Genomic DNA, 144,179 nt, shown 5'->3' with positions numbered 1-144,179 from the left:
GTCCCTCAAGCAAGCTAAGAAGGATAATAAATTATCACCAAAGTATTATGGTCCGTATAAGGTGTTGCAAAAGATTGGTACTATGGCATACAAATTGGAGCTTCCTACAGCTTCTCGAGTGCACCCAGTTTTCCATGTTTCATGTTTAAAGAAGGTTATAGGCGAAAAGCTCCCTGTTCAAACAATATTACCATAACTTGACGAGGAAGGAAAAATTATATTGGAACCGGAAGCAGCCACAAAAACAAGAACTCGACAGCTATGAAATCGATCAATTTCGGAGTATCTCATCAAGTGGAAGAACTTATCTGCTAAAGATTCCACATGGAAGGATGAGAATTTTATACAGAAGCATCTAGAACTACTCGAGCGTTGAGGACAACACTTTTTTGAACGAGAGGGGCATGTTAGGTCCCTATAATACTAGCAATTACCCCATTACTACTGTATTTATATCCCTTATTAATATTGTTGTGCCCCTATTGTCCCCATATTGTTATTACTGTGCCCCATAGAATCCCTCTATTGTTATTTTTGTGCCTTTATATTATTATTGTTAGGTCAGCTGGGTTATATTGTGAGTCCTTAGACTCCTATATATAGAAAGGAGGTTTTGTCATTTGAATCATCAAAGAATCATTCATTTGTGTAATGTAAAGGAGGTTTCCCCCTCGAAGAGGTTGAATTCTAAGGTGTTGATCTATCTTTTCTATCATTTTGTGAGCTGGTTTCATAACACTGTCAAAGAAACACAAAGTGGGAGATTGGTACTTGTAACAAAATCACATAGAAATTAGGATCTATGGCTGTGAATTGGCCCCATATAAACTGCCCAGATACCTCCTAATGAGGTTATTTTCTCTGGAGTACTATAGGCAAATAATCAACTCAGATGAGGTGCATTTTGTTAAGGCCAAAAAGAAGGCCAAACTCAGAATCAAAGATCAACTAGGCCCCTTTGTATGTAATAGCAGAGAAGCTGGGAAGAAGCAGAGGAAATCCTCCAGAGACTTAAACTTAAACAAAGCTTCATGTGGAGATATGACCCTTGTGACTTCATCTGCAATAGGAGACAGAAAAATAAGATGGCTCCATACATTCACCACTGAATCCCTGAGATAGAGAAATATGCAAACCAATTGGAATGGGTGGAGAATACTTTAGTAGACAGGGATAACACTCAAGTAGCAGTTGAAAATGCTCTAATTGATTTAGAGAGAAGGCTTGATGAGGGTTCTTTCCTGCAGGTGCCAGGAGAATCTCAAGCACAAACAGAATCTCAAGCACAAACTGAATCACAGGCCCAGGGAGAATCACAAGTACAAAGTGAATCTCATATAGAAGAAGAGTCCCAGGTGCAAGAAGAGTCAGAACAGCCAGACCTATCAGAGGAATTAGGTCAAACAGGTATACAACAGCCCACTATGAGTACTCCCCCTAACTTGCAAACTCCTCTAAATGAGGAGAAAAGCCTCAAAAGGAATAGGGAAGAGGCCACTACATCAGGCAGAGAAACCATACAAACATATGCAAAAACTAGCCTAGTCAAAAGGCAGAGATTAAATCCTATGTCAGAATAGGAATTCATAGAAGAAACTGTTGGGGCCACCAGCACAGAGAAAGAAAGAAGCAGGCCTGCCACTCCTTTTGGGGGCACATTAGAACCTTCCACATCACATACTCAGATGTTGGAAAGGCAATAGAGTGTTGAAGTGTCCTCCTTTAGGATGCCAGCTGATAGAGATCAAGACATTAGAGAAAGGTACAAGGATATAAAGGCCAACAATGAAAGGCTTAAAGCCCAGTCTTATGCACAGTACCTAAAGATGGCACCTACAAACTAGACTAGGCTAATGTTAGCCTATGATGCGAAAGAGGAAAAATGCAAATTACATTTGTGAAGCCCACTACTCAACAACCAAGGACAACAACTGACTTCCAGAAGATAGATTTTGAAGTGCTAGCAAAGGATATAAATCCTATTGACCAGATTGAGTTGCACAAACAGACAGGGGAGATGATTAACTCCACCTTGAATAGGAAATCCATCGCAACTCATCAACTGCAGAATTCCCTAAATAATATATCAGCTCAATTCCAATTGGAAAAGTCCTCTTCATAGGCAAAGGACACCAAAATCAAATCCTTGGAGGATTTAATCATTGAGTTGGGACATGATCCCAAAGATGTGAAGGCCATTGAAAGACTGATCAAGAAGAAACATGATGACATAGTTGCTTTGAAGAAGTAACTGAAGATTCCACCACTGCATCATCCATAGACAACAAAAGTCCTAGAGACCCAAAAAGGACAAGAAGAGCTTATGGAATTGGTTCTAAAGATAAATTAGCAATTGAAAGAAAAAAAAAAAGAATTGGACACATTGATTCAATCCAAACAGAGTGAACTGGCCACCACTTCTACAACTGTTATTCCCACAGTCACAACTGCAGTTCCTTCAACACTGGCAGCATCTTTGGTACCAACAGCTCAACCTGCCACAACACTGCCAGTCACAACTGAGTCTACAACAGTAGGTACCTCAACAAAAAAGACAGCAGAGTTAGTGAAAGCCATGGAGGAAATGTCCATCCAGGCAACAGAGCTTAAGAGACTTAAGGAGAAAGTGGCAAGCTTAGAAACTGACTGCAAGCTTGCCCAGATTCAAGAGAGAGAGGAAACACATAAATCCCTAAGGATGGGTGAGAAGATTAAGGTCCTAGAGAAGGATCTAACTCTACAAAATCCACTAGGACAAACTAAGGAGATGCTCTGGGCCAATATCATTAACTCTGTCAATGATATTTGGCCATCAATTCAAGTAATATTTGAACAAACAAAATTGGTGAAAGTGGCCACCAAAGCAATACAAAAGGTAAATGAAGACTTAAGAGACCAGCTTGAGGATGCTAATCGTCTCATGCACTTCTTGAATGGCAAGAACATGCATGAACTAAATGAGCTTGGTGTGGTGGACAAAACTGAAACCATCATTGAAGTAAAAAAGGTTCTTTCTAAAAGAAACCTCATTCTTAACCTAGAGGAAAAATGCCATAACATGCAAGTTGGCATTGATAGATTCATGGAAAAGTTTCAAATTTTGAGGGATAAAGGCCTTCTAAGTTGCATGGTCATCCATGAAAAAATTATGACCCAATTGGACTATGTTGAAAGATTAAGGAGGTTGTCCAAAGAACAGGCAAGCACTTTAGGAATCAAAGCATTGCCAACAGGGAAAGTATTGCATGATACTTTAGAAAATCTATCTTTCCTAGAGCATGAGGTGACACATCTATTTGTCACCAAGCCAAATTTTTCCAAATACACTGAGGTAGACGAGATATATAGAAGGATGCTCAAAGTAAATTACCTGAAGATGAATGGTGGGAAAAGATGACAGTTTACTATAAGTTACCACAGTAAATCTAAATGATAGGCAGATGAAACAGGTAAACATGGTCAAAGATTAACAGGTTAAAGAGAATTCGTTAAAGGTTAAAGACAAATATGATTCCAGCGTACACATATCATGCAACCTAAAAGGGCTCAAATTTAACTACAACAGCCAACACTACCACAATAAGAGGGACAACATGATGTAGTTCTCCATCTGTCGCTATCTTCATGCTTGAAGATATTTTTATTTCCTTAATTAAATCTCAAATTGTTATGATATTTTTTGTATAAATACTTCCCATTTCGAAGTATTTGGGGTGAATTCAAATACATTTTTTTCGACTTGTATCTAAAATCAAAGTGCTATTATATCAAGACTGGATTGGCTTGTTGGATCATGGAATAAAGTTCAAACATTTTACAGGATTCTTGTGTTAACCGAAAATCAAATAAGTATTCTCTCATGTGTATTATTGTTTTTCCTTATGTTTATTAATAATCATATGTGTTTCAATGAAATCTGAATGGTAAACTAGGAATGATATTTCAGAACTTGCTTTAATGCACTCTGTTTTGACTGTTTACGTTCTTAATGTTTTCTACTAAACTTAGTTAAGGAATTCTTAAATGCTCCCTTACTTCCGTAGTTTCTCCCTGTGATCTATGTAGAAAAGAATTCTTAATTTATCCTTCTTAATGATCACCCTCTACTCCTCATTCTGATCCCGGTCTAAGGATTCTTCATTTCCCTTTAACCCTGCTTAGAATCATTCCATCCATCAGCCCTTTGAAGATTTTCCTTTTGCTTTGCTAGCTTGCCCTGTAAACAATCCCTTTAATGATTTGATCCAGTTAAGCTATCCTTTGATTGACTCCATAGTCCAATGGCTTGAAAGCCTATCTCTATCCATTTGTTTCAAGAATTCCACCACCCAACTTTCAATCAAAACCAAAATCCTCATGAAGACTAATAACTAGCCTAAAATATAAATAGAAACAAAGTTAAATTATAAAGAGAGAGCCCCCTCTGGACTTAGGTTGGCTAGAACCTAAGTCTAAAATATTTGGTTTATGGTTACCTTGGATTATTCCTTCTTTTAATAATTTCTAGGGAAAACTTTTGAGTGATAACATAGTGGCAACCATACTGGGGACTCAAATCCTCAGTCTTAATAAACCTTTGAGAAATTTCAAATTTTTATTTCAAGCCTCTTGAAGGGTTTATTAGAAGTTATTTATAAAAAATTTCATAGAAAGAAAGTAATTAAAAATGTTCGAAACTCTGGCTTCAAGGAGAACTCATTATACTAGGGCCAACCCAGATCCAAACCCTCCCTAAGTATTTGATAATCCTAATTTGATTTCAAGAATATCCGGAAGATAAGAAAGATCGGTTAATTAAATAATATTCTTCCTTGGATGAGTGGTTGTTTTTAGAAGACCTCCCCTTTGATGAGTCATTTGATATTTCGCTATTTAGAACCTAATCTGAAAGTGCCCTTGATGACATAGTTCTAGATCCAGAATTTACAGTAGAACTTGAAGTCCAAAGGGCAAACTTTTCAATTGACCAATATATTCTAAATTCCCCTTAGTCATCCCTCACTACCGTTAAGATCCCTAAACTTTTTGAAACAATTTCAAATCCCTTTAGTTCACCATTATTCCCTTCCATCTCTGAAGTTCATTCCTCACCTCCATTTATACCTTCACTTCCCCACCAACCGACTATTACACATCAATTACCCATTACTCCCAGTTCCCCATCACCCACTGTATAATCTTCGGGAACCCAAAATCCACTTCTTAGTCCTGCCCAACTTAGAGCCATGGCAAATAGATATGCTCCTCTGTGTTGCCTGCTCCATAAGGTGCCATGCCACAAGATTACTAGAACAAAATTGTCCAATTTGATGGCATAGGAACTTACACAACACAACAACACACAAAAAAATGACAGTTTTCTTTGAATTACATGAAATTGATATTGGAGATGTCCAAATGAGACTGTTTTCTCAGAATCTAGCTGGTGATGTAAGAACATGGTTTATATCTTTACCTGCTAACAACATAGACACTTTAGAAGTATTTTATCAACAATTTTTAAATAGGTGGGAAAAGAAAAAGAATCCTTTGCAGATCCTTTCAGAATATGAAAACATCAAGAGAGGACCAAATGAAACAGTCCAGGATTATTGTACTAGATTCAACAATATATACATACCAGTCAATCTCAAACCCCTACCTGGCTTAGCTCTGATAAAGTTTCCTCATGGGTTTGATACTGATATGGTCTTCCAACTTAGAGAGAGAAATCCTCCAACTTTATAAGACATGTAGAGTGTAGCAGTTGGTGTAGAAGGTAATTTGCTAGCAAAAAGATCTAACATTAGGAATGAAAGAAGAGGACCCTTAAAAGATGAAGCCTCATCCTCTGACCTTAAAATAGATCCCTTAACAAAAGGAATGGAAAAACTAATGGATAGGATAGAGAATATTGAAAGGAAGCCTCACTGGGATAATCAACAAATGCCTCTAGTGAGAAATCCAAACTTTAGAAAGAATCAAAATCAAAACATCGGAAAAAATGGACCTGATCAAAATATTAGGCCTCATTTTCAAGAAAACTATCTTTAAGCTTCCCATTCAGAAGACCCTGAACAAGACACACAAATTAACTTAATGGGATTAGATGAGGAGGAAACTGTATTTTTGACTCAAGATGATCAGGAACTACACATGCCTCAACAATTGCAGACCCAATCAGGAGAATCATTCGATTACAAGCAAGGTTATGATTCTGCTATCTTTGAAGTGCACAAACAATACAAATTGAGGAGTAAAAAGAACACTGATACTCCTGACCAAAACAAGAAAGCAACACCAAATCAACCTAAGAAGATCAAAGCAGTTCCAACTACCAAAACTCTCCAAATCCTCTCTAGACCAAATTAGAATCCTTCTGGTCCCACCATTGTAGATATAACCAATGACCAACCCCTTGATAATCAACCATCCACTTCAATCGCCTCCAAGGAGATAGTGGGGGAAACTCCAAAAATTTCCTTAGAAAATCCAAAGAAAAATACTTCAAATGTAGAAATAGAAGACTAACCTACTCCAAATCCTACCATGAAAATTCCAAATCCTCAAACAGAGAAAGCCGCCTTTCAATTTGGGAGCGGAAGTGGCTAAGCAAAAAATCTCAGTCCCCTTAATAGAGTTGATTAAAAATGAAACTTACAAATCACAAATAAGCAAATCTTTAAACTTCGTTGAAAATGAAGACTATGTTAACTTATTTGATGATCAACCTGAGCTTATATTCGACCTTGATGTTAATGGAAAACCATTAGAAGGAGGGATACCACCCTTTTATATTAGCCTTAACATTCATGATAAGATCTTACACAATGCAATGTTAGATTCCAGGGCTTCACACAATTTAATGCCTAAATCTGTTATGGAAAAATTGAACTTAGACATCACTAGACCTTACAAGGACCTGTTTTCATTTGATTCAAGTCAAGTAAAGTGCCTAGGGCTGATCAAAGACCTATGTGTTTCCTTAGTACAATATCCTGCTAAGACAATTCTCATGGACCTAGTTGTTGCTGATATACCACCCAAATATGGCATGCTATTATCTAGATCATGGGGGGATAAAATCCAAGGATCTTTGCAACTTGACATGTCATATGCCACAATTTCAGTCTTTGGACATACTAAAAAGCTATACAGAGAGACCCTAATGAAATATGTAGTGAGTAGTCAGGCTAGGCCTCAAAAATTTCCTATATATTCCATGCATTCTAACATCGATTCTTTTATTCTATGCAATTCTGAACAAACACAAGAAACCACCTCAAACAACATTATTTTAGAACCAAAAGAAATTGCAGTTACAGTTCAAAATGAAATTGTCCAAACTCAAGAGCTTTTAGATAGAAAAGATGATCAAGATGCCTTAATCAAAGAAGATTTTGTCCCCCTTGACAGTAAGAATTATGAACATGAAATATTATGGCATCTTGAATTTGATGGATCAGTGAACAAGTTAGGAGTAGGAGAAGGAGTGTGGATTTACAATTTAGAGAATGATTACTCAGAGGGCCATGCCTACAGACTGAATTTCAAATGCACCAACAACATGGCTGAGTATGAAGCCCTTCTTTTAGGTCTCAAATTAGTTAAAAAGTTAGGAGAAATAAGAGTTTCTATTATGGGAGATTCTGAGTTGGTTATCAAAAAAATTAATGCTGTATATATGACCAAAGGCCCTAGATTAAGTTTTTACAGAGGAACAATTATAGAAATATTGAACACTTTTTTAGAAACTAAGCTTGCAGTCATTCCAAGGAAACATAATACGCAGGCTCATAGTTTAGCAATGTTTGCCAGTACTTGTAAGTTACCATTTCAACCTAATCATCAGTACACTGCTGAGGTTAAGCACAAACTTGCTATCCCAGACAACTTGAAAAACTAGCAAGTATTTGCTAATGACCAACACATCAATAATTTTTTAACTTTAGATGAAGAGATTGTTAATAGTAATAGAGATACTGACATAACATTAGATCTTGATTTTTCAGATAAAATAGAAATTAAAAAATTATAAGATGAAGAGATAGATTCCATCCCACAAAGTTTACAAAATCAGTATTCAAAACCTAAAGCAAGTTTAAATTGAAGAGATAATTAACGAAAATTTTGAAATCATCAATCTCAAAGATAATTTTTTTGCCCAGAGGATTAACCCCTTTGGAAGACTTGTTTGATTCAAATGATGTCCCTATAAAACCAAGGATGGAATCCTTAAAATCTGATATAGAGGAGTGCAACATAGGGACTGAGAAAATCTAAAATTGATAAAACTTTCAAAGTCTTTACCTCCTGCTAAAAAAGTGAAATACATAGAACTACTAAAGGAATTCCAAGATTTCTTTGCTTGGAGTTATGAGGACCGCAAGTCCTATGACACCAGCATAATACAACACACCATCCCCATAAAAGAAAATCAAAAACCTTTTAGACAAAATCTTAGAAGGATTAATCCTATTCTATTACCTTCTATTGAAAAGGAAATCAAAATAATGTATGAAGCCAAGATAATAGCACCAATTAGGTTCTTTGATTGGGTTTCAAATTTGGTGCCCACAAGGAAAAAGATTGATGAGATTAGACTGTGTGTTGATATTAGGAATCTCAATAAAGTTTCACTTAAGGACAATTACCCTCTCCCTAAAATGGATCACATATTACAAAGGGTAGTAGGGTCAACCAGGATCTCATTACTAGATTGGTTTTCTGGTTACAATCAGATTTTAGTTCACCCAGATGACCAGGCAAAAACTGCATTCACTACTCCTTGGGGCACATTCATGTATGTGAAAATGCCTTTTGGATTAAAGAATGCAGGGGCTAGTTTTCAAAGAGCTATCGACATAGGTTTTGCTAAGGAAATCCATGACTTCCTAGTAATATACTTTGATGATATCACTGTATTCTCAAAATCAGATAAACAGCACTTAGATCATCTAAGGTAGGTTTTCATCAAATGTAGGAAGTATGAAATTTCTTTGAATCCTAAAAAATATTTATTTGGGTTAGAAGAGGGTAAATTTTTAGGCCACATAATCTCTAAAGATGGTATCCGAATAGACCCTACAAGAATTGAAGCCATCTTACTGATACAACATCCTAGGAGCATTAGAGAACTACAAGCCTTTTTAGGAAAAATTAACTTTCTTAGGAGATTTATTTCTAATTTAGCAGAATTAATCAGATCACTGAATAACATGTTGAAGAAAGATTCGACCATAAAATGGACTATTGAGGCTAAGAAGTCTTTTGAAGATATTAAGTTAGCCTTAAGAAAAAAACCAGTTTTGATTAGTCCAAAGTTTGATAGGGATTTCATTATATTTTCCTTTGCCTTAGAGCACACAATTGTTGCAGTCCTACTGCAGAAAAATGATGAGGGTTATGAAAAACCTATTGCCTTTTTTAGCAAAGCCCTGAGAGATGCCCCTTTAAAGTACAATATAATGGAAAAACAAGCTTTTTCTTTGGTCAAAGCTATCAAAGATTTTAGAGTTTACATTCTATATTCTCATATAATAGCCCATGTCCCCAATGCAGTAGTCAAGGATATCCTAACACAAGATGGTCCAGATGGAAAGAGAGGGAAATGGATAGCTACTATATTAGAATATGACCTAGAAATCAAGCCAACAAAGTTAATCAAAGGCTAAGGTTTAGCCAAGCTCATGGCCGAATCGAACTGTTAGGCCTTAGACATAAATTTTATGGCAGAAATGGATAATGGAGAGGAGATGGTGACTCCACCAATCAACCAAGCCTTTGTTGAATCACCATGGTATGTTGACATCATATATGTTTTACAAAATTTACAAGCTCTTCCTGAATTATCCAAGACCAAAAGCAGGTTTTTAAAAATGAAATATTTAAAATTTTGCATACTTGGCAATGCTTTGTTTTGGAGGAATCATGAAGGTATCCTTCTTAACTATTTATTAAGAGAAGAATCTAACAAGGTGTTACAAGAGTTTCATGCAGGTGATTGTGGAGGACATCTTTACTGGAAAACCACTGTTCGTAAGATTCTTAGAGATGGTTTCTATTGGCCCACTTTGTTTTCTGATGTAAAGAAATTTGTAACCTCATGTCATAAATGCCAAATTTTTGAAGGAAAGAAAAAGCTTTTACCCCTCCCCCTGAAACCAATATCTGCTGAAGCACCTTTTCAACAATGGGGTCTTGACTTCATTGGTGAAATCCATCCACCTTCTTCTGCCCAACATAAATGGATTCTCACTGCTACAAATTACTTTACCAAATGGATAGAAGCCATACGATCCAGGCAAGCCACTGACGGTGTTATTATAACCTTCCTTGAATCTAACATCCTATCTAGATTTTGGTGCCCAACCAAAATCATCACTGATAATGCAACAACCTTCAAATCTAAGAGAATGATTGATTTCTATAATAAGTACCATATAACATTGGGCCATTCCACAGCTTATTACCCCCAAGGAAATGGACTAGCAGAGTCCTCAAATAAAAGTCTTGTAAATATCATCAAAAAACTGCTAGAAGACAACAAGAGAACATGGAACAAGAAGCTAGTGAATGCCTTATGGGCAGACAGGATAACCACAAAGAAATACATTGGTACTAGTCCTTATCAATTATTTTATGGAATGGAAGCTGTTTTCCCATCTTCCTTGGGAACACCAGTGATGAAGTTGCTCCAGGAGTTGCAGGTTGAACCAAATGACATCCAAAGGAGAATCAACCAAACAATTCATTTGCAGCAGACCAGGGAAGAAGTGTACATCAGATCCCAAATTGTGCAGGAAAGGATCAAGAAGGATTTTGATAAAAGGGCTGAGGCATAAGATTTTTACCTAGGAGACAAAGTTTTGAAATGGGACTCAAGAAGAGAGGATAAAGGTAAACATGGGAAATTTGATTTCCTATGGAAAGGCCCATATGTCATCTATGCATTTAGAGGTAATAATGCTTTCTTCTTGAGAGAAATGGATGGCACAAAAGCCGAAGGAGGACCAGTTAATGGTCGAATGCTTAAACACTATATTGAACCTAGTTATTGATTCCACTAATCATTTGTACATACTCTGTTTTTCAAAAGTTTAGAGTTGATTGGATAGTGAATATTTGGAGTTGAAGATCGAAGAGAAGGCCCTAAGATTCAAAGGTTTTACTGTCATAAATAGCAATAATGCAAAAAAGTGAAAAGGAAAAAGTTGCAGAGTGACATCATAGAAATTCAAAAGGCCATTGATCTACAAGTTCTTGACAGTTCACCAGGAAATGTCATCCCCAAGTGGAGCCACTGTTAGGTTCCTATACCAATAGGAGTCATAATTTTTGAATGACTGATATTAAACCTATAATATGTACATACCTTTTCCGTTCGCAAATGTTTTCCATATTCAAAAAAATAAAAAATGTAAAGAGGGTATGTCCTAAAGGAAAAATCAAAGGACAAAAGGAATAAAAAGGTAAAAAAAAGATGAAAAATATGAACCCCAAGAAAAAAGACCATGAAAGTGTGCTAGTCAAAATGCCACTACTATTTACTTTTTAGGTAGAATAAATGATTGTGTGCAATTTGTAACCTATGCCTAGGGAAAATTTTAAGAACCACCCTAAATTTATATGTATAATAAATAGGCGAATCCCCATGATGCATAGGAAAAATGGGAGGAAATTTTATGAATAATATAATATGTATACATAATTTTTTTGGCGAATCTCTCATCGGATTATATTATCTTGTAAAGTCATGGTGAATCTATCATTGAATTATAAAATCTTGTAAGATCTTGGCAAATCTTTCACTGAATAATAAAAAGTGGAGTATTGGCGAATGTTTTGTTAAAGTATGAAACCATGTATGATAATAGGAAAACATATTCATTAAATTGTAATATACTAACATACATGTTTGGAAAAAAGAAACATAATTTTCTCTTCCTACAAACAATATTGCAAGTTTCAGTGGCCATGTTTGTCAAGGTTCTCACTGTACACTCTTTCATATCCTTATATTAGTTTTGATAATATTCCACAACAAAGTTCTTGTAGGTGTTGATCTTGACCACCAGTTCTGTCAAGGTAGGAGAGATTAATCTTTTCTCTACCACTTTTTTCAAGCTATCAAATTTATTTCTTATTCCATAGAGTCCAACTACGAGAAAAAAAAAAACATATTTTGTACCACTTTTGTCAAGCTATCAAATTTCTTTCTTATTCCATAGACTCCAACTACGAGATAAAAAAAAACACATTTTGTTTACCCCAACACGCCAACAAGTAGCAAGCCCCAACTATATAATATAAGAAAGTAGTAGGTATCCCAAAGGCCTGAAGGAGATCTAATGGAAAGGAGTGACCATTGTCAGAAGCCTTCCAATCAATATATTAATATATACATATAGATTTATTATTATTTTAATTGGAAATCTTCAATTAAATAATAAAATTTAATTACGTCTCTCCCAATCTAAATTGCTTATTAGCATAATTCACTACCTTCATACGTCTTGCATTTTTTAACAACGTTGTAACATGTGGATTAATTTCATTTTTGGTGCACAATCTCTACCTTTTAGGACAATATGGTGCATTGGCCCAACCCCTACGGATCATTATGACAAATTAAGAAAAACATATAAGATGAAAGGTTGTACAATTAGCACATTTTTCAAGCACTGACCTAACCCCTACAGATCATTACGACAAATTAAGAATAACAGAGAAGATGAAAGGTTGTACAAACCAACATATTTTTCAAACAACTAATCCAACATCAATACCTTAACTTTTTCATGAAGATATCATATTGAGAACATTTGAAAAATGGTGGGAAATCTGGGCACTGACTATCTCTCTTCTGCGAGGGTGATGCGGAAAGAGTGATAAGATTTCACTGTTTTGTATTTTTTTTTTGTTAAATCAGAAAAACCAATATTAATGGAGATATTGGTATTTTTTACTAAGGTTTGTGAAGTGACTAAATGTAGCTTTAACTGTTCACCTTAGAATGTTTTTTATAATATAATTTCCTAAGCCTATTTAATATCTTCATTATCATAAAAACCAACCTATATCCATCTTAACTCCACTTCTACCACTCTTGGAGGGATGAAATCTATTTATCCCTCTCAGCACTTGGTAGATTCAGAATTAAGATGGATCTAAGTTGATAGAATTTCCCCTTTAAATAGTCTATGCTCACGTGAATACCATGATATTACCATGGGTTATCATAAACCTGGAGCTTAAAAACTACTATTAGTAATTTATAAAAATTAATAAAATTAATAATTTATTTGTTTTTTTATTTTAACCAAATTAAAATGTTTAAGTGACATTAAATAACAGGATCCAATTTTACTCTTGATCTACCAAGCCTGAGGATCAAATATTTTTTCACTCTATACTAGTTTGCATATCACGATATTTGATCCCTCCTGGGGCTTAGTAGATCCAGAGTAAAGGTGGATCTATGCTGGTTTAATTCCCCCCTTTAAATAACCTACATTCCACATGAATACCATGGGTCAATACCATGTGCCATCTTTTTTTTTTTATTAATACTAATATTAGGGTTAATAATGTTTTTTTGCATGGTATTAATAATAATTTGGCCCATGGTATTTGGCCCATAGGCTTCACCTAAATATAACACATTTTTTGAGTGTTCTTAAATATAATGTGACTTCTGGAGTAAATATAAAAAAATGTTTTATTTATTTACCATACCTCTCGTTTATTTATATTTTTATTAATTTACCATACCTCTTTTATAAATATGGTATTTGGCCCATAGGATTCACTTAAATAAAACCTCTTTTTTGAGCCTTCTTAAATAGAAAGAGGGTTATGGACTAAATATAAAAAGAGGTTTTATTTATTTACCATACTCCACTTTATTTATATTTTTATTTATTTACACGTAAATATAAGGTGACTTATGGAGTATAAAAAAATGTTTTCCATTATTTTTTATATGATTATGACTAAACAAATGCAAACTTGGAATATGGCAAGAACATTATTCAATTTTTAAATAAACATGAAAATAAGATACTTGAATTTTTAAATAAAATGAATTATTCTTTTGTGACCATTTGTTCCAAAAAATAAGGTCATTTTCTAGAAATTAACCCCAATACCATGAAATACGGGAAATGAAAGAAAAAAACCTTTTTTACACCGAATGTGGAGGGTGAAATAACTATCATAAATACCTATTCTTGAAAATTAGGGAAAATGGAAGGTTGTAACTCCTAATTTAAAGGGCTAAATTTACTTTTCTTACTCTCTCCCTTAAAATAAGGTGGGCTAAACTCCATACCTAATTTTTTTATAAAATAAATTTGAGATGATTTGTAACAATGTACAGTGATAGAAAAAATTTAAAGAAAGCTATCTCAGTGAAGGATTTGTTTTAGGTCGGATACAGGTTCCCGAATGGCGAACCCTAGCTCCCCCGTCTCCTTGCCAACGGCCGCCGTCAGTTCCTGGAATGTGCTGCGTAAGAAAAAGTTTGAGAGATCGGAGCATCAATTCCGGGGCTATCTCTCTGCTGCAGACCAGCAACAAGGCCACCAGCTTCGAAGCTTCCAGGCCCCAGGCTGCCGCCGTTGGGTCACAAAACGCTCGAACCCCAGCTTTGAAGCTTCCAGGCCCCATGCCGCCGCCGTTGGGTCACAAAATGCTCCGACCTGCCGCCGTTGGGTCACAAAACGCTCGAACCCCAGCTTTGAAGCTTCCAGGCCCCATGCCGCCGCCGTTGGGTCACAAAATGCTCCGACCGTGGAAGGATTGAAGAGATCTGGGCAAAGATCATGGAGTGCTGGGGCTGTAGATACAGAAAAGTCTGCGATCCTCTTATCGGAGAGCTCCGGGAAAACATGGCCCCGTCCCCCTGCTTCCACGGCGCGACGGAGCAGCCCCCTTTCGACTATTGAAGCAGTGGATAAGAAAAATCATGCGGCTCCCTCAACCTATCCTCGGACCAGCGCTTCCAGAAAAGAAGGGACGACACTAATCAGATGTATGCCGCCCCTGCACACCAGACCAAGGCCGGATTCGAAACTCTATCAAGGCATCTGCCTTCCCGCTCCTCATATCGGTTGGGGAAAAAAGCCTTCAGAATCATCCGCAGCTTTCCAGATTCAAATCAGGCTTCTTTCAGGAAAAACCATGCTTCAATGGGTTTGCCAGGCGGATCCAGTGCGGAATCTCAAACATGCATTGGATATCAAATTGGGAATCCCTTCGGCAAACCAACGGCTTCTATACCAAGGTAAACATCTGGAGGATCTCTTTCCCATTTCTTTTTACAGTATTGAGAAAGATGCATCTATTATCCTTTCCCTTCGTCTTAGAGGGGGAGCTGGGGGAGAGCCTTCCTCAGCTAGGGGTTTTTCGTACAAAGATGCAGTCCATGGAAAGCAAGCTGAAAAGACAGAGCCACCAATACAGACTTCACCCAAGGCCTTTCTGGTTGACAAAATGGAGGAGATCCCATCAGTTGAAATCTCCTACCCTGATCTTGAAGACGATACCCAGAAATTTGCTGAAAGAGCCATCATCTGCAGATTCAATGGGCTCTGGCCACGCTCACAGGATCTTTATGACTGGATCAAAGCCACCTGGACGGATCGTTGTAAGGTTTATTTCTGTGCCAAAGGATATTTCATAGTGTTGTTCGATGACCTAGAACATTGCTACAATGCCCTAGACGAAGGCCCTTGGTTCATGGGATCAGCTGGTCTCTTCCTAACTCCATGGTTTCCCGACTTTGACCCAGCTTCAGCAGTCATCACCAAAGCTCCGGTATGGATCAGGCTTCCAAATCTCCCAGTTCACCTGTGGCGAACAGAAGTATACAGGCAAATAGGCAATGCCCTGGGTCGCTTCTGGATGGGAGACTACCAGAGAGAGAGGCAGGGTCTCTATACATACGCCAGAGTGTGTGTGGAGCTTGATTTAAGTAAGGGACTGCCAGAGTACATCAATCTCAAGATCAAGGATGCTATCTGGACCCAGTTTCTAGAGTACGAGAACACTGCCTTCAGATGTCGTCATTGTCACCAAACAGGGCACCTACATATCTCTTGCCCATCGCTGTCAGCAAGAGCAAAAAAGGGCCTCTTTGCTCATACTAAGCCCAAGCGTTGGGCCCCCTGCCCACCGCCGCCAACCGGAAGCTCCAGCCCCCCTAGTATGGAAAAGGTTCCAAGTATGGAAAAGGAGGAAAATCAGTCAGAATCAGATCAGATGCCGCAGACAATGGATCCGCCCACGAACATTATGGAGCACACCCATGTCTCAGCCAATTCCCAGAAACGTCCCCATGAGACTTCCTCCTCTGACTCAGAGAAGGAGTCCCCAATGATAGAGAACTCCAGTCTCCAAGTTGTTCTTGCCCATCCTCCTCATGAGGGCTGGACAAAAGTTAACAAAAAGAAAGGGAAAAAACATTGTGGTGTAATCACTGTCCCGCTGGAGTAACAGCCTGACAGTTTGTATTTGTTTTCGAATCATCAGGTGTAGCAGTGTTTGTTTTTTCTTTCCGAGACCGAGGTTGGTGAATTTATCATTTCCGGTCTGTCGGTCTTTTGTCTTTCTTGCAGCTCAGGGCTTGTATCTCTATTCCGGGACCGAGGTTGATGTTTCTATCATTTCCGGTCTGACGGTCTTTTGCCTCTCCTGTTTGTACCATATTGATTTCTCTTAATAGATTTAGTCTTTACCGATAAAAAAAAAACAATGTACAGTGATACAAAATATTTGCCCAATAAAAATATAAAACCCCTTAATTTCGCCCAAGGGTGAAAACTCACCCCTAAAATTTTCCATGCCTATGTGTTATAGACATATTTGGGCACTGCAACCCCAATCACATATGTCCATAAACCAAGGGCTTATAAACCCATAGAAGTGTTTTTTCAAACCCTAAAGGATCAAGGTCAACTCATTACATCATTTCCCAGAAGTTCTCCCTGAAAAACTGCTTAGAACTGGTCAAAACTAGACCATACAAATTGCTCCATGCTGAGGGTGCGATGCATCTCACCTGTTACACACAGAGGGTGTGATGCATACTGAAAAGCCCTTCTGTAGGGTGCGATGAGCAAGAGCAGACAAATGGTAAAGGCAGTTTGCTAAGTGGAAACCCAGAGAATCTTCTAGAAACTGCTCATTTGACACTTGCCTCTCTGAATTCGCCCAGGGATGAGTAAGAGATCATGAAATCTCCAAGTGGAACCAAGAAATATCAGAGAAATGACACTAATCAAAATCCTAGAAGCTAACTCACCCCCCTGCAAATATCTATGTATGGATCCCTCATCCTAGAGATCCAGAGGCTGGAATTTTGTATTTTGTAAGGAAGTGATATTGGTTTCTCTGTGAAACATTGTATTGTTGGGTGATCTAGTCTTTTCATGAGGTGAAGAGGGCTTTCATGCTGGGAGGATGGCGCTGGATCAGATAGCTGGGTTGTAATCCTCTCTTCTACTACTTCTATCAATAAAGCTATTTGAGTTTTCCTCCATATACTTGTATATCTCTAAATTTTGTATTTGTGTATGCATTTGTATGGCTAATGTACATCTGATCCTATATTGTTTATGGTTATAGATCTCTATGCTTTGATGGTATTTTGCTGCTTTGACTCTACAAGTGTTCTTTGAAGTGGGACAAGTGAGAAAGGAGTGGCGAAAGCTCTATCAAGGGAGGGAGGAAACAAGCAAGGAGCCAAGCGAAAGATTGAGGTTGGTACTCTCTGCTTCTCTCTCATCTATCTCTCATAAAGGAAAACACAAGTAACTTTGAATTGTTTGTTTCTAAGATAGCTACCCGTCTTAGTGGGACTAGCAGTGCTGAATAGACACTAGTTTTCCCAGAAACAAAATGGCGACTCTGCTAGGGAGCGAATAGTTTGTTTGTTTGTCCTTGTTGTTTGCTTTATAAACTACAGACAGAGCCTGAAGTTAAGCTAGCTAGCCTTCAAACTGCTTTTGCTATGCAACTGAAAAGTAGATCAACGCTGCTTCAGTCAATCTCCGGGTTGGTTTATGAACTGAACATCTGACTTGCAAACATCCTAAGAGCCCTAGTGGTAGCTCAATAACCTCATTAGATCAACCCCTATACTTTGTGTTTACTGCCTATCATTAGCTCAGCATAAACCCCTGAACTTAGCTGCAAATTGTTAGTAAAAACCGAGGTTAGTCTCATCCTTGGACCATTGCATAGTCTCTCATTGGCAGTCTGGATGCATCGCACCTCCTGTGTGCTGTAGGTTAGATGCATCCTTGTTTCCCTTAAGGACAGGTGCGATGATTGAGTGAGATTGTTTCTGCCTCCAGATTTTGGTTTTTTCTTCATTGTTTTCAGCTCTATTCAGTAGTTTTGTTGTCTATGATCAGTATATCACTGTTGAAACCTTCTTCCTTTACATTTTTCAGCCTCAATTGATAAGTAATTGTGAATATTTTTTATGTATTTTTCATAATTTACAGTCCTCCTTTGCAAATAGTGGTTTATCGAACTATCTTCTTTTGATTTGAAAGTGTCGCAACTGCCATTTTCAGTCAAGAAAAAGAGTGTCATAAATTCTTCCTCTTTTAGATAGTCGACTGTTCTTTTTTTCCGAGGAAAAAAGCATAATCTTTTTATTGATCATCTGAAAAGATTACATACTGATTAAATCTTTTGCATGCCAGACGCACCCAAATGTGCAATTTGAACACCTGAAAAGTAAAACCAGAAACTATAGCTCTGTCCGGATACTGCGGGTTGACCTTCCTGTAACTTGCTAGCAGAAGCAAGTAAGACCTTCCTCCCTGCGGGAGGCATTAAAAAAACATAATCCAGTGGTGCAGCGAAACCCGGGGTCTCCTTTGAAAAGGAAAACAACCCCAAAACAAAAGAAAATATATGTACAGAGTCGCTGTGAAAAAACTGAAAAATATACAGAGAGGTATTTTGACTGTTTGTAGTGCTAACTATATATATACAGAAGCGAGAAAAAAACAAAACTGCTGAGAACTGTGTGCAAAAATTCTTTAGCCTGCGGAACTGCTACCAAAAAAGTGAAGAATTCTCGATCAAAAAGGAGGATTAAAAGGAGCCTGATGTGACGGAAAGATCTGCCCCTGTCTGGATTCTGCTATTGACCATGCGCCCAGATCTTGCTGTAGACCAGCCTTAGAAAGCTGGTCTGCTTCCATGTTCTTCTCCCTGTAGATATGGCAGAAATATAAACTGTTAAAAGATGTCTTTAAAAACATAATTTCTTCTACAATAGTCTTCAGGATCTGGTTTTTACAGGATGCATTTCCATTAACCCAATTGATGACATTCTGAGAATCTCCAAAAATTTGAATTGTGTAGATTTTTCTTTGAAGTAACCAGCAGAGTAGCAAACGCAAAGCAGATAGCTCAGCATAGTTGTTAGTACCAGGACCTAGCCCTACCGAAGCCTTTAGAGTGTGATCATGGTTCAGGTGAATGCATATGCTGGCCCCAGCTTTGTTATTCTGTGATGCTCCATCAAAGAATGCCCACGGAATGCCCTCCATTAAAGAGACAGGCTTTTGTTTCTTTTGAGTATCTTTGGGAGCAGGGAGCGGGATGGCAGAGTAGATGGCAGCACAGTTTATGGCAATGGTGGCTGTGAGAGAGTCCTTGTCTTGAAACAGAGCTTTATTTCTTGCTAGCCATACTCCCCAAAAGAAAATAAGGGGCAAATTCCTCATGTTTCCCTCCGGATAGGAGTTCCACCACTTCCTCCAAGACTCCTCCAGAGGATCTGAACCCCACTGAGCTTTTACCTTAAGTAAACAGGTTACCTCCTCCCATATTTTTTTTGTGACTGTACATGCTGTGAAGAGATGATTGATTGATTCCTCTTCTGACTTGCATAAGGGGCACCTCCCAGGCCCAACAAGATATCTGGCTTGTAAAATGTCCCATGTAGGGACTTTTCTTTTTAGAATGCACCATAAAAAGATCCTGGCCTTTGCTGGGCATTTTAATTCCCATATGTTTTTCGCCCACCAGTCCGGGACTCCCCATCCTTTCTTTGCCATTAAGAATGTATACCCATCTTTTGGGGAGTAATCTCCTGTTTTGCCTTGCGCCCATATTAGATGATCTGGTTCATCTTTTAGTCTAACATTTGTGCGATGCAGTTCTTGGATGTAGGAAGCCCACTCGTTCTTCCACCTGAAATTCAAATCTAAGTCTTCATCATTCTTCCAAGCCTGGCCCCAAATTGTAGAATGCCCAACTTTCTCCACCTGATTTAGATTTGAAATACCTTGGTTATCAAGATGTCTGAGAAGACCAGGTGACAGGGCATAGGCTTCATTGCATCCAACCCATGGGTCTCTGCCAATTCTGATTTGTCTTCCATCTCCCACTTTCCATGCCAAGCCTTGCTCAATCACAGAGAAAGCCTCCACCGTGGCCTTCCAGATGACTGAGGTATTCTTTACTTTCTTGTCTTGGCTTCGAATCCAATCATCTAAGGGAATTGGATCAATGTACTTCCTTTTTACCACCTTTGTCCAGAGATTCTCCATAGTGACAAGTCTCCATCCTGATTTGGCTGCTAGAGAAAGGCTGAATTCAGGCAGCCTTTTTATTCCCCAGCCTCCCCAATCTTTTGGTCTAGCCACTTTGTCCCATGCCACCCAAGGAAGTGCAGAGGATTCTTTTGAACCTGCCCAGAGAAATCTACAGCAAATTCTTCTGATTTTCTCCATCACTCCTTTGGGAATCCAAGTTAAGGCTGCCCAATATACGGGAATGGCAAGCAAGACAGATTTAATTAAAGTCAATCTGCCAGCTCTTGAGAGCCACTTGAAGCTCCATTGGGAAATCCTGGCTTCTATCTTTGCTATGAGCCAGTTCCAATCCTCTTTTTTATAAGCTGTCGGCTTCAGCCAAAAACCCAGATATTTGAAAGGAGAGTCTAGAGGCTGGAGTTGAAAAGGAAAGAGATTTTCCATCATGGATCTTTCTCTTCTGTTAAAAGCTGCCACACAGACTTGTGATTTTCTAGAGTTTATCTGCATTCCTGTGGCTTTCAAAAATAGATCAAAAATACATTTAAACTCCTTAAGTTCATTGAGGGAACCATTGGAGAAAATCAAGATATCATCAACAAAAAGAAGATGGGTTATGAAGAGATTTATTGCTACCTCAATACCTTTTACCTTCACCTCTCTTCTTGCTTTATGAATCAGTCTGCTTAGCCCTTCTGCCACAAGGAGAAACAAGAGGGGGGATAAAGGGCAGCCTTGCCTGAGACCTCTTTGACTGTTGAAGAAAGGGGAGGCAGCTCCGTTGATCAGAACTGCAAAGCTAACATTTGTGATACAGCCCATAATCCAGCTAATAAAAGAGTAATTGAAGCCCAGATGGGTGAGCAACATCCGGAGATAGAGCCAGCTTATTCGATCATAAGATTTGGAAAGGTCTATTTTAAGAACAGCTCCCTTCTTCTTCTTTTGTTTTACACTGTGAATTACCTCCTGTGCAACTCCAATGGCTTCGTGAATTTGTCTTCCATCCAAAAAACCGAATTGTTCCATTGATATATTTCTTGAAAGAATGGGAACAATTCGGATAGCTATTACCTTTGCAATGATCTTGTATATGCAATTACACAGGGAGATTGGTCTGAAGTCTTCAAAACTCTCCGGATCATCCTTCTTCGGAATCAGGGCTATAAAAGTAGAATTGAAAGGTCTATAGATTTCTCCTTTCAGTCTAGATTCTTCTACAACATCAGTAATTTCCGAACCTATTAGGTCGAAAAAAGAAAGAAAAAGTTCAATAGTCCATCCATCAGGACCTGGACTTTTGTCTTTGGCCATGCACTTCATAGCAGCTTCAACCTCCTCCTTAGAAACCGGGGTTGATAACTCTTCTGCTTCATCCTCTCCAACAAACCTGGGGAAACATTGAGCTGTTCTTATAACTTCTGCTATGGTAGCCTCTCCTGGGTCTGAGAAAATGTCCTGGAAGTGCCTCAGTCCTAGACCAGAGAGTTCTGAGAAAGAACTTACCTCCCTGCCTTCTTCATCTTTAAGTCTCCAAATAGTATTTGCAGATTTTCTTCCTTTGGCAAAATTATGAAAAAATCTGGTATTTTCATCCCCTGATTTTAGCCAGATTGCCCTACTCTTAAGCCTCCATTCTTCTTCCTTGTCCATGAGGATTTTGTTTTGAAGCTTTTCCAAGTGAAGAATTCTGTCCTTTGAAGCCTGAGAGTAATATCCCTCTTCCTCAGGATTCTCCAACAGCTTCAGCTCCTCCCTAATTCCTTCCAATTCTTCATTCTGTTTTAGTTTCCTGTTCTTTGCCCATGTTATTGTTGCTTTTTTCAGATTTTTGAGATTCTCCATGAACAGGAAGCTCTTGTACTCTCTTGAATTTCTTTCAGGATGGTGCCACGTTTCCTTGAAAAGGTTGATGTATGATGGGTCTTGAAGCCAGGAAGGATTGAATTTAAAGGGGGAAGGAGGTTTTGGGGGAGGGAAAGAGAGATCAAGGAAAATAGGGAAATGGTCTGAGTTGCCAATTTCCTCGACCCACTGTCTGAATAAAGGGGCTTTTGAAATTAAATCCTCTGATAACAGAAAACGATCTAATCTTTTGGCGATCCGGTCCTCCCCAGCTCTTCTGTTCCTCCATGTAGGCTTAAGATTGACCGGGGCAGGGTCAATAAGATTATTTTCCAGAAGAAGTTTAAGAAAGAAATCTGACAGAGGGTCTTCCCTAGCTGAAGGACCCCATGCTTCAGCTCTGCCAATGGAAAAATTTAGATCACCCCCCACAATTGACAAGGAGGACTTCATCAGAGGATTTGACATCAATTCTTCCCAAAAAATCTCCCTTCCTTGACATGGGCCATATATGTTTATAATAGAAATGGGATTGATGAAATCAGGGGACAACACCTCCATGCCCATAACTTGCTTCATCCCCCATTGATTTATGACCTTAATGCGACTGTCTCTATACCCAATTGCAAGACCCCCCGAGTGTCCTGAGGAGTCAATTGCAGAAAAAGACCAGCCTGGCAGAAGAGCCTTCAACATTGATTCTACTTCAGTAGCCTTCCCCAAGGTTTCTTGCAGAAATAGAATGTCCACTTTTGAATTTAGAATCCTGTCTTTTAAGGCCAGTTTTTTAGGTTTACTGGCCAAACCTCTGCAATTCCATGATGATAAAATCATTTTGTAACAGAGACAGGGGGTTGTACTGCTCTAAGAACCCCGGGGATTGAGAATTGTTTCCCGTCTGCTACATCCAGTTTGGCTTTAAGCTTTGCCTTGGAAAGGTCTGACTTCCGTCCTCTCTTGTTTTTAACATAACTCTGAGCAGAAAACTGACCTAGACCACCTATTGCATTCGGTTGTCCGGTCTTCCCTCCCATAGATCTAAGATTGTAAGGGCATGGGGTGTGAGGGACAGGGGAAACAAGAGGGGGCCACATATCATCAGAATTCAACTCCAGGGACGGCATGGCAGCCGATATAGGGTCTACATCTGGAGAAGTCTTTACATTTTCCATGATTTCGTTTATAACATTGATATGTGAGGGAGATATTGTAGGCGATCCATACAATGATACAGAAACATGTTCAGGATTTTTAATAGGAGAAAGACAGTGGCCTGAACGCATACCAGTTTCCGGATCACTTGTTGGCCTTTCGTCTGCGAGCGCCTCCTTTGCATTCTCCTCCTCTGCATCCACCGGTTGCATTTTAGAAGATTGTGCAGCTTTTTCAACATGGGGGTCTTCGGAAATTTGCTCTTTTAGGTGTTCCTCGGTCTCCATTGCATCTGATGTCTGCTTTACTATATCTTCATTCTCCTGAGGCGCTTGAGGAGGATAGTGTGCTGGTGCTTTGAAGACTGGAGTCCTCCGAAAGCGCCTCCTTCTTTTAAACAGTGGACAATCCTTTGCAAGGTGCCCGTAATCATGACAACGATGGCACCTAAACGGCAAGTGCTCATAATCCAACAACTGCTCGAACACATAATCTTTATACTGTAAGTTGATTTTTTGGGCCAGACCTCTGCTCGGATTTAAGCTTACCAAGATGCGCGCCATTGCTCTGTTTTTTGTCTCCAAAAAGGACATATCTGCTTCAAGGAATGATCCCAGCCTGTTCCCTATGGTTTTGAACACCGTCTCTGTCCAAAGGAATGAGGGAAGACCCGGAGCTCTCACCCAGACCGGGAACTCATCAGTCCTCTCTTTGATAGCATCAAAAAGAGGGTTCCATCTCTTTAACAGAACCGGGATGTGCCCAATGGCCCAATGCCGTTCAAGAACCCATTCTGCCGACTCCTTGTCCTCAAAACTGAGCTTGAACCAACCTTTCGCTAGACATTGTGCCTCGAAACGTAAGGGTCTATCCGTGACAAAACAGTTTTCTCCCCATGAATGAAGAAATTCCGACGAGAATTTCTTTCCTCTTGCTCTTCCAACAAGTGTGCATTCTGCAATAGCTAGGGATTCTTCTATGGATACCTCCATGCCTAGGACCACGTTCCCTATAATCTCCTGAGATCCAATATGCCTTTGTGGTTTTCTTTTTTCCCCTATATTCCTTATACCTTCCGCAAAAGCCCTGTTTTCCCCACGGCCGCCTATCCACTCAGGTTCCTCCTGAACCGGCCCCTCATGGACGTCTTCCTCCGGTTGAGACTGGACATGGTGTGAGAAAACAGGGTCTGTAGGCTCTGAGAAAGGATGGCATACCCCCGCACCCTCGAGACCTCCTCTTTCTCCTGCTAGATTGACGGAAAGGCCTGCGGAACTTCCTACAAAGTTCCCTTTTGGCAGTGGTGCATCTTTTTGCAGGGGAACCCTGGATAGCGGAGGAAAACCACCGGAGACCCTAGCTGTGCCAAGCCCTCCTGTCGGACCATCAACCGGGTCTTCCTTTGTCACTTGAAAGTGGGAAACCTGATTTTGTTTTCTAGTGACTTCTCTGCCATGGTCTTTACTCTGATGCAGAAAAGCTGGTTTATCTTGCTGAGCGAAGGACTTAGACCTCGACAGTTCAAAAGCCCCAAAATATTGTTTCACATTCTGTGCTGTTGGTTCCATACCCCACATTGAGAGAATGTCTTCTAGATCCGGGTCCAGGTCCACCAACTCCTTGGGATTAACCATAGTTAGGGTATCCGATTCGAGGAAAACGACAACAAAACGGTTAAAGAGACACGACCTTTACCCTAATCTTGAGGATAAAAACCGGGATGTTAAAACGGAGATACTGTGACTGTAGTGCTTTACTTTGGACTGCCGTCGCTTGCATCAAAACCAAAAACACTCCAACCTCCAGATGCTAGTCACCCAGAGAAGATGATTCCCTACGCCTTCGAACTGGTTTGTGCCCGGCTAGTGCGACGATGATACAGTGGTTGCAGCAAGAGAGGTTTGCATGGAAAAAACTCCGCAGTTATGATTGAAAAACCCCCGCTGTGAAAAACCTTCACTCAGAATCCTTCATGAGTTACCAGGTGGAATTACAGATTTCGAGCTTTGGACCCAGATCAACGACCCTCCATGAAACCCTACGATCCATGGTCCATACGCAATGAGTTCCACTGAGGTAACTGAAACCCTTCTTCAATGTCGTCGAGGTTCATTCTGCTCCACTTCTTTGAGGGAAATGTGGCTCTGCAACACTAGAGGCCATGATATTTGGAAATACTCATTTTTCTCATGATCACATCTTTCCTTTACCAGTACCTCAAACACTAAGCTCATTTTTCTTGTCTAGGGTTTCCTTTACATGACTAATTTTCTTAGCCTTAAATGCGCTTTCGTCCCTATAGGTCCACAATGAGGTTCTTTGGTGGTCGACTGTTCTTTTGCCATTGTATTTGATTTGAATTGTCAATTCTTTGGAGTTTTGAAAGCAGTTTTCCGTTTGAAATTGGAAGTGTCGTCCTGGTCTTCCTTTCGTTTTTGAAAAGAAATTGCTAAAGTGTCACTTTGAAGAAAAGTAGTTCAGATCTGTACTTAGTTTTCTTTTTGTCATTCTCACATTAAGGAAACGGAAAAACAATTACATGCATGTGCATTTGCATTTAGAATGCATGCGGAAATCGATTTAGGAAAAGTGCATTTAGTGTGTGCTCTCTGCTCTATGTTGAAAGAATTTTGCTCTTCTTTCCTTAGTAGCTAGGATTTTCATTGCTAAAAGAAAATAAATGATTGTTTATCATCTTGGATTGCATATTTAGGAATTGTATATTTACATCACGCGGTGAACCTTGAAAGGGAAACTTCTTAAGAAAGATCAACTGTAAAATAAACCTCAATGAACATAAAAATGCTTTGGAACCTAACGCACAACATCTAGAAGTCTAGGCTAGAGGTGTATTCCGGCATCGTAAATCCTGGTAACTATTGTTTTCATCGTAGGTTGGTTGATTCCTCCTCTTTGATACGATAAGTGCCAGTATGGACTTGTGCTCCCATGTACCATCAAGTATATGTTGGGAGACCACAATAGGCTATATCCTTTATCCTTAGGAAGCCGTGTCTGCAGCCCTATTGATCACAATGCACTGGACACAACATTCAGAAAGATTGACTACCGTACGTAAAATTATATTGTAGTTTTTCAATTGGTTTGGTAATCCCCCTGTCTAGACTTCCAGAGTAGTCACTTTCATTCCTTTTCAGACTTCTTAAAAGAAAAGGTCCATCTGAGCACTTGTCGCTTCAGGCTCATTAAAAATTGAAGGCGACTAGAGTCATCTTTAGCTTTTTCTCGACTCTTAAAAATTGAAAAAGCAAGTTGCGTCAAAGCGTCATAAAATTTATTTTAATCGGAATAACATCACAGTTCCCTCGTTAGTCTTAGGTTGAGAAAATGGAGTCCACCAATCAAGGATTTCCCCTTGGGGGGAATCCTAGTCCTTTCTCTTCTTGGGGAGATATTGGTGCCCCTTACGTGGCTACATTGTCCCTTCCAGGATTGACAATTGGCCTACCGTTATGGATTTTATCAACCTCTGTCATTCAAAACACCATAATTCCTGAGCAATCAAATTAGCAACCAGATGATACTGGAGTTGTCCCCCCACCTTCTACTTTGTTTGTTTCTCCCTCTCCTTCTTCCTCTTCACTTGGTGAAGCTAGTAACACTAAAAACCAAGTTACTGAGAAGAAGAAGAAAGGGAAGGAGAAGAAGAAGAAGAAACCAACGACAAAAGGGGGAAACCGTACATCATCTAGCAAAAATCCACACATTGCACCATCCAAACCTAAATCCCCATGTGTCATTTGCAAAGGGGACCACTATCATCAAGATTTTCCTTGCATCTCTCGGATCTTAAGGGACTGTTCTCCCAATTTTCACAATCCGGTGTCTTCAACCTCTGTCGATCATGTTGAGAGTACACCATCAACTAGTGAAAACGAAGTCAATGGATAGAAGGAAGATCTAAATTTCCTTGTAGGCTGTGTGAAGGTGATCATGCCCTCCACCATTGTCCTTTCTTGGATGAAGCTAAAAGAGTCTTGGATAACCGTCCTGCTTCACCGCAGCGACTTCCTCCTAGATACAAGAAACTCTTGCTGAGTCCATCTCTAGTTGAAAATCTGACTGACACACCTCTGTTGTTGGTCAAAACACCTATCATTGAAGATAAACCCTCTGAGTCCACACCGGACCAAAGTCAATAGGTTGAGATGACAGTCAACCCAGTCTTGCCTTCATAAGGTTCTCCTTCAGATGATATAGTCTCCAAAGAGAATGAGAACAACACCGTTCAAATTAATTTTGTTAACATAGAATCTGATGAACATGGGGGCAATCTACCCGTTCATTTACCACAGGAAGGAAGTTCCTCAGTTTAAGAGATTCGTCTGGCCATTTATTCGGTCCCTCCTCCAAGCAATCTAGTTGTTTCCTTTGATTGGAACCTACTAGCGAGACCCCGCCTACCATCTAATGTGCCATTTTGGATCATAGTACAAGCTTACAAAATGATCATGGCTAGTACTATCATAGATGAAGGGGCTTCCATGAGTATCCTTTCCTCAACTGCTTGGAAAGCGCTTGGTTCACCATCGCTTCTGCCTGAGATTCGAAATTTGTCAGGCTTCAATAAAGGAACCAGTCGACCGTTAGGGATCCTTCCAAATTTTCCTATAACTTTGAGAAGGAAAACGGTTCATCTAAACATGATGATAGTCCAAGGCCCTCTAGATTACAATCTACTCCTTGGGCATGAATATAACATGGGAGCTATTGTTTCCTCACTCTTTCGAGTGATGTGTTTCCCGTATGAAGGCAGAATGATCCAGCTCATTAACCAACTTCCATTCCCTGGTTCAAACACGGCTACTAGTCAAATGCCATCCCTAACTGGTATTTTTGCACAAGGAATGTCTCATCAACATCCATTCTATCCACCTGATGATCGTGAGTGATTCAGTGAATGTGACAAAACCCAGGGGGCACGTGCCCTGGACTGCTACAGCAGGAAAATCCCAGGTAAAAGATAGGTTTCTTCGTAGGATATATGACCAGTCTGACACACCCGTCCATTTATGAAAATGGGATCAGTCTGGAATAGGATTCCCTCGTCAAAGGTTATGTGATTGGAAGCTCACACCATTCACCTTTTTCTATTTCGATGGACAAAGCCAAGGGAGTGTTTTGTCTGCTACGTGGATAGAACAATCTTGCTAATGCAAGGACTTCCATATGGTAACCTGGAAACTCTACTTTTCTTTATACCTGGGGGCATGCAAACCTTTTTTACACAAGTGAAAAGCGACCAGCGTAACTCTAACCCCGTAGTTTTTACTAACTTCAACTACTTAAGTTAGGTGATTGGTCTGGTCAACCATTCACCTTTGCAAGGGCCGACGGCACTGGCAAAGTAAAGGAGATGTTTCTACGAAACTATCCTACCTAACCTCAGTAGTTCATTAACCCTTAGGACAGTAGTTGGTCGTTCCTAGCTTGCATACAAAAGGATCGGAGCAAAGTTTCGCATGGGGCAAGCTCCCTAAAAAATGAACCTACCAATGAGAGACATCCTTATTATACGACTGGCACGAGTAGGTTTACGTGAAGTTCAAGCTCGTTAAAAAATAAACCTAGCAATGAGCATATGTTCCCCCAGAGTTCAAGCTCATTAAAAAATGAACCCACCTTCGGTAAATAACCTTTGTGATTGCATTGCTATCAGCTTTTGAGCCTTGGTTGTGTTCTTACCATCACCTCCACTTTTTAGCTGATCATATGCCTCCACTTGATTGTTTACCCTTTTGAGGCATAGCTGCGATGAGTGATTGAAACAAAGTTCCAAACTGTCATGATTGAAAAGTTCCAAACTTACTTGGAACCAGTTGCTACCTGAAAATATCACTCGTTCCTAAAAAACGAGTCTCTTTTAAGCTCTTTTTAGACTCGTAAAATATAAAAAGATTGCCAAGCAATTGGCCTCTCCAGCTCGTTAAAGTGATTGGAAGTGCCATCCCTCCTCTATATTTTAATCTTTTTGGACCTGAGGGATCATTACACAAAAAGATCAAGCGATTGTCTTTTTCGGCTCGCTAAAGTGATCAGAAAAGTCATCCCTTTCGTATTATTTTATACTTTTTCATACTTAAGGGATTATACTACAAAAAAGGACTATTGGAGTTTCCTTTATGTCTCTTTTTAGACTCTCTAAAACTGAAAAGGAATGAGTTATCTTTGTCATTAAAATCGTTAAAACAATAGTGACAAACTTGTCCATATGGGCAAGAGCAAGTTTCACTATCGCTAGGCTCGCTAAAACATAGCGACAGGTTTGCTCAAAGGGAAAATTATAGAACAAGCATATGCTATCCTCCTCAAGCTTGACAAAAATAAAGAGGTACTGGTTGGCAATGACTGGGGAAAAATTGGGAAGAAAACTTGAAGAACTTCATTGGTAGCAAGTCGCTCTTGAACATGACACTTTCACTCCATCACCATGATTGAGTTGGGTTGGGTTATTCCGTTCACCGATCATATCACCATTGGTCCTCCGTACCATCCATTTTTGGGGTTAACACTACCAATCCATTTCAGAGTCGTTGATATGTTAAAGAGAAGTCGCTCAGAGAATTCACCAACCCAGCCAACACCTCATTCGCTGCAATAGCTTCACACTCCATTTTTCATGACCGCCACCCTGAACCTTGTATCATCAGATCGTTTTCACCTCCACAAAATCGTTTGCTCCATTTTTTGTCATAGATGTCAGATTCATTAAGGCCCTCCTATGATGGGTCACTTCTTGTCGACATCAGCTCATTATCCAAGAAGTTGACCCAGGAAAAACCCATTCAGTACTTTGAAGCTTGCCTGCCTCAATGGCAGGTTTCTCACTTCCGGCGACAGGTTTACATCAATGGCCTTCAACCGAAAGATTTTTTGTGGTGTTTGAAATCGACTCATGTATTCACACCACATGAATTGTACTGCAGTACCTTGAGGGTCATTATCATTATCGGTGATTCCTCTTGCGCCTGTTAATAACTTTCATCATTGGCTGGTAATGAGGCAATGTCTTTCCATGTTTGACATTAGAACATATTTTCATATGGATCGACTTGTACTTTGGGCGAAGATTGAACGAGTTTGAAGACCCCAGATCTAGTTTCATCCATCTGAGCTGCGATATATTCAGGAAAATAAAGACATCAAATGTACTCCATAACTGCACAGATAATCATCCAAGCTAAAGAATGATGGCTCTACCAGAATCATCAGTCTGCCACACAGACAATTGTCTATCCTATGTACTTGAAAATGACTTTATAAAGCTGAGCATGGGAATGCCCGCCTCAGCTAGATCATGAAAATATTATGAAGATAATGTGTTGTATTGTATCTTATTACAGGTCACCTTCCCATTCGAAAAACCTTGGATCCTCATGATAAAGAATTTCACCCGACATCAGAAGATTTACGACCTCATGCTTTAGGGGGCAATTGTTATAGACATATTTGGGCACTGCAACCCCAATCAAATATGTCCATAAACCAAGGGCTTCTAAACCCATAAAAGTGTTGTTTCAAAGCCTAAAGGATCAAGGTCAACTGATTACATCATTTCCCAGAAGTTCTCCTTGAAAAACTATTCAGAACTGGTCAAAACTGGACCACACAGACTGCTTCATGCTGAGGGTGTGATGCATCTCACCTGTTACACACAGAGGGTGTGAGGCATACTGAAAGGCCCTTTTGTAGGGTGCGATGCGCGAGAGCAGACAAATGGCAGAGGTAGTTTGCTAAGTGGAAACCCAAAGAATCTTCTAGAAACTGCTCATTTGACACTTGCCTCTTTGAATTCACCCAGGGATGAGTAAGAGATCATGAAATCTCCAAGTGGAACCAAGAACTATCAGAGAAATGACACTAATCAAAATCCCAGAAGCTGACTCACCCCCTGCAAATATCTATATATGGATCCCTCATCCTAGAGATCCAGAGGCTGGAATTTTGTATTTTGTAAGGAAGTGCTATTGGTTTCTCTATGAAACATTGTATTTTAGGTGATCTAGTCTTTTCATGAGGTGAAGAGGGCTTTCATGCTGGGAGGATGGCGCTGGATCAGACAATTGGGTTGTAATCCTCTCTTCTACTACTTCTATCAATAAATCTATTTGAGTTTTCCTCCATATAGTTGTATATCTTTGAATCTTGTATCTGTGTATGCATTTGTATGGTTAATCTACATCTGATCCTATATTGTTTATGGTTATAGATATCTATGCTTTGATGGTATTTTGCTTCTTTGACTCTACAGGTGCTCTTTGAAGCGGGACAAGTGAGAAAGGAGTGGTGAAAGCTCTATCAAGGGAGGGAGGAAACAAGCAAGGAGCCAAGCGAAAGACTGAGGTTGGTACTCTCTGCTTCTCTCTCATCTATCTCTCATAAAGGAAAACAAAAGTAACTTTGAATTGTTTGTTTCTAAGATAGCTACTTGTCTTAGTGGGACTAGTAGCTCTGAATAGACACTTGTTTTCCCAGAAACACTATGCCACAATCCATGATGGTCAAAATGTTTAAACTTGGCTATTTCATGTTTCAATTTCATGTTTATAGATAGAGAATAAAAATCTGACCAAGCAGTTTAATCTTGGCAGATAAGTAGATTAGGTAGAGTAAATATAAAAAGGAGCTCAATTGTTTAATCTGAGCCCTTGGATGTAATAAGGTTAGATTTAGCTAGATTACCATTGTAAAGAAAATAAAAATGTTTGATAAGGGTTTGCTAGCTCAAATGCACCCTAATAAAGAGAAGTAAAAATGGTAGGATGAGTAGATGGGTAACTAGAAGAAAGGTTGTATAATTGTGATGATTGTTAGAAAAAAGCATATTGATCACCCTCATCATGAAAGTTCTAAGTATGAATGAGAAATTGGACTGGCATAAAAATCACAAAGTCAAATTAACTAATTTTCCCCTCACTCATTGCACCCTTTACTTAACTAATTTCCACAATAAGGTTGAAGCACCCAAAATCTTAAGTCAAAGGGGCTCAAAGCATTTCTCTAACTTCTGGAGGGATCGAACCCTCAGCCCAATGACTTATAGATCTTAAGTACTAAAATCCCCTCATAAACACTCTCCCCCTTCAATTCATTCATTTTCCCCTAATAAATCCCTTTTCCTAAGGTTAAAAAACCACTTTCCTAAGGAAAATCAATCACCCCCATGGATACCCCTTTTTATGAAAAACCCACAAAAATGCACTTAGCCTAAGTTATAATGTTATATAAAAAAAAATGAATTACAAAAACGCATTATGCTTAGCGCAATCCATCTCCCGCAATTTTCATATTAACTTTTAACATTATTTACATTTTAATTCCCGAAAAATAAACCATTTCCCGTATATATATTTTATTAAACCCCTTAAATATTAATATCCCTACCCCGAAGTTTGAAATATAAACTTTATATTACCCAAGCTCGACAAATGACATAACTAATCGATCTGCGATTAAATAAAGTCAAACCATTAACCAATCAAATCTCGTCCGATACTTTAATCCCCGCCTTAACCCATAATTAAGCTAAAACCACCACAATTAAATGCCTGCCGGGCCCCTCCATTACCCTCCGTCCAACTCCCATGCCCGATCAGTGCACGATCTCCCCCCCCCCATCCGACGCCCCATGCTGATTTCGGAAGGGCCCAAAGTCCGAACGATACCCACCAAAAATGGGTTGTTTTCCACTGGGCCCCTGAGGCGACGTAGCGGTCGATGAGTGGAATCATGCGGCCTCCTCCCAATACCGCCAAGCACCCAAAGGCTGTGTGAAGTAAACCTCTTACCGCCAGTCCGCTACCCACCAAATCTGTCACTATTCATCTCGCTACGTGACAAACGATCACTGTACACCTATACCCGCCAAATTGACTTTTTGCACATACATACAAAAAAGCCCCAAATCATTGTTTTTATCATTTTAACTATAATTTTCCATACCTACTTACAACTGCACTCTGAAGATGCCAAAAGCTCCCAGATTGCCTTCCAGCCTGATTGAAGCCTTTTCAACTATTCAGAATTGCCAGTTACCTGGTTCACACCCCGTTTTCATCAATTCTAGGTATTTAAGCCAGAATCCATTGAAAGCCCTGTTAAATTTCTGAACTAGTCTCTAAAGTTTTCTTAATTGAAATTAAAGGGAACTTTAATAACATAAAACCCACCTGGAATTGAACCCCCATTACCTCAAAAATTGAAAATTTACTTTCCCCCATTCTTAAATCCACAAGAACTAAGAATGTCTGCCCTTATTGCCATGGATTTCAGGCCAATTACTACTCCTCACCTGGACCTGGACCACCTTCCTCTTGCTGATAAATATTTCCAAATCAAGGACACCTCTATCCTTGAATCCCCTATCAAACTGTACTGCCAATACAGAGACCAATACCTAAACCAAGCTGATAAAATAGGTCTGTGGGAATCTAATTTTCCCAAGTATCAATTCCTTGAGGTGCACATTTTCCATAAAATAGTTCATTATTACCATGAAAACTACATTCCCATTGAAAGGGCAGTGATGTACCCTGACCAAACCATACTTTTCACCATCACTGCTGAGTTAATCAATGAAATGCTACACCTACAACCAAGGTAGAACTTAACCCCTATTTTAATTGGAGACCTACTAGAAAAATTTCCCAAGCTTACCACTACCAAGATTGCTGAAATGCTTCAGACCTTCATCAGGGAGGAAAAGCATGTTCCAACAGAACCTCCTCCATATGTAGCTACCATATTTTCCCCATTTGGTCAGGATATATCAGCAATGATCTCTCATGTTTTAGGCTATACAACCAGTGAATACACAGATGAAATCATCTTAGCCTTCATGTCCATTTTCACTCTAGGACAACCCCCTGCTGCAATATATGACAATTCCAAATACATAGTTGATAGGATGCATGAACAATTTATGAGAATGAGTAATGAAAGAGTGTTTAAGTATTCTTCAGTTTTGTACCATCTTTTCTTATATTACCAAGCTGATACGTTCCCTTTCACTCTCCAAAAGCTTGACACTAAAGGTCATCCTAGGTTAGTAATTTTTGGACTCCTCTGATACATAAGTATGATTCCCCTTATCCATACACATATTTCATTGATATTTTTATACATCTAGTAGTGACCATGCTGATAGGAATTCCTCCTCCAAGAATTAGTTCAGATATCAGGAGGATCCTTCAGCCGTCAAAGAAAAACAAAGTGGGAGATTGGTACTTGTACCAAAATCACACAGAAATTAGGATCTATGGCTGTGAATTGGCCCCATTTAAACTTCCCAGATACCTACCAATGAGGTTATTTTCTCTGGAGTACTACAGGTAAATAATCAACTCAGATGAGGTGCATTTTTTTAAGGCCAAAAAGAAGGCCCAACTCAGAATCAAAGATCAACTAGGCCCCTTATTATGCAATAGCAGAGAAGCTAGGAAATAAGTAGAGGAAATCCTCCAAAGACTTAAACTTAAACAAAGCTTCATGTGGAGATATGACCCTTGTGACTTCATCTGCAACAGGAGACAGAAAAACAAGATGGCTCCATACATTCACCACTGAATCCCTGAGATAGAGAAATATGCAAACCAATTGGAATGGGTGGAGAATACTTTAGTAGACAGGGATAGCACTCAAGTAGCAGTTGAAAATGCTCTAATTGATTTAGAGAGAAGGCTTGATGAGGGTTCTTTCCTGCAGGTGCCATGAGAATCTCAAGCACAAACAGAATCTTAGGCACAAACTAAATCACAGGCCCGGGGAGAATCACAAGTACAAAGTGAATCTCATATAGAAGAAGAGTCCGAGGTGCAATAAGAGTCTGAACAACCAGAACTATCAGAGGAACTAGGTCAAATAGGTATACAACAACCCACTATGAGTACTCCCCCTAACTTGCAAACTCCTCTAAATGAGGAGAAAAGCCTCAAAAGGAATATGGAAGAGGCCACTACATTAGGTAGAGCAACCATACAAACATATGCAGAAATTAGCCTAGTCAAAAGGTAGAGATTAAATCCCATGTCAGAACAAGAATTCATAGAAGAAACTGTTGGGGCCAACAGCATAGAGAAAGAAAGAAGCAGGCCTACCACTCCTTCTGGGGGAACACTAGAACCTTCCACATCACATACTCAGATGTTGGAAAGGAAACACAGTGTTGAAGTGTCCTCCTTTAGGATGCCAACTGACAAAGATCAAGACATTAGAGAAAGGTACAAGGATATAAAGGCCAAGAATGAAAGGCTTAAATCCCAGAATTATACACAATACCTAAATATGACACCTACAAACCATACTAGGCTAATTTCAGCCTAATATGTGAAAGAGGGAAAAATACAAATGACATTTATGAGGCCCACTACTCAACAACCAAGGATAACAACTGACTTCTAGATGATAGATTTTGAAGTACTGGCAAAGGACATACATCTTATTGACTAGATTGAGTTGCATAAATAGACAGGGGAGATGATTTACTCCACCTTGACCGAGAAAGCTATTGCAGCTCATCAACTACAGAATTCCCTAAATAACATATCAAGTCAATTCCAATTGGAAAAGGCCTCTTAATAGGAAAAGGACACCAGAATCAAATCAGTGGAGGATTTAATCATTGAGTTGTGACATGATCCCAAAGATGTGAAAGGCCACTGAAAGACTGATCAAGAAGAAAAATGATGACATAGCTGCTTTGAAGAAGCAATTGAAGATTCCACCACTGCATCATCCACAGACAACAGAAGTCCTAGAGACCCAAAAAGGACAAGAAGAGCTTATGGACTTGGTCCTAAAGCTAAATGACCAGTTGAAACAAATAGAAAAAGAATTGGACACATTGATTTGGTCCAAACAGAGTGAACTGGCCAGCACTTCTACAACTGCTATTCCCACAGTCACAACTACAGTTCCTTCAACACTGGCAGCATCTTTGGAACCAACAACTCCACCTGCCACAACACTGCCAGTCACAATTGAGTCTACAATAGCAAGTACCTCAACAAAAAAGACAGCAGAGTTAGTGAAAGCCATGGAGGAAATGTCCATCCAGGAAATAGAGCTTAAGAGACTTAAGGAGAAAGTGGTGAGCTTAGAAACTGACTGCAAGCTTGCCCAGATTCAGTAGAGAGAGGAAGCACAAAAATCCCTAAGGATGGGTGAGAAGATTAAGGTCCTATAGAAGGATCTAACTCTAAAAAAGCCACTAGGAAAAACTAAGGAGATACTCTGGGCCAATATCATTGACTCTGTCAATGATATTTGACCATCAATTCAAGTAATATTTGAGCAAACAGAACTGGTGAAAGTGGCCACCGAAGCAATACAAAAAGTAAAGGAAGACTTAGGAGACCAGCCTGAGGATGCTAATCGTCTCATTCACTTCTTGAATAGAAAGAAAAAGCAAGAACTAAATAAGCTTGGTGTGGAGGACTGAACTGGAACCATCTTTGAAGTCAAAAAGGTTCTTTCTAAAAGAAACCTTATGCTTAAACTGGAGGAAAAATGCCATAACATGTAGGTTGGAATTGACAAATTCATGGAAAAGTTTCAAATTTTGAGGGATAAAGGCCTTCCAAGTCCCATGGTCATCCATGAAAAACTTATGACCCAATTGGACTATGTTGACAGATTAAGGAAGTTGTCCAAAGAACAGGCAAGCACTTCAAGAATCAAAGCATTGCCAACAGGGAAAGTATTGTATGATACTTTAGAAAATCTATTTTTCCTAGAGCATGAGGTGAAACATCTATTTTTCACCAAGCCAAATTTTTCCAAATACACTGAGGCAGACGAGATATATAGAAGGATGCTCAAAGTAAATTTACTTGAAGATAAATGGTGGGAAAAGATGACAGATTTACTATAAGTTACCACAGTAAATCTAAATGACAGCCAGATGAAACAGGTAAATAGGGTCAAAGAGTAACATGTGAAAGAGTATCAGTTAAAGGTTAAAGACAAAGATGATTCCAACGTACACATATCAACCAGCCTAAAAGGGCTCAAGTTCAACTACAACAGCCAGCACTACCACAATAAGAGGGACAACATGATGCAGTTTTCCATCTGTCTCTATCTTCATGCTTGCAGATATTTTTATTTCCTTAATTGAATCTCAAACTATTATGAGATATTTTGTAATATTTTTTGTATAAATACTTCCCATTTCGAACTATTTTGGGTGGATTCAAAGACATTTCTATAGACTTGTATGTAAAATCAAAGTGTTATTGTATCAATATTGGATTGTCTTGCTGGATCATGGAATAAAGTTCAGACATTTTACAGGATTCTTGTGTTAAGAGAAAATCAAATAAGTATTCTCTCATGTGTATTATTATTTTTCCTTATGTTTATTAATAATCATATGTGTTTCAATGAAATTTGAATGATAAACTAGGAATGATATTTTAGAACTTGGTTTAATGCACTCTACTTTGATTGTTTACCTACTTAATGTTTTCTACTAAACTATCTTAGTTAGGGAATTCTTAAATGCTCCCTTACTTCCGTAGTTTCTCCATGTGGTCTTTGTAGCAAAGAATTATTAATTGCTCCTTGTTGATGATCACCCTCTGCTCCTCATTCTAATCTCAGTCTAAGGATTCTTTGTTGCCCTTTTAACCTGGATAAAATCATTCCATCCATCAACCCTTTGAAGATTTGCCTTTTCCTTTGCTAGCTTGCCCTGTAAACAATCCATTTAATGATCTGATCAAGTTAAGCTATCCTTTGATTGAATCCATAGCCCAATGGCTTGAAAACTAGCTCTATCCATCTGTTTCAAGAATACCACCGCCCAACTTTAAGTCAAAATCAAAATCCTCATGAACACTAAGAACTAGCTTAAAATCTAAATAGAACAAAGTTAAATTATAAAGAGAGAGCCCTCTCTGGACTTGGGTTGGCTAGAACCCGAGTCTAAAAGATTTGGTTTGTGGTTACCTCAGATTATTCCTTCTTTAAATAACTTCTATGGAAAACTTTAGAGTGATAATAGGTGCAATAGTTTTGTGGTTCCTAAAAGTGGAGCAGAAAATCTAGTGGTCTCTAGAGAGAAGCCATGCTGTGGCATCAAAGGCTTGGAAATATTGGAGAGGAGGGCCTTCGAATACTTCATGGTAAAGGTATGGTAGAAGGTATGAGTAATAGCTCTTTGGATTTTGATTTTTGTGAAAATTGTGTATATGGGAAGCAGAATCGGTTGAGTTTCCTCTCTGGTGGTAAAAGCGTGAAACATATATCAAGGCTTGTGCACAGTGATGTGTTTGGACCTGTGAAGGTTCCATCACTGGGTAAGTCTGTGTACTATGTATCCTTTATACATGACTTCTCAAGGAATATATGAATATATTTCCTTAAGAAGAAATCTGAAGTCTTTCATAGGTTTAAAGAATTTAAGGCTCTGGTGGAAAACTAGACAGAGAAGAAGATAAAGGTGCTGAGGACAGATAACAGTGGAGAGTTTTGTAGTAAGGAATTTGAAGAATTTTGTAAGAAGTGTGGTATAGCGTGGCAGAATACTACTCCATACACACCTGAGAAAAATGGAGTTGCAGAAAGAATGAACAAGACATTGATGGAAAGGGAAAGAAGCATGGTCAGTGGTGCCGGGTTAGGACAGGAATTCTAGGCAGAGGCGGTGGAGACAACATGTTACCTGGACAATAGATCACCTTCATCAGCGTTGGAGGATGATTCCGGAAGAGGTATGGATTGGTAAGAAACCCTCTCTTTCACATCTGAGGGTATTTGGATGTGATGCATATGTACATTTTCCAAAGGATAAACGAACCAAGTTGGATAGTAAATCTGAAAAGTTCATCTTTGTTGGGTATAAGGATGGTTTAAAGGGTTATAAGCTTTGGAACCCTGTAACAAGGAAGGTTGTGTACAATGGAGATGTGGTGTTCAGAGAGGTAAAATATGTTATTAAACATGAATTCCAACCAAAGGAACTTGAGAAGATAGAGTTTGAGCTAAAGGAGGAAGAATCAGACTCTACAACAGAGGAGGAATCAAAAGATGAAGAGCCACAAATTCCAGGTGTGAGAAGATCAATTCGAGAAAGAAGGCAGCCAGAAAGGTATAGTCCATCTACTTTCTGTTCAATTTTTTCTTTATCTATTACTGATGATGATCCCAGAACTATGAAGGAAGCAGTCGATTTAGAGGATGGAAAACTCTGGAAAGAGGCCATGGTTGATGAAATGGCATCTTTGCACAAAAATGAGGCTTGGAATTTGGTGGAGTTGTCAGCTGGAAGGAAACCCATTGGCAGCAAATGGGTGTTCAAGAAGAAGACAAATGCAGAAGGAAAGGTGGAGAAATACAAAGCTCGGTTGGTAGCAAAAGGTTATTCCCAAGTGCCGGGAATTGATTTTGGTGATATTTTTTCTCCTTTTTCCAAGGGAACTTCTATTAGATTAATTTTATTTGTTGCTGCTGCTTTTAATTTTGAGGTAGAACAAATGGATGTGAAGATAACATTTCTTCATGGAGATTTGGAAGAGGAGATCTACATGAAGAAACCTGAAGGCTTTGCGGTGAAGGGTATGAAAGAACTGGTATGCAAGTTAAATAAGTATTTGTATGGGTTAAAACAGTTGCCAAGGATGGTATCAGAAATTTGATACATTTATACGGGGACTTGGCTTCACCAGAAGCAAAGCAGATCATTGTGTGTATTTTAAATTAGTTGGTGACCGTGTTATTTATCTGGTCTTGTATGTGGCTGATATGTTGCTGGTTGGAAATGACAAAGAAATTATCTAGGATTTGAAGACCCATTTGTCCTCCAAATTCGACATGAAAAATCTTGGTGCTGCAAACTATATTTTGGGCATGGAAATTAAAAGAGATCGGACAAAGAGGAAGCTCTGGTTAAACCAGAGGAAGTATGTTTAGACAATATTGCGGAGGTTAAATATGTAGGATAGGAAACAGGTGAAGGTTCCTATTCCTTTAGGTGTAAAGTTATCTGCTGAACAGTGTCCCAAGACACAAGAAGAGGAAGGGGACATGTCCCATGTTCCATATGCAAGTGTAGTCGGTGGCCTAATGTATGTGATGGTCTGTACTAGACCATACATTGCACATTCAGTGGGAGTATTGAGTAGGTTTATGCCAAAACCAGGGAAGGAGCACTAGACAACAGTGAAGCAGGTTTTCAGGTATTTGTGTGGCACTATTGATTATGGTTTTTGCTACCAAGGAAGACTAGGATTGGACAAAGTGTTGGATATTCGTGGCTTTGTTGATACAGACTAGGCTAGAGATCTAGATCAGAGAAGATCTACAAGTGGGTATGTGTTTAACCTATTTGGAGGTGCAGTCAGTTGGATGAGTAAGAAACAATCTATAGTGGCACTATCAACTACAGAGGCAGAATACATGGCAGCCACATGCAAGCAAGGAAGTAGTTTGGTTGCAGAGATTGTGTTCGAGTATGGGGTTAGTATAGGGAGCTATAAGGATAGACTATGACAGCCAAAGTGAAATTTTCTTGGTAAACAACCCTGCATATCATTCAAAGACAAAGCACATTGATGCTCAGTATCACTTTGTGAGGGATATGATAGAAGACACAAAGGTGTTGCTGGTAAAAGTGGACACTTTGAAGAATACTGTAGATGCATTGACAAAATCTGTGAGCTCTGAAAAGTTCTCTTGGTGTAGAGAAACAACGAGCATTGCAGGGTTGGATAAATGACTAAGATCTCTTGTGGCCCCCCGTGGAAAGAAAATAACAAGTGGGATAATGTTGGGTTGTGTTATATTCTTTCCATGACTAGCCCATGTAGGTAATCGGGGGGTTAGAAGGGGGGTAGAGCCCCCCCTTTGTTGCGCCAATTGCATAGCGGGGGGAGTCACAGGGGGTTTGAGGGGTGCACGTAACCCCACCCTATGGGGTCTGGGGCAACGCCCCAATAAATTTTGGTTTTAGACCCTATATTAGGTTGGGAGGACCTACCTATGGTTTTGTGCATGTTTTCTACACATGGTTTTGGACGTGATGGTTTTTGGTCCATGGTTTTGGATGCAATGGTTTTTGTCCATGGTATTGGATGCTTCGACATGTATAAATATGTATTGTAAAATTGAAAGGAACATAATGAAAAATCAAGCTGGTAGTCCCAGTTTTGGGATCCAGGGGAAAATCTTTGTGTATATGTGTTTAATGTGTTATGCTCTCGCATTGTTTATTTTCTGTGTTTTAGAATTTGTATGCAGGTAATTTTTGTACGAGGTTAAAACCTACAGAAACTAAGACTCTGATGATTACACTGGTTGTGCACCAATATACCCCTCAACCCCAATTGAAAAAATGTGTTGACTTGGCTTGGAATGTGTGTCAATTGACCACAAGATTGGCAGATGCTACATCTTACAATAAAGCTAGTGTGGAAACCAAGACGAACTGAGAACCGAACAATACGTCCAGAGGTGTTAGACTTGCTTTTCACGACCAAGTTCAATTCAGAGAACTAGAGTTCTACCAATGTGTCTCTAAGTGTTGTAGTGGCTACAACCACCCTCCAAAATTTTTCCTTAGCTTGGTTTTGGAGCGTCCCTACCAACCTTTCACAACAGCATGTCTTGCCTTGTCAAGTACAGAAGATTTAGTGTTTTTTCTTGCAGAATGATAGCCTGTGCATCAGAGCTTGTTGCATCTCCCTCACAAGTTGTTTCTCTGGACTTGGTCAGGTTGCAGGCTGAGTAACTCCCTCATGAAATTGCATAATTATGAAGGGTAACCAACCTTCCCTCCATAAATTGTGTAATTATGTCTGGCAGCCTGCTGGGCTCTAGAATTGTGCAAATATTCTTGTCACTGTTCATTGGAAAAATTGCCCAATTCCTCCCAATAGAGCTGCTCAATCGAGAAATTGTGCAATCCTGGGTAACAATAAGCTGCTCTACCAAGAAATTACACAAATCTTCTCGGCAGCTAGCCCACCTCCCTCCTAGAAATGCAAATTTTTTCCTCCCAGCTGAGTAGACTTTTGCATGTGCAGTTGAGTTGACCGGTTCCCTCTGGGACCAAGAAAAACTGATTTGCATGCATGGATTGTTTCTCCCAAGGTAGCATGCAAAGGAATCCCTTGATTCAGGGTTCTATTTTTAGCAGCTGGAGGTTACATGCAAGGATCATTTCAGAAACCTCCCACCAAGTGTTTCTTTTCCTAAATGTGTGGCATGCACATCATAGCCTCGATTTTATCAAAACTCATCAACCAGATGTCGCAAAGCTCATTCCTCACATCAAACTTACAACTCTAACATCCCACATTACATCTAGGATTGGTCAGCACATTCTGCTTAGCTGTTTTTGGGTAAGCCCACTTTTCATGTCTTGCATTGCGTTTCTGTCACTTTTTATGTTTCGCTTTGTGTGAGTGTTGTCTACTTGATTTCAATGAGCGTTTGTTGTCATTTTGATGTATGTTAGCTTGTAGAAGCACCGCTTTAGTTTTTTTTCGCATCTCACTGCTATCACATGCATGAAACTATTTTGCATGGATGGTCATCGTTGCAGCGACTCGCTTCACACATATGCATTCTTTCCCATTTTATGAATCTCATGCTTGTTGTTTGCATGAATGATTATTCACTCTTGCTTGTACTCATCTCATCATGCATTCACACTTCTCATGTGTTCAGTCACCCGTCGATGGGACTGGGCTGCCTTGGCCTGGACTGTGCCTTTCCCGGCTAGCACTACGAATTTCCGGAAGTGAAGTCTCTACCTTCCCTCCATAAATTATGCAATTATAGCTAGGCAATGACCTCTATGCTTGCATTGCACAATTATTGGAGGCAATGTCCTATTGGCCCCAGAAAATGCACAATGCAGTTTGCTTGTTCCATGTCACTGATGACTGAAATTGTTCATTGTGCAATTTCAGTCCTCAATAGGCCAGGCTGGACTATGGATTGCGTAGTTCCAGCAGTCAGTCAGCCTCTTGAGAGCCCCGACTATGCCTTGCGTAGTTTTGGCAGTCAGTCTCCCGACCTCCCAGCAGAAATTGCGCAACCTTCATGAGCAGTCACACAAGTATGTTGCAAGACATTTCTCAAGTTCGTTTTGGTTTTCGACTAACAAATTTATTGCCATGAGTGTTTCCATATCTCCAGGTGTTGGGAATGGGTCCCCCGGGGATCAATTTTGTGTTAAATGTCCAATTTGTGGGGCATAAGGTCTGAATTTTATGTAATGAAATGTAAAGTCTCTGCATTTTGTGATTGTGGAGTGCGAAAGATGTCTAAAGTTAAAAGGGCTTTCCGCCCTTAGTTTAGATAAGTTGTGTCGGTTTTGAGATCTACCCATGATCCGTGGACCATGGGATTGTATTAAAAGGGAAGTCTTAGAAGATCTAAGTAGACAAGTACAGTAAGTAAGTTATAAATCATGAGTCATTAGTAAGCTTGGGTGAGCTAAGAGAGAGAGTCTTAGCATTGGAAGAGGCTCTGCAGCTGAGTGTGCATAGGCCTAGGGTGGAAGTCTGCAACTAAGTGCACAAACCCCTGTAGCTGTGTGCATAGGGTGGATAGAGTATGTACTAGGAACTTGAATTATAAATAAAGAGAAGTATTTTGGAATTACTGTGTTTTCTGTCTCTGATTATTGCATCCAATTATGATATGTTAAGCTCTTGGTTTACATTATGTTAAATTGATGCGCGAATGTATCTATTTCTATCTATTATTTAAACGCAAGTAATAATGGATATTTACGCGAGGGTAATCTTAATTGCATGATAAAGTTGGCTAACCACTGAGATAATTATGGAATGAGACAGTAACATAGTCACATGGGTGCATGAGTGCCTAAACCATTGCTTAGGGCTGTGCGAAGGACAGTGTGATACTTGCATGAAGGTTCTGAAAGATGGAAGAGGAAATACATCTATAAGCCCTAAAAGCCCTATTGATCTGCTTGTAGGCAGGGATTAATATAGAAAACCAACATCACAACCATCTCAGGGTGTGGAAACTTGGTTCCTGCATCCCCCCATACTGCTTCGGGTGAGACTTCGGTCCACGTTCTGTGGACTGATGCCGAAAGGGCCAGTAGTGTAGGGATTTTCTTGGCTGCCTAAATGCTGAACCTGGGTCAAGGCCCATCAAGCCAACAAATGGTTCCATTGCCAGGACCGGGATCTGCATAACGAGATGTGTGATGTCGTATCATTGGAATCCAACTAAGAATGATATCGAAAACTAGTTGGATAGAAAGATCCACGAATTCACGTCGCAAGAAAACAAGAATTCACAATTGACGAAAGAAAAGTGGTTGGAAAGATACATGTACATAGAAATACACAAAATCTTCTTCTGTTCCTTCCCAGTTGAGTTATATGAGTGGATCGTGAAGTTGGCAGAAGGCTAAGGAAGATGGAGGCTTGACAATCTGATTGTTTGGAAACTAGAGTTAGCAAGGAGATTGGAAGCTTCTGAAAATAATATCGCACACAGTTTTGACCATTGGCTCGACTGCATCATAGGAGGATTTGTGATAGAGTTCACGGTTGATGACTCCGTCAGTTACAGTGAAGCAGAGCGCTGCTTCTTTAAAGGACTACGAAGTAAGTATTCAAAATCACTAAATACTTGGACTAAGATGCTCTTGTGTGAACAACAGGTTATGCGGTTACCTTGATATTTGGAGCTATGCAAAGCGGAAATCCTTTCAGGGATGGAGGAAGAAAAGGTCTTGAGTATAGCCTATTGATCGGGCCTCCTTTGAGTGACGACGAAGGAGCACCACAGACTTCTCCCTTGAGCGCTATTTAGTTGATAAGACAAGGTTTCCAGTGAATACCTACAACGCCTCCATCCCCGTCCCATCCATCTACACCGCCTCCATCCTCGTTTCCACTACTCACCCCATCACCCACACCACCACCTGTTTCTGGAAAAACTAGTGTCTTTTCGATCTGTTAGTCCCACTAGGATTGGTAGCTATCCTAGAAACAAACAATCAAAGCAATTTACGATTTCCTCTATGTCTGATTGATAAGAGAGAAGCAAAGGGACCAACCTGGATCTTTCACTTGACTCCTTGCTTGATTTCTCTCCTCCTTGACAGAGCTTACAACTCTTCTCCTACTTGTCCCGCTTAGAGAATACCTGTAGAAACAAAGTAGCAAAACACCATCAAAGAATCTCGATCTATTATATCATAAGCATTGCAGAATAAAAAATACAATGAGCATACGATGGCATTTACAAATAACCACATTCACAAATACACGATTGTATGGAGGAAAACTCAAAGAAATTTATTAATAATAGAAGAGAGGATTACAACCCAGCTGTCTGATCCATCATCATACTCCTAGCATCAAAGCCCTCTTCACCTCATGAAAAGCAAGATCACCCAACAATACAATGTTCCTTCTCAAAGACAAACTATCAACACTTCCTTACAAATTACAAAATTCCAGCCTCTAGATCTCTCAGATGAGGGATCCATTTATAGATGTCTGCAAGGGTGTGAGTCACCTCTGGGTTTTTTATTAGTGTCATTCCACTTGTTGTTCTTGGTTCCACTTGGAGATTTCTTAGATCTCTTACTCATCCCTAGGCGAATTCAGAGAGGCAAGTGTCATGGGAGAAGTTTCTAGAAGATTCCATGAGCATCCACTTAGCAAACTGTCTCAGAAATTTGTCCATTCTCGCTCATCGCACCCCATCGAAGGCATCTTCAGTATGCATCGCACTTGGCTAGTGTAGGAGTTAGTATGCATCGCACCCTCACAGTGGAGCAGTCAGTATGGTCCAGTTTTGGCCAGTTCTGAGTGGTTTTTCAGGTGGAACTTCTTGGGGATAATGTAATCAGTTGACCATGATCCTTTAGGGTATGAAACAACACTTTTAGGGGTTAAAGAGCCTTTGGTTTATCGACATATAAGATTGGGGTTCTAGTGCCCAAATATGTCTATAATAGTTTCCCCCTAAAGCATGAAGTCTTAAATCTTTTGATGTCGGGTGAAATGCTTTTTCATGAGGATTTGAGGTATTCGACCTGGAAGGTGACCTGTATAAGATACAATACAATACATCATCACAATATAATTTTCCATGAGCTAGCTAAGGCGGCATTCCCATGCTCAGCTTTATAAATTCATTTTCATGTACATAGAACAAATAATCATCTGCAGTTGGTGATTCTTTATATGTAGAGTCATCATCCCTTAACTTGGATGATCATCTGTGTAGCTTTTGTGTACATTTGATGTCCTTAAATTCCTGAATATATCACAGCCTGGATGGATGAAACTAGATACGGGGTCTTCAAACTCGTTCAATCTTCGCCCGATGTACAAGTTGATCCATGTGAAAAGATGTCCTGAAGTCGAACATGGATAGACATCACTTGATTACCAGCCAATAATGTAAGTTGTTAATAGACGCGAGAGGAATAACCGATAATGATAATGACCCTCAAGGTACTACAGTACAATTCACGTGGTGTGAATATATGATCCAATGTCAAACACCACACAAAATATTTCAGTCGAAGGCCATTGATGTAAACCTGTTGCTGGAAGTGAGAAACTTGCCATTGAGGCATGCAAGCTTCAAAGTACTGAAAGGGTTGTTTCTAAGCCAACTTCTTGGATAATGAGCTGATGTCGACAAGAAGTGACCCGTCATAGGAGGGCCTTAATGTATCCCACATCAACAACACAAACTGAAGCAAATGATTTTCTGGAGGTAAAAAACGATCCGACGATACAAGGTTCGGGAATGGCGGTCATGAAAAATGGAGGGTGAAGGTATTGCAGTGGATGAGGCATTAACTGGATGGTGAATTCTCTGAATGACTTCTCTTGAACATATTGGCGACACTGAGATGGATTGGTAGTGTTAACCCCAAAATATGGATGGTATGGAGGACCAATGGTGATATGACTGGTGAACGGAATAACCCAACCTGACTCAATCATGGTGATGGAGTGAAAGTGTCATGTTCAAGAGCGACCTGCTACCAATAAAATTCTTTAAGTTTTATTCCACTTTTTCCCCAGTCATTGCTGACTAGTACCTATTTATTTTTGTCAAGCTTGAGGAGGATAACATATGCTTGTTCTATAATTTTCCCTTCAGGAAAACCTATCGCTATGTTTTAGTGAGCCTAGCGACAGTGAAACTCGTTCTTGTCTGGGTGGACAAGTTTGTCACTATTGTTTTAACGAGTTTAATGACAAGGATAAATCGGTCCTTTTCATGTTTAGAGAGTTTGAAAAGGGACGAAAAGGAAACTCCAGTAGTTCTTTTTTGTAGCATAATCCCTTAAGTCCAAAAAAGGATAAAATAATACAAAAGGGATGACTTTTCCGATCACTTTAACGAGTCGAAAAAGACAAGCGCTCGAAATTTTTCATTAGATAATCCCTCAGGTCCAAAAAAGATTAAAATATACAGGAGGGACAACACTTCCAATCACTTTAGTGAGCTGGAGAGGCCAATAGCTCGACAATCTTTTCATATTTAACGAGTCTGAAAAGAGTTTAAAGTAGACTCGTTTTTTGAGGAACGAGTGGTGTTTAGGGTAGCAACTAGTTTCGGGTAAGCTTGGAACTTCTCAAAACATGGTGATGTGAAGAGGGTGGCTAACAGGACCACTCGTCGCAGTTGTTCCTCAAAAAGGTAAACAATCAAGTGGAAGCATATGATTGGCCAAAAGAATGGAGGTGATGGCAGGAACACAACCAAGGCTCAAAATGCTGATGTTATGGCAAGCACAAAGGTTATTTACCGAAGGTGGGTTCATTTTTTAATGAGCTTGAACTCTGGGGAAACATATGCTAAGTGGCAGGTTTATTTTTTAACGAGCTTGAACCTTGCATTAACATTGCTCATGGCCCGGTTCATTTTTTAATGAGCTTGAACCGTGGGATAACATATGCTCAAGGGTAGGTTCGTTTTTTAACAAGCTTGAACTCTGGGGGAACATATGCTCAGATTCTTTTTATGTGAGGTAGAAATGACAAAACTAAAAAGCTAAAAGAGCTAGAAAACTAGAAAGCTAAGGAACTACTGAGGTTAGGTAGGATGGTTTTGTCCACGTAGCAAACAAAACACTTCCTTTGCTTCGTCTGTAGCGCAAACAAAGATGAGGTGTGTTATACCAATCACCTAACCTAAGAAGTTGACAAACTAAAAAACTAAAAATCTAAAAGCTTAAAAGCTAAATAGCTAAAAAAAAATGAAATTTTTCATTTTTTGCTTGCATAAAAAGGTTTGCATGCCCCCAGACATCGAGAAAAGGAGAGTTTCTAGGTAACCATATAGAAATCACGGTGGTTAAGCAAGATTGTTTTTGTCAGTGGAGTAGATGAAAACTTCCTTGGCTTTGTCTATCAAATAGACAAAGGTGAATGGTGTGAGATAACACTTCCAATCACATAACCCACAGGGAAACCTATCTTTTCAGCTGGGTTTGTTTGCCTAAGTAGACCAGGGTGCATGCCCCCTAATCTTCGTTACATTCACTAGACTACTCACGGTAATTAGGTGGATGGAATGAAGGTTGAAGAGACATTATCGATGCAAAAGGACCATTTAGGGATGATGTTTGCCTCAAATCTGTGCTTGAACCGGGAAATGAAAGCTGGTCAACAGTGACAATTTTGCCTTCATGCAAGAAACACACCACTCAAAAGAGTGTTGAGACAATAGCTTCCATGTTGTAAACATAGTCGCGCCCAAGGAGTAGATTGTAATCTAATGGTCCTTGGACTACCATCATGTTCAAGTGAATAGTTTTCCTTCTCAAAGTTATCGGTAACTTAGGAAGGATCCCTAACGGTCAACTGGTTCCTTTGTTAAAGCCTGACAAATTCTGAGTAACAGGCATAAGCGATGGTGAACTAAGCTCTTTCCAAGCAGTTGAGGAAAGGATACTCACTGAAGCCCCTTCATCTATGATAGTGCCAGACACGATCATTTTGTGAACTTGTATTATGATCCAGAATGGTACATTAGAAGGAAGGTGGGATCTTGCTAGTCGATTCCAATCGAAGGAAGTGACTAGACTGCTCGGAGGGGGTACCGAATAAATGGTTGAACTAACCCCTTGAGTAGCAGGAACTGGGGGATTCTCTTCCGGTTGTCAAGGAATGGGCGGATTTGTCCCGAGTTCATTGGACTCTAAAGTAACAAAAAGAATTCAAACGGTATCGTTCTCATTCTCTTTGGGAATGGTATCATCTGAAGGTGGACCTTCTGAAGGTAAAACTGGGTCGACTGCCATCTCGACTTGCTGACTTTGGTTTTGTATGGACTCAGAAGATTCACTCTCAACGATAGGTGTTTCAACCGTCGATTGAGTTATGTCAGTTAGATTTTCAACTAGTAAAGGACTTGGTGAGAGTTTCTTGTATCTAGCTGGAAGTCATTGTGGTGAAGCATGACGGTTATGCAAGATTCTCTTGGCCTCATCGAAAAAAGGACAATGGGGAAGGGTATGGTCCCCTTCACATAGCCTACATGGAGTTTTGACCTTTCCTTTCTGTCTGTGAACTTCATAATTACTAGTTGATGGTGTGCTGTCAACATGATCACTAGAGGTTGATGACACAGGTTGGTGCGAACGGGGGGACCATTCTCGATGAAAATGGTCTCCCCTACAGATTATGCAAGGAAATTTGGGAGATTTAGTGTGTGGATTTTCACCAGATGATTTATGGTTTCCCCCTTGCTTAACTGACTTCTTCTTCTTATCCTTCCCTTTCTTCTTCTTCTCAGTCACCCAGTTAATAGCATCACTATTTTCACCAAGTGAAGAGGAAGAAGGGGAAGGAAAAACAAATGAAGAGGAAGGTGAAGGTTCAACTTCAATATTAACTGGTTGCTGATTCATTTGCTGAGGAATCACAGTATTTTGAATGACAGAGGTTGAGAAAAGCCAGACCGGCAGACCAATTGTGATTCCCGGAAGGGACAATGTGGCCATATATGGAGCACTAATATTTCCCCAAGAAGAAAATGGACTAGGATTCCCTTCAAGAGGGATTCCTTGATTGGCGGACTCCATTATCTCAACCTAATATCAACAAAGGGACGGGGATATTATTCCGAATTTAATAAATTTTAATGACGCTTTGACACAACTCTGCTTTTTCAATTTTTAAGAGTCGAGAATAGTCTCCTTTGATTTTTAATGAGCCTGAAGTGACAAGTGCTCAAATGGACCTTTACTTTTAAGGAGTCGAAAAGTAATGAAAGTGACTACTCTGGAGATCTAGATAGAGGGATTACCAAACCAATCACAAAACTACAATATACACCTTGGTGGTAAATTAAAGAGAAATTACCAAGGACTTATGTACGGCAGTCAATCTTCCCGAATGCTGTGTTCAATGCATTGCGATCGATAGGGCGGCAAACACAACTTCCTATGGATAAAGGATATAAGCCTATTTGGTCTCCCAATATATACTCGACAGTACGGGGAACACAAGTCCGTGCTAGCACTTGTCGTATCAAAGAGGAGGAATCACCCAACCTTCGATGAAAACGATAGTTACTAGATTTTATGATGCTGGAACACGTCTCTAGCCTAGACCTCTAAATGTGTTGCGTTAGGTTCCAAAGCGTTGTTAAGTTCACTGAATTTTATTTTAGAGTTGATCTTGCTTAGAAGTTTTCCTTTCAATAGTTCATCGTGTGATGTAGATGTAAAATTCCTAAATGCAATCTACAATGATAAACAATCATTGTTTATTTTTAGCAATGAAAATTCTAGCTACTAAGGAAAAAGATTATGATTCTTTCAAACAAAGAGAAAAGAGCACACAATAAATTCAATTTTCCTAAATCATCTTTCGCACACAGTCTAAATGCAAATGCAAATGCATGTATTTGTTTTTCGTTCCCTTAATGTGAGGAATTCCAAAAAAGAGAACTAAGTATAGATCTGAAATATTTCACTCAAAGTGATATTTCGACAATTTCTTTTCAAAATTGAAAGGAAGACTAAACGACGCTTTTCAATTTCTAATAGAAAATGCTTTTGACACTTTGAATAACAAAAAATCAAATCAAAAATTTCAATTGACTACATAGAGAAGGAAGACTCAACGACACTTCTCTTTTTGACACAAAAACGATAGTTATGACACTTTTTACACCAAAACGATAGATCAATTTAATTAGCTTTTTGACAAAGGATTGTAAATGATTGACAAATACATAAAAACATTTACGATCCTTATCAATGGAGGCTGAACAATGTAATGCAAGTAGGCTTCAACAATGAAATACTATTCATAAGCAGCAAAAACAACTAAATGGAGCTGGAAACAAAGACAAAAAACCCCAAATTTCAAGGAGAGAAATAGGATTACTTAGTCATTGCACTTGTGCTTCATAGAAACAGGGATGCATCACACTTGCTCCACTCAGGAAGTGTGATGCATACTAGTTCACAGTGATAGACAGTGCGATGGGTCAGGGAGCACATCTGAGATGGGTTTTGGCTCAAATTTGTAGCTGATTTTAATGGATTAAGCTGAGCTATTATGGATAGTAAAGAGAAAAGTACAAGGGTATGATCTTGGGAGGTTATTGAGCTACCAATAGGGCATCTAGAATGCTTGTAAGTCAGCTGTTTCAGTTCATAAACTAAACCAAAGATTGACTGAAGCAAAATTCATCTACTTTGCAATTGCAAAGCAAGAGTAGTTCGAAGGCTATTTGGCTAAATTCAGGCTCCATCTATAGTTTATAAAGAAAACAACAACAAAAAACAAACAAACTATTCGATCCCCAGTGGAGTCGCCATTTTGTTTCTGGGAAAAATAGTGTCTTTTCGATCTGCTAGTCCCACTAGGATTGGCAGCTATCCTAGAAACAAACAAACAAAGAAATTTGTGATTTCCTCTATGTATGATAGATAAGAGAGAAGTAAAGGGACCAACTTGGAACTTTCGCTTGACTCCTTGCTTGATTTCTCTCCTCCTTGACAGAGCTTGCAGCTCTTCTCCTACTTGTCCCGCTTAGAGAATAACTGTAGAAATGGAGTAACAAAACACCATCAAAGAATCTCGATCTATTATATCATAAGCATTGCAGAATAAAAAATACAATGAGCATACAATGGCATTTACAAATAACCACATTCACAAATACACGATTGTATGGAGGAAAAATCACAGAACTTTATTAATAATAGAAGAGAGGATTACAACCCAGCTGTCTAATCCAGCATCATCCTCCCAGCATCAAAGCCCTCTTCACCTCATGAAAAGCAAGATCACCCAACAATACAATGTTCCTTCTCAAAGACAAACTATCAGCACTTCCTTACAAATTACAAAATTCCAGCCTCTAGATCTCTCAGATGAGGGATCCATTTATAGATGTCTGCAAGGGTGTGAGTCACCTTTGGGTTTTTGATTAGTGTCATTCCACTTGTCATTCTTGGTTCCACTTGGAGATTTCTTAGATCTCTTACTCATCCCTTTGCGAATTCAGAGAGGCAAGTGTCATGGGAGAAGTTTCTAGAAGATTCCATGAGCATCCACTTAGCAAACTGTCTCAGACATTTGTCCATTCTCGCTCATCGCACCCCACAGAAGGCCTCTTCAGTATGCATTACACCTGGCTAGTGTAGGAGTCAGTATGCATCACACCCTGATAGTGGAGCAGTCAGTATGGTCTAGTTTTGGCCAGTTCTGAGTGGTTTTCTAGGTGGAACTTCTGGGGACTGATGTAATCAGTTGACCATGATCCTTTAAGTTATGAAACAAAACTTTTAGGGGTTAAAGAGACTTTGGTTTATCGACATATAAGGTTGGGGTTGCAGTGCCCAAATATGTCTATAACAACACCACCTCCACCATTGTTCAATATGGCGAAGTCCGTAAAATTACCTATATTCAAGGGTGTAGGGAATGAAGATCCAGACTAGTTTTGGTTCGTCATGAAGGTTGTATGGGAAGCCCAGGGTATCACGGATGACCAAATGAAGAAATCCATGCTGGTTAGTTCTCTGCAGGACCGCACACTAACGTGGTACATTAACTACAGTATTGATAACTCAATGTTCGTGTTGGGAGATATCCAGGCTACGCTGAATAGAGAATTCACTAGACCTAAGTTTCAAGCTTGTCGATTGTGGGATTCAAGGAGATTATGATGAAGCCTAGGGAGACACTGTGGGATTTGGATTAAAGATTGAAGTGTACGATCTGTTAAGCCAACATGAATCTAACTGATGGGCAACACCGTGAATGGTTCGTAGCCTCGCTCCTGCCCCACCTAAGGGTTGCGCTATCACAATAGAAGATAGGGACCCAAGTGGAAGCTCTGGAAATCGCGATGAGGTTGCATGAGACCCAAATTTAGGATGCTAATCTAGGGGTTCAGTAGATTCATGCGTAGTTGCAAAACCCTTGTCTCAAAATGCAAAGTCTGAAACAACACAAAACAGCTCGGCCAGAGGCGCACCAAGAAGTTTGGTGCCTAAAATGCAAGGGTCAGGGGCATGATAAGGATCACTGCCTAGTATTCACGAACTATGTTGTAGCAGGGAGATCAATGCCCCTATGGCAAGAGGCTGTGGTAGGGCCAAGTATAGGGCCCGTGCTATGGTGCGTTACATGTCAGGTGGCTTGGAAACATGTGACCGACAATTTCCATTTGCTGCTATTAAGGGATAAATTCCCCTAGGGTCTTGGGTTGATACCCTAGTAGATCGAAGGTTATCTACAAATAGAAACACACATTCCACATAGCCATAATGCTAATATAAAAAAACTAAACGAAGAGAGGTGCACTTGGGGGTCCTTCATTTGGGAAGATTCGGCCAGGGTCCAAACCCTCTTGGAGTTCCTTTTGCTCCTTCAACCTGCAAAACAATCAATTCAAGAAAGCACAACAATATATGGACCAAGTATCATAAAGAAATCATCTTCATAGCATATTGAAAGGTAGTTAGTTATACAATTAAAACAACCATTCATATATGCATCATAACACTGGTATCATAAACATGAAGAAGATTTGTATCAAGAACAAGACAAGTGTTTCTTTTATTATAGATAACTAAAGTACATAAAGGAATGATTTCACCTGAGTCTTCCTTTCGCATGCTCTAAGAGGAACCATCCTCCAGATTCATCCAGTCTCAAGCCTTCAACAAACTCCTTCCATGACTTACTCCATGATATCTCAAGTAGTAGAAAGACATCATAACACAAGGAAACAAGGGTTTCCTGTAATGGGGGAAGTGCTGGAAGCACAAGGATCTTCAGACCTAGTCAGGGATAATCTCAGCAGAGTGATCTCTCTCTCTCTCTTCTCTCCTCCCTTAGGCCTTCCCATTGAAGCCTTTTTATACTTCTCCCAAAGTAGTTTTTTAGTTGGGAATTCGTTGGGAACAATTGGGCCATGGGCACTAATAGGTAATCAATAGGAAAAACCCATGATCTCCGCCCGAAATTAAGGAGATTTGATTTTTTTAAAGTGTTTTAAGATATATACGTGGGTTGGATATACACAGACCCCCGTACACACACGTTTAGCTCAAGGCAATGTCGCATATAGGGAGTAAAACACTGTTTTTTAAGTATTTGGACCAGGTTTGGAAGGAGGGGTTGCCCTAGGCCATGAGTGCAGCATCACAAACATCAAGAGTGAGATTTGGAGCTATAACAGTTGCATAAATTCATACAAACACCACAACAACCCTTTTGCAATTTTTGTCAATCAGTAGGTCACGACGAGTGCAACTACTGTAGTTACAAATTAATGATGGACATGACACCTACTTACAGGGTGTAGGTATAAACACAGTCTCCGAGCCAAGGCATTGGGGGAATGTGAGGTGAGTATTAGGGGCGCGGCCGAGGCCAAGGTGGAGGAGGGTCTGGTAGAGGCCGAGGACAACTGATTTGTTACAATTGCGGAGGCCCAAGACACTATGTGAGGCACTGTCTAAATTTGACGTGATTGTCATGTTGCTACTGTACTCAGTTTGACCATGCGACTGAGGATTGCCCAATATTAGTGGCTAAGATTTGTGAAAAGGGGGTGCAACATCCACAGTCGACATAGAACCTCCATATGATGAGGGTTGAGCCTCGAGAGGAAGACCCTAAGGTAAAAATTATGCTGCGAAGCGGAACTATGACGAGGGAGGATAAAGGAAAATATCCTGTAGAAGGTGAATGGGTCTACAAAGCAGCAAAAAAAGAGAGTGGGTTTGACTTGGAGCACGCTAAAGAAAAATTTATGGAAGCAAAGAAAAGCTTCGCTAAGGCCTCTACCTCAAGAAGTCAAGAGAAACTAGTTGAAGAAATGGACCCATCCATGATTACCACATTCTTGGAGACCTGCATGAAACTACTCCACGATAGTAAGGCTGTGAAGGGCTTGCAGGAACTGATCAATCGGTGAGATGGTAAGGATGGTGCTACTGGTGAACCGTGTGTGGTAAGGAAGCTTGGAAAGAACAAGGTAAGGACCGAGCATGAAATGAGACTCACCGCACAAATAGGGGAATACGAGATGGACCAAGTTATCCTAGATCTGGGATTCGACGCGAATGTTTTTCCAAAACAGACTTGGGAAAGAATGGGGAGACCTATGCTCTAGTGGTCTTCGATATAGTTAAGAATGGTGAATCAACAGAAAATTATCCCAATGGGGAGGCTGCAAGGGGTAACAGTTGACATCGAGGGCACGAGTGTACTGGTGGATTTTGAAGTAATAGAGATTGTGGATGATAGCAATCCATACCTTGTGCTGCCTGGAATCGATTGGGCCATTGACATGAATGGGGTAATCAACCTGAAGAAGTGAAATATCATATTTGAAAAGAAGTCACTCTGTGTAGTGGTGCCGCTGGATCCCTCGAAGGGACCATGCTATACAGAACCAATCTGAGATTATGAAAGTGATGACGATATGGATTAGATTTACAAGATAAGTACGCGAGACCAGGATTGGGTAAATCTGATAATGGATAGACGTATTGCATGTGACGCGAGAGCTCCTGCACGTTTGATTCAGATGAAGAATTAGAGCACTGGCAGAATTGATTGCATGAAGTATCTATGCTACTTTTTAATATGATGACCAAGTCATTGCGTTGCGTGTCATCCGAAGTGAAGGATCTACCTAACTATGATGGGCTAACTGATGTTGATTGATTTTTGGATGCGTTTGAAAGAGAAGTGCCGAAGAACCATCACTTCCATGCCTTGGACTGAGTATCACACCCTACACCTACAAGATGATGGGGTATGCACAAGGATAATTTTGTTGATTGGCGTGACTATAGGAGGATGATGAGAATACATTTTGGGCAGCCAAAAGTGCGGATGACAGATAAGTATGATGGAAGGGGTGATCTGCGTGATCACCTGGCCAAATTGAATAAGGCTTATAGAGAAGAGTGTTAGGTTCCTATAATACTAGTGATTCCCCCATTACTATTGTTGTCGTATCCCTTATTGTTATTGTTGTACCCCTATTGTCCCCGTATTGTTATTATTATGCCTTTATATTATTATTGTTAGGTCGGATTTGTTTATATTGTGACCCTTCGACTCCTATATATAGAAAGGAGGTTTTGTCATTTGAACCATCTAATAATTTTTCATTTGTGTAATGTAAAGGAGGTTTCCCCCTCGAATAGGCTTATTTATAAGGCATTGATCTATCTTTTCTATCTTTTTGTGAGCTAGTTTCATAACATTTGGTATCAGAGCTTTGGATTCTAGGGTTTCGTTGCTCCAAACAAGTCATCGTGGAATTTTTGCTATAACATTTTTTTTATATTTTTTATTTTATTTTATTTTATTTTATTTTATTTTATTTTATTTATTTATTTATTTTTTTTTTTCTGTGATGTTGCAAAAGCAAAAAAAAAACCATTTGAGACGAAATCTCGCTGAACCTTGGGCCAAAATTTCAGATCTTGAATCACTATATGTTCGGAGATATAATTTGAGGAATTTAGGGTTTTTGCAGACCCCCGAATTACATTCCAAACAGGTGACCTTGGGAAAATAATCATAACGTTCGCTTTGAGCATCAGATTGAAGTTTCGTAAGAAGTTACAGAAAGTTAACGGACTTTTGATTTTTGGGTATCATTTTCATAACCTAAGGTTGAAACAGTGACCTGCGGCATGTCGTACAATTTCGCTCTACTGAACTAGTCTATACTCAAGTCATCGTGGGAGATTTAGCATAACTCTTCATTGGAGAATCCAAGCTTGATTAGACTTGTGGGGTTATAAATATTACTCAACGGGTTACTGCAAGAAGAAATTTCAGATCTTTGAGATTAAAAATTACAGAGATACATCAGATTCAATATCGAGCTCCTACAAAGTGAAAAAAGGTGTGTAGTTTTTTTTAACTTTTTGCATAAGCTTGGTTTGAAAAATTAGTTTGAAGGAATTCAAAGGGCATAGTGAAGAATTATTATTGGTAATTGATTCCCCAAAGAAAGAAAATGGAAACACCTAGTAAGCAACCTGAAATATCTAGCATGACTCATGAAGAAGAGGAAGAAATTCAACATGATATATCAAAATTACAAGACCAAGTGCAACAAATTTCACTCGCACAAAAAGTAATAGAAGATAAGATGGATGGTTTAAAGAACGACATAGAAGCTAAGATGTATGCCATGGAAGCTAAGATGGATGGTTTAAAGAAAGGCATAGAATATAAGATGAATGATGTGGAAGCTAATATGGACGGTGTGGAAGCTAAGATGGATGGCGTGGAAGCTAAGATGGATGATTTAAAGAAATCCATGGAAGATTTTAAGATAGATTTAACAAGGTTTCTACAAGAATTGCTTACTAATGGCGAAAGGGTAGTAAAGGAAACTCATGATGAGAACAAAATAAATGTTAATCATCATTTCATAGACCCTAACGTTGGATCAAAGAACCACCATGTTTCAAAGATTGATATGAGGAAGTTTGATGGCAAGGATCTTGGAAGATGGATACTATAGATGGAGCAATTTTTCGATCACCATAATGTGAAAAACACAAAAAAGGTACACATTGCAACTTTATATTTGGAACCAAATTAGTTTGTATGGTATCGATAGCTTTTCTCTCGTAAACAAATTGTCACTTGGACTATTTTTATGGATGAAATGATAGCACATTATGAGAATACAAAAAGCAATGCTTTTTTTAGCCAATTGATAAATCTCAAACAAAAGGGTTCAATGATGGAGCACATTGAGGACTTCCAAAAATTGAATATAAGGGTAAAATATATTCTAGGGGAGCATAGGATTGATGTGTTCATAGGGACTTTAAAATATAACATCCAACATGAGGTTCGCCTTTGGGAACCAGATTCATTGGAGAAGGCATTCAGGTTGGCAAGAAAAATGGAAAGAAAAATTATGGCAACAAGGAAGCCTACCACTCACAATCATAAAGATGGAAATGTTGCTACCCCTAGCCATCCACAACCTACAACGCTGACACCACAACAATTGGAAGAAAAAAGAGGAAAAGGGCTTTGTTACAGTTGTGATAGCAAATACACTAATGGTCATAAGTGTGCCAAGAAGAAATTATTTTACATAGATTGTGAAGAGGAGGAAGAAAAGGAACAAGAAACATCAAAAAAAGAAGATATACACCAGGAAAAAACCCTAGAAAAAGAAGAAATGAATCTGACCATATCTTGTAATGCATTGGCTGGAATTACCACTCCTCAAACTATCAAGATAGAAGGGCATATCAAGAAGAAAAGGGTAATAATGATGATTGATTTGGGAAGTACCCATAATTTTATTCATTTTAAGATAGCTAAGGAATTGAATTGCTTCCTATATCCAACACCAGAGTGTCAAGTGATGGCTGCAAGTGGAGGAACCATAAATTGCTCAAGAAAGTGCCATAATATCAAGCTATCCATGGGAGAATATGTATTGAATAGCCCAATTATTTCCATTCCAATGGGTGATGCTGTTGTTGTACTAGGAGTCCAATCGCTACAACCCTTGGGTACAATAGCATTTAATTTTCAAGAACATTTCATGAAATTCTCTTCAGAAGGAAAGGAAGTTGAATTAAGGGGTATCGCAGGGAAACCTGGAAATATAATTAGCTCTGACAGAATGACAAATCTTCTAAAGAAAGAACAACGAGGCATAATTGCACAATTATGTTCACTAGAGGTTCCCACATCGAAATCGTCCATTTCTTCGGATCTCCAAAAAGTATTGGAAAATCATTCCAAGGTATTTGAGACTCCCAGAGACCTGAATGGGTGCATCTGTTTTGTCATACCTTGGGCACCATAACAATGAATTGGTACTTGGAAACAAAGCTCCGCCATGGTACTAAAGAATGGGACATCTTGCGCCAGGGATTTATAATGACGTTCAACTTTGAGGATGGGTTTGACTGTATTGACAAGGCACTACAAGAGGTTAAAGAAGTGATCTTTAGGATACCGCAAGATACCTTGGACCTGGTCCAACCTGATTGGACTACCCAACTGAGCCATGCATTGGAATGCTATAACATTACCGTTGAAGAAGAAGATGCGGATCCCAGAAAGATTAATATTCTGGAAACTAAATGTTACCGTCAGGTTGAAGGTCCACAGATAGAGGATCCAAAAATAATCGTGCTGCTAAAAACTAGGCAAGTCAACATTGGCATAGAGGCGGAACCAAAATTTTCAAAGATTGGGGACTATTGGGATGATGTGAAGTAGACAAGGTCATTGAGATCCTCTGCAAATATCAGGATTTGTTCCCCACGAAGTTTTCTGATTTAAAAGGGATAATAGGAGACCTGGGTGTCATGAAGATCACCTTGAAACCGAATGCGAAGCCTGTAAAACAAAGACCTTACCCCCTTAGTCCTAAGTACAAGGAAAGGGTTTGTGCTGAGTTAGATAATATGCTCGCGGTAGGAATTATTGAACCAGTGGGAGAATCTGATAGGGTAAGCTCGATAGTGGTTTAGTAAAAGAAACAAAAAGAAGAAATAAGGATATGCGTGGATCTCTGGAAGGTAAATGATGTTTGCATTTATGATCCCTTCCCGACCCCATTCACTAATGAGGTCCTAGATAATGTAGCTGGCCAAGAAGCATACTCTTTAACTAATGGGTTCTATGGGTATCATCAGATCAAAATCGCGCTTGAGGATAGAAGCAAGATGACCTTCGTGACTGAATGGGGATGTTTTAAGTGCACTGTAATGCCTTTTGGGCTGATGAATGTGCCAGCAATATTTTCACATGTAGTCATTGTGGCATTCAAAGACTTCATTCATAAGTTTTTGGAGGTATACTTTGACGATTGGACAGTGTTCGGATTGGTCAAGCGTCATGTGGCAAGTCTAAGCTTTATGTTAGATACATGTCGGACATACCAGATCATGCTCAATCTGAAGAAGTGTTTGTTTTGTGTCCCTTTCAAGATCCTTCTGGGTCATATGGTATGCAGACAGAGATTGATGGTATACCCCACAAAGATCACGGTGATAATCAACTTGGAGGCGCTAAGGAATGTGAAACGGCTGGGCACAACTCTAGGGCATACTGGACACTATAGGAAGTTCATCAAGAGCTATGCCCAGATCACCATGCCCATGGAGAAATTGTTGAAAAAGGATGTTATGTTCTGTTGGAGTGATGAATTCTAGAAGAGCTTGGATGTGCTGAAAGAGAAAATGGTCACTTCACTAATCCTAGTCTTCCCAGACTGGAAGACGAAATTTCATGTGCACGTGGACGCCTCATGTATTATGCTGGGGGTCATGCTAACATAGGTATGCTAGGGGGAATTGGACCATCCTATAGTAGTCGCGAGTAGGAAGTTGTCCAAGGTTGAGAAGAACTATTCCACCACAGAGCGCGAAGGACTAGCCACGGTATACACGCTCCAAAAGTTCAGGCACTATTTGCTGGGTAAAATTTTTAAGATGTATAAAAATCATTCTGCATTGAAATACCTGGTCAATAAGCCTATGTTGGGGGGGGAGATCTGTAGATGGTTTTTGTTGTTCTAGGAGTATGACTTTGAAGTTATTGTGAAGCTAGGACAACTGAATGTGGGACTTGATCATCTATCGCCCACTGAAATGGGAGGGGAAGCTACTAATTTAGAGGAAGGGTTACCTGATACACAACTCTTTGTAGTGCGCGGTGTGGACAGTCACTTTGAAGATATCATACATTTCCTGATGACGGAATCTACCCCAGAAGGGTATACAAGCTAGTAGAAGAAGGAGTTAGTAGTGCGTGCAACAAACTTCTCTGTCATTGCAAGGAACTTGTACAAAATGGGGTTAGACGAAATATTGCAATGTTATGTACCCGACTTTGAATGAAGCAACATTCTCATGGAGGAGCTGCAAGAGCACATTGTGTAGGAAAAGAAACAATGTAGAAGGTTCTGCGTTCTGGGTTGTGGTGGCCAACTGTGCATAAGGATGTGAAAGCATATTTTAGGGCCTATGACGTATGCTAAAGGAATGGAAAGCCATTGTGGAGGGATGAAATACCTTTGATGCTGAAGGTGACACTACAACCATTCGAGAAATGCGTGATCGACTTTGTGGGCCCAATTCAGCCTCTAGGAAAGAAGACAAGTGTGCGTTACATCATCACTGCGACTGAGTACTTGACAAGGTGGGCAGAGGCACAACCTATGAAGGAATGTACATGTGTGACAACAACAAAGTTTCTTTTTGAATATGTATTGACAAGATTTGGTTGTCCAATGATCTTTATGAGCGATCGCGGTACACACTTTCTTAATGAAACAATCAGCGCATTGACAGAAGAATTTCAGGTGTATCAAAAGAAGAGCATGCCTTATCACCTGTAGGTGAATGGGATGGTGGAAGCATTCAATAAGATATTGGAGAATGCACTGACGAAGGTCTGCAATGCTCAGAGAAGTGACTAGGATGTACGTGTACCAATGGTGCTATGGGCCTATAGAACGACTTGCAAGAAGTTGACTGGGAAAACACCTTTCAGACTCGTGTATGGTGTAGAAGCTGTGATGCCAATGGAATAAATTGTACCTAGTCTACGCATAGCGGCACTCATAGGAATGGTGGACCATGGAGCCTTGGAAGAGAGGCTCACACAACTAGCAGAGCTTGAGGAGGATCGATTTCTAGTTGGATTTCATTAACAAGTTCAAAAGGAGCACGAAAAGGCATGGCACGATCGACACATCAAACTTCCTGGGAAATTCAGGATGCAGTGGCTAGGACCCTATGTCATCAAGGAGATTACTGATGGTGGAGCAATTCAGTTGGTCAAATTGAATGGAGAACCCTTCCTAGGGAAGGTGAATGGCAACTGATTGAAGCCATACACCAGTGATCCAACTAGGTGACTATATGAGGGAAGCACAGTCTTAGGACTCCAGGCAGATGAAAGGAAGTGGGGAACTATAAACTACGTTTCCTGGGTCGGAGAGCTGCACAATAGGGAATTGCACGGAATGAAGATATGTCACAATGCCCATGGAAGCATGCAGGGGGTGAGCTACCAAGGAAGCAATAGTGCAGAGAAGTTGGAAAGTGACCGTTAAAGTCATTGTTCATGATTTGACGATGAAAAAATGACCAACTGGAGCAGGGGGGCAGCATTTAAGTTGGACTTTATGGACCAGATCTCTGAAAATCTGTTGCCAATCTAGCATTAATGAACCAATTTTGGGGGGAACAGTCGGATTTGAATTTGAAAGTGCCTATAAATTACAGGTGGCTACCCAACAAAAAACACTTGGCATTTTGAGAAGTGAGTTGTTGAGCTCTCAGGTGCACATGAACCGTGAAGCCTTCGAGATTTTTCTAGAAAGTTTTATGTTTGATACATTGCCATAGGCGAATCAGGAGTTATTACGTAGCATTACGTCGATGCCCACTGAAGCTATGAGTGCGAAAGCAGCTACATCTGAGGGAGTTGTCCCAGAGGTGGCTATGGCAGCAGAAGGAGCTTCCCTAGAGGGAGCACCTACAGAAATACCAACTGAAGTACTAAAGTCTCCATGGATGCCTAAGCTAAGGCCTACCCTGACCATGGAGGGTCCCTGAATTGCTCTACATAAATTATCAATCTGGGTATCGTAAACTAATGAAGTGTGGTGCACCATATGTGCTTAGTTAACCTTTTTCTTACTTCGTTGTTTTATAGATTTTATTTTGTTTTGGTGTTTTGTTTTGGTTTCCTAAAATGTCTAATGCAAATGGAAATCCTATTCTAAGGTCTTAAGAATACTTTTAAAGGACAAGTATGGATAGAGATTTCAAGACAAGGCCTATGTCCCTAATGGTAACTTCCAAAACTTAGCACTTCAAAAGATCTTAAAACATGTTATTGATGGAATTAGTACTTAAACAAAAGTGTAAATATGCAGCTACTTCAATCAAAATAGAATGCAACAACCAAACAATGAGCTAGTGACTATGAAATCCAGTATCCTTGTTGCTGTATAAAAACAATACTGAACTTAAAGTAATTCAAAAACTGTAAGCAAAGTAAACTAAATCATATTACATCAACTCATATTCTGACCCCTCACCTTTCAACTCGCTTTGGCTATAGGAGGCAATCATAAACAAATTGATTAATCTGATATCTAAATTGCATAAAATGAAATTTCATAAAATGAAACTAAGATCAAACTACGCATTCATACTTCAATCCCTCACCATTCGACTTTCTCTGGCTATAGGAGGTAACCGAAAATGACATGAGTAATCTAATCACTAACTTGCAAAAAAGTAAAATAAATCATATTACATCAAATAATATTTTGATTCCTCACTATTTTAGTCACTTTGCTATAGGAAGGTAATCATAAACAAATGGAGTAATATGATATCTAAATTTTCATGAAAGTAAATGAGAAAAACAAAACTGAAAGAAATAACAATGCTGGAATTTGAACTCAGAAAATAAATCAGCAGAAGGACAAGATGATTCCATCATGTCATTAGTCATTAAAAAGCTATGTGCATTATTAATAGACAATCAACCGGTTGAACAAACTTGCATGAATGAAAAATCTAATCTATCAAACTTGAAAGCAATCAAATGACATAATGAAATCAAAGCAAAATCTACAAAATGAAATCTACTCTACCTTACATTCTAATATGCTCCATGACATCTACTTCACATCTCCTTCCATGTTGAGAACATCAAAGCTTTATTCAAATTCTTCAAAATTACAAAGTACAACAAAGCTCTCCAAAGCTTTCCAAAGCCATCAAGGAAGAACTACAAACTCACAAGCTAAAAAGACTTAAGAACTCCAAACTCTAAGCTAAAGAACTCACAAGCTAAAAGACTTAAGAACTCCAAACTCTAAGCTAACAAATAAAGGAGAGAGATCTCCTATTTATACAAAAAGATGAGAGCCATCTCATTAATGAGAGTCCATGAATATCTCCCTCTACCTCTAGAGTCCTAATCAAAATAGGAACTGATAAGACACATGTCTTCGTAGAGTTACAATACAATTAGGAGATGTGACACATATCCTCATGATCCCATGATTCTTTCCACTCAAATTCGAATTTGGCCTTAGAGTGCCACATAAGGGTCTTCTAGAAGCCTCCTTTCAACCTACACATGTCAAAAATCTCAACCCATTTGTTAGGTATAAGCATATGCATATTATTTCTAATTTTTAAACACAAATTCACTTAAAAGGCTTAGAATTAATAAAGATTGGAAAAACATAAATGTGGCCCAATGATAATGAAAGTGGGATGAATGTGGTGACATAGTAGTGAAATGGAGGTGAAATGGAGGTGATATAATGGACATAATAGTGAAAGTGTAATGGAAATGAATGACATTTTCAAGACTCAACGGTCCCAAGATCAAGAATGTCAAGAAAGCTGCGCCATCGCAGTTGGTGTGCGCATCTCCTAGGAAACACCCCCAGAAGGTTAAGCCAACTACACAGGAAAAGGGCAAGGCAATTCACCTAGATCTAGAAGAAGAGGAGTTTGAGGATATCCCAATGGATGATGAGGATGTTGGGATGGGAATGGAGGATGTCGAAATTGTGGGGTTTGACCCCATCACCAAGCTGCCTGAGTACATTCCGCCATGCAAGGGAAAGACCAAAGTGCCCAAAGAAATTGATGAGAGTAAGGTCATTGTGCATACACCCCTCTTACTGGACCAAATTAAGTTTGAAGGACCACGCTTGGGGCATGTCCCCCTTATGAAATTAGAATACTGGGATTTAGTGGACACAAAGCGGTTTCCTCACCTAGCAATGAATCAACTCATGCACCGCGTGTTCCATAAAACCACTGGATTAACTGCGTTGGAGCTACGGAAGTGGATGAGAGGCGTGGATAAGGCATGACTACTCAAACTACTATGGGTGTCACATTAGAACCGCAAGCCCATCACAATGGTGGTAATCAACCAGTTACTGTGCTTGGTGCACGATGGGTGTTTGTGGCTGGAGGAGCCAATACTCATCACTAATAGACTGATCCATAGGATCATGCAGCTACCATACACAGGGGAAAATCCGGCCATGGAATTTGGCAGAAAGACAGGTGAACATGTCCTCGCAGGGGCCATGAAGGAAAAGTTCAAGTTAGTGAAGAAGCCATGCGGCTACACCATCCCAAGCATCTGTGAACCGGTGGTCAAAGTAGCCACACAACTCTTAGCAGGGAAGGTCAAGTGAAAGTGTCATGCAGATGAAGTGCCGACACCAGTCGTAGCTTTGGCGGCCCAATGCATGGAAGGTTTTCAATTTAATTGGGCACGCTACCTCTGCGGTGAGTTCCTCACGAACTGTTGCGAGGTGCAGGATCTTAGCAAGAAATTTCACTATGCATGGATCTTGTTGTCCATAGTGCTGGTAACATGGAAGCTATCCAGAGATAGTCAGTTCCCTTCGGTCGCACTGGACCTAACAGAGGCCACGAAGTATGCTTCACTGTGAGTGACCAAGGATTCTCAGCGAGTAAAGGACAACAAAATATTTTGGACCCTGATGGAGATGAACGTGAACATGGGCATCAACTGCAAGCTGCAGTTGTCACCTACCAACTTTGACAGATTGCAGGAGTACGTGGAATTCAAGGCTAATTTCCACCATGTATCAGTAAGGGTGCGGAAGGAACCTAAGCAGAAGTGGCATGACTTGCCCTACTTGGAGACAGATGATGCAATTGAAGCGGTCCTTGATAGTTGGCTAGCAGAATGGCCCACTGCCTCATACTTCGCTATGAGATCTAGCAAGACCGTCGCGCAACGGAAAAAGGAAGAAGCTAAGCTTAAGATGGAGCAGCTGGCCATGAAACAGAGAAAGTAGGTCAATGCTAAGGCTATGGCAGAGCATGCTGCCATGCAGGAGGTAGGTGGATAGGCAGGAGGAGTGGACCGTGGCTCTGACAAAGAGAAAACACCCTCACCAGAAATAGAGGAAGAAGCAGAAGAACAGATAGAGGAGGGAGGAGCGGACCTGGAAACAACTCTATTCTGTATCAAGCGCACCTGGGGTCCAGAAAATATAGGGCCGCAGAAGAAGTTAAAAGTGAGCAATACATCTTTGGATCTGATCACCGTGACAAATAGGGATCTAAATGATATAGGGGATACGGTGTAGGATGCCACTACAGAATTATTGTAGCAGTTCAAGAAACAACACCAGCAGGTGCTGGGCACTATTCAAATAGGTCTGCGTGAGCTGCAAATCCATGCCTCTCACATGTAGACCAGCGAGGTGCCCATCAGTGTGGTCATTGGCACCTCAAAAGCTATAGAGATGCTGCGCGCTTGGGATCCCCGAGCCATAGTGCTTCCATACAGAGCATTGACGATGGAAGCTAACACTTACAGACCTGCTGTCAGTGCCCTCAAGGGCGTGGGACTTAATCTGGCAGTGCTTCCTAGCGAAGTTCTTTACCTTTTGTAGGATGGTGTGATCATTGAGCTTCGGGTCCACAATCACCATGCCTTGTAGGTGATCAGGGACCAAAAGGTTAACAATGCTCAGATGGCTGTACAACATGACTCTACCATCAACCTTGTGTCTGACCTCATAGATAAGAATAAAGTGCCTCACTAAGGTTGTGGATGAAGCATGCCAAACTGTCCTGGAGCTGGACATCCCTGAGGCTGAGCTAGTCGATGTGCGGGTTTGAAAACTCGCTATGGGAGTGCATGACACACACACAGAGTTGGCCAAGGTTCAGCTGGAGCTGAATCTCAAGATCGCAGAGTTGCAGTTTAAGGCCCAACCTTTACAATTCTAGACGTTAGGGACCAATGCAAAACTATTGTGGCAGATGTGGTAGTAGTGGTAGCAAGTGCAGTGATGGACTACACGACACTTTTTGAGAAGTCGCTCGAGGTCCTCACCAACCTACAAGAGGACCCCAATGTACAGAGGTTGGAGATAGAATCGTAGGAGTTGTAGTAGCGCTACGATGAGGTTAAGGAAACAACGCAAATTGTTGTCATCACACAAAGGATCGCGAAGCTATAGGAGGCCAAGCACTGAAGGAACAAGTAAATACAGAGCAGCACAAGGAAGCCGTGTTGAAGGCTCACTTGAACCCTTGGTTAGATGAGGCCTATGAGATCACGACCACCATTGAAGGAAAGTTGGCTAGTCTGCAGGAGACTCAACAGAAGCTACAGATTGCTGGCGTAGGGCCAGTAACAGAACAATTAGTTGAGGAGTTGAAGCAAGCAGCAACGCAATGCACCACCGAGGTAGCAGTTGTCCAAGTTGAGATGGGAGGTCTTCGTGACAAGATCTCTGCACCAGTCGAGTGACTTGAGGGTGAGTCACCATGTTTGTGTTGGGATCCTATTGGTAACGGGTCCCCTAGGGATCAATTTTGGGTTAAACACCCAAGTTTTGGGGCAGAAGGCCTGAATTTTGTGTAAATAAATGTAAAGTCTTTGCATTTTGTGATCGCGGAGTGTGAAATATGTCTAAAGTTAAAAGGGTTTTCCACCCTTAGTTTAGATATGTGTCAGTTTTGAGATCTACCCATGGTTCGCGAACCATGGGATTGTATAAAAACGGAAGTCTTAGAAGATCTAAGTAGACAAGTATAGTAAGTAATTTAGAAGTCATGAGTCATTAGTAAGCTTGGGTGAGCTAAGAGCGAGAGTCTTAGCGTAGGAAGAGGCTCTATGGTTGACTGCACAGAGGCCTAGAGTGGAAGTCCACAGCTGAGTGCACGAACCCCTACAGTTGTCTGCACAGGGCGGATAGATTATGTACTGTGAAATTGAATTATAAATAAAGAGAAGTATTCTAGAATTACTGTGTTTTCTGTCTCTGATTATTTCATCTGATTATGATATGTTAAGCTCTGGGTTTACATTATAATGTTAAATTGATGCGCGAATGTATCTATTTCTGTCTGTTATTTGGACATAAGTAATAATGTATGTTTATGCGAGGGTAATCTTGATTGCATGATAAGGTTGGCTAACCACTAAGATAATTAGGGAACGAGACAATAACATAGTCATAGCAGCATGTGAGTGCCTAAACCATTGCTTAGGGTTGTGTGAAGGACAATCAGATGCCTTCGTAGAGGTTCTAAAAGGCAGAGGAGGAAATACATCGATAAGCCCTAAGAATCCTATCAATCTATGCATAGTCAGGGATTAAGATAGAAAACTGACATCACAACCATCTTAGGGTGCGAAAACTTAGTTCCTGCACCCCCCAATACTACTTTGGGTGAGACTTCGGGCCGCACTCCGCAGATTGATGCTGAGAGGGCCAGTAGTGTAGGGATTTGCTTGGCTGCCTAAACACTGAACCTGAGTTAGGGCCCATTAAGCCAACACTAGGTATTGTAGGTGTTCGTCTGCCTCTCAACAACACATACAATGGTTTCTAGGAGAGAAGAGCTAAAGAAACCATTCAGATCACACTTCGGCATGCAGTCGATCAAGTGTCTATGAACTTGCCTACCTAATAATACATCAAGTTGTTCATAGACAAGGACATGAATATATGATGATAGCAACATCACAACAAGAAGCACCATCAACAACAGCTGAAGGCAGCATACCAGATGCAACGAACGCAAGAGGAATGTTGTTGACAACACATAGGCGGAACAAAGTTGCAAGCTCAAGCAGATCCACTTGCAGTGAAAGAAACTTTGGAGACTTAGGCCATGAGGTGACGGTGCGACATCAAGATCATGTGAAGGCAGAGAACAGAATAGAGAAGGAGTTGCATGTGTTGAAGGAACAAATTAAGGAAGAACAAGAACTACATAGATGAGAGAATGAGTTGTAGCATGAACAGGTACAACAGGGGGCGCAACATGCACTCACAGATGAAACTACGTGCGTACAAGTTATAGATCCATCCCAGCAGATGGCACGGAGCAGACAAGGTGAGAAGTGTTGTTGATTGCATGCAAGGGAATGTAACAACATGAATTTCATTGTGCGCATGCATGCGAATCCACCCATTCATCACACTTGCCGAGGAGAAGACGAGAAGCAAGTATGACTGGAGCTGAACATGTACTTTGACAAGTTGATGTGCATGACCACCAGCACATGCTTTAATAGCAACCTAGACACTATGCATCAACATGTTGCCAGTCTGGTCACACAAGGATGACCATGCACATGCTATCAGACAAGTTGGACAGAGGATCCATATCAGTGCACTTGGATGCAATGAAGGCAAGAGTTTGCTTGAGCAAGATGTCACCATTGAGCGCACGAACACCATCATGTATAACTAAGCTTGGCATCAACTCACCACGTTCGACCATCACAAGCATGTCAAAGATTTGGTCTCATCACAATGGTCTGAGTGTCAGTTATGTCTTGCCTAGTTTTCTCAAGCCATTTTGTCTCACATGGGCACATGTGCATTATAATGTAACGTCTTGTCAAGTGGAAGTTCAAGTGTCGATAGTTGAATGTAACAGTCATAGAGTAGTTTAAGAGTCATGAGGATAGATGAACGGTCTCAAAGGGGAATGTCAAGGATCACCCCACCCTTTACTATAAATAGTACCTCATAACTCATTGTATAGGCTTTTGGTCATCCAAGATTCTAGTAGGAGTATCTTAGAGAAAGCTTGGATAGTATTGTAACGAGCCTTGGATTCTCCACTGCGCAGAGATAGTATATCTCTTTAGAGGTGTAGGCGGTTGTGGTTGTAACATTCTGCTGTCAGAACTAATGGTTGGACATGGATGTATTGTATGACTGGAATTTACAATTCTTAATATAACAGAGCCAACACGTTTCATGCATACGTTGTATTGTATTTCAACTATCTTGAGTACTCTAAATGATATATGTATCTTTTTTCTTACACATGCATGTATAGATATTTTCTGTATATGTATGTATGAATCTTTCTCAAATGTGTTGTTGGTTTAACCATCACTTTAGATTGCTAGCTCACCTGCCTTCCATGTTGTGATGCATCTTTGCTCATGTCTTCCCTTCTTAACTTTATGCTATCACAGGTTTCCAAGGGTGCACTCACCTCACTTTCTATGTGTTAGAACCGTTCACGCACCTTCCTTGACTTACCACACATGTCACACACTTTCTACAAATAGGGAAATCTTACTTGTCTCTGTGCGAAATCACGGTCAAGGCATTACCATGTGACCCACTGCTAGGACTCCTACACCAAATGGTCTGAGGTCTAATTGGGACTTTTTATCGGGGATATCCCCTAACATGTTGGCGGGGCCAGCACCATCAAGAGGATCCTAATTATATACCCGATTTAGAGGTCTTGTGTGTATCCACGTTTTGACCCCAATTCCTAACAGAGGGTGTATGGGGATTTCCCTCATAATATTATTTCTAGGGGGTCTAGTGGGTGATCACAATTCTTTTAGATTCCCCCTTTGTGGGGTTTTAGGGGAAACACCGTTGAGGAGAAATTTTTGAAAAAATTGCCTTGTAAAACATTGTAATTTCATAATCAATATGGACCATTAATCCTTAGGTCACAAATATGATAGTAGATGTTATGCTTGGGATTTTTTTCCCTAGAAGGAAACCCTATTTTTATGAGAGAATTGTGTTATAGTTATGTATTATTGAGATATCATTGTAATTGAGAGAGAGAGAGAGAGAGAGGGAGAGAGCATGAGATTACAATGAATGTGATATGTGTCGTAATCAATTCATTTTTCTTGATATATAAAAGGAAGGAATGGTTGTTCTTCTATAGATGTAGCTCAAATTGGGTGACCCACATGTATTGGAGTCTCCTTTTTATTGTTTAAATCTAAGTTTTATTTCTGTATTCATTATGATTTTATTGCTCTATGATTTTATTCCTAGCAATTGGTATTTGAGCCAAAGGTTTATTTAGCTGATTAAATTCATTTGAATGGAGGGTTTTTGGTTCAAGTGGGAGAGATTATGGAAGAAGGTTTTAGGGTCGAGAAGTTTAATGACCAAAATTTTTAGCTATGGAATATGCAAATGGAATATTATATATATCAAAAAAATATTTTTCTATCATTGGGTGGAATAGTAAAGAATCCAACTACTATGAAAGATGAAGAATGGGAGATTCTTAACATTAAGACAATAAGAGCAATATGGCTATGCTAGGCAACATTGGTGGCTTTCGACATTTCAATATAAAATATAATGGTAGGTTTCATGACAAAATTGGCTAAAATGTATGAAAAACCCTCAGCTTTGAACAAGGTATTTCTAATGAAGCGTTTATTTAATGGAATATTTTAGAAGGTGGGTTTGTTGCTGATCATTTAAATTAATTTAACATGATCACTAGTGAATTTATTTACATAGGATTAAACTTTGATGATGATGATGTTAGGGCCCTTTTGATTTTGCACTCATTTCCAGAAAGATGGAATGACTTAGTCATGGCTATGAGTAATTTTGTCTCTGGTTCAAACACTTTTAAAGTTTGATGATGTTGTTGGTGCTATACTTAGCGAGGAAATTTGATAGAAAAGAATAGGTGAGGCATTAATGCTTTGACTATAGAGAACATGAAAAGGGGAGAGTGTTATGAAAAGAGAGATCCACGCCTTAGAAAAGAGAGATAAAATACCTTGGAATGATTGTCCAAGACTTTTTGCAGATCTGGAGAAATAGATGATTCCAATGTGGAAACATCTAGCGAACATAATTGTGAAATTACACCTCTTTGTTCCTTTTTTAGAAGCTTTGTCATGCTGTTAGAGCTGATTATCTTTCTCGGTTTCCCTGCAATACCCCTTAATTCAACTTCCTTTCCTTCCACAAAAAATTTCATGAAAAGTTAATGAAAATTAAAAGCTATTGTACCCAAGGATTGTAGCGATTGGACTCCTAGTACAACATCAACACCTCCCATTGGAATGGAAAGCATTGGGCTAGTCAATACATATTCTCCCATGGATAGCTTGATATTATGACACTTTCCAGAGCAATTTATTGTTCCTCCATTTGCAACCATCACTTGACACTCTGGTGCTGGATATAAGAAGCAATTCAATTCTTTTGCTACCTTACAATGAATAAAATTATGGGTACTTCCTGAATCAATCAACACTATTACCTTTTTCTTCTTGATTTGTCCTTCTATCTTGATGGTTTGAGGAGTGGTAATTCCCGCCAATGCATTACAAGATATGGTCAGATTCATTTCTTCTTTATCCAGGCTTTGTTCTTGGAGTATATCCTCTTCTTTTGACCTTTCTTGCTCCTTTTGTTCTTCCTCTTCACAATCTATGTAGAATAATTTCTTCTCAGCACACTTATGACCTTTAGTGTATTTGCTATCACAACTGTAACAAAGCCCTTTTGCTCTTTTTTCTTCCAATTGTTGTGGTGTCAACCTTATAGGTTTTGGATGACTAGGGGCAACAACACTTCCATCTTTATAGTTGTGAGTGGTATGCTTCCTGGTTTCCATACTTTTGCTTTCCATTTTTCTTACTAACCTGAATGCCTTCTCTAACGAATTAGGTCCCCAAAGGAGAATATCATGTTGGATATTATCCTTTAAAGTCCCTGTGAACACATCAATCCTATGCTCCTCTGGAATAATTTTTACCCTTATGTTCAATTTTTGGAACTCCTCAATGTGCTCCATTATTGAACCCTTTTGTTTGAGACTTATCAATTGGCTAAAAAATGTGTTGCTTTTTGTATCCTCATAATGTGCTGTTAATTCTTCCGTAAAAAGTGCCTAAGTGATAATTTGTTTACGAGAGAAAATCCATTGATACCATACAAACTGATTTGTTTCCAAATATAAAGTTGCAATACGTACCTTTTGTGTGTTTTGCACATTATTGAGATCGAAAAATTTCTCCATCTGTAATATCCATGTTCCGGGATCCTTGCCATCAAACTTCCTCATATCGATTTTTGGAATATGGTGGGTCTTCGATCCAGCATTAGAGTCTATGGAATCATGATTAACATTTCTTTTGTTCTCATCATGAGTTTACTTTACTACCCTTTCACCATTAGTGACCATTTTTTGTAGAAACTTATTCATATTTATCTTCAATTCTTCCATCTTATCATCCATGCCATCAATTTTAGCGTCCATGCCATTCATCTTAGCTTCCATGCCATCCATCTTAGCTTCTACACCTTTCTTTAAACAATCCATCTTAGCTTCTACACCTTTCTTTAAACCATCCATCTTAGCTTCTACATCTTTCCTTAAACCATCCATCTTAGATTCTGTTGCTTTTTGTGCAAGTGACACTTGTTGCACTTGGTCTCGTAATTTTGATATATCATGTTGCGTTTCTTCCTCTTCTTCATAAGTCATGCTAGAGCTTTCAGGTTGCTTACTAGGTGTTTGCATTTTCTTTCCTCGGGGCATCAATTACTGATTCAAACTAATTTTTCAAACCAAGCTTATGCAAAAATTTAAAAAAACTATACAACTTTTTTCACTTTGTAGAAGTTTGATATTGAATCTGATGTATCTCTACAATTTCAGATCATCCAGTTCTGAAATTGTGACCTGTAATAGCCCTCTGTGTCCTATTTTCAATGCCACCAGTTTGATCCAAGTTGGATTCTCCAAGGAAGAGTTATGCACAATCTCCCAAGATGACCTGATTATAGACTAGTTCAGTAGAGAAAACTTGTATGACATGCCACGAGTCACTTTTTCGACCTTTGGATTTGAAAACGATATAAAAGAAACAACAGTCCATCCTATTTCTGTACCTTCTTACGAAATTTCAATCCAATGCTCAGAGAGAAATTTATGGCAATTTTCCCCAGGTCACCTGTTTGGAATGTAATTCAGGAGTCTGCAAAAAGACCAACTTCCTCAAATCATATCTCCGCAACTATAGCGCCAAAAAGCTCTGAAATTTGGACCCGAGATTCAGTGCGATTTATTCTGAAATGTTTTTTTTTTTAGCTTCCGAAACGTCGAAAAAAAAAAGTTATAGCAAAAATTCCACGATGACCTGTTTGGAGCAGCGAAACCCTAGAATCCAAAGCTTTGATACCAAATGTTATGAAACCAGCTCACAAAAATATAGAAAAGAGAGATCCACACCTTAGAATTCAACCTCTTCGAGGGGGCAACCTCCTTTACGTTACATAAATGAGCAATCCTTGGATGATTCAAATGACAAAACCTCCATTCTATATATAGGATTCTAAGGAGTCACAATATAACCCAGCCAACCTAACAATAATAATATAAAGCCACAAAAATAACAACAGTGGGATTCTATGGGGCACAATGTTAACAATATGGGGACAATAGGGGCACAACAATATTAATAAGGGATACAATGACAATAGTAATGGGGTAATCACTAGTATTATAGGGACCCAACAAAGAGAGGAAAGAGCCCAATGGATCATGGAAAGTCTTATAAGGGTATATCCAAATCTAGAAGGAGCCCAGAATGCTATAATTGTGGGTAGGAATGATGCAAAAATAACGATTGTTGTTCTTTAAAAGAAGAAAAAGGAGATGGAAAACAAGAGAATAAGAAGGAAGAAAATGTTGTAGGTGATGTGTCACAAGAGGCTTTAATCAATTCAATAGGTAACATTGCTGATTCGTGGGTGATAGACTTAGGGGATTCATTTCATGCCACAACCCCTAGGAAATATTTTCGAGATTATGTTTAAGGTGATTTTGTACAGGTTTATTTGGGTGATGATGAACCATGTAAAATTGCGAGAAAGGGTAAGGTATAGGTAAAAATTATAGAATGGAAACCAATGGTTGTGGAAAGAGGTAAGGCATGTTCTTGTTTAAGAAGAAATATAATTTCAACAAGGAAATTGTGAAGTGAAGGTTGTAAAGTTAATTTACATGAAATTCATGGAAGGTCATTAGAAGATCTTTGATAATAACAAAAGGAGAGAAGGTAGGTACATTGTATTTATGTATTGGTAACACTGGCCTTTGTCGTTCTTTATCTTCTATAGGAGTAGATACAACAATGTCGCATCCTTAGGAACATGAGTGGGAAGGGGATGTGGGTTCTCCACTAAAGGAAATTATTTCCAAATTTGGAGAAGGTTGATTTAGAATTTTGTGGTAATTGTATTTATGGAAAACATTAAAGAGTTAGATTTATCAAACTTGGGAAGGAAAGTGAGCATGAAAATTTATATCTTGTGCATACATATGTATAGGGACCGGAGCATATATCATCTCTTGGTATATATTATTATCATGTTACTTTTATCAATGATGCAACTAGGAAAACTTGGGCTTATTGCATTAGAAAAAAATTTGATGTATTTGATACTTTTAAGAAATAAAAAGATTTGGTTGAAAATAAGATCAGATAATGGAGTAAAGGATTACAGTAAGGAGTATAATAATTATTGTTCATATCATGGGATTTGAAGAGAGAAGTTTTATAGGTCTATTTGGGAACATCACTCTAGACATTCAGATCAACACAATTAGGGCTCATCAAACCCTAATTTCGGTGTTGCATGCCCTAGACAAGTCATCAAATTGAATGCTTCCATCCATGAAAGTTTCCTAACTTGAAACCCTATTGAAATGCCTCCTTGGGACACCAGTGGAGCCTTGTTTAGGGGTAACTACGCTGTAGAGTAGGTAGGCCCATTTAGGCCTGCACTATAGTGCACTTATGCCCTCTTTGATAAGTGTTGGGCGAGAATGACCGAAATTCACATTGGATTATGGGAATATTCTCTGATTCTAGAGCATTCTAGAAGGATTCCCAACTCTTATCTCATCCTATGAGGTCGAATTTGGATAGGCTATGGATAAATTACCCCTCTATCCTCTCATCCCTTTCTCCATGGAAACTAACTCCAATTTTGGAAAGCCGTTCAATGCCCAATTTATGACATAACCACCTCAATTTCGCTATAAATTGACCACTCATCATAGTGATCAAGAGGTTAGAATATGAAGATTTTAAGGAAATACTGTTGGTTTGAGATTTGAGTTCATGTCAAGTATTATTATGCTGCTGGATTGGTGTGCTTTTGGTGTGACGAGGGTTGGAGTGAAGCTGGAGGAGTGACACGAGATAAAAATGCATTGGGTGAAACTCTCCCTTCTACATTAATAAAGTTCTTTATTCCTTTTCTAATATTCTTTTTCATATCTATGATGATTATGTGTTTCAATGTTTTCGATTCCATTGGTTTATAGTCGATAGATCATGCATGCTTTGATCATTGTTGTTTCTATTTATGTTGACACAGGTACCAATTGAGAGGATTCAGTTCAAGTGGGAGCGACGAGAGTAATTTAAAAGGAGATCAAGGAAGTGAAAGACTACAAGTAAGTTCCTTCATCTCATTTATCTACTATAATAAAAGGTTGAACTTCTTTCTTTTTTTTGTTCTAAGTGTAGCTACCCACTTAGGGAAAATGTGTTTATCTGTAGATACAAATTCCATATAACAAATTGGCAACTCTGCTGGGGATCAACTGTCATTCTTGGTAGTTTACCCTTATAATATTACATCCTAGTAGACTTTACTTTACTTCATTGATCTCTTTTCAGTCATTTTGAAGCTTTTTTTGGTCGAAATTTGCACTAGGGTGCCTATTCTAGGAATGTGCTAGTACCAGTGCACCCTTGGTCAGGGGACAATGCATTGCATTGCACCCTTAGCTTAGAGAGATTGCACTGTAGTGCACTATCTCCCACTCAAACCTACATTGGTCCCTCTCAAGCTAAAAAACCCATATTTTGCTTGATTTTTCCAAAGTTGCTTCTAATGTTGTTTCTTGAAAGATAAACGTTTTTTAGGCCTCTAAAATCAATTTGCATTTCCTCTCCTAGACCTACTTTGACCTTGATTGTTTAGTGTTTCTTAAGAGATTTATTTATCATTATCAATTCATTGTCAAAGTTATCTTACATTGATTAGTTTTGACTTTTTGAAAAAGAATTCTCGTAAAATCTTCATTTCATTGAAAAAGAAACTGTTGTAAAGTCTTTGTTTCTTGTGAAAGGCATTGATTGATCGTTTGTGAATCTAGTTCCTTTTTGTTCATCTAAACACTAAAGGGATTGAAAAGAAAAAACTTGCATTATGCATATTGTAGTTTTTGAATGCTTGATAGGAATAGCTAGGGAAATTGCATTAGGTGTGCTCTTTGCTCTTTGTCAAAGATTTGATTGCTCTATCTCTTACTAGCTACAATTTTCATTGTTAATTGAATCAAAGAATGTTTCTCATGAGAGTTTCATTCTAGGAATTGCAAACATACATCACATGGTGAACCTTGTAAGGAAAATTCTTAAGAAGATAAACTTAAAAGTTATCTCAATTAACCTAATGGAGCATTGTAACTTAAAGCATAACATTTAGAGGTCTAGGCTAGAGATGTGTTCCAGCGTCATTAAACATAGCAGCTGTCGCTAATTGTCTGCGATACATTCTGAGTGATATACCTCATTCCACGTACGTAAGTATATCGTAGCTCGTCCACGTACTTTTAGGTATATAGTGCAGTGTTATAGTATGCATAGTATAAAGGAATGCTCTCACTGTGCAGTTTCACATTAGACAACACTAACACGGATTGGGCCTCCATGTACTTTCGAGTATATAGGGGAGGACTACATTAGGTTTCTATCCATGCGCGACCGCCTTGTACATTGTGATACACCGAACACAACATTCAGTGATATTGCCTGCACGTACGTTAAGTCCCTGGTTTACTGAGGTAGTATATTGCAGTTCACAGTTACTTGGTAATCCTTTTGCCTAGATTATCCCATTTTTGTTTTGTTTTGTTATTTTAATTAAATTATAATTAATTGACTGTGGATAACATCCTCCACATCACTCCTTATTTTATCTTAGGTTGAGACATATGGCAACAACTTCAGAGTCCACCAATCAAGGAATTCCTTTTGATGGGAATCCTAGTCCTTTTCCTCCTTTCGAAAATATTGGTGCTTCATATATGGCTACATTATCCCTTCCAGGATTTACCATTGGCTTGCGAGTATGGTTGTTTTTAACCTCCTTGGTTCAAAATGTTATGATTTCTTCGCAATCGAGTACTCCTCCACCTAGAAAAAATCAACCTCCAGTTGATCCTGAATTTCACCCTTTACCTTCTTCGTTAGTTGTTTTTCCTCCCCTTCTTCCTCTTCACGTGGTGAAAGTATTGACACTAGTAACTAGGTGGATAAGAAGAAGAAGAAAGGGAAGAAGAAGAAGAAGAAATTTCAGCAAGGGGCAACCAAGAAACCATTGCTTCGAATGCAAATTCTAATGAGAAACCATCCGATAAGACTCACAAACTTAAATATCCTTGCAAACTCTGTATGGGAGACCATCTTCTTCAAAACTGTTCTGGTATTCCTCAGATCTTAGAAGAATGGTCTTCTCATTCACATCATCTTGTGTCATCAACTTCTGGAGATCATGCTAGTGACACACCATCAACTAGTTGTAGTAAAGTTCATGGAAAGAAGGGTAAAGTTAAGTTTCCCTGTAGGTTATGTGAAGGGTATCACCCCATCACCTTTTTAAGTATCAGGATGAAGCCAAAAAAGTATTAGATAACCATCCTGCTTCTCCACAATGACTTCCATCTGGATACAGGATACTCTCCCTTAATCCTTCACTAGTTGATGAAGTGACTAACCCAAATCAGCCGTCGATCAAACCCACTCTCTCTGAATGTTAATCCCATGAGTCTATACCCAACCAATCACAAGTCGAGGAAATAGTTGACCCGATTTCACCTTCAGTTAATCATACCTTTCCTTTAGAGAGTGAGTATGATACCACTCAAGTACTTTTTGTTTCTTTAGATTCCAATGATCTTGGAGGAAACCCTCCTGTTCCACCAAGACAGGAGGAAAATCCTCCCATTCTCGTAACTCAAGAGGGTAATTCTCCCGTTCTTACAGTACCCCCTCTAAGTAGTCTGGTCACTTCCTTTGATTGGAATCGACTGGCAAGATGCCATATTCCTTCTTATGTGCCTTTCCAGATCATAGTACAGGTTTATAATATGATTGTATCTAGCACTATTATAGATGAAGGTGCATCTGTGAGTATCCTTTCCTCCACTTCTTGGAAAGCGCTTGGTTTTCCGCCACTTGTGTCTGTTACCCAGAATTTGTTGGCTTTTAACAGAGGAACCAATCAACCATTAGGGATCCTTCCTTAGTTTCCTATTACTTTGGGAGGAAAACTTGTTTATCTAAATGTGATGGTAGTCCCAGGCCCTATAGATTACAATTTACTTCTTGGGTGCGACTATGTTTATTACATGGGAGATATTGTTTCAACACTCTTTCAAGTGATGTCCTTCCCACATGAAGGCAAAATTTTCACCGTTGACTAGCTTTAATTTCCTAGTCCAAATATGGCTTCCAGTCAACCATCTACCCTAAATGGTCCTTTTGTCCCAATGGTATCTTTCCATGCCTACATCAACTGACGATCAACTTCGTGATGTTGTGCATTATGTACTGGGGGCATTGGAACCAGATCTCTCTAATGGATTCCTTGCTACGTATCCCTTCCAGAGCATTGTTCTCCCATCTGATGAGAACCTCTTGGAATTCATGACCTCTTATGGGTCGTGATCAAGGAATATGAGGATAGTTCCTGGTCTTGTGTCAACGTAGAAAAATGAAACAAAGGGTATGAGCATAGTTCCTTGTCTTGTGTCAGGCTCATTAAAAAATGAAACAAGGAATATGAGGATAGTTCCTTGTCTTGTGTCAAGCTCATTAAAAAATGAAACAAGGAATATGAGGATAGTTCCTGGTCTTGTGTCAACCTTGTTAAAAAATGAAACAAAGGGTATGAGCATAGTTCCTTGTCTTGTGTCAAGCTCGTTAAAAAATGAAACAAGGAATATGAGCATAGTTCCTTGTCTTGTGTCAAGCTCATTAAAAAATGAAACAAGGAATATGAGGATAGTTCCTAGTCTTGTGTCAACCTCGTTAAAAAATGAAACAAAGGGTATAATCATAGTTCCTTGTCTTGTGTCAAGCTTGTTAAAAAATGAAACAAGGAATATGAGCATAGTTCCTTGTCTTGTGTCAAGCTCATTAAAAAATGAAACAAGGAATATGAGGATAGTTCTTTTACTGTGTCAACCTCATTAAAAAATGAAACAGGTCCATGAGCATAGTTCCTTGTCTTCTGTCAAGCTCGTTAAAAAATGAAACAAGGAATATGAGCATAGTTCCTTGTCTTGTGTCAAGCTTGTTAAAAAATAAAACAAGGAATCTGAGTAGATTTTCTTGTCTTGTTTCAAGCTCATTAAAAAACGAAACAAGGTCCCCTGGAGCAAAGTTCTAGTTTGAGTCTTTGATTAGATCTCGTAAAATCCCAGTCAATTCTTTCACTTGATCTCGTAAATGAACCTTCATTCCATCCACCTGATAACTTTACTTAGGTGAATGCAATGAAGCTTGGGGGGCATGCACCTAGAATCGAGTCATCATGTTGGGGGCATGTAAACTAATCTCAAGCATAGTTTTTCGTTTCAATCTTGTGTAGACATGAAACTGAATCTAAGCATAGTTCCCTATGGTTCAAGATTGTGTAAAAATGAACCCATCTCCATTTTAACCCTCGTGATTGCCATTTTATTATCCTCTTCCATCAGATGAGCCTTGGTTTTTCTCCTTCCATCGTCACTATCTACTTGGCTGATCATACACTTTCACTTGGTTGTTTTACCCTTTTTGAGGAACAATTGCAATGATTGGTCTTATTAGCTAGCCTCGTCACATAAATCAACATGTTTTGAGAAGTTCCGACATCACCAGAACCAGTTGTTATCCTAGACACCACTCATTCCTCTAAGTGGAGTCCTCTTTAAGCTCTTTTTAGACTCTCGAAATATGAAAAGATTTTTGAGCACTTGTCCTTTTTAGCTCATAAATGGATTGGAAATGACATCTACTCAGTATAAGTTTAACCCTTTTCTGGATTGAGATAGATTACATACGGAAAAGGAATACATTGATTGAACATGGTCAATAGGTTCTCTCTTGTATTATTTTACGCTTTTTCGGACTTGAGAGACAAATTTATAAAAAAACCTTGTGGAGTTTTCTTTTTGTCCCTTTTCAAACTCTCTAAACATGAAAAGGACCAAGTTATCATTGTTGTTAAACTCGTTAAAACATCAAATAGCGACAAACTTGTCCATCATGACAAGACCGAGTTTCACCTTCGCTAGGCTCGTTAAAACATCACATAGCAATGGATTCACCCGAAGGGTGGAATTATACTACAAGAATATGTTATCCTCCTCAAGCTTGTTAAAAAATAAAGAGGTACTGGTCAACAATGACTGGGGAAAATGGGAAAAGGGATAAATCACTTTATGGTAGCAAGTCGCTCTTTAACATGACACTTTCACTTCATCTCTATGAATATTTGGGTTGGTTTATCGGCTTGATGGTTATCATACTTATGGTCTATCACACCATCCATCACTTTGGTTTTGGGTCAATGTTTTCAATTCATTCAATGTCTCCGACATGTTTGAGAGAAGTCACTTAGTAAACTTCATCCTTTGAAATACTCATAAACCTTCATTTTCATGACCGCCATTCCTGAACATTGTGTCGTCAGCCAAATTCTATCTTCAAAATCATTACACTCGTTTTGTGTCATTTATGGGGGATGCATCAAGGCCCTCCTGCAATGAGTCACTTCTTGTCGACATCAACACATTATCCAAGAAGTTGACTTAGAAACGCCCTTCCAGTACCTTGAGGCTTGCATACATCAATGGAAAGTTTCTCTCTTTCAGCAACAAGATGACATCATAGGCTTTCGACTGAAAGTCTTTGTATGGTTTTCGACATCAAAACATCTATTCATGCCATGCAAAATGTAGTGTAGTACCTTGAGAATCATTATCATTATTGGTGATTTCTCTCGCGTTTGTTAATAGCTTACATCATATGCTGGTAATCAGATGGTGTCTTCCCATGTTCGACTTTAGATCACATTTTCACATGGTTAGACTTGTACTTGAGCGAATGATTGGATGGGATAGAAGACCCTAGATCTAGTTTCACTCCATCCAGACTATGATTTCAGGAGAGTACTAAATCATATGTACGATGGATTTACACAGATGGTCATCCTTTCATGGGTCTATATATGTAGATGACTATCTCATTTATGTACATGCAATGAAAAGTTTATACACTGAGTATGGGTATGCCTTCCCTAAGCAATTCATGAAAAATTAAAAGATATCATGATATTATGTATTGTAATCGATGTAGGTCACCGTCCGCTTCAGATCCTCCTCAACAAACCATAAAGCATATCACTCAACATTATCATTTTCGACTTCATGCTTTAGGGGGAAACTATTACAGGTCTATTTGGGCACCACTCTCAACATTCATATTAGTTCAATTAGGGCTCATCAAACCCTAATTCAGTTGTTACATGCCCTAGACAAGTCATCAAATTGAATGCTTCCATCCATGAAAATTTCCTAGCTTGAAACCCTGTGGAAATGCCTCCTTGGGACAACAACACAACCTTGGTCAAGGGTAACTACGCTGCAGAGTAGGTAGGTCCATTCAGGGTTGCACTGCAGTGCACTTAGGCCCTCTTTGACCTGTGCTATGAGAGAATGAGAAAAATTCACATTGGATTCTAGGAATATTCTCTAATTTTAGAGAATTCTAGAAGGATGCCCAACTCTTATCTCATCCTATGAGGTCGAATTTGGATACGCTATGGATAAATTATCCCTTTATCCTCTCATCACTTTCTCCATGGAAACTAACCCCAATTTTGGAAAGCCATTCAATGCCCAATTTTTGACAGAACCACCTCCATCTCCCTATAAATTGACCACTCATCATAGTTATTAGGGGGCTAGAATATGAAGATTGTAAGGAAATACTATTGGTTTGAGATTTGAGTTCATGTCAAGTACTATTATGCCGCTGAATTGGTGTGCTTTTGGTGTGATGAGGGTTGGACTGAAGCTGGAGGAGTGGCACAGGATCAAACCGCATTGGGTGAAACTCTTCCTTCTACATTAATAAAGTTCTTTATTCCTTTTCTCATATTCTTGTTCATATCTATGATGATTATGTGTTTCAATGTTTTCAATTCCATTGGTTTATAGTGGATAGATCATGTATGATAGTAGATAGAGCATTCTAGAAGGATGCCCAGCTCTTATCTCATCATATGAAGTCGAATTTGGATAGCCCATGGATCAATTACCCCTCTATCCTCTCATCCCTTTCTCCATGGAAACTAACTCCAATTTTGGAAATCCATTCAATGCCCAATTTATGACATAACCACCTCCATTTCCCTATAAATTGACCAGTCATCATAGTGATTAGGGGGCTAGAATCTAAAGATTGTAAGGAAATACTGCTGGTTTGAGATTTGAGTTCATGTCAAGTACTATTATGTTGCTGGATTCATTTGCTTTTGGTGTGATGAGGTTTGGATTGAAGCTGGAGGAGTGACATGGGATCGAACCACATTGGGTGAAACTCTTCCTTCTACATTAATAAAGTTCTTTATTCCTTTTCTCATATTCTTGTTCATACCTATGATGATTATTTGTTTCAATGTTTTCAATTCCATTGGTTTATAGTAGATAGATCATGTATGATCGTTGATGTTTATGTTTCTGTTGACACAAGTACCAATTGAGAGGATTCAGTTTAAGTGGGAGCGACGAGAGTAATTTCAAAGGAGATCAAGGAAGTGAAAGACTACAAGTAAGTTCCTTCATCTCATTTATCTACTATAAGAAAATGTTAAACTTCTTTCTTTCTGTTGTTCTAAGTGTATCTACCCACTTAGGGAAAATGTGTTTATCTGTAGATACAATTTCCATATAACAAAAACACAATTCTACGAACACATCAAGAAAATGGTGTGTCATAAAGGATGAACATGACAATCATGGAGCATGAAAGGAGTATGAGATTTCATGCATGATTTCACTTACACTTTTGGGAAGATGTTATTGATAATGATGCTAAATTAATAAATACATGATCTTTAAGTTCCTTGGACAATGGCATTCTAGAGGAGGCATGGATAGGTAAAAAGGTAAGCTAATCATTTATGAAGACTTTTGGTTGTGAAGCATTTTTCCATATTGATAGAAAAAATAGAACAAATATTGAGGTGAGACCCAAGAAGTGTACTTTTATTGGAAATGGAGTGAATGAATTTGGATCTTTCTTATGGGATTGTAAAAGTCACAAAAATAATTAGGAGTAGAGATGTGGTATGCAATGAGAAGGTCATGTACAAATATGACTTGAAAAGAAATAAATAAGAAAAGGAAAGCACTCAATACACAATGCTTGATGAAATCAAAGAAAAATAAATTTGAAAGGTTCTATGAAATAAAAATGTTCAACACAAGTAGCAGCAACAAATGCCTCAGGCTCGTACAAGTGTTGTTATAATATCAACCAAGTTAAGAAGCCCCCCTTGAACAATACTCTCATTCATTGTATTGTGTATTTTTGACTAGACTGGTGAGCTACAAAGATATGAAGAAGAAATGTAGGTATAAACTTGAAAGAAATGGGAGCAAGACATGAAAGAAGAGATGGATGCTTTGGTACATAACCATGCTTGGGACTTGATCCCATTTATTGTAATAAATGGAATTATAGAATAAATGGATTTATAGGTTGAAGGAAGAATATGGAGGAAAAAATTGTTACAAGGCCATACTTGTTGTTTTAGTATCCTATAGTCATAGTAGTCAAAAATGATTTTTGTCTTTCAAAATTTGTCAAAGGCATAAAACTGTAGCTATGATCTTTTGGAAGATCAAGCTTTGGGTCATAGGTGGGAATAAATTTCTTTATCATTCATTATAAATATGTCAAAGTGTGCCAAGATTTACAAATTCGGTCTTTTATATCCCAAAGGGTCAAGTTAAGTATGTCTAGGGTCAAGTTGCATCAAGAAATCATGAGAAATATTGTGTTGTCATGCTTTGTCGTAATTGACACATATGTGTAGGTATATTGAGTCAGTTAAAATGTCAAACAATGATTGGTCATGACACCAAAAAAGTACAATAGGCAAGAGGAGGAGGATCCACTTTTTCTAGGTGCTACCCTTTTAGTTGTCAAGTTCAAATTGTAATTATCGCCATCACGCCATAATTTTATGTGCCTTAGAGGTGTCTGAAGCTTGTTTTCTCATGCGTCGCGCTTTTGGCACTGTGCTTGTCTTTTTGAATTTTCTGCTGCAAGAACCAATCATGTAATAGTTATCTTGAGGTTTTTCAAGAGGTAATTTGCGCTAACTGGTTTGTTTTATAAGGTTTTCTTATTAATTATCATCAAAGGATTAATTTGGAGGCCTTTTTATTATTTCCCTCATCCTTGCTGCACAAATTAAGTTTGCATTAAAACCCTCGAGTATCCCTTGCTGTAAAATAAAAAACCATGTTGACTTTAGAGGCAAGAAAACACAAGGGATATGCTATTGTCAGATTTCAACCCCAAGATCTCACATTCATCAATGTAGACCCAGCTATCAGAGTTTCTTTTGAGCAGGTGGGATGTATCAGGTTTTGTGAAAAAATTCAAGGGTATAATGTACAACTTACTAAGGAGTTTGCCATGAACTTTAATGGATTGGAGGATAAGTTTGGAGAGCTCACATTTCTAGTTTAAGAGATCACAATATCAGCTGCAACATAGATTCTCCTTCAGGGAGAGCAATCATTCAAGGGCATGCCCCTTGATATTTCTATTTAGAAAGAATTTTTTAAGCCTGAGTATAGATACAAGTATGGGTCCATTGTTCCTAAAGAGTATTTAATTGAACATCACAATAAGATTTTTCAAGCTATTCAGAGGTATTTCACATTTGAGGGTCGGTTTGGAAGGATTTATTAATACCATTTCAAACTCTTGATGCATTTTACTAGGAAGATCCCCTTGAATTTTCCTTTGTATCTATTCAAAAGTCTCAACAATATGGCAAACAAAGTGTAGGAAAAGCAAAGTCAAGTGGAACCTATCCTTTTACACTTTTTCTTAACTAAGCTTTTGGTATTGTAGGAGCTAAATAAAAGAAATCAATCATGGTAATAATTTCTAGATTTTTAAAACCTAGTGGTTGACTTACCAACTAGTTCTTTGAGAAAGAAAGAAACACCCTCAACGGTGGTAAAATAAATTAAATCCCCAACTGGAAGTTCAGTGAAGATTCCCTTAGCTACAGTGGTGGATGTCCATAAAAATCCCCTCACTAGATCTACTGCAAAAAGGTTTCCCTTAGAGAAAACATTTGAAACCATGGAGACCATACTAGAAGATGAATTTGTTTATGATAAAGTCAAAGAGATTTCGTAATTGCAAGAATAGTTGAAGAAGGCCCATATGGTTATTGCACAATTGCAGCAGGAAAATAGGTAATTAAAGAAAGTCATTCTAGAAAAGACAGTTGAATGTAGTGAAGATGTGCAAGTGGTTAAAGCTACAACAACTACTGCCAAATCTAAGGGCAAAGAAAATGTAATAAAAGAGGATATTAATAAGGCATAAGTTCCAACAACTAGGGTTACCAAATCTTCATCTAGAAAGCTATAAATCCAAGAAGAGATGACTATGCAAGAAGAGAAGACAAAGATAGATGAGGGGAAGCACACCTTTAACAGGTTGAGAAGGAAACTGAAGGAGGCTCACATGGAGATTTCTAAGCTCAAGAAGTAGGATGAAATGGCTAGGAAACAAATGAGTGATCTTTTTTACATTTATCAACCAACAATGGACAATGTCAAATATATGTTTAAGAGATCCCTTCTACTACACGACCAAATGAAAAACATATGTAGGAAAAATATTTCTATGAGGAAGGAATTACAGGCCACCAAACAACTGTTAAAGGAAATGCGACAGAAAGATAGAGGCACGTTGGACATATTGGCTAAGGCAACTAAAGTTTGAGCGTTGGAAGGGGTGAAATAACAGAGTTTTTATTTTTAACTTTTGCCTAAAGTATGCTTGTGTATGGGGTTGAGGTTCCAGGTGATAATATTTTGCATGAAATCCCTCCTGCAAACATTGCTAGTCTGAAGATATTAAGTCATTTTTTAAGAAGAAACTTTCACAACATCTTGAACCCTAGCTAGCATTAGGGTTAGGTATTTTAGTGTGGAGATGAATGTTTGGTATTTTTGGAAAACGGAGGTTTGAAAGGGGCATGTGGCATGATAATTGAAATGTTAGCATCATCACTAATGTGTAAAACTTGTCTAGAGACATCATTGTTACTCAAACCATGAAAACAAATGTCACTGTGCTTTTGCAACTAGCGTTGTGCTTTTGCAACTAGCGCTGTGTTTTTTGCTATAGATTAAAATTTTGAAGTTGGAGGTTTTGTGTGGTGAAAGAAATATTATAAGGGGGGAATTATCCATTTATAGGCTTGTTCACACATTTTGGAGTCATCAGGAACTCAGGGATCGATCAAAGACATTTCAACCATGGAGCGCTACGTTTTCATGTTGCATTTTTGCATTTCTAGAGAATTAGGAAGTTGCACAGTGCCAACACTGCGTCTCCATACATACATCCTTTTGAACGAGTTAACCAAGTAAAAAATTGTTGTAATTTGTTTTTTTGGTCTAAGTAATTGTAATAAAGCATTTAGTGACTCATAAGCTTGATTTGGGGCTGAGAAATTAATGTTAAAATTCTTAGAAAAGATATAGTTAAGCTGTCCCTAGTTTTTAGAAATCTATCTTATTTTGATTGCAGAAGTTAGAAACATAAATCCCAATGAGGAATTCGACCCCTAGTGGTGGGAACTGACTCATTTTAGTCTATTTATGATGTGAATGTAATTGAGCAAAGGGTTGGGTCAGTTTTAGGAGAAAGGACATTGTGTACTACACTCTTTTTGATATATTTTTACAATGAATGAAAGATAGAGGTGAAATTTACAGGGATTCTTGTGTTAGTTTTATTTGGAGATGTGCCTTCTTTCTTTGTAAGTTATCTTCTATGAAAATAATGATTTGAAATGTATCCTCTTGTTTAGTCAAATAATATTTGATTCAAAATTCACTCCAAGCAATGCTTTGTTTCAATTTTTGAAACATCTATGTTTTCTGCTAAAATGATTGTTAGAATTCATGTTGATGCTTGATGCTCTTTTGTCATTTTCCATTTTCTTTAGCTCATCCTCCTACAACGAATTCAGACTAAAAGTATCTAAAGAGACTACCTACTTCACCCCTGTAGAAGCTCTATTTTCTCTTCATTTCATCACTAGAAACATAATTAGGTAGACTTGACTCCATGCCCAATGGCTATGTCTCCTTTCCTACTAGAAAATATCTAAAAACTCATACCCTACTGAGCACCATACTTAGCTTAAAATAAGAGTGATTGAACATTCTAAATAGAGAGAGCCCTATCTAAAGCTATAATGGCTAGATTATAGCTTACAAGTGGTTTTGTGGTCACCTCTAAATTTCTCTCCTCAGCCTAGGGAAAGTTGCATAGAGCTAACATTTTGGTGCCAAAGGCAGGGAACACAAACTTTTCCCTAGAAAAAAGATGTAATTAGAGATAAGATCTAGTTCACGAGGGTGACTGAGAACTAGACACTAACAAGTTGGATATTTACCCAATTCTTAGAGATTTTAAGATAAGCTAAAATCAATTGTTTGTAAGGAAATATGGCTTTGAGGAAAGTATACACCAAACATCATCTAGATCCTAACCCACCTAAAGTTTTGAATAGTCCATAGAAGTTGTTTAGAAAGAAGAATTCTGCAAAAGGAACCAAGATCATTGTCATAGAAAGATCCCTGTCCTTACCTAAAAAAATCAAGTCAGTAGACCACATCTAGTTTGATTTGAGGTTTGAACAAATCCTTTTCAGATCCAAATCAGAAGGTAGTTTGATAGACACATTGTTTGATTAGTCAAAGTTTCAATCTTCTATTTATTTTCAAAAGGAAGGTGTATTAGAAGTAGATCAAGATATCTGGACTAAATTCCATAAGCTTAAAGATCTTGTCCACCAACTCCAAGAAGTTTCCACTAAATCCTCCAAAATATTCCATTCTGTCCCAACTGTCTCTCTCTCACCATTTTCTACTCCATTGAACATTCCACTGATTTATGCCCCTACTATATCAACTATTTTTACTCCTCCCACATCAACTACTCAAATATCAGACCCTTTACCTTCTTTCCCTTCATTTTAGACTCCACAAACTTGTGCTAGTGCATCTCAATTAGACATGGATGTTCGTTATGCACCATTGAATTTGCAGGGCCCACTTCATGATTTGCCACTAAACTATGGTCAGAGATTGCCTCAGTTTGATGGTACAGGGGTTTTGACAGCACAACAACATGTTGACAAACTAATTGATTTTATAGATTTGGAAGAAGGTGGAACATGAGGATACCAAGATAAGGCTTCTTGCTCAGAGTTTTTTAGGAGAGGTGAAGAAATGGTTCAATTTTTTTCCAGCTGCAAGAATTGCAAATTTCTAGCAACTTGAAAAAACCTTTCTTGCCGGATGGCAAGTCGAAAGGATCCCTCTTCAAATATTGTCCAAGTATGATAATTTGAGAAGAGAATAAGGTGAAATAGTTCAATAATTTTCAGCGAGATTCAACAAAGTCTACAATTCAATACATAGGAGAAGTGTTAGACACTGTCAATTTAAATGATGATCATATGGAATTTATTTTTGGCCCAAAAGTTGATGGGGATTCTCAATATGGAGATGTCCCACCTTTTTATGTTAGTTTGAATGTGCATGATTTGATCCTACACAATGCAATGCTAGATTCAGGTGCATCACAAAACTTAATGCCAAAGGTTATCATGGAGAAGCTTGGTTTAGATATTAAAAGGCCTTACAAAGATATTTTCTCTTTTGATTCAAGTAAGGTGAAATGCTTGGGTTTGATCAAGGATTTGGTGGTATCTCTCACCCAAATCCCAACAAAGAGCTTAGTAATGGACATAGTTGTGGCTGATATTCCCCCAAAGTTCGGTATGTTGCTGTCAAAATCGTGGTCTGCAAAATTCAAGGGCACTCTATAAATGGGCATGTCATATTCCATAATACCTATTTTTGGATAGCCAAGGAGATTGTATCGAGAAACATTGATGAAGTACATGGTAAGTGGTAAGGAAAGGCCTCAAAACCATCCTATTTATTCAGTGCATTCTGATATGGATTCTTTCATTTTATATAATGATCTATGTTTGGAGGAAGATGATCAAAATAGGGACAACAAATCAAAGGAGATTGTAGGTGAATTGCAGGAAACAAAATCAGAACACAATGATGATGAAGAGGGCCTTTGGAACATGGATTTTGATGGGGCAGTCAGTAAATAAGGGGTTGGAGCTGGAGTATGGATAATGAGCCCAAAGTTGGACAAGTCAAGGTTATCCTCCTACAAATTAGGCTTTGACTTCTCCAACAATATGGTTGAATATGAAGCGTTGATTATAGGACTGCAAACTTTGAAAGATTTGGGAGAAAAGCGAATTTCAATCCATGGGGATTCAAAATTGGTATCAACCAAATCAAAGGTGTGTATCAAACCAAACATCCTTGGATGAGGGCCTATAGAAATTCTAGAAATTCTTCAAGTATTTCTTGAATATAATTTGTCATTGATTCTTAGAGAAAAAATGCAATTGCTGATGTATTGGCCACCTTAGCTAGTACATTTAGGATTCCCATTTATCCTAATAGGAAATATGAAATACAAGTCAAACATAGGCCAACAGTCCTTGATAATGTGAAGTATTGGAAAGTGTTCAAAGATGATAAACAACTTGTTAGTTTTCTGCAAATGACTGAAGAGTTTTCTAATTCACATATAGATCAAGAAAATTGTTTTGGGGGGGATGAACAACATAATTTAGGATCATATTTGGATGATTTTGTAAATCAGATAGTAGAAAAGGATGTTATACAATTGAAAAACAACATAATTCCAAAAGGTTTGGTGCCTCTTGAAGAATTGTTTGACCAAAATGATGTGGCAAAGAATCCTAGAGTAATTCCCTCCGAAACAGAAGTAGAAGACTGCAATTTAGGAACAAGAAAACAACCTAAGTTTGTTAAGCTTTCAAAATCCTTGACTCTTAAAGTTAGAAAGAAATACCTTAATCTGATGAGGGAGTATTCAATTTTTTTTCCATGGGGATATAGGACCATAAAGTATATCCAAAAAGAATAATTTAGAATTATACCATCCCAATAAGAAAAGATCAAAATCCTTTTAAGAAGAAGTTAAGAAGAATAAACCCTTTATTGTTGCCTCTTATTGAAAAGGAAGTCAGAAAACTATTTGATGCAAAGATTATTGTTCCCCTTAGATTTTCAAAATGGTTGTCCAATTTGGTACCTGTGAGGAAGAAAATAGGAGAGATAAGGCTTTGTGTAGACTTCAGAAACCTCAACAAGGTGTCTTTAAAGGAAAATTACCCCTTGCCTAAGATGGATCATATATTGCAGAAGGTGGTTGGCTTGAGAAGGATGTCCATGCTTGATGGTTTTTCAGGGTATAATCAAATCTTGGTGCATCTTGATGACCAAGAAAATACAACTTTCATCACTCCTTGGGGTACCTTCATGTATGCCAAAATTCCCTTTGGGTTGATGAATGTAGGGGCCACCTTTCAGAGGGCCATGGATATTGCATTCGCTGATGAAAATGATAAGTTTATTGTCATTTATCTTGATGATATCACTATTTTTTCAGATTCTGATTTTGACCATTTGAAACATTTGAGACAAGTTTTTGAGAAGTGTAGGAGGTATGGCATATCCTTGAACCCGAAGAAGTCCCATTTTGCAATGGAGGAGGGAAAGTTGCTTGGGCATATCATCTCAAAATATGGCATCAAAATTGATCCAAACAAAGTGGCTGCAATTTAGAAAATTGATATCCCCAGGAGTAAAAAGGAGGTACAATCATTTTTGGGTCGAATTAACTTTTTGAGGAGGTTCATTCCTAATTTAGTAGAAATTATAATATTTTTGACTGATATGCTAAGGAAAGAAAGTGAAATCAAATGGATGCTTGAAAATAAGAAATCTTTTGAATATATTAAAAAGGCTTTAGCTACTGCTCCTATTTTGGCAAGTCTAGATTATGCTAAAGATTTCATCATTTTTCTTTTGCATCTAAGCACACTATTGCAATGGTCCTCATGCAAAAAAATTAACAAGGTAATGAGAAACCCATAGCATTCTTTAGTATAGGTTTAAGAGATTCTTCCCTCAAGTATAACATTATGGAGAAACAAGCATATGCATTGGTAAAGGATTTGAAGGATTTTAGAGTTTATGTGCTCCATTCCCATGTGGTTGCCTATGTTCCAAATGTTGTTGTGAAGGACATTTTAACACAACTTGATCCTCAAGGTTGAAGGGGAAGGTGGATAGCAACAATTTTTGAGTATGATGTGGAGATTAAGTTTACTAAGTTGATAAAGGGTCAAGGATTTGCCAAATTGATGGTAGATTCAAATCTTAGTGTGTTGGACATAAAATTTATTGTTTGTTTGACTAATGACAACAATGAAGAATATACTCAACAAGCATATGAAAGGTTTCTCTCTTCCCCTTGGTAAGCTGGCATAATTTATGTTTTACAACATTTATAGGTCCCTCCAGAGTTGACCAAAACAAAAGCAAGATTTTTGAAGTTAAAGGCTGTAAAATTATGCATTATAAATCAGTTTCTCTATTGGAAAGATTCAAGAGGTGTGTTGTTAAATTGTTTGTTGGAGGATGAGGCCCAGAAGGTTATGGAGGAATTTCATAAAGGAGATTGTGGAGGTCATTTTATAGAAAGCCACAACTAATAATATCTTAAGGGCTAGTTTTTATTGGCCAAAATTATTTGTTGATGTGTATAAAAGGGTATCAAGCTACCATGAATGCTAGATTTTTTAAAGAAAAGAGAAATATCTTACCCTTACCCTTGAAACCTATTGCAGTGGAGGCACATTTTCAGCAGTGGGGTTTGGATTTCATTGGGGAAATCCATCCCTCATCTTCAAGTCAACAGAAATGGATTATGACAGCCACAGATTATTTCATGAAGTGGATAAAAGTAATACCAACTAGGCAAGCCATAGATACAGTCATCATTCAATTCCTGGAAGGTAACATTCTTTCGATATTTGGTTGTCCTCGTAGATTAATCACAGACAATGTTGTTGCCTTTAAGTCTAAAATAATGGTTGAATTTTGTCACAAATACCACATTGTACTTGGTCACTCAACAACATATTACCCACAAGGTAATGGCTTAGTTGAGTCCTCTAACAAAATCCTAGTGAATATCATTAAGAAATTGCTGCAGGAGAACAAGAAAACATGGCACAAAAAGTTAATTTATGCCTTGTGGGTTGATTGGGTAAATACCAAAAAATCAATTGGTATGTCTCCTTTCCAGTTAGTGTATGGGACAAATGTTATTTTCCCTTATTCTTTGGGAATTATAGTCATGAAATTATTGCAGGAAGAGGATACAGAACCAAATGACATGTGAAGGAGGATTAACCAAATGATTCAGTTGTAGCAAAATAGAGAGGAGGTGTACAACAACACTCAGAAAATTCAGGACAAGATAAATAAAATCTTTGATCAGAGGAAAAAGGATGAGGATTTTCAAGCTGGTGACTTGGGTTTAAAGTGGGATGCTAGAAATGAAGAAAAAGATAAGCATGGTAAGTTTGAAAACCTTCGGAAAAAAATTTTCAAGGTTGCAACATTTCGTAGGAGCAATGCATACTTGCTACAAGATTTGACATGGGAGTTCCTTGCCGGAGGGCCTATGAATGGAAGGTTCCTTAAACATTACTTCACTTGAATTCAGCTGAATTTCATAACTACAATGTATATATCCATTTAAGTTTCATTATTGTAGGTGTGGGAAGTTGTTATCAAAATTTGAAGCCCGAAGAGAAGTCCTTGAGATTTTGATGGCCTGCTGCTGCTTTTCAGAATGTAATTAGTTTTTGAGCCAGTTTGGAGTTAAGTCAAGAAGTCAATAATCCCAATGGTTAGGCACTTAGTATACGATGTTCTTGGAACCTCACAGGGAGGATGTCAACCCCATTAGAGCCAATGTTAGTATCATATCTTCATAGTAGTCAGAAATAAATGTTGTCTTTCAAATTTTATCAAAAGCATAAAAGTGTGGCTATGATCTTGTGGAAGATCAAGCTTTAGGTCTTAGGTGGGAATACATTTTTCTATTATTCATTGTAAATATGTCATAGTGTGTCAAGAGTTACAAAGATGGTCTTTTATATCCCAAGGGGTCAAGTTAAGTAGGTCTAGGGTAAAGTTGCATCAAGAAATCATGAGAAAGATTATGCTGCCATGCTTTGTCATCATGGGCACATATTTGTAGGTGTATTGAGTAAGTTAAAATGTCAAACCATGACTGGTCATGACATTAAAAACAAAACAACGGTCAAGGGGAGGATTTTGTGCTTTTGTCAAGTGCTACCCTTTTTGTTTGCAAGTTCAAATTGTAATTATCGCCATCAAGTCTGCTCTTAGCCACCTTGGGAGGTTAATTGCATGATTGTCTTCATACAAGATCTCTTAGTCCTCATTTTTTCCCATCATAATATTTTTGTGTGGTTGTTCTTGGTTGTTGCACAAAGGAGGAAGGGGAGTGCTATGTTTGCAGAGAGTGTTATGTTTCTTTCAACCTGGTGATCAAGTCGCTCCCACAGGTGAAAACTCCATTTTTATTCAGTGCCTTGGTTTTGAATGATTACCCAATTGCATGAATGAACTAGTAAAATAACATCAAAACTTGCAAGATACCAAACTTTACCATTGTTGCGCTTTCTTCCATTCATTGCACTTTCTCTATTCACTACGTTTTCTCTATTTGTTGCACTTTCTCTGTGTGTTGCATTTTTGTGCTTACCTTTGCCAAACTGTAAAAAAATTCTGATTTGAAGCTTCCATATGCAAAGTCTGCCATGCCATTAAATTGAATTGAAGCTCCTTACCATAATTTTGTGTGCCTTAGAGGTGTTTGAAGCTTGTTTTATCATCTACAAATGACTGATCTTCTGGACATCTATTAGCCAGTAATGGACTATGCCAAACATATGTTGAAGAGATCCCTTCCACTACACAGGAGAATAAAAAATGTATGCAGGAAAAATATTTCTATGAGGAAGGAATTAAGAACCACTAAACAATAGCTAAAAGAAATGAAGGAGAAAGGTAGAGGCAAGTTGGACCTATTGGTTGAGGCAACCAAAGTTTGAGTGTTGGAAGAGGTGAAACAATACAATTTTGATTTTTGACTTTTGCCTAAACTATTCTTGTGTATGGGGTTGAGGTTCCAAGTGATAATTTTTTGCATAAAATCCCTCCTGAAAACATTGTAAGATTGAAGATCTTAAGTCATTTTTGAAGAAGCAAATTTCACAACATTTTGTGCCCTAACTAGCATTAGGGTTAGGGTTTTTGGTGTGGAGATGAATGTTTAGTATTTTTGGAAAAAGGAGGCTTGAAAGGGGCATGTGGTATGATCATTGCAATGTTAGAATCATCACCAATGTGTCTAACTTGTCTAGAGACATCACTATTACTCAAACCATGCAAATAGATGGCATTTCACTTTTGCAACTGGCATTGTGTTTTTGGCTATAGATGAAAATGTTGAAGTTGGAGGCTTTGTGTGCTGAAAGAAATCTAAGGGGAAATTATCCATGTACAATATTATTCACACAAGTTGGATTCATCAGATAGATCAAGGATCAATCGAAGACATGTCAACCATGGAGCGCTATGTGTTCATGTTGTTTTTTTTCATTTATGGAGAATTACGAGGTTTTGTAGTGCTAACGGTGTGTTTCTAGACATACATTCTTTTGAACGTGTTAACCATGTTAAAACTTGTTTTAATTTGTTTTTATGGTCTTATTAATTGTAATAAAGCATTTAGTGACTCATAATACCAATTTGTGGCTGAGAGATTAATGTAAAAATGCTTAGAAAAGATCTAGTTAAGAAGTCCCAAGTTTTCATAAATGTGTTCTATTTTCATTGTAGAAGTTAGAAATAAAAATCCTAATGAAGAATCCGAACCCTAGAAGTGGGAAGTTAATCATTTTAGCCTATTTATGATGTGAATTTAATTGAGGGAAGAGTTGGGTCAGGTTTAAGAGAAAGGAAATTGCGTACTACACTCTTTTTGATATATTTTTATAGTGAATGAAAGACAAAGGTGGAATTTACAGGGATTATTGTGTTAATTTTCTTTGGAGATGCGCCTTATTTCTTTGTAAGTTATCTTCTATGACAATAATTCTTTGAAATGTATCCTCTTGTTTAGTTAAACAAATATTTGATTCAAAATTCACTCCAAACAATGCTCTATTTTGGTTTGCTAGAAATCTATGTTTTTTGCCAAAATAATAGTTAGAATTCATCTTGATGCTTGATGCTCTTTTGTCATTTTCCATTTTTGTTCAAATCATCCTCCTACAAATAATTCAGACTAAAAATATCTAAAAATACTACCTACGTCACCCCTATGGAAGCTCCATTTTCTCTTCATTTCATCACTTGAAAAATAATTAGGTAGACATGACTCCATGCCCAATGGATCTCTCTCCTTTCCTACCAACAATTCTCTTAAAAATCATACCATACTGAGCACCATACCTAGCCTAAATCAAAGTACTTGAAAATTCTAAACGGAGAGATCCCTGTATAAAGCTAGAAGGGATAGATTATAGCTTACAAATGGTTTTGTGGTTACCTCTAAATTTCTCTCCTCAAACCAGGGAAAATTATAGAGAGCTAACATGTTGCAAATGGGTTGGAAATTGAAAGATTTTCTATTGTTGTGAAATTCAATTCAATTAGAACTATTTTAAGTTTAGTGGTAGTAGAATATTTGTATGTTGAGAAGTTAGATGTAAAGACAAATTTTCTCCATGGGGACTTGGATGAAGAGATTTATGTGCAACAGCCATAACGATATGAAGTTAGGGAAGGAAACTTAGTTTCTAGACTGAAGAAGAGCTTGCATGATTTAAAACAAGCTCCAAGGCAGTGGTATTTGAAGTTTGATAGGTTTATGACATAACAAGGTTATTGTAGATGTCATTCTAACCTCTATGATTATTTTAAGAGACTAGATGATGGGACCTATTGTAGCCCAATATGGCACATCTAATATATTAAAAAATTTCAAAAAAACCTTCCAACACAGGATTAAAATTGCAAAATTTGATGGAACTTGATAACATTTGCTGACAATTTTTTTTCACCCTGTAAAAGCATTGTGAAAAACACTATGTTAGTGGACAACAAAATAGTTTTGGATGAAACCTGTTAGAATGATGTTAGAATGCACACTACAATTTCTCTGGATGAAGCTGATGCAACAACTCATTTGCAAAGATTGTTGTTGTATGCATGTAACAAAAAACAAAATTAGTGAAATATTCAGAAGCTTCTGTGGAGGGAATGCAAGAAATGCCTTTTTTATTATCAAATAAGTACAAAGGAGGGATGACTTTTGTAAGTGGTTGTCATGATGTTGTCTTAGAGAGTCACATGCTAGGAATGTATTCAATTCAATTTTTAAAGAATGTAGTCAAGCTATTACATAGAAGCATGCTTTGGAGACTTCTGAAGTAGAGATCACAATGGTTGTATTTTAAAAGGTTTCAAGACCTTTTTTTCACATGTATGAGTATCCTCCCAGGAAGGAATTTTGTGGTTTACAAGAGTCTAGATGGAATGCAATGGGTGGCAATGCAATGAACTCATAGTATCCAATCCTCCATGCATTTTAGAAAAATCTCAGACTAGCCATGTGCTCACCAAAGGAAATGTGCAACCTAAATTCAAGATAACAGGGAAAATGAAAGTAATGAGTTGTTGGAAGAATGAGGATCTAGATATAAAATGTCTTGGAAGAGTATTAAGTCATAGATGTGGAAATGGAAAACAATAATTAGTGTGTTTTGAAAAGAAAAACTCCTGAATATTCTCATCAACAAGATTGAGTCAGACAGAAGATGAATCATCCTCTATCATAGCACAAATTAATAATAATAATACACTCACATGTGACAATAAACTAGCTTTTTCAATGGAGAAAGGTGAGATAATTTAGATGGGCAGTGGAACAAGCGGATATATTTCCCCTCTGAAGTTCAAGAACCAAAGGATAGGTCAAGGCTACATTTTGGTGACCCTATTTGTTTTGTTTACTAGGGGAGAAATTCAGTGGATAATGTGTTATACAATAAATGAATTACTGAGCCAAGTAAAGCAAACTTTGTAAATAGAAAAGCATTATCTGCAATAATGAGGCAACATTATTATGTTGATAAAAAACGCAGGGGTTCTTAGGCATCAAATTTTAAATCCATTTTATGATAAAACAAAGAAAAATATCAAAAATCTGCGATCTGGGTTTTGTGCACAAAGGCCCCAATTGACTTCAGCATAGGAAATTTCTAGAAATTCAAAGTGGTTTTACATATTTTTTGAGTTCCATCAAACACCATTTTTCATAAAAGTGCTCTGCACACTATGAACAACTCACTAAAATTCGATTTGTATATTTATAATTTTCGTTTTTGATTTTGTGCAAAGAGAAAAGGTAGGAATATGAGCATCTTAAATATACTGGATTGGGTGGACAATAATTCATTCATGCTGCAAGCATTCCTATCAACATGCATAGGAGATTATAGATGGTATATTTTACTGTAGTAAAACTAATGACGGTGAAATGTGCTACCAAGAACTACATGGACCATTTGATTGACAATATTGTTATAGATGTTCACAATCTGCATAAAATTTCTAGGCAGAGAATGGAGAACAGGTTTGAAAAAGAGGTTTTGAAACTAAATAACTCTAAGCTTGAGTTTGTTTTAGATGAATATGGTCCACCGTGTGAAAGTATGCTTTGTGAGAGCAAGGATTCAAACATGCTTGTGGAAGAATTCATGCTTTAAGTAAACACAACGATTGTAGAAGTTATTTCTAGAGCTTCTCCTGACTGTTCTCTGTTGCATCCAGAACCCAAAATACGAAAATTAAGAGAGTTGGAGGCATCTTGTAATAAGCATGATTTTGATCTTGATGTCTCCTCTACATTACGTATTGTCCACTCCACTGTACACTCATTTTACTTCACCAAAATGATGATATCCTGATATTATTGGGCATTGTATTTTGGCTACCAGTCTAGAAGCCGAAGAAATCTATCCGAAATAGTTGAGCTCCACATCGAAACTAAATCAAAGAATGGATAAGACATTGTCAGTTAGAGAGACCATAGATAGATGCTTCACCTATCTTTTTTTTAACAAGGAAGCAACAAAATCCCCAGTTGGGAAGAAGGCAAGCATGGCTAGTAATACCAAGAACAACATAAATTTTTCCCAATGTTGATTTGATGGCCATACAGGATGAGACTGTTATTTTTAATCCATGGTTCACACTACAAAGCTCCAAATCCAATGACACCCCGGTGGCATAAAGTGCACAAAGTTTAATGAAGAGAGTGCCCCCATAGAGTGGATTGGCCTGAACCACTTGTTTGCATATCGACGATCATGATTTATTACGGCAACGCTCTCCTCATCTCCAAAAACCACCAAAGGTGCCTCTGTAAGTAGTTTGTAATTTGAATTGGTGTTGTCACATAATATAGCTGGACCCACATCAATTTTATTACATCAATGTGTTGTAATTCTTGCCAAGAATTAAAGGCCCGACATATATATATTCATATTGTAAAATTTCAAAAGGAGGTTGGGGTTTCAGTTTAAATTTTTTATTTAATATTATATATAGATATTAAAAGTACCATTTTGTAATTATTTCAAAAACCTTTTAATAAAGAGAAAGAGACAAACAGTTACTCAAACCGTTTCAAAAATCAGTTAGTACAGTTGGCTAGGAGGCAGAAATAAATGCCCAGAAATTAGATTTTGAAAGGGTTTAGAAGGCCACAATAGTCCATGACAGGAAATGTAAAAAAATGTAAAAAAAACTTTCTCTCTAAAATCTGAAGAAGAAATCGCAGTTTGATTCCAGCATTGGGAAGTTGCAGTGACTTTCTTTTTCTTCTTTTTCTTGAGTTTCAACATTCATATTTATGTATTTTTCTCTCTTGGATAGTGTAAGATGCAGTTGGTGCTTTGGTTTATTTTTTGACGAATTTATGTAATTGTACTCATTAAAATTAATCTTGAAGCCCTTAATGGGCACTCCACATCCAGGAATCTCATTCACATTTTCTTAGTCTTACATCATTCTTTCTACAAAGTTAAAGCACAAATTCTTAATTTCCTATGCCAAAATTCTTCTCCATTTTTTGCTTTATACCTCCACCCTGCAACTCTCATAGCCTCTCTGGCCATTCTGCTTTGGAAGGCTAGGGTTTCAAAATTAGAAGCTTTGCTTGCAAGCCCTCATGGCCTGTACTTCCAGCCATTGAATTTAATTTTTTTTAATTAATCTCAAAATGTCTCGGGCACTGGTTTCCTCACAGCCAAGAACTATCTCCTGAGGTACAACAAGGTCTATATTATTTTTTATTATATGTAAATGAAATGATTGTCTTAGGATCTAACATGCATGATATAAATGTCTTCAAAATAAAATTATCTATCCACTTTCTATAGACTATTTGGGTACTAAAAAACATATCATTGGTATAAGAATATCAAGAGATAGGAAAAATCATAAATTAACAGTGTCTGAGAGTGAGCACATAGAAAATGTGTTGGAAAGTTTTAAATTGAAAGACAAAACTAGTTAGTGCACTTTGTGCTAGCTATTTAAAATTGATTGAGGAGATGTGTCCCAAGACACAAGAGGATATAGACTACAAGTCCAAGGTTCCATATTCATCAACAGTTAGAATTTTGATGGATGTGATAGTGTGCACAAGGACATATATTGCACATGTAGTGGGAGTTGTAAGAAGGTATATTAACAGTATAGGTAAAAATCGTTAGAAGGCATTCAAGTGGATTCCCAAGTACTTGAGAGGTACTTCTACTTAGGAATTATGCTATGGAGGTTCAAACATTTTTCTACAAGGACAGGTTGACTTATCTATATATATATATATATATATATATATTAGGAGAAGCACCATGTGGTATCTTTTTACTGTAGTTGGAACAACAATAATTTGGATTTAAAAATTGCAAAGGGTTGTTGCACTTTAAACAACAGAAGCAGAGCATGTTGCTGCTATAGAGGCTAGTAAAAAGATGATTTGGTTCGAAAGGTTCCTATAGGAATTGGTAAAGAAGCAAGAGAACAACATGTTGTATGATAATAGTGAGAGTGGCATTCATCTTGCAAAAATCCATCATTTCTTTCTAAGAATAGGAATATACAAATCAGGTACCATTAAATATGTTACATGTTATCCAGAATCCTATAGACATGTTAATGATGGCAATAACCAAAACTAAGTTTTTTTTCTTAATTTTAATTGGTCATCAAGCATGATCAGGAATATGAGAAACTACTTAGGTCTAAAGTTGAAGCATATTACGGCAAATGTAGTAACAATGGAGTTATTGTACTCAATATCGAAGTGGGATATTGTTGGTTGTGGAGTCTAATTATATTCTTGATTTAGAGGTTGTTTTTAGTTGCATTTGGACCCTAGTACCTATTGGTGGGTGTAGGGGGGATTCCCCCCTAATATTTTAATTAGAGGGTTTTGGGGGGGAGAGAACTCTTGAAAACACCCCTAGTGGGGGTTTGGGAGAAGAGCCCTCAAAGATAATATTTTGAAAAAAGATCCATGTGTAATTTCATAGTCAATCTAAACCATTCATCATTTTTTTTAAAGGAAATGGGTAAGGGTTTTGTATTAAAAACAACTTGATTATGGGCCAAAACCCTTACAACAATATTTTGATATTTGAACATAAAGATATACATGTATCCATACAAACATTATTTTGAATCTAGAGTTGCATTTCATGCTTATACGAAAACAACTTCTACTAAGAACACGACAAAAATACCCAAGGATTAAGCTATTTTTGAAAGATAACATAAGACATTAGTGGAGATTAAGAAAATCAAAAGAACCATCATTGATCCCAACCATCAATTGTGACCATTGCTATGAGAATGAAATCCCCATGGATGAAGTAATTTCTTCTTCTCAGGAGAAGCACTAGAACCAATTCCTCCCAAGGGAAGCTGAACACTTCTAGACATAATATGTTCTAATGTCGAGACCCAAGGACTGAGAGAAAATACCTCCTCGTGCAAACCATTTAGAGAATGCTCTATATTACTTAAGTGATGAAGCATATTATATTCCAAGAGAAGCTAAAAAGACTGACATTGTTTTACCACCATATCATCCTACTTCTACCTAGCTTCCAACAAAGATCTAGAAAAATCCAAAATCCTATCAAGCAACAAAGCATCATTATCATGCTTCAGAATCAATGGAGACCCCACCATGTCCAAATAGAGCCAATGGACACAAGAATATATCACACCAACCAGGTCAAACCGTTCTCCAAAACTAGCATATAGCAACATCCCATGGAAGTTCAAGGAAGCTTGAGGATCCTTTAAATAAGCCATGCTAGAACTCTACCACGAACTAGTTTGAAGCATAGAATCCATATCTAGACCAAAAGCTTCAGGAGGACATTAAGAAGACTGATGATGGGAGTTGCATGTGGTGATATTAAATCAAACCCTATGTATAATGAATATATCATCATATTATTAATATTCTCAATCAACTCTAACCATAGGAGAAATAAATATAAATACCACCTTGAGGAGAGAAGAGTTATGATTGCATGCCATTTGTTACAAGGAATATGCCACGAAGGAATTTTTTTGAAAATTCATGGCTGGGAATTGGGATGTTGTTGGACCACAACACCCTTCAATCTTTTTAATCATGGTGAGGGTTGCGTAGAATGGGAGGCAGGTGACCTTGACTTGAGCTAGAGTAAATTGCCAATGATGACATACAAATGAATGGTGTTCAAGAATCTTGGGATTTTGAACGTGATTAAGGGATAGAAGAATAGTTAATTGTACCTTGATTTATCTCTATTATGTATTGTCTAAGGGTGGATCATTTTTTTCCAACACATTTGCCACAAAATTTAAGTGCCTATACACATGAAAATTCTCTAGTCACTCAAACTTAGAGGTGATTAGGGGAATCCTTTGTAGAATGGGAGGGTGATATGAGCACGCAAATTTCTTGGCCTTACTAACTTCATATAAAAATCATTGAATCACTAAAAACCAATAAGCTATGAGTTTTATTTGCAAGAGCTAGTTTCAGACCTTTCCACAAAGAGAGGAGCTCAACTTGGTTATTGGTTGTAGAACAAAGACCCCAAGAAAATTAGAACATAATTTTTCCATCAGGGATAAGTGAAGGCCCTCCGTCTCCTACCTTCCATGTGTTTCCTATCGAGGATTAGATAAAGAACAAAGAATGCTAATTTTTGACCTTTATCCACTGAATAAAGGTTGGTTTATTGAAATAAAGGCTAGGGACCTTATTTCTAGGTGGATGAAGCATATATTTACTTGGGAGAAGGATTTGTTTGTTTAACTGCATCTAGTTTCTCTCCATTGAATTTATATCTTCAAGCTTTTTATTAATGAATCCTTTGGAGGAAATACCTTCGAAGAGTAGGATTGACACTTTGAGAGCAACCATTTTGGGATTTAGATACTCGTTTTTGAATATGGATTTATTCCTGCCAATCCAAATAGACCAACATAGAAAATTAGGGAGGGATTCCCAACATCTGATTGGTAGAGAGGAGGACTTTCAATTCCATGGGTATTTTGCTTTCCATAATTCGAACATTTCCACTCATGATCCGGGAATAGAGTCAATATAATACATTGGAGAAAACACTACACGTCAAGACTCCAAAGAGAAGGGACAAGACCAGAATAGATGAGATATATTTTCCTCTAAATTGAAACACAAGACATAACATGATAGACCATGAATATTCCTTTTCTTAATATTTTTAGCAGTGCGGTTTTTTTAATGGACATGAGTTTAATAGAACATATTAACTTTTAGGATGCCATCTTTGCTCCAAAGTTTTTACCACACTCTACATGGAGGTGGGTGGGGAAGTCACTTAACCAAATGCAAGTATCTTGATTTCACTGTGTATTTATATTAGGGGATTAATTTACAAGTTTGAAGATCCTACAAAGAAAAGGAAATAGGGTCCAGGCCTTTTAAGGTGACAATCAAACAATCCTATCAGGGCCCAATAAGAATCAAAATCTTTGGTATTGACTAGCCTTTTGATTGACCTCAATCATCCCAAAGCAATATATCTCTTAATTTGGAATAACCATTATGTTGCACCCAAATGACCAATTCTCTAAATTCCTATCATCCTCCCAGAGGGCCATTAGAACACAATTTATCTTTCCCAATATTAATGCAAACACCATTACTAGAATGGCATCTGAGATGGTCAATGTTTAGTGGGGTGGCATTTGTACAGTATTTTCGATCCAGGACTAGGCCAACTAGCTAATTCAAACTTGGGCAAGCATATTTTATTGAAATAGTTTCTCATGGAAGTCATTTTCAACCATGCCTTTGAGTCCAAAATGAGCCTCCAAATAATTTTATCTCCAAGAGCAAGATTCATATACAAAGGGTATTTCACATTAGACCAACATTTACGTAGAAGACAAACAATGTTCCAACGAACTAGGTGAAATTAATTTTCAATTTTCTTCCCATCTTGCCAAAGAAATTTAAGAATTAAAAGACTCATTTGATTAAGCACAAATTTTTGGGCTCGAAGACCAAAGAAAATATAAATAGGGAGAGAGGATAAGACCAATTTCACCAAGATAAATATACGAACTATAGTTAGCCATTATGCTCCCCAGGGCTGAATTTCATTTTTTAATTTAGTTAAGATTTCAGACCAACTTTTAGAATTAGAGGTTCCCAAGGAGATTGGGATTCAAAGGTATTTGAAAAAATGACATTCAGACTCCAATGGAAATTCCAATACCCTGGAAATCTCCATAAGGTTTGCAACATGATTATTCCATTCGAAGATCATTCTCTTTTTCTTATTGACTAGGCCCCAGAGAGATCCAAATATTGATCAAGGACCTGTTCAAACTAGACTACAGTTTGCTTTGATGCACTTCCCAAAAGAATCATGTTGTCAAGAAACTGGGAGTGATTAAATTTGCTATTATTCCTTGCTATACTTAATCCTTTTAATCTTCCCTTAACCCTGGCCTGCTCTAAATTCCTATTGAGTCTTTCTACAACAAGAATATATAAAAGAGGGGAGAGAGGACATACTTTCCTCAAACCCCCTGAAACTGAAAATAAATTACAAGGCTGGATTTTTATCAATGGAGGAATCCATATATTTCCAATACAAGCTTTAATCGAATTGATGAAATCTTGACAAAACCTCTATTATTCCATAATAGAGGGAAAAAAGGAATGAAGGACTCTATCAAAAGCATTCACCATGTCAAGTTTAATCACCATACCTAGCTCGAAACTTTTCTTGCTGGAGTGGAGAGCCTATTGAACAAGGATGAAATTGTCCAAAATTATGAAACTTCCTTGGTTTTTTGAGATTATTGTAGCTATAATCTTACTTATTTTAGTGGCCATTACTTTAGTCCAAATATTGTAGGCTAAGTTGCATAATGAGATAAACCAAAAACAATAGGAGGAGGTAGGCTTTGACTCTTTTGGAATTAGAGCCACGAAGGAAGAGTTGATATTTCCTCCCAAATTCCCTTTCAATCTAGATGAGTTCAACATTCTTATAAGGTCCTTTTTTATTAGGCCCTAGAAAGATTTGTAGAAACTAATGGAAAAGCCACTCGGACCAGGGGATGTTTCTATAATCTAGGTACCATATGGCCTCAATCATCTCCACTTGGTCAATTGGTTTGGTGAGCTAGAATTCATCCAATTTCGAGACAATTGAAGGAAGGAAATATATAAATTATTACTCCTCTCATGCGTCATTTTTCCTATTCTCAAAATATAGTACCTCAAAGAAGGAAAACACTTCTTGATTGATCTTAGGGAAGGAGAATATTTTAGGAAGGCCCTATGGAGTGATTTCTTTGACCCAATTCCTGATTTCTTGAGCTCGAGCTTGTTTGTGGAAAAAGGAGGAATTCCTATCCCCATCACTAAGCCAAAGAATTCTCAATTTTAACTGCCAATATTCCTCTTCTTGCTTGCTGAGATAATGGATTTCCTTTCTTATTTTTATTTTTCAACACGCCACTCTATAACTGAGTCATTTTCTGTCAGATATTGATGAGTCTCGAGATGCTTGATAAGACAAATTTTTTCTTGACATGGGGGCTTAAAGTTCTATTTTTCCCATTTTCTTAAGGATTTCTTCATCATTTTCAATTTGGTTTCCCACACAAAATCCAACAATCCATTTACTGGAATTTCCCATGATTTTTTTATTAAATCAGAAACCCTTTCCTTCTGAAGCCACCCTGGATTGAATGAAATGGGATCATTCCAAGATCTTCCAGAGGATCAATATATAGCTCATTACACCGATGGTATGAATTCCCCGGAGCCAAGATTGAAGGTATACATTCTATTCCTTTGACCAACTAATTACTATGAATGAATAAGCGAACCAACCACGTCGCTATGTGCTCAAAACCTCTTCTTTTATTGGATCAAGTATATTTTCCTTTTTTTCAGAACGGTATCTAAAAGATCCCATTCGCAAAGGAGGTCTTCCATCCTTTCCTAGAAGGGATCTATGACAACAATTCCCCCACGTTTCTTTGAATAAAATAAAAAATGTTTAAATCTCCACCAAAAATGTTGTCTATGTGCCATTGTTCTTCCTTTAGTCTAATTATGGAGTCCCAAAATTCTCCCTTCTTACTGTGTAGAACCAGAGCATAAATGCTACAAAAGAGAATATTTCTTTAGTGTTATTATATTCTATCCTAACAACCACCCAACATCTTGATTTAGTGTTGGATTTTAACAAAAAACAAGAATATATCCAAAATGTGTATAGACCACTGGAATCTCCACAAGATCTTTGCACTACACCGGAGATGTCTCTCCAAAAATTTATGATCTGGCTAGGGTATTTTCTTCTCCTAGTTTGGTTTCTTATAAAAATAAGACTTGCAATTTTTATCTTCTAACTAAATCTCTTACAACATGGGATTTAATGGGGTCTACCATTCCTTTTATATTCTAAGAAAAATATTTCTTTTAAATTTAGAGGCACTCGACTTACCTCATCCATACTTTTCACTCCCATGTTCTCTGTTGCTGACGTTCTTAAGAATTTATATGATTTGCGACTAATTACCTAGTTTGATGTTTTCTTAACCTCTTCTTCCCTTACATATTATTTACAAGGCCTTCCACTTTTTTTTTTTGTAATTTTCCAACTCTTGATTTGTGGATTCACTTCCCCAATTTATTCTCTTCTTGATGCTTCTTGTTAGCACCTTTCCAACCCCCTCCACTCATCGTTGAGGCTTGGGGGATGCATCATCTAATCCTTTATCCCTCCTTTTAGGAATTTTCAGGGTAGTTGAGATGGAATGGATCTGAGGTTGGGAAATATTAGTTGGGGTGGGCTCTCTTACCAACCCCCCTTCACAAATATCTCCCTTTTCTCCTTCAACCATATTTTCTTCATGTCCTAGTGTTGCAATATCTATATTTGGCTCCAACTGTTCATTATCTTCCTATGAAAAAACTTCTTATAGGTTGGCTAAAGATGAGGCAACATGATAAGCTAGTGTTTTAGCATTCTTGTCTTTGCCTTTTCCTCAATTTACCCCACTTTTTTGTGTATTTCATTGATTTTCTTGAGCAAAGAGCATTCCTTCTCTAGTTCTAGCCTAATAGTTTTTGCAGCCACGAGAGAAGTTTCTCATAGTTAAGAGGCTAAATATGTTTCCATTCTCTTTGGGTAAAAATAATCACACAGGAAATACCTTTCTCAAGGTCCACTTCTATGCATATTGTGGCACACACAAATTGTAGACCTTTTAGCTCAGCGTGGTCTAGAAACCTTTCTACACCATTTTTGATAGTCTTCAATCACGTGTCACTCCAAAAGGATAGAGGCAAGAGAGGAATATGACCCAAATTAGCACGAAGGTAGGAATATCATCGCCTGAATTAATGTCAAAGGACCAAGAATCTAGATACATTCCCCTAGAACCAAAAAAATATGACCCCATTTCATAACAAAATATCTATATCCTCCTTTCACTTTAAGAGAAAAAGAAAAAAATTGTTACCCACTGCAAAAACACCTAGGTTCCCTTTCATCCTTGATTTCTAGTCCTTGTTAGAGCATTTATCAGCGAAATTGGATGAAGGCCACATGCCCATGAACTTCCCAACCAAGGATCTATCAGAGAATGTCAGGGAGGTCTTTCGAAATCCTGGAGGAAGAGAAACAAATGGAACATTCTTGACCTTTCTGAAACATTTCGTCTATTGTTCCTTTGGCGAGGGATTTTTTTGAGGGTCGAAATCAAATCATGAAAGGTAACCTCCTCATCACCATGGGGAGGGGCCACTCCCAGGCTTGGATCCATTGAGATTCAACAAGGAATACACCATCAATAGCAAAGGATTAGGGTTAAGGTCATTGCAAAGCAGTTATAGAGTTTGCTCACAATGAACAATCTAGACCGTTAATCATTAGGTCACATATCTGATGATAGATGTTATGCTATATTTTTTTCCCTAGAAGGAACCCCTATTTATATGAGTGAATTGTCTTGTGACTGTATTATGGAGATAATAATGTAATTGAGAAAGGAGATATTATGAGAGAGAGAAGAGGAGGTTGCAAAACATAATGGAAAAAAGGGTGGTTAAGCATGAATGACACAAATGATTCTGATGAGAAATATCATGTCTAACTGAGTGCCAATCCTAAATTTTTAGTTCAATTCCACCCTCATCAGTCAACATCCACTCCTCCATGAAAAACATTCATGAAACTCACCCCCTACATTAGCTACCTTGAATTCATTATGCCATTAAAAGGAATGTCTATCAAGGCATTGAAAAATGTACCAAAGCATATAACATTAAAGCACTGACATATATGAAAAACTATAAGATTGAGAGAAAAAATAAATTAGAAAAAGCTAATGGGGTAAAGAACCAATATGTGTGAACCAAATGGAACAAGTTGGTGCATTATTCTCCTTGGTTAGTAGTCCAACGAGGACAATTTTTTTTTCCCTTTATTAGAAACTCTCTACTCTTATAATTTTGTAGACTCTGTTATCAACTCTCTACCGATAGGTTTTTATATACTACATGAAGTAGGATTGATCCCTTTCTTCCTTTGAATTTTATAGACTACCCAATATTTCCATTACTTGTATGAAACTGAGCATAAGAAACAAAGTTTGAGGGAAAAAAGCACTCTGTATGCATTTAAAAACATTTTGTACCCATGCCATTTATAAGAACCTTCATAAAAAGTATGTTGAAGGGCCACATGTATTTATTATTATTATTATTATTATTACTATTATTATTTTAAATTTTATTAATTTAATTTAATTTAATATTTAATATTATTTATTAATTTATTTATTTGACAAATCTAATTTAAATCACATAAAAATTTTCATTTCAATATCCAACACCAATAAAAAATAAGAAATTTTAGTTATAAAAGAAGAATTATTATTATTATTTTTTTTTCCAAAAAAATATTTTACTAAAAATGAGAAACATTATAAAAACTATGTAATAATTTTTGGTTCTAACAGAAATCAAAATAATTTGATTAGAAGCCTATTGCAATATGATAATTGAGTATAATGAAATTATACCATACTAGAAACCAATTGTAATATGATAATTGAGTATAATAAAATTATACCATGCTCGAAGGGAGAAAATACAACCTTCATTGTTGTTCTCGAAAAAATGTAAACTCACTCCCTAAAAATGGGGGAAACCATTAGCTTATTATCGTATATTTCCACCTCAAAAGATTAACAAATTCCTCATCTATACAACCAGGCTTTACCACAATCCTGTTAATGGATTCCTAGGCCCAAACAAGAAACATACACTACCACGATTTACCGCAATCCCACCACATACTAGTCTAGGGATCACTAGGCCTATACAAGCATGGATGCTCCTAAATCTCTCCACCTAAACCGTGAGAAATTTTTCTATCTCCACCCTCTAGAATTTACCGTATATCCCTCCATTCATCGGTGGAGGATTCCTAGGCCCAACGAGGGTATACAAAATCAGGATCTATCACAATCCCACCTTCACCGATCTAGGGATTCCTAGGCCTTGTATTTCTCCATGAGATCACCCCACCTAGTTTTGAAACCATCCGATAATTACATTCAACTAAGTAAAAGAACCCCATCACACTGTGGCTATCCGAAAATGGCAAGGCAAGGATGAAAACCACTGTCACAGCTGGAAAAACCCATGCCAATGACAACAATAGAACCAAAAAGACACATCCATGTACCATGCATGCCAAAAATAACAACGAAATCACACATGTAACTCGATACCTTCAAGTAATCCTACTATAGCCGCTTGATCCTTCTCTTCCTTTGTTGATCTTGGCTTCCCTTTTCTTTCTTCTCCTTCCTTTGCCTTCTTTCCTCCAATGCTAGAGTGCTCCAAGAATACTTTGTGTGTGCAAGAGTATGAGAGAGTAGAGAGAATAGAGAGAGATCTCCAAAACTGAACTAACAAAGGGTTGTGAACTGATCCTCAGAAGCCTTTTCATTAATGAGGCCTCTATTTTCTTCAATTTCCATTATTTTCCTTCATTTTTCTCCTCATATGCAACCTATGGCTCTTCAACTTCATTTTCTCCTAATTTCGATTATTTTCATAAATAAAATGCCAATAATTTCCTATTGCATTTCCAAATATTTTTCCATTTCCTTTTCCAATTTCCCCTTAGCCATAATAAACCAAATGAACACCCACTAGGATGTTTTTCCCAACATTGAGCTTGGAATAAGTGTCCCATGACCTTGGTTATTATTTTTCCTTTATTAACTTTATTACATGGATTTTTAACTTGGGGTTGTCACAAACCCCTCCCACTTAGGGGAACACCGTCCTCGGTGTTTAATGACACCTACAACTAGTAAGACCACTGAAAAATAGAACATACTGCCCATAGAGATTTATAACTTAGCTCGATGCAGTATTTACGATAATCAACTTATTGAAAATCAAACTAACATGACAAAGATAACAACATGACAAAGATAACAACATGACAACCATACCGCTTATTGGAGCTTTATAACAAAACTCATGGTGGAATTTATATCCATATACATATATACATGTACTAAAACACCATGTCAAAACATATACCAAAATGAATTCGCTCAACCAATGAATAGAGAAGGATACATAGCCCACATTTGATCAACCATCTCCCATGTAGCTTCATCGGGCTGAAAGTGCTTCCACTGCACTTTAACTTGCTTAATTTCTTCGTTCTGGAGCATAAGCATATTTCTATAAAAAATACACTAAGGTTCCAACCAGAATTCTCCATCTGGCTCCACCTGATATACAGACCAATCAATAACATTATCAACATCCTTTACATATCCTTTAAGCAATGAAACATGGAAAACATCACGAACTTTCATTGTCAAAGGCAGAGTAAGTATGACGACCACTGGTCCAATCCTCTCAAGGATCTCAAAAGGCCCACAATACTGAGGTGCTAACTTCGTACATGACCCAATTCGCAAGGAGATCTTCTTAGGCTTGATGTGCACGTACACATGTTCTCCAACCTAAAACTCCTTAAACATCCTATGTTTATCTGCATAAATTTTTTGTTTTTCCTATGATGCCTTTAGATTCTTCTTGATAACCTGCATTTCCTGTCCCATCTTTGCAGCATGTCTGGTCATATCAACACCTTGTTCACTGGATCACTCTAATTAATAGGAGTATTACAACTCTGCCCATACAATGCCTCAAACAAACTCATCCTCAATGACTTCTGGTACCCATTTTCCTAAGAAAACTCAACTAGTGGAAGATACTATTCCCACTTCCACTACCGATGCATCACATACAACCTCAGCATGTCCTCCAATATCCCGTTGACCCTGTTAGTGTCAGTCTTTTCAGCCTTCCTACAGTGATCAAATGTGCTCTTACAAAGTGATTTTGAAGTTTCAAGGTCAAATTTTGTCATTTCAGTGAGTCTTCAAGCAAAATTTGGTCACTAGGCATTAGGTCTAGGGTTTGCCCAAATGTCAGTCCATGTCATCATTCAGCTGAGCCTATCATCATTTAGAGGGTTGTCATCGTCATGTCAGTTTCTAATGAGTCATTTTACACCTGGTCCATGCTTCAGTTGCCACCCAGGCAAGGTCATTTCCCTCTCTTAGGGTTTTGAAGGCAATTTCTCTTGGATGGTCAAATCACCGGCAAAAATTGTTTCCTGATGTTCATACACCTTCCCCTATCCTTAAAATACCTTATCAAATGCTTCCCAACACTCAGATCCCCCAAATTCCTCATTTTTTCACAAACCCTAGTTTCTAGCTACAACCTGGCAATTTTCTAGGTTTGGCCTGTGTTTTGTCCTTTTCGACCCCTTCCCCTCACTCAATCTCTGAGATTCCACTTTCCCTTGCTTCCTAACATCCCTCCCCAGTCCCAAAAATTTCCCCAAGAATTTAGAAGCCCTCTATCCCCTTCATTTCGCTCCATTTCGACAAAATCCCTTGTTTCACACATCGGGACAAGTTTCACTCAAAAGCTGTTTTTGAGCAATCAAAGATGAATTTTGCAAAACTGAGAGAGGTTTTTGTCCACAACATGCCAAGGAAGAAAAACCTCTTTCATGTTTTACACAGGTGTCACGGTTTGAGAGAAATGTCAAAAATACCGGCGAGAACAAAGGTGCTCCAAGGACGGTTGGCCAAAGCACAAAAAAGAAGGAAAACGCCCGATCCACTCCAAACTTTGGCCAAAACCTCTTTGACTGAGCATGGTACTTGATTGGGGACTCCCAGCCCAAATTTCAAGAAATTTGGAGAAAATTTTGTCATTTGCAAATTTTTGGTAAAATTACAGGTTTTGCCCACGGTTTGGTCTCACCCCGGGTGAGACCATTTTGGAGGACTGCTCGGAATTTTGAAAACTTGGAATTTTTGGAAAGGGCATGCAAAAAGAAAAATTACCAATGCTTGGGAGAAGCCTGGTTTTGAGTTTTGAGCCTCCAAAAGCTCAAAATACATCAAAAAAATGACTTTCTGCCCACTTTTTGAGTTGCAGAAAGCGACCTTGGGAGAAATGGTTTTTGAGGGGTCAAATCAACACCAAATTTAGAAATTCCACTTGGGATGGAAAGTAGACAGGCCAAGCTTTCCAATGAGCCATCTGGCACCTAATTTGGACCAGTGGAACTCACTCAAAAATAGCTGTGAAGGGGCGCGACCAGAACTTCCAGGGGCGTGACCAAAACTTCCAGATTTGCCAGAATTCACATTTTTGGTCAAAAAACACTGTTTTGACTATGGTTGACTATTTTTACTTGTAGATGATGGATAAATGTAATATTTTCATGGCACTTTGGTAGATTTTATCTTTCTTTACCCTTCTAGAAGCTTCCATGATGTAAAAAGTGAAAAATTAATGCATGGATGAGTTAGCTAAGTAATGGAGGCAAGTTGTTTGGCTGCCTATTTTCTAGTTCTTAGTTTAGAATTTGTTCAAACTGCTCCTAGAAAGCTGAGCTCGACCCCTAGAGGTGGGGAAAGGAGTTAGATGGTCTAGATGGTCTATATTATGCTCTCTCCTTCTCATTTTGATGGTTGGACTCTTGTGTAAGGAAGCTTTATTGTATATTGTGCATCTATTTCTGCAATTGAAGGCAAGGAAAGCCAGGGTTTTACAGACATCTTTGAGGATTCTTGTGGATCTGATTGTTGATGGTGTGTTCTCTACATGTTCTTGTAAGTTTGTTTATGTGTTTCACATCTCTCTTATGCTTCTAAATTGGACAGATGAAGTGGTAAAGTTTGAACTCATGTTTTGACATGCTCAGCTTTTTAGTTTGTTCAATTTTAATGTTTTCTACTGTCTAGAGAGGATTTGAATTGTGTGTTTGCCCTCTTTAGCTTCTCCTCTATCATCTCTGATCATCCATCTCAAATTAAGGCATCAGCACTCATTCCTACCTTGCCCCTTAGATCCCCCTGTGAAAACTGTGCTCAATCCCCGCACCTTGAATTGCACTTCCACCAATTGCCACCAAAAACCCCAAAAAATCATTAAATCAACCCCCTTATCAATTTACTAGCCTAAAATCTTTATTATTAATTGGTCAGCCTAATCATATTGAAAGATCTATCGAATCTGACCCGAGAGAGCCTTCTCATACCTCGTAGGGCTAGCTACGAGGTGAAATGGTTTGATGTAGCCTTGAGAGTTTGTCTATCTCAGCCTAGGTGAATTCCAAGCGCTAACATATTGGCGACCATACTGGGGAGAACAAACTGATCTTTTGCTCATTGATGTGTTATTTCATAAGTCTTAGACGGAGCCTGAAGTTACGCCAGAAGCCTTCGAAAACGCTCTTGTTTTACATCAGCGTTAGTAGATAAACGCTGCTTCAGTCAATCTCCGTGAGCTTGTGAACGTAGCGCTTCATTGACACTTTACCCCAGTACATGTATCAAGTTCAGATCTGATTGTTGATGGTGAACAACGATCAGACACTTGAAAGGCTGAATCATTCACTTGGCGACTCCTTTCACTGAAGAATCCAGCGATCAGTGCTTCATGGTGACTTCACTGCAGAGAGATCAGTAGCTGTAAGATGGATCAGATTGCAAGAAGATACGCTCCCTTGAGCCGAGATCACATCCCTGGTTTTCCAAATAAAATTCCGAAGGTAGATTGGTCAAGGAATCTGCCTACATTTAATGATGATGGTAAGAAGGATGCTGCTTTACATCTAGTTAGATTTCACATGCATATTCGCAAGTTGAAGGTTGATTTTCCTGAAGATTGCTTGATGAAGATATTCTTGGCCACTCTGGAAGGTGAAGCCCAATCATGGTATGAAAGTTTGCCGCCTGCTTGTATTTATTGTTTAAAGGATTTTCATGCTTTGTTTATTGAAAGATATAAGGACTCTTATCCATCATTGAATTTAGTTCAAGACTGTTGCAAGCATGCCTATAGTTTTATTGAAAGCCTTGAGAAGTTTTATGAAGATGATAATTTCATGGATGAAGAGATCATGGAAGCTTTGTATGAGAATCCATTTCAGCAGCACACCGAAATCTTAGAGGATACTTGCCAAGATCAGCAGGCCGAAGATTTCAATATGGTTGAAAATGAGGAAAGAGCAAATGTTGTTTCATATCTGCCCACAGAAGACAGCAGCATGCAATCCATCAAAGAGAGCTCTACTGTTGAGATCATAGACAGAGTTTTGGATTCAGATGTTCATGAACAACAAGGTGAGATCTTTGTGCAAGTAAGTGATGAACCTCCATTCAATAACTCAGTAATAAATGATAGTTTGAATGCCTTGTCATATGAAGATAATTATTGTTTAAGCAGAAGAAAACAAAAGGCATTGTCTCCTTTGTTTGAAGAGGAGATAGATCAGCTTTTGAAAGGACAAGCTACAGTAGATTTGCAATGCACACATAGTCAGGAAAGTGTTGGGGAAACTACTTCCTTTGTTGAAGAAGATGATTGTCTTGTAGATCAGCACATAGATAATGTTTTCCTTCACAAAGATGATAATCCGGCTGTCATATCATTTGAAGATGACCCACCATATTGTCTGACTACCGAAGATCATAGGATATAGGATTACTTTTCAGATTCTTCATATGTTTCATGTGCTGAAGTGTTTTTCCAAGAAGAGATCTGCTCATCCATTTGTTCAGAATTTTTTGAAGCCCATGAGCATCCTTTTACCGAAGCACATGATGAAGGTAGATCAGAATTTGAAGCAAAGGAAACCTTGTTCTTTCAGCAGGAGGTGGTAGTGGCAAATCTTCATGTTTTTCATGATCCTCTAGTAAGTTTGTTGCAGCCAACAGTGATAGTGTTTATTGCAGTGTTCAGTGATGAAGGAGAATATGGTCAGCTATGTTTTTGGATGTCTAGCTGTCAGTTTGTATTGTTGATCATGAGATCTCATAGAAAGAATCAGTCAAGAAGGCATCTGCTTGATTGGTTGCATTGGCATTTTGATATAGTTTGATGTATATTGTCTTGTAAGTAACACAGGTGGTTGTCATCATGATTTCACATCTTGATGGACTGCTGCCCTTTAATAAGCTTTGTAAGTTCTTGTTTTAGTTAAGTCAGTCATGAGTTATTTGTGTTTGGTCTATTGAGTGAGTTTTTTCAAGTTATTTCAGTTTTCCATCGAGTCGGTTTGAGTCAAGCTTCAGTTAAGTTTCAGTCAGTTTTCAGTCAAGTTTTAATTCAATAAATGTGTCAAAGTTTTGTGTCAAAGGTGTAAATATTGACTCCATTGCCCAATGAATAAAGCACTGGTCTGCTCTCCCAAGAGGTCTAAGGTTCTTGGCACCTCCAAGGAGCTACCATCCCCATTGGAGCCAACGTTAGTGTCAGTCTTTTCAGCCTTCCTACAGTGATCAAATGTGCTCTTACAAAGTGATTTTGAAGTGTCAAGGTCAAATTTTGTCATTTCAGTGAGTCTTCAAGCAAAATTTGGTCACTAGGCATTAGGTCTAGGGTTTGCCCAAATGTCAGTCCATGTCACCATTCAGCCGAGTCTATCATCATTCAGAGGGTTTTCATTGTCATGTCAGTGTCTAATGAGTCATTTTACACCTGGTCCATGCTTCAGTTGCCACCCAGGCAAGGTCATTTCCCTCTCCTAGGGTTTTGAAGGCAATTTCTCTTGGATGGTCAAATCACTGGCAAAACTTGTTTCCTGATGTTCATACACCTTCCCCTATCCTTAAAATACCTTATCAAATGCTTCCCAACACTCAGATCCCCCAAATTCCTCATTTTTTCACAAACCCTAGCTTCTAGCTACAACCTGGCAATTTTCTAGGTTTGGCCTGTGTTTTGTCCTTTTCGACCCCTTCCCCTCACTCAATCTCTGAGATTCCACTTTCCCCTGCTTCCTAACACCCCTCCCCACTCCCAAAAATTTCCCCAAGAATTTAGAAGCCCTTTATCCCCTTCATTTCGCTCCATTTCGACAAAATCCCTTGTTTCACACATCGGGACAAGTTTCACTCAAAAGCTGTTTCTGAGCAATCAAAGATGAATTTTGCAAAAATGAGAGAGGTTTTTGTCCACAACATGCCAAGGAAGAAAAACCTCTTTCACGTTTTACACAGGTGTCATGGTTTGAGAGAAATGTCAAAAATACCGGCGAGAACAAAGGTGCTCCAAGGACGGTTGGCCAAAGCACAAAAACGAAGGAAAACGCCCGATCCACTCCAAACTTTGGCCAAAACCTCTTTGACTGATCATGGTACTTGATTGGGGACTCCCAGCCCAAATTTCAAGAAATTTGGAGAAAATTTTGTCATTTGCAAATTTTTGGTAAAATTACAGGTTTTGCCCACGGTTTGGTCTCACCCCGGGTGAGACCATTTTGGAGGACTGCTCGGAATTTTGAAAACTTGGCATTTTTGGAAAGGGCATGCAAAAATAAAAATTACCAATGCTTGGGAGAAGCCTGGTTTTGAGTTTTGAGCCTCCAAAAGCTCAAAATACATCAAAAAAATGACTTTCTGCCCACTTTTTGAGTTGTAGAAAGCGACCTTGGGAGAAATGGTTTTTGAGGGGTCAAATCAACACCAAATTTAGAAATTCCACTTGGGATGGAAATTAGACAGGCCAAGCTTTCCAATGAGCCATCTTGCACCTGATTTGGACCAGTGGAACTCACTCAAAAACAGCTGTGAAGGGGCGCGACCAGAACTTCCAGGGGCGCGACCAGAACTTCCAGATTTGCCCGAATTCACATTTTTGGTCAAAAAACACTGTTTTGACTATGGTTGACTATTTTTACTTGTAGATGATGGATAAATGTAATATTTTCATGGCACTTTGGTAGATTTTATCTTTCTTTACCCTTCTAGAAGCTTCCATGATGTAAAAAGTGAAAAATTAATGCATGGATGAGTTAGCTAAGTAATAGAGGCAAGTTGTTTGGCTGCCTATTTTCTAGTTCTTAGTTTAGAATTTGTTCAAACTGCTCCTAGAACGCTGAGCTTGACCCCTAGAGGTGGGGAAAGGAGTTAGATGGTCTAGATGGTCTATATTATGCTCTCTCCTTCTCATTTTGATAATTGGACTCTTTTGTAAGGAAGCTTTATTATATATTGTGCATCTATTTCTGCAATTGAAGGCAAGGAAAGCCAGGGTTTTACAGACATCTTTGAGGATTCTTGTGGATCTGATTGTTGATGGTGTGTTCTCTACATGTTCTTGTAAGTTTGTTTATGTGTTTCACATCTCTCTTATGCTTCTAAATTGGACAGATGAAGTGGTAAAGTTTGAACTCATGTTTTGACATGCTCAGCTTTTTAGTTTGTTCAATTTTAATGTTTTCTACTGTCTAGAGAGGATTCGAATTGTGTGTTTTCCCTCTTTAGCTTCTCCTCTATCATCTCTGATCATCCATCTCAAATTAAGGCATCAGCACTCATTCCTACCTTGCCCCTTAGATCCCCCTGTGAAAACTGTGCTCAATCCCCGCACCTTGAATTGCACTTCCACCAATTGCCACCAAAAACCCCAAAAAGTCATTAAATCAACCCCCTTATCAATTTACTAGCCTAAAATCTTTATTATTAATTGGTCAGCCTAATCATATTGAAAGATCTATCGAATATGACCCGAGAGAGCCTTCTCATACCTCGTAGGGCTAGCTACGAGGTGAAATGGTTTGATGTAGCCTTGAGAGTTTGTCTATCTCAGCCTAGGTGAATTCCAAGCGCTAACAGACCCTATCTGTCTATGGATGATAAGTTGTGTTGAAGGCCAACTATATACCCAAACCTACAAACAACTCTTTCCAGAACTTAGAAGTGAACTTGGCATCCTTGTCTAACACAATCTTCTTCGAAACACCATGCAGTCTCACTACATCTCTGATGAAGACCCATGATACATCACTAATTCAATACATAGAATACACTGGAATGACGTGTGCTACCTTTGTCAACTTTTCCACAATAACAATGATGGAATTGTGCTTTATAGATGTCCTCAACAAATCTGTAATTGAATCCATGGAAACGACCTCCCATTTCCACTATGGAATCAGAATTGGTTGTAGTAATCCAATTGGATGCTTACACTCTACTTTTACTTGTTGAAAATCCAAGCATGTGGCCACAAAATCTGCCACTTCCTTCTTCATATTCGACCCATAATAGAACTTCTTCATTGTTGTCAATGTGTTCTGATATCCTGGGTGACTTTAATATGGTTTAGCATGAAATTCCCTAAAGATAAGCTTCTTGAGCTCACTGTTGTCTGACCCATAGATCCTGGCCCTAAATCTGACCAAACCATCTGATATAAGACAATAGTCCACATCCTGTTCACATGTACCCTTTTGTAACATGTGCCTAAGCTCTATGTACCTTTCATCTTGTTGTCCTACCTATAAGATCTAATCCTGTAGATCTGTCCCATAACAACTCATAACTATTATATGATTCAACTGCAATCTTCTGCTAAGAGAATATACAACCCTATTTTCACTTTCCTTAATGTACCTAATATCAAAATAAAATTCACTGATCGTGGCCAACCATCTATATTGCCTGGAATTCAGATTCAGTTGATTAAATAAGCATCTCAATCCACTATGGTCGCTCATTAATACAAAACTCTTGCCAAGAAGATAGTGTCTCCACATCTTCAATGCATGGATGATCATTGCCGACTCAAGATCATGTGTAACATAATTCTACTCATGCTCATTTAATTTCCTTGATTCTTAACATACATCCTATCCCTCTTGCATCAAGACTCAACCAATTCCTCTCTTGCAAGCATTTGTACACACTACAAACTCTTTATCTAGATTTGCAATATTTAGAATTGGAGATTTTTTCAACAACTGCTCAAAACTAGCTGCACATTCCTCTATCCATTCAAACTTCTTACCTTTTCTCTACAATGATGTAATAGGATATGAAATGAGTGAGAAATTCTTAATGAACCTCCTATAGTAACCTGCTAACCCCATAAATGAACTTACCTCATCCACATTCATAAGAGCTTCCTATTCCATGATAGCCCTTATCGTTTCCAAATCCACTCCTATGCCTTCCTTGGAAACAACATGCCCCAAGTAATGTACCTTTTTCTAAAAGAAATTATATTTTCTAAGCTTGGCATACAACTAATCATCTCTTAGAAATCTCAGTACTGCTGCTAAATGTTCGACATGATCTTCCTCATTCTTAGAATATATCAATATATCATCGATGAACATAATAACAAACTTGTCTAGATAAGGACGCAACACACACTATTCATCAAGCACATAAAATTAGTTGGAGAATTAGTTAAACCAAATGGACATAAAACAAAATCATAATTACCCATACCTGGTCCACAAAGCAGTCTTATAGATATCCTCTTCTTTGATGCATACCTAATGGTATCCTGATCTCAGATCAATATTTGAGAACACTACTGCTCCCTTCAACTGGTCTAACACATCATCAATTCTAGGTAACAAATACTTGTTCTTGATGGTTACCTTGTTAAAAATATCTATAATCAATGCATAGACTGAGAGTACCATCCTTCTTATTTATGAACAATACTGGTGTGCCCCAAGGTGATACACTTGGCCTAATGTATCCCTTATCAAGCATTTCCTTTATATGCAACTTCAGTTCTACTAATTGTGGAGTGCTTATCCTTTATGGTGCCTTTGATGTTGGTGTTTCCCCTAGTACCAACTAAAAATAAAAGTCTACTTCCCTGTGAGGCGCAACTCTGAAATCTCAACGGGAAATACATCCTAAAACTATTATAAAACCTGATACCATCTCAATACCTCCACATCCTCAACATCCTTACCTTTATCACTGGAAATATGTACTACAAATAACACACACCCTTTCTTGCAATTGTGCTTTTCCTACATAGCTATAACCATTCTAACTGATGTTGCCTTCTTCTTATCCTGTAAGATCATTTGTTCCCTATTGTCATCCAAAAATTCAATAGCCTTGTCATAAAAATCTACTTTGGTTTTGTGAAGATATAACCAATCCATACCCAACAAAATACTATATGATCCCAATGGAAGCACATTAAAATGCATTGATGTAGGCATACCATTCAACTCAAATGCACAAGCTCTTACCCATTGATTCTGCATGCACTAACCAAGATTCTGCATACACTTATTTATTCAAACCACACGTATCCACTAGGTCGGGATTAACATAACTTTATTCAAATCACACTTATCTCAATAATAGATGCATGGTGGTTTTCTTGCTTGTTATCCAATGCTACATAAATCCATGGAATTCTTTGCCCAATATCCCCAATTGTCTATTCTTCCTATGCACTGTAGATCTGAGGCCTACCACCCTGATTCCGCTGACAATCCTTCTTGAGATGCTCCTTACCACATGTCTAAAACTGCAACTGTCCCTTACCATCACCTTTATTACGCTTCCCTCTAGGTTGTGACCCATGAAGCTTATTGTAAGGAACAACATTCTTTTTCTCACCTGCATCTTGGGGTCTTACCATTTTCAGATGTCATTTACCTTTAGATTGTGTTTCCCTTTCCAACCTTGTTGAGACTTTGTCTTGCACTTTTATTGATCGTAACAATGATTCGAATTAGAAATGACTTCTTGAAATGATTGAGGCACATCATATTCAATCTGATCTCTAAATTCTAATGATAATATACTTACAAATCTTTGAACTTTGGCCTTTTCATCCTTAAGATATGGTACATACCTCAAAAATTCCAAGAACTTGGTCATATACTCCTCATTTCTCATTACTCCCATCTTTAGCTCATAAAAATCCTTGGCCTTACTATCACAGTACCTTCCTTAAAATCACTTCTTCATGAAGAGTCTCTAGAAGTCATGCCAACTCAACTCCTATGTACTGATGTCTCTGACATTCTTCACATCTTCCCACCAGATGTATGATTTCCCTTTGAGGCTGAAGATACCTATTATGGTAGGCTTCATGTTCTCTGTGTAATCATGAAACTCAAAACAATTATTCATCCCGAGTAACCATGATTTTTCATCTTCTGTATTCTTCAAAGCCCCATCAAAGGTAGGTGGGTTTGCTTCCTTGAAATTGTAGGTTTTAACCCCGTACAAAAATTACCTGCATACGAATTCTAAAACACATAAAATAAACAATGCAAGAGCATAACACATAAAACAAATATACACAGAGATTTCCCTTGGATCCCAAAACCGGGACTACCAACTTGATTATCATTATATTCCTTTCAATGTTACAATACATATTTATACATGCCGAAGCATCCAATACCATGGACAGAAAACCATCGCATCCAAAGCCATGGATTGAAAACCATTGGTAGGTTCGCCCAACCTAATATAGGGTCCAAATTTTTTTTTCCCGGGGCATTGCCCCGAACCCCGTAGAGGGGGGCTACCCAGCCCCCTCAAACCCCTCAGGCACAGAGGGTTGGCGCCCCCCCATGACCTCCCCGCTATGCAATTGGCACAATGAAGGGGGGGCTTCACCCCCTCTCTAACTCCCTGGTTCACGACGTAGGTTAGTTGTGGAAAGAATATAACACAACCCAACATTCTCCCACTTGTTGTTTTTCTTTCCACAGGGGGCCACATGAGAGCTTAGTCATTTTTCCAGCCCTAAAATGCCCATTGTTTCTCTACACCAGGAGAAATTCTCAGAGCTCACAGATTTTGTCAATGCATCTGCAATATTGTTCAAAGTGTCCACCTTTACCAACAACACCTTTTTGTCTTCTATCATATCCCTCACAAAGTGATACTGAACATCAATGTGCTTTGTCTTTGAATGATAAGCAGGGTTCTTTGCCAAGAAAATTGCACTTTGGCTGTCACAGTCTATCCTTATAGCTCTCTCTGCTAACCCCATACTTGAACATAATCTCTGCAACCAAACTGCTTCCTTGCTTGCATGAGTGGCTGCCGTGTATTCTACCTCTGTAGTTGATAGTTCCACTACAGATTGTTTCCTACTCATCCAACTTACTACACCTCCAAATAGGTTAAACACATACCCACTTGTAGATCTTCTCTGATCCAGATCTGTAGCCCAGTCTGCATCAAAAAATCCATGAATATCCAACACTCTGTCCAATCCTGGTCTTCCTTGGTAGCACAAACCATAATCACTAGTGCCATGCAAATACCTGAAAACCCGCTTCACTGCTGTCCAATGCTCCTTCCCTGGTTTTGACATAAACCTGCTCAATACTCCCACTGCATGTGCAATGTCTGGTCTGGTATACACCATTGCATACATCAGGCTACCGACTACACTTGCATATGGAACACGGGACATGTCCTCTTCCTCTTCTTGTGCCTTAGGACACTGTTCAACAAATAACTTTACACCTACAGGAATAGGAACCTTCACAGATTTACTATCTTGCATATTAAACCTCTGCAGTATTGTCTCAACATACCTCCTCTGGTTTAACCAGAGATTCCTCTTTGCTCAATCTCTTTTAATTTCCATGCCCAAAATATAGTTTGCAGCACCAAGATCTTTCATGTCGAATTTGGAGGACAATTGGGTCTTCAAATCTTGGATAATTTCTTTGTCATTTCCAACCAACAACATATCATCCACATACAAGACCAGATAAATAACACGGTCACCAATGAATTTAAAATACACACAGTGATCTGCTTTGCTTCTGGTGAAGCCAAGTCCCCATATAAATGTATCAAATTTCTGATACCACATCCTTGGTGATTGTTTTAACCCATACAAAGACTTCTTTAACTTGCATACCAGTTCTTTCTTACCCTTAACCGCAAAGCCTTCAGGTTGTTTCATGTAGATCTCCTCTTCCAGATCCCCGTGAAGAAATGTTGTCTTCACATCCATTTGTTCTACCTCAAAATCAAAAGCAGTAGCAACATATAAAAGTAATCTAATAGAAGTTACCTTGGCAACAGGAGAAACAATATCACCAAAATCAATTCCCGACACCTGGGAATAACCTTTTGCTACCAACTGAGCTTTGTATTTCTCCACCTTTCCTTTTGCATTTGTCTTCTTCTTGAACACCCATTTTCCGCCAATGGGTTTCATTCCATCCGGAAACTCCACCAGATCCCAAGCCTCATTTTTGTGCAAAGATGCCATTTCATCAACCATGGCCTCTTTCTAGAGTTTTCCATCCTCTGAATCTACTACTTCCTTCACAGTTCTGGGATCATCGTCAGTAATAGATAAAGCAAAATTTGAACAGAAAGCAGATGGCCTATACCTTTCTAGCTGCCTTCTTTCTCGAACTGATCTTCTCACACCTGGAGTTTGTGGCTCTTCATCTTCTGATTCCTCCTCTACTGTAGAGTCTAATTATTCCTCTTTTAGCTCAAACTCTATCTTCTCAGGTTACTTTGGTTGGACTTCATGTTTAATAACATCTTTCACCTCTCTGAACACCACATCTCGACTGTACACAACCTTCCTTGTTGTTGGGTTCCAAAGCTTATAACCCTTTAAGCCATCCTTATACCCAATAAATATGCACTTTTCAGATTTACTATCCAACTTGGTTCATTTCTCCTTTGGAACATGTACATATGCATCACATCCAAATACCCTCAGATGTGAAAGAGAGGGTTTCTTACTAGTCCATACCTCTTGTGGAGTCTTATCCTCCAACGCTAATGAAGGTGATCTGTTGACCAAGTAACATGCTTTTTCCATCGCCTCTGCCCAGAATTCCTATCCTAACCCAGCACCACCGAGCATGCTTCTTGCCCTTTCCATCAACATCTTGTTCATTCTTTCTACACCTCCATTTTGTTGAGGTGTATATGGAGTAGTTTTTTGCCGTGCTATACCACACTTCTTACAGAATTCTTCAAATTCCTTACTGCAAAACTCTCCATCGTTATCTGTCCTCAGCACCTTTATCTTCTTCTCTGTCTAGTTTTCCACCAGAGCCTTAAATTCTTTAAACCTGTCAAAGACTTCAAATTTCTTCTTAACGAAATATATCCATGTATTCCTTGAGAAGTCATCTATAAATGATACATAGTACACAGACTTACCCAATGATGGAACCTTCACAGGTCCAAACACATCACTGTGCACAAGCTCTAATATATGTTTCACCCTCTTACCACCAGAGGGGAAACTCACACGATTTTTCTTCCCGTATACACAATTTTCACAGAAATCAAAATCCAGAGAGCTATTATTCATACCTTCTACCATACCTTTAACATGAAGTATTCGAAGGCCCTTCTCTCCAATATGTCCAAGCCTTTGATGGCACAGCATGGTCTTCTCTCCAGAGACCACTAGATTTTCAGCTCCACTTTCAGGAACCACAGAACTGTTGCACCCATCGACAACAGTGCTACCTTGCAGCTTGTATAGAGTTCCAATCCAAACTCCCTACATCAATACCAGTGCTCCCCAAACCATCTTGTAGGTATATTTCTCAAACACTATCTTTACACCTGCATCATCCAGCTTGCCTATAGAAATCAGATTTCTAGCCAATGCAGGAATATGTAGAACACCCGAAAGTGCTCTAACCCTTCCACCTTGCAACTTCAACTTTACTTTTCCGCTACCAATGATTCTAGCCTTCCTATCATCCCCCAAGAAGACATCACCACCATCATATTTCTCATACTCGCAGAACCACTCTCTATGGGGAGTGAAGTGAAAGGATGCACCTGAGTCAATCAACCATGCCTCATGATCTACATGTGTACTTGAAGAATCCAAGTACACGTCTCCACATTCATCTGAGGTGGTTTTCGCCTCTACAGAAGGAGCCTCATCAGATCCCTTTCCTTTTTCAGGAGCTTTAGATTTACAACCCCTTTTGAAGTGGCCTTTTTTTCCACATTTCCAGCACACCACCTTTACAAGTTTTCCTGGAGATTTATATCTCCCTCTAGATTTAGATCTCCCACTCGATGACATATTTTTGTTTCTATTCTGGGACCATCCTCATACAGACAAGGCATCACCATTTTGGCTCTCCATATTTTTCTGTCTCATCTCCTCCGTCAGCAAGGCTGAGACTATTTCATCAAATTGCAAGGTAGTTGCATTGCTACCTATTGCAATAACCAGACTATCCCACGAATCTGGTAGAGAACACAACAAACTAATGCACTTATCTTCATCTAAAATTTTAATATCAACAGATGCTAACTGACTTACCACGGTATTAAATGTGTTCAAATGCTCTCTCACCGAGTCTCCATCTTTCATCCTTAGATTATATAGTTTTTTCCACAAGAACAATTTATTCACCAGAGACTTAGATTGGTACAAAGTCCCTAACTTGTCCCACAAAGCCTTCGTCGTCGCTTTGCCTGACACATTCAGAAATACTGAATCTAAGACACACAATCGTACTATGCTCTTTGCCTTCCGATCCAACTTCTTCCATTCTTCATTCAACACTCCCATTGGTTTAGTACCCAGATCTACTGCAATCCACTGATCTTTATCCACCAACAGATCCTCCATCTTGAGTTTCCACAACTCAAAAATTTGAACATTAAATTTCTTGATCTCTATCTTTCCACTGCTCGCCATCTTCTTTCACCACCAGAATCGATGTCGTAGATCTCCCACTGAACATGGTCTACCACAGGCCCGAGGGAAACCCCTCAACAACAAAGGCGTCCCCTTGAAGCCAAATCTACTCTGATACGAAATGTAGGTTTTAACCCTATACAGAAATTACCTACATACGAATTCTAAAACATCGAAAATAAACAATGCGAGAGCATAACACATAAAACACATATACATAGAGATTTCCCCTAGATCCCAAAACCGGGACTACCAGCTAAATTTTTCATTATGTTGCAATAAATATTTATACATGCCGAAGCATCTAATAGCATGGACCGAAAACCATCATGTCCAAAACCATGGACCAAAAACCATAGGTAGGTTCACCCAACCTAATATAGGGTCCAAAGTTTTTTGTTTTTTGTTTTTTTTGTTTTTTGTTTTGTTTTTTGTTTTTGTTTTGTTTTTGTTTTTGTTTTTGTTTTTGTTTTTGTTTTTTTTGTTTTTTTTTTGTTTTGCTTTGTTTTGTTTTGTTTTGTTTTGTTTTGTTTTTTTTTTTTTTTTTTTTTTTTTTTTTTTTTCGGGGCGCTGCCCTAGACCCCGTAGAAGGGGGCTACTCGCCCCCCTCAAAGCCCCCGGATAAGGGGGGATGCCGCCCCCCCTGTGATCCCCCCATGCGCAATCGACGTAACGCAGGCGGGGCTCCACCCCCCCTTTAACTGCCTTGTTCACTACGTAGGTTAGATGTGGAAAGAATATAACACAACCCAACATAAATCATCTAGAAAATATCCCCTATCATTCCTCCTGTAAGGATGATAACGATGATGACCATGGTACCTATTAGAACTAGAAATAGAATAGAATTGGTGTCCATCACATCTCCTATATAGTGTATCCAAGAGCTTACCATCTTTGACCATGTCATCCTTATCTGACATGTGCCCACCATGAGACCTATTGTCATATGCCCCATTAGTCCTATCCTCCGACCCATTACTGATCCTAAGTGGTGTCTGTCTCTACAAATATGACAAACTCTGAATGATAACTGCATTAATCTCTGCTTGTTTCTCCTGTTCCTAAATGATTCTGTCATTATCTTCTTTGCAACTTCTTATTTTTGCCTTCAAACTTATCAATGTGTCTAATATGTCAGGAGAGTACCCATCACCATGTTGCTCATTTGAACCATAAGGAGAATCTCGTTAACTATATTATACCATCTTGCTAGTCATCTTTGTTCTTCTTCTTGCAAGTATACCATGTCAGATAAACCAAAATATAAACATAACCAACATACTTCAATATAGTTCAACGAAGGATGTCTCATTTGCAAGATCAACCAGATTAGGAAAATACATGCACAAACATAATCATAGCATTATATAAACATCATATCAACCATTATCCAATTACCATGAATGAAAATACCAACTGCATACCATGGCCACCACCATGCATACACAACGAGAACATATACCACAAGCATAAAGAACACATATGCAACCAACATGTATGCATGACAAACACATTCCGCCCATCTAGTCCAAGGGGCGAACCATGCTTTGATACAATTCTGTAACACCCTCCTCCCACATTTACCCAATATAATTAGTCTACCAAGGTAAACATGTGATGAAGAGTTACTATGATATGATTCAACTCCCCATGTACAATTAAGGAAGTGGAATCGACACACCAAAAACCAAATTGACCTTCCTCACAAGCTACACGACTCCCAAGGACTAACCAACCACTCCAAGTGCCCAACCCTTGAGTCAGATTGATGTTTTACTGAGCTATACACCCAGTCGCTCCCATGACAAGCCCTCCAAGTGACTGGAACCATCTAGTCACTCCCAAAACAAGGAATCCATGCGACTTCAACCTTTTTTGGGTAGTTCTGTGCCAACGACTTGGAATTATGAGCCACTTTTTCAGGGCTAGGACTCAAGCCTCTGCCAAAAACTTCATGAAACTTCTAGAGATGATAAATAACAATATGTGAATGCCTCTAATGAAAAAACTAAATAGGGACCTAACCTGACAAGGCTTAGCCATGCCAAACATTTCATCGAACACATCATGAACATGTAATCTACAGTTTATATAAACACATCTGAGAATAACAACTTCATACTTATCTCAAAATTGTCAAGAAGGTCTAGTGCCCTCTCATAATAGCTGCAATATCATCTATTAGGTCATACATTCATTAACATTTCATTTATGAAAAAAAATAATATGAGAGACATAACTCAAGTCTGTCATAAGCCATGATTATAACCAACATATAACCAACAAATCAAAAATGACATAACAACCATTATAACCACATAATAACAAACACATTTACACATAATACACAAGAGGAAAAGATCACCTACTAACATATGAAAAATGCAACCAGGTCAATGACTTCCACGTACCACCCAACCATAGATTGGGCTGAAACACATATTTCTTTCAACCAATCACCCCTGTGCCATATTCCAAGCATGAATGTGAGACTTACAAAAAAAAAAAAAAGTGCTTCCTCAAGATTTAGCATAATCCACCAAGATATTCCTAGTGCCAATCCCTCATCTATATAACTAGGCTTTACCACAATCCTGCCAAGGGATTCCTAGGCCCAAACAAGAAACATACACTACCAGGATTTACCGCAATCCCACCACATACCGGTCCAAGGATCACTAGGCATATACAAGCATGGATGCCCCTAGATATCTCCACCTAAACCATGAAGAATTTTTCCGTCTCCACCCTCTATGCTTTACTGTATATTCCACCATTCATCGTTAGAGGATTCGTAGGCCCAGCGAGGGTATACACAGTAAGGTTTTACCACAATCCCACCTTCATCGGTCAAGGGATTCCTAGGCGTTTTGTCTCTCCCTAAAACCAACCTACCTAGTTTCAAAGCCATCCGACAATCCAACTCATCCAAGTAAAATAACCCTATCATGTCATGACTATCTAGAAATGGAAACGCAAGGCTGAAAACAATTGTCTCACCTAGAAAAACACATGTCAATGACAATAAGAGAACCAAAAACAAACATGCATGTACCATGAATGCCAAAACTAGGAAAGAAATCACACATGCAACTCGATACCTGCAAGTAATCCCATTATAGCTGTTTATCTCTCTCTTCCTTGCTTGATATTGGTTTCCCTTTGCTTTCTTTTCCTTCCTTTTCCTTCCTTTATCCAATGCTAGAGTGCTCCAAGAATACTCTAAGGGTGCAAGAGTATGAGAGAGTAGAGATAAAAAAAAGAGAGCTCTAAAACTGAACTGACAAAAGGTTGTGAATTGATCCTTGTAAGCCTTTTTATTAATGAGGCCTCTACTTTCTTCAATTTCCATTATTTTTCTTCATTTTACTCCTCACATGCAACTTGTGACTCTTCACCTTCCTTTTCTCCTAATTGATTCCTCTTGCCTTTATTAACTTTATTACATGGATTTTTTACCTAAGGATGTTACGTGATCATAAGGGTGACGATAAAAAAATTTGATCTTTCACATGACCAACTTGATCAAAATGTTGGCATTTGACGATCTGAAGTGAATGTGGAAGTGGAGTAGGTGAAGATGAACTATCTTGAAGAAACCAAACACTCTAAAATTGGATTATTTTGGAGTAGTTCGAAATGTGAAAGGACGCTTCCTCTTTATATCCAAGTCCAATTTAATGCTCATTGTTGATAATTTCTTACCATGGTATGATGATGGGCTTGGGAAGTTCAAGTTGAACCTCTACTTCTTCATGTAAATCTGCTCTTAAAATGGCATAACTGATCTAATCAAGTCTTGGCTATTGATGGGAGTCTTTCTATAACTCAAAAAGAGGATTTTCTAAACATAAACATGTTAAGAATGATGACTCTTTTATTGTAGTTCATCTCATATGAGCTTAGATTTGAGCTAGATAAACTTGATTTTCTCCTTGCATCTTGTAAGTAGGCTTGAATATTAGTGAGAATGGATTTTCTAATTTTGACTGTATTGTGAAAAGTAGAGTGTAACAATATATTCAATAACTCTGATACCTTATTTAATTATGTCCATTTTTTAATTTCAATGAACAAGAGGTGTCGAATTATACAAAAAATGCACCCGTTTATTATGGAATTTAGCAAGAACTATTTGTAATTTACAATTGATGATTCTATAGTTGAATTGATGTGTTTTCAAATATCGAGTTGCTATTTTTCATACCAAATGGATTTTAAATTTAGCACCTTGAACAAGAAAAATATAACAAAACTTAATAGAAATAAAATATGTCAAGCAAGCTTTGGTGTCCCCTTTGATCACATGCCCAAAATTATCTTGTGTCATGGTTAAATTAACTACAACAAAAGCTACTTTAGCAACCACATTAGCAATAGAATATCTTGTTAAACAAATTCAATAATTTTTTGGACGTGCACCCACACTCTTCTAAGACTCAGTTTGAAAAGGATTTGAAGACAATGAACTTGTATTAGATGCATTGATTTTGAAAGTTTTGAAGAAATTCACTAATTGAGAGACATTTGTTTGTGTTGAAAATTGATGGTGCCAAACACACATTAACAAATGATAAAGTTGTTGGGATAGTGTAATTGATGTCTCATCATATATTTCTAACCATAAACATCCTGCTGCTACAACTACTGCCAATATAAAAGAAGATGCATTGCCATTTCCAAGACTCTACTTTGAGTGCTTTGAATAGCCATCAAGCTTGTATAAGACACCATTAAAACCCAAATATTAATTTTTCAAGTAGTATGTAATGCCTCAGTGAAGAACAATATTGCTACCCTAGTAATTTGATGGGAAAACACCGAAGCTTCATCTGAAGGCCAACAATAATTGGGATGATACTAGATTCAACATATTTGTCAAAGAACTAACTAATCTCTTGCAATGTAGCTCCTTGATTCACTTCATATTCATGGAAAATTTTGAAATGATATAACTAGTCCAACTTCTTCACATATCTATACTAATTGTTATTCTATCATATCATATGGTATACTTCCCACAAAGACACAATGGTGTTGTTGGGTATTAATAATTGAACACGTCTACTTAGAACCATCAATTTTCACTAAACATAAAGAAACTACCAACAATTATCACCGCCATAGAGGAATATTACACAAGCCAACCAATGCCTTACTTTTCATTACAAGCAACAACATTTCATAATTTTAGTTCTCTCCTCTCTGCACTTCTTGCATCTTGTTTTAGCGTTTTCTTCTCAAAGATGTACGAAAAGAACCAACTTAAGATTGTGGATGACAAACAACCTCAACAATATAAATGGCTACTAAACATTGTAGATCTACAATAGCTGATAGAAACAAAACTTGCCAAAGTCCGGATCTATGCCACAATCATAGTTAAACATAAAAAAGAAAGAGTAATAACTCCAATCATCTAATGGAAACCATATATGTAAAAAATAATTTTATTATAACACCTGTGAAGGGAACAAATAATTGTTACCAACCCCCCTCTATGGCATGGGTTCTTGGCTATCCTCAAACGTCTTCAGCTTCTGTAGAGTCTATCTCCTATATAACGTGAAAACCAAACAAAAATATGGTGTGTGACAATGAAAACAACCAGAGTTACAATAGTGAGTGCAACAATGAAAATAATCAAAAGTGAATAATGAATGGAAAACCCTTTTATTTATAAAAAAATATTGAGTTATCCTTGAATGATGAGCAATAATAAAATATTATTGATCCCATTCTTGGAATAACCACTTGGAATAATTTATTATATTTGTTTACGAGGGAAAAAGTATTTAAACTTTTATTTACAAATAATAAATAAATAGATGCTTTATTTATTATCTCAAGGAATTAGTTTAGGAATAATAAAAAAATAAGGATTTATTTAATTATTCCTAAGGGATTTAGTCAAATTTAACAAAGAATAACAATTAATGAGTGATTAATTAATTATTCTTGTAGAAAAATAAGCTAAATAATGATTTATCTGTTCATTTTTCATGATTGGGTCAAATTTGACAAGGAATAATAATAAAGCAATGGTTTAATTAATTATTCCTAGAAGAAAATCAAATAAATAGTGATTTATTTAATTATTCTTCATGGGATTAACTATAAATTACTTAACAAAAGTGGTTTACTAAGTAATTTCTCAAAGTGAAAGCAATTTCACTATGGTAAAATTGGCTTTACATGGTCTACTTTGATCCATCTAGTAAATTAGGCTAGATGATCAATTTTTTTGGTGATAACATATTGCCCCCCAACATACGATCATTAGGAGTAAAATGTATGACCGAAGTACGTTGTAAAGACACAATCACTTAGACAACATAGGGGAGTCAAGGGGGGAGAGCGAGAGATCAATGAAGCTAAATTGAAAGAGGATAGGGGCAGAGGGGGCGAGACTAATGCAAGTCTCCTTTTATGTTGTGGTGTCAAACCTCAATCAGGCGGGGGAGGCATACCCATAACCGCCGAGATAACTTAGTACAAAAATAATGGTTCACCCAGAAACATGGGACTGAGCAATGAAGTACATGTTGAATGGTACATGACATGCTGGCATAAGAGGGCCAGAAAATAATACAATGTGTCCCATATACATAATGCACCTGGTAAAATCATGAGTCAAGATTGAATACAATAATATCTGAGTACATGAGATACAAAGACCCTTACCTCAAGAAATGAGTGGGATGGAGGGTAGAACAACTGGAGAAGCCCTACTGAATAGGGAAGGGCTATGAATCCGGGCATGTGGGGTGCTACTTGAAGGGCCACCCCTTCATGAGGTCTGAAACATCTCACACACACCCAGGAATCACTAGTACAATCTATTGCATAATTGGACCATCAAGTATATGAATCACGAACATGAAATGACCAAGTTGTTTCTGGGAAAACTAGTGTCTATTTGATCTGCTAGTCCCACTAAGATGGGTAGCTATCTTAGAAACAAACAATTCAAAGTAAATTGTGTTTTCCTTTGTGGATGATAGATAAGAGAGAAGCAGAGAGCACCAACCTTAATCTTTCGCTTGGCTCCTCTCTCCTTTGATAGAACTTGCCACTCTTTCTCACTTGCCCTGCTTCAAAGAACACCTGTAGAGGTAAAGCAACAAGAAACCATTAAAGCTTAGAGATCTATGGTACCATAAACAATGTAGAATCAGAAGTACATTAACCATACAATTGCATACACAAATACAAGATTCATAAACACACAAGTATATGGAGGAAAACTCAAATAAATTTATTTATAGTAGAAGTAGAAGAAAGGATTAAAACCTAGCTGTCTAATCCAACATCATCCTCCCAGCATGAAAGCCCTCTTCACCTCATGAAAAGCAAGATCACCCAACAATACAATGTCTCAAAGAGAAACCAACAACACTTCTTTACAAATTACAAAATTCCAGCCTTCTAGATCTCTGTGATGAGGGATCCATATATAGATATTTGCAGGGGGGTGAGTTAGCTTCTGGGTTTTTTATTAGTGTCATTTCACTGATAGTTCTTGGTTCCACTTGGAGATTTCATGATCTCTTACTCATCCCTAGGCGAATTCAAAGAGGCAAGTGTCATATGAGAAATTTCTAGAATATTCTCCAGGTTTCCACTTAGAAAACTATCTCTGCCATTTGTCTACTCTCACCCATCGCACCCTACAGAAGGCCTTTTTAGTATGCATCACACCTCCCATGTATAATAGGTGAGATGCATCGCACTTTGACCAAGGAGCAGTCTGTATGGGTCAGTTTTGACCAGTTCTGAGTATTTTTTCAGGTGGAACTTCTGAGAATGATGTAATCAGTTAACCATGATCCTTTAGGGTATGAAACAACACTTTTAGGGGTTAAGAGCCCTTGGTTTATTGACATATGTGATTGGGGTTGTCATGCCCAAATATGTCTATAACGGTTTCCCCCTAAAGCATGAGGTCATAAATCTTCTGATGTTGGGTGAAATTCTTTATCATGAGGATCTGAGGTTTTTCGAACTGGAAGGTGACCTGTAATAAGATACAATGCAATACATTATCTTCATATTATTTTCGTGATCTAACTGAGGCGGGCATTCCCATGCTCAGCTTTATAAATTCATTGTCATGTATATAGGATAGACAATCGTCTACTGTTGCAAACTGGTGATTCTGGTAGAGCCATCATCCCTTAGCTTGGATGATCATCTGTGCAGCTATGGAGTACATTTGATGTCTTTATTTTCCTGAATATATTGCAACCCGGATGGATAAAACTAGATCCGGGGTCATCAAACTCATTCAATCTTTGCCCGATGTACAAGTCGATCCATGTGAAAAGATGTTCTGGAGTTGAACATGGAAAGACATCACCTGATTACTAGCCAATGATATAAGCTGTTAACAGGCGCGAGAGGAATCACTGATAATGATAATGACCCTCAAGGTACTACAGTACAATTCAAGCGGTGTGAATATATGAGTCGATGTCGAACACCATGCAAAATCTTTCGGTCGAAGTCCATTGATGTAAACGTGTCGCCGGAAGTGAGAAACTTGCCATTGAGGCATGAAAGCTTCAAAGTACTGCAAGGGTTGTTCCTAATTCAACTTCTTGGATAATGAGCTGATTTCGACAAGAAGTGACCTGTCGTAGGAGGGCCTTAATGAATCCCACATCTATGACATGAAACGAAGCAAATGATTTTTTGGAGGTGAAAATGATCTGATGATACAAGGTTCAGGAATGACGGTCATGAAAAATGGAGGGTGAAGGTATTGTAGTGGATGAGGTGTTAGCTGGGTTGGTGAATTCTCTGAGCGACTTCTCTTGAACATATAGGTGACACTTAAATGGATTGGTAGCGTTAACCCCAAAAATGGATGGTATGGAGGACCAATGGTGATGTGACCGGTGAACGGAATAACCCAACTCGACTCAATCATGGTGATGGAGTGAAAGTGTCATGTTCAAGAGCGATCTGCTACCAATGAAGTTCTTCAAGTTTTCTTCCCTTCTTCCCCAGTCATTGCTGACTAGTACCTCTTTATTTTTGTCAAGCTTGAGGAGGATAACATATGCTTGTTATATAATTTTCCCTTCAGGAAAACCTGTCGTTATGTTTTAGTGAGCCTAGTGATAGTGAAACTCTCTCTTGTCTGGATGGACAAGTTTGTCGCTACTGTTTTAATGAGTTTAACGACAAAGATAACTCGGTCATTTTCATATTTAGAGAGTTTGAAAAGGGACAAAAAGGAAACTCCAATAGTCCTTTTTCATGGTATAATCCCTTAAGTCCGAAAAAGTATAAAATAATATGAAAGGGATGATTTTTCGATAGCTTTAATGAGCCGAAAAAGACAAGCGCTCCATATTTTTTTGGAATGATCCCTCAGGTCCAAAAAGATCAAAATGTAGAGGAAGGATGGTGCTTCCCTTTACTTTAATGAGTAGGAAAGGCTAGTAGCTTGACAATCGTTTCATATTTTACGAGTCTAAAAGGAGCTTAAAAGAGACTCATTTTTTAGGAACAAGTGACGTTTTTGGGTAGCAACTGGTCCCAGGTAAGTTTGGAACTTCTTAAACATGACAGTGTAACAAGGGTGGCTAATAGAATCACTTGTCACAGCTGTTCCTCAAAAGGGTAAACAATCAAGTGGAGGCATATGATCGGCTAAAAGAGTGGAGGTGATAGTAAGAACACGACCAAGGATCAAAAGGCTGATAGCAATGCAATCAAAAAGGTTATTTACTGAAAGGCGAGTTTATTTTTTAATGAGCTTGAACCTTGTGCCAACATATGCTCAGTGGCGGGTTTATTTTTTAATGAGCTTGAACCTTGTGCCAACATTTCTTATTGCTAGGTTTATTTTTTGACGAGCTTGAACTTTGCAGAAACATTGCGCGTTCCAGTCGTCTTTAAAGATGTCTCTTATTAATAGGTTCATTTTTTAGTGAGCTTGCCCCATGTGAAACTTTGCTCCGTGCCTTTTGTATGCAAGCTAGAAACAACCAACTACAGAACTAACTACACTATGAGTTAATGAACTAATGAGGTTAGGTAGCATAGTTTCCTACAAAACATTTCCTTTGCTTTGTCGGGGTTTGCTGACAAAGGTGAATGGTGGATCAGACCAATCACCTAACCTAAGCAGTTGAACTAAAATTTGGACTGAAATACTACGAGGTTAGAGTTACGATGCTCGCTTTTCACTTGCGTAAAAAAGGTTTTCATGCCCCCAGGTATAAAGAAAAGTAGAGTTTCCAGGTTACCATATGGAAGTCCTTGCATTTAAGCAAGATTGTTTCATCTACAGCGCAGACAAAACACTTCCTTGGCTTTTTCCATCGAAGTAGACAAAGGTGAATGGTATGGGTCGGCACTGCCAATCACATAACCTTCGAGGAGATCCTGTTTCTGACTGATCCCATATCCTATACAGAATTGGCGTTTCAGACAAATCATATAACCTACGATGAGGAGATCTAGTTTTGGACTGATCCCATATCCTACACAGAAATGGCATTTCAGACCAATCATATAACCTATGAGGAAATCTATCTTTTCATCTGGGTTCGCTTGCCAAAGCAGACTAGGGTGCATGCCCCCTAAGCTTCGTCACATTCACCGAATTACTCGCGGTAATTAGGTGGATGAACTGGAGGTTGAAGAGACATTCCTTGTGCAAAGAGACCATTTAGGGATGGTGTTTGACTCATAGCCATGTTTGAACCAGGAAATGAAAGATGGTCAACAAGTTGTACCATTCTGCCTTCATACAGGAAACACATCACCTGAAAGAGTGAGGAAGCAATAGCTCCCATGCTGTAAACGTAGCCACGCCCAAGGAGTAGATTAAAATATAGTGGCCCTTGGACTACCATCACTTTCAAATGAATGGTTTTCCTTCTCAAAGTTATAGGAAAATCTGGAAGGATCCCTAACGGTTGACTGGTTCCTTTATTGAAGCCTGACAAATTTCGATTCTCAAGCAGAAGTGATGGCGAACCAAGCACTTTCCAAGCAGTTGAGGAAAGGATACTCAAAGAAGCCCCTTCATCTATGATAGTGCCAGACATGATAATTCTATAAACTTGTAATATGATTGGGAATGTTACATTAGATGGAAGGCAGGGTCCCGCTAGTAGATTACAAACAAAGGAAATGACTAGATTGCTTGGAGAAGGGACCAAATAAGCGGCCGGATGAATCTCTTGAAATGGGGAAATTACTTCCTATGGTAAAGGGATGGGTATATTTTCCCCATGTTCATCAGACTCTGTGTTAACAAAAATAATTCGAACGATGTCGTTCTCATTCTCTTTGGAGACTGTATCATCTGAAGGTGGACCTTCTGAAGGCAAGACATGGTCGACTGCCATCTCGACTTGTTGACTTTGGTCTGGTGTGGACTCAGAGGGTTTATCTTCAATGATAGGTGTTTCGACCAACAACCGAGGTATGTCAGTTAGATTTTCAACTAGTGATGGACTTGGCAAGAGTTTCTTGTATCCAGGTGGAAGTCGAGCGATGAAGCAGGACGGTTATCCAAGACATTTTTAGCTTTGTCCAAAAAAGGACAACTATGAAGGGCATGATTTCCTTCACACAAACTACAAGGAAACCTAGATCTTCATTTTTGTCCATTGACTTCACTTCCACTAGTCGATGGTGTACTCTCAACATGATTGACAGAGGTTGATGACACCGGATGGTGCAAACGGGGAGACCAGTCTCTTAAGATCCGCGGGATGCAAGGACAATCTCGATGAAAGTGGTTTCCTTTGCAAATTATGCATGGAGATTTTGGTTTGGAAGGTGCGGTGTGCGGATTTTTGTCGGACGATGCATGGTTGACCCCTTGTGTGACTGGCTTCTTCTTCTTCTTCTTCTCCTTCCCTTTCTTCCTCTTCTCATTTACTTGGTTTTTAGTATCACTAGTTTCACCAAGCGAAGAGGAAGAAGGAGAGGGAGAAACAAACAAAGTAAAAGGTGAGGGAGCAACTCCAGTATCATCTGGTTGTTGATTCGATTGCTGAGGAATTACAGTGTTTTGAACAAGAAAGGTCGAGAATAGCCATACTGGCAGGCCAATTGTGAGTCCTGGAAGGGACAATGTAGCCACATAAGGAGCACCAATATCTCCCCAAGAGGAGAAGGGACTAGGATTTCCCCCAAGGAGAAATCTTTGATTGGTGGACTCCATTACCTCAACCTAATATCAACGAAGGAACAGAGATGTTATTCTGAATTAAATAAATTTTATGACGCTTTGACACAACTTGCTTTTTCAAATTTTAGGAGTCGAGAAAAATCTAAAGGTGACTCTAGTCGCCTTCGATTTTTAATGAGCCTGAAGTGACAAGTGCTCAAATGGACCTTTTCTTTTAGGGAGTCAAAAAGGAACGAAAGTGACTACTCTAGAAGTCAAGATAGAGGGATTACCAAACCAATCGAAAAATTGCAATATACACCTTGGTGGTAAATTAAAGAGAAATTACCAAGGACTTTACATATTCCAGTCAATCTTCCTAAATGTTGTGTTCAGTGCATTGCGATCGATAGGGCAGCAGACACGACTTCTTAAGGATAAAGGATATCAGCCTATTGTGGTCTCCCAATATATACTCGATGGTACGGGGAGCACAAGTCCGTACTGGCACTTGTCGTATCAAAGAGGAGGAGTCACCCAACCTTAGATGAAAATGATAGTTACCAGGTTTTACGATGTCGTAATATGTCTCTAGCCTAGAATTCTATATGTTGTGCATTAGGTTCCAAAGTGTTTTTATGTTCATTGAAGTTTATTTTATAGTTGATCTTTCTTAGAAGTTTTCCTTTCAAGGTTCACCGCATGATGTAGACGTAAAATTCCTAAATATGCACTCTAAAATGATAAACAGTCGTTTGTTTTCTTTTTAGCAATGAAAATTATAGCTACTGAGGAAAGAAAAGTACGATTATTTCAACAGAGAGCAGAGAGCACACACTAAATGTACTTTTCCTAAATCAATTTCCGCATGTAGTCTAAATGCAAACACACATGCATGTATTTGTTTTTCCGCTTCCTTAATGTGTGAATGCCAAAAAGGAAAACTAAGTACAGATCTAAACTATTTTCTTCAAAGCGACACTTTTAACAATTTCTTTTCAAAACGAAAGGAATACTAAAACGACACTTTCGACTTCGAATGGAAAATTGTTTTCGAGACTTCAAATATTGACAATTCAAATCAAATACAATGGCAAAAGTACAATCAACTATCTAGAAGAGGAATACTTTACGACACTCTACTTCTTGACTCAAAACAACAGTTGTGACACTTTTGAATCAAAAGACGACAGTTCGATTAAGCTACTATTTTCAAAGGAGGACTGTAAATGATGAAAAATACATAAAAAAATTCACAATTCCTAATCAATGGAGGCTGAATAATGTAAATGAAGAAGGCTTCAACAATGATATACTGATCATAAGTAGCAAAACTACTGAATAGAGCTGAAAACAATGAAGAAAAAACCAAATTACAGAGAGGGAAACAGTGTCATTCAATCATCGCACCTGTCCTTAAGGGAAACATGATGCATCTCACCTGCAGCACATGGGAGGTGCGATGCATCCAAACTGCCAATGAGAGACAGTGCGATGGTCCAAAGAATGAACCTGAGCTTGGTTTTTGCTCAAAATTTGTAGCTAAGTTCAGTGATTTAGGCCGATCTATGATGGAAAATAAACACAAAGTATAGGGGTATGATCTTATGAGGTTATTGAGCTACCACTAGGGCACTTAGGATGTTTGTAAGTAAGATGTTCAGTTCATAAACCAACCCGGAGGTTGACTGAAGTAGTGTTGATCTACTTTGTAGTTGCATAGCAAAAGCAGTTCAAAGGCTAGCTGGCTTAACTTCAGGCTCCGTCTATAGTTTATAAAGAAAACAACAGTAACAAACAAAACTATTCGCTCCCCAGCGGAGTCACCATTTTGTTTCCGAGAAAACTAGTGTCTATTTGATCTGCTAGTCCCACTAAGATGGGTAGCTATCTTAGAAACAAACAATTCAAAGTAACTTGTGTTTTCCTTTATCGATGATAGATAAGAGAGAAGAAGAGAGCACCAACCTTAATCTTTCGCTTGGCTCCTTGCTTGTTTCCTCTCTCCTTTGATAGAGCTTGCCACTCCTTTCTCACTTGTCCCGCTTCAAAGAACACCTGTAGAGGCAAAGAAACAAGAAACCATCAAAGCATAGAGATCTATGATACCATAAACAATGTAGAATTAGAATTACATTAACCATACAATTGCATACACAAATACAAGATTCATAAACACACAAGTATATGGAGGAAAACTCAAATAAATTTATTGATAGTAGAAGTAGAAGAGAGGATTACAATCCATATGTCTGATCCAGCATCATCCTCCCAGCATGAAAGCATTCTTCACCTCATGAAAAGCAAGATCACCCAACAATACAATGTCTCAGAGAGAAACCAACAACATTTCCTTACAAATTACAAAATTCCAGCCTTCTAGATCTCTGTGATGAGGGATCCATATATAGATATTTGCAGGGGGGTGAGTCAGCTTTTGGATTTTTGATTAGTGTCATTTCATTGATAGTTCTTGGTTCCACTTGGAGATTTCATGATCTCTTACTCATCCCTGGGCAAATTCAGAGAGGCAGGTGTCATATGAGAAGTTTCTAGAAGATTCTTTGGGATTCCACTTAGCAAACTGTCTCTGCCATTTGTCTACTCTCGCCCATTGCACCCTATAGAAGGACTTTTCAGAATGCATCACACCCCCCATGTGCAATAGGTGAGATGCATCGCACTTGACCAAGAAGCAGTTTGTATGGGTCAGTTTTGACCAGTTTTGAGTAGTTTTTTGGGTGGAACTTATGGGAAATGATGTAATGAATTGACCATGATCCTTTAGGGTATGAACAATAGTTTTACGGGTTTAAGAACCCTTGGTTTATTGACATATATGATTGGGGTTGCAGTTCCCAAATATGTCTATAACACAAGTCAAAGGGAAATAATGAGACCCTCTGCTCAATCCAAGGCGCCAAACAAGAATGGAAGCTGGAACCGAGATACACCACCCTCTAGGTCATTCTTATGGAATAAATGAGTTGATGTCGACAGAATAGGGCCTACAATAGATGAGGCAATGAGGATCCTCAACTACAACATGAGAGAAAATAATAATGTGAATAATGGAATGACACCAGGGATAATGGGGGAAAGTGGGACTAAGGGACAAACAAATGACTTCCCTTGTCAGAGCATAAAGTGCATGGTTGACCTGGCAACAACTGACTCAACTCCAGAGGGGATGGGGATAGTACGACTGGAGGAAAAAATGGGCAACACAGGATGAACGATATGCAAATATGGATGGAATATTGTTACATTGTATGATGGAACATGAAATAGACTCCAATAATGCAAGGGTGACTCATTGTGAATGCTCTAAACAAGGGTGACTGGATGACGCTGCCACACAGATGAGGCCTGGTGGGGATTATGAAAACATGAGTAAATGATGGTTACTCATGAAGAAAGTCGGCATATGGTATGACAAGTATTAAGAGGAGGTGGACCTCAAAAGTACAATGTCACTTTATGATGAAATTCGATTTTGAGAGACGACGAAGTGACCTTCTAGGAAAAATGGTTTTCGGTGAAGTGTCAAATCATCAAAAACTAAAGAATATCTATTTTAGAGCTTGGTGGGAGCTTTCCAACGATGCTGATGGTTTGTCAAACTAATCTATGGTCTAGTCGCAATGGGCAATAGACAAATTGGGGATTTTTCTATGAAAGGATGTTTTCCCTCCAATTTGGATTCATTTGCTAAGTGGGTTGTGGTGAATTTGGAGAGGAGGAAAAGGCCCTAAATCTTGTGGAGGTCGTAGAAGACAAACCAACCGTCGGAATCAGGTTCTGTGACTTTCAGGTAGGTGACCTTACTCATCTCGTTAATTTTAGTGGTTTATTTCCTGACTTTTGGCACCTGGGAGCTCCCTAGGAGACCCTTTCCCTTGCTCACAGTCACATCACACTTTATGGGTCCAAAAGTGCAATTTGGCTTGCAGGAAATAGCTGGAAACCTGTGAGCTCGCACTTTCCGGGCTGAAAACTATAATTTGTGGCTGGAGGAAGGGTTGGTTTGCTGGTCTGGTGGGGGTTGTAGGATGATCAATGTAG

Source organism: Pinus tabuliformis, chromosome 2_1, assembly GCF_031772625.1.
Source record: "Pinus tabuliformis cultivar Carrire ecotype Pingquan chromosome 2_1, CPIR1, whole genome shotgun sequence".
Lineage (NCBI taxonomy): Eukaryota > Viridiplantae > Streptophyta > Pinopsida > Pinales > Pinaceae > Pinus > Pinus tabuliformis.
Note: the sequence above shows the minus strand (reverse complement) of the source record.